We start from the raw sequence: 143033 nt of genomic DNA, 5'->3' as shown, positions 1-143033 counted from the left end.
CAGATCACTTTAGGCGTCGCAAAGAAAATGTCTCTTTAAAATTCATGAGTCTCGATGGTTGAGTTTGGCCCAACTTGAGTAATATTACATTTTCCACTGTAGCAGGTAGCCCTTTGCGGCAACATACCAGAACAGTCTTTATACGTTGTTGGAATTTTCTCTCGAAATACTGCCGGGTCAAGCGGTGTTGTTTAAAATTTTCGTTGTTGCAATATCCGACTTTATTAGTTCTTCCAGACAGTAACGGGCATTCAATCTAACGATTATTAGTTTTTGTGATACTCTAAAATCTCGTTAGTTCCAAAATTCATGGCATATTTCAGAAAAAAAATATCACTTTTTACGGCCACCATTCGTTTGAATTATAGCATACTTGTGTATATATGTTACGGTTTTGGTGTAAAGATTTATATTTTATGAATAGAAAACTTCTATTTGCTTAATTCTTAGTATAAGAAAATATTAGAATAAAAAAATTATAATAATTGATATGATTTTAGGCACTAAATTAATTGCATATTTTAAAGCACAAACAAATTTTGGGGTTCTTATAATTTTTTTTTTGTATATTCTTCTACAAAATGTAAAAGAATAAAAAATATATCAATTTATTTTTAATTCTTAGTGCTTATTTCTTAATATATAGCATGCGAATATAAAGGGTTTCGTTTGTAAATCCTAAATAATTTTTTACAAAAATTATGAATAAAATACTTAAAACAGTATTTAATTATAGTGCCAAATGTGGACGAAGGTTACCTTACGCTTAGTGTAATTTTCATAATTAATTCGTATATTAATTAATTCATTTCTTGTATACCTTGTATGCCATTGAATCAAAGTTTTAAAATTTTAAGCAAGACATCGCCTGCACAGGCTAGATATACGTTTATAAGGACTGTATATATAATTCCTAAGTATAACATAGTGAAAGAATAAGTAACAAAACGATACAGTAAACAACATGGTTTTATTTAAGAATATAAATATTACTATAAAAAAATTAAAGTGTATTTTGCCAGAGTGTGGGATTCGTAATTGTTGGACGTAAATGGATCATGAAGGACTTAAATTTTGGAATAATATAAAAGTAAATCTCGAATGCTTCGTAGGTAAACCAATTAGAAGTTTAGAAAGAGTTATCAATCAACGCTTAGGAAACATAATCGAGCCCACAAGAAAGTCCGTCTTGTTATATGTTATATAATCATCGTTTTAAAAGTGTTGAAATTAAAAGTGATTTAGAACAAATTAACGGTTCTCAAGGTGGATATATAAAATTTAAGCTCTTACCTTTCAAACAAGTTTTTGAAGTAATTTTTAATAAACAAGTAAACTTTTGTCACTAAAACATTTCGGTAATGGGAGGAAATTTTAAAACTTATCAAAGGTATGATTGTCAAAGGCTTTTACCTTGTTTTATAAGAAATTGTAACATTAAACAAAATAGTTTAATAGTAAATCCTGTTTAAGTATTAAATGACAATTTCATTCATTGTTCCTATTAATTTATATTGATTATATATTTATACGTATTTAAGCATTTATAAGTGATACATAAGCAGAAACGAAGCTTCTCAGCATCCATGGATTCACCGCGTTGGTTCCGGATCTATCGCCTTGTAGGGAGAGGAGCTTTAACAGTGGCTATGACTTGCAACCCAGGTTTACCTCCGAAGAGGCCCGAGTTTTCCCTCACCGCATTCAGAGGTGAACCCCTCCCCCAAGACAGCCACGAATGGCCTCCTAGATAGCCATCAGCGACCGCCCGTATTCCGAAGCCGCTCATACGAAGCACGCCCCAACACCGCGCTCCGAGTGAGGATCTCAGGCCATCTACCTCCCTCTCCTACTTCCAACTGACAGCCAAGGAAACCCGGCGATGTTGGATACCTGAGGCAACCCCACGAACTGTCCCCAGTCTTCGTTTTCACCCGCCGACCTGTATCGACGTGGTGATGACCGGGCGTTGCTACGCCGCCAGTGGACGGAGACCATCAGACAACGCACAGTTTCGAGCGTGGCAAGGCGGTGGACGACCGACCTAACCCGGGGTACTGGCGTGGCATTGAGCCCGACCTGCCTACCGTATGTCAGCCCAGGTTGGTCCGCCGAGCCTTGTCCAACCCTCCTCTCAGGGCTGTACTCCCAGCCCGGACCAAGACCCAACAAAGAGATCAAGGTCCTCCCCCCCCGTGACTGATTGTACCGGTTACCCGGTGGGCGATGGGGTCGTCACGTCCCGACGCCAAAACCTAACCAAACCTAACCTGTGTACGCTAATATCGTTTCCCAGATGACGATCACATGTATACAATACTCAATTCGCATATTATTGTCAGGGCACATTAGCTTAGTTGGCAAAGTAACTGGATCGCGATAATCCTGACGTTAAAGGTTCGAATCCTTCTAGTCTCGAGGAATTTATTATTTGATATTTTCGTTTAAAGTTTTAAATAAATTTTTAAAATTTATTTTCATCAATACAAGAATCAAAACCTGGTCCATTTTAACCTCATAGTTATTAAGTTACGCACTTTCTGCCATTAAAAATTTGATTACTAAATAAATGTTTTTGACTGTTGCCATGTTTTTGCGGGTTTTTTTTTCTTAACAAAGCGGTCTTATAGTGAGGTTAACTGACCTTTTTTTAAGCGTATTATAATCTTGACTTCTCTAATTAACTTCCATAAAACAGTGTATTATAAAGTGGAACGAGAAATAAGTATCAGTAAAAGCAATTTTTTGTGTATATTACTCTGATGACTAGATCTTATTTTCTTTTCTCATCTTTATTACACGTTAAATTAGTAGATTTAGTTATCCAATATTATTAACTACGAATTAAACATGCTTATTGAAGTTTGCGTCTTGTTTTTATTCTTTAGTAATTCTATTCGCTCATTCTGTTTTTTACTATATCCTGTAACATACCATTTTCTTACTGAAGTGGTAATGCAATGTTCACCAGCTGACCCAAAATTGCAATGCTCTTTTGATATGTGTATGTAAAAAGACAATATATTTTGAATGGTTCGGGAAAAATTAGAAAAAAAAACAAATATTTTATGATTGGTTAAAAAAGATACAACCACTTTGTTCAGATGAATTATGTCTATTGTACCCAAGCAAGAATCCTGTGAAAATATTGTTTTCAAGAAAAATTTGGATATCATTTAAAAGTGCAAATAAACTGTACATATTTATTATTATAAATATTATTCAAAAACAATTTCAATATTTCTATGTTATTTAATTACCACCTATTATAGATTAATGAGTTTTACCTCAAATTACCTTAATTAAAAGCGTATTTAAAATACTATTATAATTATTATTACCGAACATTACTTTTGTATTTAGCTACAAATATATCTTCCAAGTAAGCTAAACATCGATAGGCGTTTATATCAATAATTAAAAAAAATTACAAACAATATATTAAAAACATTGGATGAATATTTATTTCTGATGTATTATTTAAATTACAGTATTAGCGATATTGCTATAAAAACATTTTAAGGCTGACAATAGTTTGAGAATAGAATGTTATTATATCTTCAAAAATGATTGACGCAGTACAAAATAATGCCAGGCAAGCTAGGAGCGATAAACTTCAAGGAATTCATAAGAATTTCACTCCCGTATAAAGCTCTAGAATACGGAAAAGAAAAAAATCATTAGAAGAACTGAAACTGGTTTATAAAAATTACAATTAACAATAATATGCTTCATTTGTTATATATTTTTGGAAGTGTCTTTGATTTCTGTTTTACAAATAAATTCATTGAAAATATTAAAAAAATTTCAAGACATTTATTCTATTGATATTTATTGATAGCTAACCAAAATTCATGGAAGTGTTGTTTGAGGATTTTTACATTTATTGTTAAACGATTCTTCTAAACCTTTGTACAAACTGTTAAACACGAGTGAAACGCATTCATATATATTTAATTTTAAATACAATTTTCATTTTTTTTTCATTTTGAATTTCATTAAGAAACCAATTCCTCTCAAACTGACAGTGACATAACTTCATAATTTTGTAATTTTTGAGCGCTCTAGGAGGAAGTGGCAAATACAAAGAATACATTTAATTTGGGTATTTTATAGAAAGTGATGTTATTCTAAATGTATATGTCGCGCCGACAGCCTTCTCGTATCGAAAATATTCCTTTTCGTGTATTCGTTCATTATAATTGTTTTCAAATTACCCACTTCACCGATGTTAATAATTTTATTAGTACATCAGGTGATTAGTTTTTTCCAAGTACCCACAATTGTAATACAGAATTTACCATATAAAAGTCAAAGCATAATCGTACTGAATTCATTCTACATTGGTCGCTCTTAGGAGCCACAGTGGTAGAATCTCCGCTATACAATTCTTGACATTCATTGTAAGAATTTGTTAGCAATAAACAAGTATCATTTTGAGTAAAGACTATCTTTGCTTCAAAATAGAAGCCTGTCCATCGTCATCGGCACTTAACGCCCAGACTCGAAAGCCTTTTAAAGGACTAGGGTCTTGGCCAAGGTTCCACGAGGATCCCCTCGCTCTCACATATATTAAATTTCACTCTGCCACTCGGGTCTATCCTCACCTTTGTCTATCCGAAGGAGAGTATAATTTCATTCACACTAAGGACTTGTAAGTACATTTTATAACTGCATGGCTGCTTATTACAAAATGTATTTTTTTTTATTGAAGTAATGAATAATTTTAATATTCAAATTCAAGTAGCCTGACTAGGTATGTTTGTAAAACTTATTTCATTATTTGTTCTTAAAATTGGGAATAGCGCCAGGTCAGGATAAATTAAAACAGCAGCCTCATAATAAATCAGGTTTAACAAGTTCTGTGAGAACTTTTTTAAGTTAAGAAACTGTACCATTATAAATATGAAATTTGTCATAATTATGAAATGTATATAAATGTATGTATATGTAATGGATATGCAAAAAAAAAAAAAAATTTCAACGAAGGACATTTGAAACGTTATCAAAAATATTTTTTATTGCCACACACCATAACCGAAATGTCACCCCCAGATTTGAAGCCACAAGTAGAAATGCATGGTACTGTTAGAAACCGAATTTTTTCTCAACACCGCTCTGGTACGGCATGACCTGCAACCAAGTCGAATTTTACTAAGCTCTACAAGTTGGAGTTGTTCAAGAGGTATGTGAATAGGGTTTTAAACAATTAACATAAAATGATGTAATTGTTGCTATAGTCGAAACCATTTTATATTATAATGAACAAAAAATATTCACATCAAACAGTCTCAACTTCTTAATTTAACTAAATTAAGTAGAAAACACAGCCATTATTTGTTATATCCTTAATTATAAAGTGGTTACCACGGTAAAAATTACCTGTTATATTAAAAAAATCTATATACATTAATTATAAACATATATATTTTTGTCTATAATTGTACTACCTTTTGCCTGCGACTGGTTCTCGTGAACCTGAGAGTTGTTCTCTGCCACAATGGACACTACACTTCATGTTCCACACGTGTGGTTTTGGGATTGGGGTCGGGGTCGGGGTCGGGGTCGAGATCTTGATAAAAGGTAGGCTATATCTTTTTCCAGGGTTCCATCTATCACTATACCAAAATTCATCAAAATCAGTTCAGCGGTTTAGGAGTGAAAACGTCAGTTACACAGAGTTACTTTGGCATTTATTATATAAGTAGAAATACTTGTTGTAAGACATTAACTGAAATTAAGCGATTTGATGATTTCAATTACAATCTTGTTTAAAATGAAATAGAATATTACTTATGTTATGTTGAAAAAACTCTTTGGCAAATTCTAACCGTCTGATACCAGTGATATCTTCTAAAGGAAATGTGCGATTGGGACGAAATAAAAGTATTTTATTTGTACATAAATGTTCTTGATAACATAATCACGTATTAAATGTGTTATTAACGTAGATTCCTTCTTCAGACGATTTAATAATAATTTTGAACACAAAACGGATATTGGATTACAAAGTGGCAATTTCTAATACGGATCTCCAATTTTTTGATAATTAAATATAGCCTATAGCCTTGTATTTGTTTGTTATTAACCAAAGAATTGCGGAAGTATTTGAAACATGTGAGTAATGTACTTTATTAGAGTCCGCCCTCCCAGAGATTGCGTTTCTGTCGAATCGTCAAAAATTTGAGTGTATAAAAAAAGAATATTGCACAACAATAACATTATTATTACATGCATAATCGGAAACATTGTTTATTGCATTCATTACCATATTTATTCAATTTAATAATATATATATATTTTGTTTCTATCTTGTTAAGAATTATATAACAAACCAAATGTAAAAAAAATATATTTTATTTGTTTTTAATATTTAGTTTTTTGACTACAAGCGTCACGTTACTTTGTCACGCCACAACAAAAACAAAAAGTTGATATAATATCCTTCAAACGTCACAGTTTGATTTTTAAAAACTATAGTTTTAATATTTGTGAATTAACTAAGTAATTATTATATTTAATAAATATAAATACCTCTATCGTAATATACCATAACTCTAAAATTTATAATGTAATTATTCATCAATGAGATAAATAAAAGACGTTAATTTATTAAAATCTAAGAATATTACAACGAATAAGGATAAAGAAATCATCGGTTTTTTCTTTTATCATATAGTTCTAACTTTTTATGATTTCAAAACTTTTATAAATTGACTGATTCACTGGTTGTAGGATTTCTATTTGCTCAACAGTTTGAACTATGCTATAAAAACGTTAATTATAATGACGATTATGTAAATTAGTTTTTAATTTAAACATAAATTTAAACTTAATTAGTTTATGACGTTTAATGAATTATAGTTAAGTAAATCTTGTATCCATAAACTAGAAGGCTAACATAAATAACTTAAAACAAGGCACGAAATAATACAACAGGCAACTACTTTCTACCACAAACTATACAGAAACGGAGACAAAACCGCCGAGGAAACCAAAAAAACTACAATGTTGTGTCAACACGGAAATAATTAAAGCGACAGAAGACAAAGATATGTACGCCCAGCTGAAACTATTAAAATCAGATAAAAGTCCTGGTCCCGATGGAATAACCAACGAAGCTTTGAAATTAGGCACACCAGTCTTACTTAGACCTCTCACAGAATTATTTTATAGTATACTAGAAACTGAAATCGTACTAAGTCAATGATCAACTTCGAACATTATACTAATATGTAAAAAAAGAAACTCTCTTGATATCAACAACGATAGAACAATCGGTCTACTGGGAAATTAAAACAAAATTTTCTCTTTATAATACTCAAACGCATAACTCAAGAGATTGAATATGCACAACCAATATAACAAGCCGGCTTTCGTTCTAGGTTTAGTACACTAGATCATATACGGGCACCGGAACAAGTTATAGATAAATACAAAGAGTGTGATAAACTACTCTATCTAGGTTCCATCGACTACAGCAAAGCTTTCGACAGCATAAGCCACAATTCTATATGGAGAGCACTGAAAAATCTAAACATAAACACGACATATATAAATATCCTAAATTACATAACAGCACTAGTCATGTCATACTATAATCTAAAGGAAATGCTATTAACATCGAAAGAGGAGTCAGACAGGGAGACCATTCGTCACCTAAATTGTTTAAAGCAGTTTGAGAAGAGATATTTAAACAACTAGATGGAAAAACTGATGGCATAAAAATAAACAATAACTATCTAAGCCATCTCAGATTCGCGGACGATATAGTTATACTATCTAAAAAAGCAAACGAACTGCAAGATATGCTCCGCTCTCTTGCTCTAGCAAGCTCAGACGCAGGATTAGAGATGAATGCTAAAAAGACCAAAATTATGACTAACAGCATAAAACAGTCACAGTTCACAGTTACATTTACCTAGGCATACAAATATCTTTTTTGAAAACTAGCAACGAAGATGAAATTGAAAGACGAGCAAAAATAGCCTGAAATAAATTTTGGTCTCTTAAAGAAATTCTAAAAGGAGACCCGAGTAACCTTAAAAAAACGGTATTAGATACCTGCTTACTGCCTTGTTTACTGTACGACAAAAGCAAAACAAACGATCACGACAACACATGAGCTATGGAAAAAAGTATGCTAAGCATAAGAAAAACACAAAAAGTCAGAATCAAAATTATCAGACAGAAAACAGAAATTGAAAATCTGAACTCTGAAATTGAAATGGCAATGGGCAGGTCGCGTATCGACATACACAGACAACACGTGAACAATCAATATTACAAAGTGGTAGAGGCCAATTGGCAAAAGAACGGTAGGAAGACCGAAAAGACGATAGGCGGACGACATAACAGAATTAGCAGAGAATAACTGGCTAACTATTGGCAAGGACAGAGATGAGTGGAAAAGCCTGGGGGAAGCCTTCACCCGAAGAGGTGTCCACATCCAAGAAAACTAACTCTTACTAACATTAGACATTAAGCAAAACATAACTAACATCATATTAAAACTAACATTTGAAATGGAATTAATAATTAAGGATATGGAATTAAAGGTTATTTTTATTTTTATATATGTTTGTCACTCTATATTTAGAAGCAAGGAACATTAAGCAAAAAAAATGACATTTAAAAATTGTATAGTTTCATTTTCATTATTATATTATTTAAATTGCTTTTTTACAATACAAATAAAAAACTTAAATGTCTTGAATGTGATCTTGAAAACAACTTTGAGGTAAAAATAACACTATATTCACGTAGTAGTCGAATCTAGCTGGTTATATTTAGAAATTTTTGTCATTCAGTATGACTTGAACGTTCAAAGCGATAGCAATGGATTCATTAACGGTTAGTCCAATCTTACAACACAACGCAGATGCCTTGCAATACATCAGAAGGCAATATAATTTGGATCTACCTGAAAGGATTCAAGAGTCCGTTAATATCTTGTCTGATTGGATAAATAAACAAGACCATCTGGTTAAGAAAAATTATGGTAAGATTTAATGTGAATATAAAACATAAATATAAATGAGGAGAACATTGTTTTTTAATAAATTAATTTTATGGTTTAGGGGTTTGAATCGTGTTTGTAAAAATTTTCAACGATGTATAAGATATATAACAAATTCAGTGGCTATTTATCGTAATAGCTCATCTGGTTTCCAATTTTTTAAGTGTTAAAACGCTGCATTTGCTGCAATATGTTTGTGGAGTTGAGGTCATCCAGACAAAAAAGGTCCTAAAGAAACGATGATCAGTGGTTTTAAAAAATACAAACGTTTTCGTTATTATTCTAGTTTAACATTTAAAATTGTATTTGATAACAATAACATAATTACAAAAAACATTACAAAGATATTTATTAATGCTCAATATTTGAGATTTCATATATTTTTCCTTAAATCAATATTTAAAGTGCAAGCCAAAAAAAATATTGCGAATGAATGTTAATTTAATTACCTTAAAAGCACTGTGCATTTTTCTAAAGGGAGGTCGCTTTAAAAGACTGAAATATGAAATGTTTAGTGAAAATAGCTCTTAAATCAGTATCTCAAAAAAATTTATGAGCTTTACAACGATAATATTTTTAAACGATAATCATCATTTCAATTAACATTAACTTTATTAAGTAAAAATATGTTTCTTATGAAGAGCGTTAGTCTTCGAATACAATTTTCCTTATTTGAGATCATTAAAGTAGTTTTGCGAGATCTGGATATTATTTAATAAGTGCTTAAGTATGTAATTTAACATTTTGTTTTGCTGATGCGTTGTTATTGTGCTTGTTGTATTTATTAAAAATAGAACATTATTTTTTAAATTTTTATGCTATAATTTATTGTACTACTTTTTTGTATTACGAAGAAATAAATAAGAACTGTAATGAGAGATAAACAGAAGTTTAAAGACATTTCAAATAAGAGAGAAACAAAATATATATTATTATATTCCAGGTATCTATGTGTACTTTCCGCTTAGTTGGAATAAAAAGTTTTTATTTTTATAATAACAAATAGTGATATAAATTTTATTTCTGATCCGAATGTCTTTTCTCCTGTTATTTTATTTTTTATGTAGGATTTCATATTGATGTAAGTCTTTTTTTTTTCTAATTTTAGGCAGGGATTACTTAGAAAGGATACTTATAAACTGTAAAGGTTCTGTGGAGAAAGCTAAGATGAAATTGGACAAGTTATGCTCCTTAAGAACGGCATTGCCGATATATTTCGAACCATTCGATAGAAAACATCCTGCTGTAAACAAAATGTAGGTTTAAGGAACAAAATAATATATAATATAATATATATATATATATATATATAATTAATTATTGATAATAGATTTGTTAATGTTAATTTTTTTGCTCATTATATGCATAGTAAAGTATATGAAATTCATTAAGATATGTCATGAGAATACGTGTTATTGTCTTGAATATTTATATTATTATGAGCTTCTCTCTTTATTAATTCCTATATATCTTTATAGAGTTGATGGGTTCTTGCCAAGAATGACGCCCGACCATTGTAGAGTGTTCCTCTTAAGAAACAACATTCAAAAATTTGATTTCGTTCTCTTGGACTTCTACCGAGCCCTGATTGCTGTATGTGTAAATTATATTTTTACCTACATAATAAACGATATAAGTCACACTTTATTCCAAATTTTTTTTTTTTTTTTTTTTCCAGAAAGTCGAGTACTTACAAACACATGACTATAACAATGGGATCATAGTAATTTTTGATTATAGAGGTTTAAACATATTAGACTTCATGAAAATTTTTAATATAACAGAAATAGAAGACAACACAAACATTATAACGGTAGTGTATATTTTTTAACTATATTCTATATTAGACAATGTTATAATTATTGACTGAATTTTTATATTTTTTTAAGTAAAAGAACACTTTTTGTAATACTTCAAATATGGCTAACATGGAAAATATGTTGGTTTATTGAATTGTTAAGACTTAATCGTATTAAATTTAAATGAAATATATGAATAGTTAAAGTTAATATTGTTTTTGAAGCAAGAAATATTTTATTATTTAAATTATTTGTGTATTATTAAAATTGTTTATGTATTCTTAATAAAAACACGGTAACCTTTCGGTATGAATATAAGAAGGCGTAGGTCACCTAAAGGTCACTATAAATTAATGATTGTTTGGTTTTGTATCTGTTATTTCTTCAGCGAGATTTTTGTTATCTAATAAAAATATAAAATTTAAATGCCGTCACTGATTTATTTAATATATTATGTATAAAAAATCAATTAAATAAGTTATCCAACTTCAAAACTATATTTCCTCATAAGTTGGAACACTGTAATTTTTAAAATTGCTAAATATTTTTTATGCCATATAAAGAGAAAATGTACCTCGAAGATGGCCACCCTCGAAGTATAGGATTAATTATTAAAAAAATTTTTATTACAGGAAGGTTATGGAATGAGGATTAAAAGTATTCACATTATAACGAGCTCCAATTTGATCGATATGGTTGTTTCTATTATAAAACAGGGTATGAGCGAAAAATTGGGGAAAAGAATTAATGTTCACAAAAGTCTAGATTCAATATACAACTTCGTACCTAAAGACATCATGCCAGAAGATTATGGAGGATCTGAGAAAACCTTGCAACAACTCCATGGTAAACTAAAGTTTGATGTTTTTTATTATATTGTTTGTGCAGCGAGTGTTGAAATGTAATTAATTTTAAAATTTTCAGAAAACTTATTAAATGAGCTTACTTCATACAAATTCAAAAATCACTTAACAGATATGAGGAATGCCTGTACCAATGAAATTGTACGACGTGGGAATATCCAAAATCAATACCTTGGAATTCCAGGATCATTTAGAAAGTTAGCTGTTGATTAAATACATGTTTTAAGAAAAACGTTAAACGACAACGACCAACGGCAGCTCTAAAAATTTTGCAAGCTGATTGACCAAACTTTCCTATTCATCTCGTTCCACTCAATCAGCTTATTTAAAAATACTCGATATTTTATTGGTGTAGTTAAACTAGATTCCAATTACATTAAAATTTTTTCGGCGTTTCTTAGTTTTTGGCTATTATTTAGTTTACATTAATACAGGATTACAGAAACACTTCTATTTTTTATACGAGTTTACGAATATAATTATTATGTTTATGAAGCAAAAAAAATCTAAATTTGAGGTTGTTTTTCTATTGATTGTTTAGGATGATGCATTTTCCCCGGATCTTCCTTCGACAAGGGTCTTTTCCTACGTGGATTACACCCTTGTCATTGTTCGGAGTAAGAACTTGGCGGAGGTACGCCAGCTCACGGCAGCGGCAGCTACCGCCGTAGCGAACCACAAAGGGGACTCGTGGCTGCAGGTCTCTGTCACTAAGAAGGAGGCCCTTCCGTTTTATGAGTCCCGTGGCGGAGTCTTCCTCATCGAGCGTACATCTCCGTTCAGCGTGTTGAGGTGGCGGTGAAAGCCCAGATGAGATATCTAGGCCTAACCTTGATGGGAGCTGGAGTTTCGCGGGCTATTTCTCACTTTTGGCCCCGAATCTTAAAACTGGCTCGACTTCCTTGGGGAAAATTCTACCCAATATGGGCGGTCCGCGGGCGCCATACCGGCGACTTTACACCGGCATTGTGATGAGTATGGCTCTGTACGGTGCTCCCATATTGTCGGAGGCTCTCACCGCTAGCTCCAAGGCCCTTTTGCACAGAGCTCAGAGGACCATTGCAGAAAGGGGGATTGGAGGGTATCGCACGGTCAGCTTCACTACAGCTACACTCCTGGCTGGTTACCGCTACAGCCGGAAATACTTGCTTTTGCATACCGGCACTGAGCGGAAGCCCCAGCCAGCTCGGATGAGAGCTTTATCTCATTGAGCCCTGATACTACGGTGGGGAGAGAGCTGTATTGTAGCACCGCTGGGTAAATGACAGTGGAAGCAATTCTCCTACGCCTCGATCGGTGAATCACCTGGCGACACAGAACACTGATGTTCCGCCTTGTGCAAATTCTTACTGGGCATAGATGCTGCGATGGGTACCTAAACAAGGTCGCTAGAAGGTATGCGACTGCCTGATGTCATCACTATTACGAGCTGACGATGGACTCGGCTCGTCACATGCTGGAGGAATGCACTTCACGGACCCGTCGCCGTGAAGTGTTGGTTGACGCGATTGGTGAAAACGTCTTATTTCCGCACGTTTTAAGTGCCATGATCGTAGGCTGTAAGGGACTGTCCTTGTTACCCGGGAGGCCCTGTTGGAGAGGTAATTCCGCCGGAGCATCACGATGAATGCGAAAGCTTTTGGGGTGGTAGAGCCTAGCTATGGTCAAGTTACAACTTCGACCGGGGAAGTATCACACAAGTTCGGCGTGAAATAGCCTTTAGTGGCTGCGTTTCGTCGTTGAGTCGTATGAGTGAGAGAGCCGGTTGCTCTTTCCTCGTTCCCGCCCTTTCTTGCCATTTCCTTATACCGGAATGTTGCGGATATCCATAGGCGACGGTGACTACTGCCCATCAAGTGGGCTATCTGCTTGTTTGCCACTTTTAACATAAAAAGAAAAGAAAAGAAAGAGATCCTGTTATGTCCTACTATGGCGAGGAGGGTAGTCGTTGGTTGTTTCAGTGGGTAAATCGGCAGGCTTACGAGGCTAAACATCTTGCCGGGAGCCCCACATAACCAACCCGTATATCAGGCCTGGCCAAAGGGGGGATTATGCAATATATTTTTTCAAACGTTTATAAAAAAGAGATGATTAGCATTCCAGTTCAATTTTTATTACAGTTAGGTGGTATTTAACTGGATTATATTATTTAAATTATAAGAACAAGGATCTTTGGTTATTAAAACTCAAACTTTAACCTGCGGCCTCTCGCTAAACAAGGGACGCAATAGTTACCTACATCTCGTAAAGTTTAATACATTAGTTACAAGACAGTACGATTAGACTCTATCACAGAAATTGTAATCTCCATTAATCCTCTCAATCTCCATCTTGAGTTGAGATTGATAAGAAGTATATTTGGGTATACTATGTACAACTTAGCGTTTCTAAGTTTCGATTACCCTTCGTTGAATTACTTTTCCAAGTAAGGTCGACTTTGATAGTTTGGAACATTTTTTTTTTTTATTATTTTATCTTTTTACTTCCTTAGTTCCTGGATTCTTATCATTATTCTGAAGAAATTCTAAAATTACCTTTAATGCACTTATTATTAGAAAACTGCGACCGACTTTCATTGGGTGACTTTATTTTGAAGAGTTCAAGAGGCTGGAACCGAGATTATGAAACGTTTAAGTAAATTGCCTGTATTAAGAATTAAGAAAAGTCCAATTTAAAATCGTGGATTATACGTGTATATTCTATACTTTTGGAAATTGTTAAGTATCTTATCTGACGTACTTTTAAATCTGCAAATATATTTTATATAAAAGCATGATAAGTTATTTTATAAGTCCACAAAGGGTTTAAGGTTTTACATAATGCCAAGTGTTGAGGCACCTTCATTTTATTTTTTGTTTATTAAATAATTAATAAAAGTTTATCAAGTGTGTATGTGTTTATTTAAAGCCAGTTACCTTGCAATGAAGGTTCTTAGCTATGGTTGGTTAATACCGGTCCAGCACTGTTTCCGCATATATCCAAAATTTAGTACGGTTTTTTTTATGATTACTTCATGCAACCTTATGCGTACTAGTATAGTAATACTGTGTAGGGGTATTTTTATGTGAGAAAACTTTTAATTGTTTAAAGTATGATTGATATATGTATTATTTTTTACACTATCCTTTTATTGGAAAGAAGAATGAAAATGTTATATTATATATACTAGTAATTTTTCTCAATTTCGTATAGAAATGTGTAGTTGCTTTAATTTTTGATAAGGAGATAATAAAAATATAGCTAAGTAATTGAACACAATAATTTAACCAAAAGTCCGTCTATTATTCAGGTGTTCCTCATTTAATTTTCATGTCATATTTTTGAAGTAAAACTTCTTTAGAATCGTTGTGATTTCAAACTCGATGAAATGAAAAAATATATCCATAGAGACACAAACACATAAATGTATAGGATTCAGCCGGCGAGAGAATGAAATAGAACACATTAGACATTCTCGGTCTCCTCTTTGCGCGACTCTTCGTAACATCCGGACTATCGTGTACTAAACGTAGTCCATATTTGTCTCAATTTCTCATAGTAATTAAATTAAATTAAATTAAACTTACTACTAATTAAAAATACTTGTTGAAAAGTATTCGTATATAGTATATATACGATTATTTAGTTATTTACGAAGTATTTAGTATATATACGATTTCATATGTTTTCAGTAATTCTAATTCTTTTTTATGTACCTACATATAAATATAAAGTTTACATGAAGCGACTGTTCATTTTTTAATACTTTACAATAAGTTGTTTAATCAGGGACTTTTTAGAAGTTTCACTTCCACCGTGTGTGACTTGCACACATGCACACACTTTTTATCTCTATTTCATAGTTTATCCTCATCGTAAATGACTGTAAGTGTTGAAATTTAAAAAACTAGAAAAATGTTATATTTTTATTTCAGTGACAAAAAATCCTTCATAATTCCTCGTTTTCTCGTTTTTCCTACAAAATGTCCCTTGAATTGTAAAATATCCCACTCAAATGACCTTTTTTTACATGCTTTTCTTTAGCTTCACGTGTATGTATGTAGCCGACTTCTTCCGACTAGATTTTGACCCATTTTAAACGGACCGATTTCGCTCAAATTTTGTAAGCTTATCAAGAACCGGTGGCAACTTAAAACCTCGTAGAAATGTATCAATTTCATCATTAAGATTTCCAGGATCATCATATCATATCATAGATCCTTTACATGAGAGTAAAAGAGATAGAGCATGCGCGCTCAAGCGTTGTTGTATATTATATTTGTTGGTAGGTTACATAGTTACAATATCAACAGCTAAATACATAGCTAGATACCTAGTGATATCAATAAAACAGGAGGTCTTCCTAACATATTAAAAATATTTGGAGTGGTGAAGTAATGCTAAGATCGAACAGTGACTTGTCAAAAGGCTTAGTAAACGGCAACATGGGTATATAATTACAGAAATTATCTGGCCAAATTTTCGCAGAGGCCAAGTGTATGCGTAAGATATCCCGTCAGTTTGTATCGACTTCGGTTCAGATGGTTTGCACATAATAAAGCCAATTTCGATACAATTTCCTGCCAAATACAGCTATGATACAGTTGAGAGAAAAATGCTGCCATTAATCCTGAGTTGGGCATCGACTGTCCACTAGATGCAAGGTTGTTCAGTTGACCATGCAGTCATTTACTTGGGCCCGCGATTATTTGCTTATGGATAAGCTTATGTAGTACTCAGTAGATGGAGAACTTTAGACGGTATTCAAATTGAAAATTTGACTGCTCAAAGTTAACAGGTAGAACCCTATGTAACATTCGAGTATTAGATGAAGTGGATGGGTTACGAAATAATAATTTATAAAAAGTGACCAATAGGGCTTTTTACTTAAATCCTTACACTACTACATTGATCGCAAGTGTAGCTATTTACGCTAACAACACAAAGAGCCTTAGAACGTACACGAATTCGAGACGCAACTCTGTACACAGCTTTATATGTCAATGGATTAAAAATTAATGTAGCTATTTGATAGCAAAATCAAACATTCGTCGTCTAGAAGATTAACTCGTCCGTGTTGAAGACAAATTGAACTAAAAAGTAAAAAATAAAATATGGTTTTAAAAATCTTGCTTTTCTTTCATACTATTTTTGAAGTAATCGTACTGATCGAATATTTTTGAAAACAGTTTTTGTGGTTCTCCAAGCTCACACTAATATTACGAAAATGTGTTTTATACAATTACGAAGTTTCGGACTTGACGATTTTTAACTAGAATTTATTTTAATTTCAGGAAGTCCATACATTCTATTCTGATTATTTTAATGCAACTGTTATATTATAAATATCAAGCCTTTAATCTACGAATCATATTTGGAGAGCTAGATGGTATGCATTCACAGACCGCGTTAGTCCAATCTCTCTCAGTGTTACGTATATGATGTGGAAGAAATTATTATGGTGGCCACGTTAATAAGGATAACGGGATTTTCTTGGAAAAAGTAATTAAAGTAAAGTTCTAAGTTGTAAGGTATAAACAAACATTCAAATATACAGGTATACGATTAGTTAAAAAAAATAGTATGAAAGATGATACAACACATCCCATGCTTTTCTCATAACAATACTAATCTTTTCCACCCACTGTTATTGTTAATGTTAAAAATTATTTTTTACTTTTTAATTGGGTTAATTAGAAAAGCATGTTTTTAGTTCTTTTAAACTATATTCTTGTTATGTTGGATGCTAGATAATTGTAAGAGATAGGAAAGAACCTTACCTCTCACAATTATAAGACAGATAAAGTCAACTTATCATAAAATATCACATTCCACGTCTGTATAACAATACTGAAAAATCTTAAAATAAAGTTGGTACGTTCTACGTGAATCCAGGACAATGCGCTATGTGATAAAGAAATCACATATACTATCCTGTAAAGTAGTGTATGTAAGATTTTAATGAGCATAAAAATATAAGTTGCATTGATATTTTTATCAAAGATATAGTGTTTAAAGAGCTAATTGCCAGTTAAAATAAAATCAACAAGAATAATTTAGCCTGATAACGATATATGTACATACATTCTATTTTGTTATTAGTATGATATCTTTAAGGTCTCTTACAAATTATGAAACTATCTATGAATGATATTGTGGGATAATATAATTAAAACAACTTAATAAGACTTTGTGTTTTACCTATATTAAATCATATGTTACAACATTGAGACCGTTATTTTTTTTTATTATTAGCGAACTAATGTAGCACCCTTAAAATTATCCGTTATAAATTTATTACTATTACATTTCACATATACAATATTTCCGGCGTTCATAAAATAAAAATAAATATGTTTCTAAACGAAGAAATATTTTTTTTAATTACATTGTTTAAAGAGCTCATCTTGTGTTAGTACTGTAGGGTTGTTTTTTGTCCATTAATACCTCTAACTATATTGATATATGGTTGACCTTTGATCTATTTATCCTTTTGATGTACATTTCCTTAAGTTAAAAGAATTAGCCTTATGGTAAGAATACATATATGTTGTACTTCTTTTTTTTATGGACAAGGAAGATGTTAAAAAAATATACACACAAAATTTAAAAACAAACCCAAACAACTATTGCTAGTAACAAATTGTTTTAAAGTTTCCTTCCTCGCAATATTTTTTTTTTTGAATTTTTTTTTTTTGTAAGTATCTTTATTATGTACCTACTTTGTAACGAATTTTTAAACTAAGGTCATATTTAATTATTTTAATTTGCAAGACAACTTATTAAAAATAATATCATGCACATATATATTTTCAAGGTAGTAAACACCAATGGTAGTAATTAAGATTTAAGAGATAAAATGTGAGCCAATTTAGACATAAATATTTAATACTTAATAAGAGAATTTGAAATTATAATGATGATTTTTTTTATGTTTGTCTGAAGGAAGATATATATTAAAAAGAAACTAACATCAAAGGGCAACACTAAAGAGATGTTTTTTATATATGGGAAGTTTTCCCAATGCACACCATCTGCTGTTTGGTAATCTGCTTATTTTGTTTGGATTGATACAAAGTTAAAGGGATTTCGCAATATATATATATATTTCATTTGTAATATTCAAATTTTTCTTTTTTTATACATATTAATCACAAAAATATATTTACTTGGGTTAGATTTTTTTTTTGATACTTGATTTATTAAAAAATATTACTGTGTTCATCATAAAAGTCAATTAAATTTGTCGATAAAGTTTTTTACATTTAGATTTTTCAAAATTGTTTTGTACCCCTCATTTTCCTCACTCCGCTTTCTATATGTTGACAAATTCTAAAATCCTAAGGATATTTGATGAGAATTTTATTTCTATTATGATTTTAATTATTTTATTTCAAATATATATTTTATATAACTAACACCTAAAATACATTACTCTGATAATTGGTCATATACCATTTTAACAACAATACCATTTAAGATTAACAAAATTTGAAATGTATAAATACCCACACACATATATATAAGTACAAATCACCTTACGCAAAGATCATTTTGAGACATTTTAAAGTTACCAAACAAGGTTGTGGTAAGAATTAATTGTAGCGTTATTCAGTTTTATAACAGTCGCCGGAGTGAGCGTTTATAACTGTATCAAAATGGAGTCAATACCAAGAGGCAGAATCCTGCAAATAAGACCAGACACTTTGGAACAAGTTCGTAAAGAGTATAACCTGGAGAAAAAGGGTAGAATGGAGGAAGCGGTAAAAATGTTAGATGAGTGGATCCAAAAACAGCCGCATTTCAAGAAGAAGGATTTCGGTGAGTATATAGCAAAGCAAATTTGATTATATATTCAATAATTAACAATGACAAATTGTAATTACTCCAAATATATGTTAAGACCGCTCTGTCTATATGCGAAGATTTTTTTTAAAAATAAAGTTGAATTATTATTTAGTAAGGACCACGCCATGGACCGGTTCTGCTTGGTAATTTCATTTCATTTAGCATAAACTTGAAATAACAGTCGAATATTCTGATTGGTACCAAACGACTTACTTAAACGAAATCATTGCCAACATTTAGTCCTATGATAATTCTTCTGAATGTGTTTGGATTATGTAATATAATTTATTAATATTTATACAGTATACACTTTAGTGCTAAAAATTATTGTAATTTTTACATGGTTATTTTGAATTATTTGTCTCTGCTCTATCCCTGGAGTCACAAACATTTGGTTAACCTTCCAGAAACTACATAGTATTTGACATTGTTATGTTGCATAAAACATTAAATATTAATGTTTTAATTATATTTGCTTTATATGATATATAATCTTGAGTAATAAATTTATAAAGGTCATATTACAATGACAATGTTCTAAACAGGTACTTCATAAAGAAAGTAACAAGGCAAGATTATTTCAATACTTTTTGCTTGTCTTTATTTTAGTGTTCGTACCAAACAGAGAGTGTGTCATTTATTAGGGTTCTGATGTTCAAAATCACATTGATTTCGATCTAAATAAAGCGCCGGTGTCTCCTTTTGTGTAATATTTCGACAATTATCATTTCTTTTTGTTAAACAAAATATTTTTGATGATCCCGCTAAAACTGGAATTATTTTTATTGTTTTGTAATTATCATAAAAAAACAGATGCCTATTGTCTTACATTCCCACTTTCCATAAAATACAAGCAATAAAATATTTAAAACATTTTAAATATAAATTTAAACTAAAAACGGGATTTATGCTAAGAATTTCATCAAAAAATAACCTACTCTTTCGGAACTTTACTTGAATGACAAAACATGAAAAAATTATGATTTGGACAATTCGAAAGATGTTTTTGTAAAATGTTTAATGATGCTGACAGACAAATAGCGAATGCCAAATTTGCCACTGTATCCAGTGTATCCAGCGTTATTGGTATTTACTTGAAAAATAGTGTCTCATAAGAAAAACTTTGACCCATGAGACAGATTATTGAACCTAAATATTTTTTTCGTAACATTGAGCGAATGAACAATTTTTTTCAGTTCTTTAATATTTAAGACAAGTTTTCATCTAATATAAATGCATATATAAGGAGATATTTAAAAAAAACAATCTTAAAAATAGAATATAACATTGTGAAATAATATTTTACGTCTAGATTTCGAGAAGACTAGTTTTTAACATATTGTATATCAAGAAAGTGTCCGTATCTCATTAGCATAATTATTATTTCTGCTTAACTGTTGATATTCAAACCAGTATTTATAATCTGGGTGTATTTTTATTGTATTATATTTAAGCCGTTGCTAACTTGCTTTAAATTCATAACTTCTATACTGAACTATTTTAGATTTAGAATTTAAAATAAAGGAACTATTTAAAACAAAGAAATAATTCTTAAATCCTTACTTGTATTTTGTATACCATTATCTGGAAATCGGCATCTAAATTCTCTTGACCCTCATCTCACTATAAAGAAAACTAATGCTTTTCAGAACTACTTGTTATTAACTACTACTTCTAAAAACAAAACTACATCCTTCAACATCAGATTGGCTTAAACGTTTGCTGGTTTGTCGAGAGTTATTTTCTCATTTAAATAAAAAAAAAACTATGAGTAAGGAAACATTATCACAGCTTTTTTAGTTAATACAAATTAACATTTAATTTGCTTGTATAACATACATAATTTTTTATAGCAGGAGTTCCTGTTCGGTTTTTTTGCTTCATTATCTCACAAAAAGAGTGACTTCTTTTTTTTATTCTAACATCACAATGCATAAAAAAATATAATTGTTTAATGGTATTTTAGAATAGTTTACAGAAAATTAAGTTTGGTAACTTGTCTTGAAGCATAAGCAATATTTTTAGAGTAGAGGTTTTCTGAAATCAAATTTACCATAACAGCTGTTCTTTCGACTTTATGACTTATTTGACTTGAAGTCGTTAACACTAAGTCTTGGGAATTAACAAACCCATTAGAAAAATTTTACTTGTTTTATGCTTCCGATTACATCATATGTGTAGTAACTAATTCTATAGTGAGAACTATTTTGAAATCTATCAATACTGACTATGCCAAAACCGTTTAATATCTCAGTGATTTCCAGAGTTTGACTCCTAGTTTCTGGCTGCGTTTCTCAATAATTTGTCTTAAAAATTATATATTGTTTTAATCCTAAAAAAAAAACTATATATATATTTTTTTATTTATTGCCGAGTAATTTACATTAAAAGCGAATATTGTTTTAGAAATCACTTTTTAAAAATGTACTCTATTTCGTTGTCGGCAATGTCTTTTGCTTTAATTCAATGAATAGTATTTTACAATTTTTAGGATAAGAGCATAACAAACAAGATTAAGAAACTTGATGATTTAAATTATTGTTATTGTTTCTTTGAAAGGTTCTGTAAAACAATTGTTGGTATTAAGGAATCTCATGATAAAATTGCTAAAAGATATTATTTAAGCGATTTTTCCATAAAAAAGGAAATGATAAATTGGATTCCTCTCTATATAAACATTGTTAGCTAACATAAAAGAAAAATACTACAGCCGTATAACATATATAAATAACAAATATTAACATATTTCTGTTTTATGCGATAATACGAGTATGTTAATTTATATATGAATATAAAAAAACACATTGCCGGCAAAAAAAAACCATATGGATGTAGATTTTTTTTTAGCACAAAAGTTAACATAAAGCGAGTTTTTAAACGGATATAAAGATCGTTGATAAAAAAATTCAAATTTCAAGTACTATAAATAACGCATTAATATTCAATAATAAATAATTTAAATAAGATCAATGACCTTAATTATAAACTAAAATAATATTAATTATAAAAAAAAAAAAATCTTTTATTTGTTCTATAATTAAAAACACTTCAATATTTCATTCTGAAATTCTTAATAACAACTAATAATATGTTACCACTTTTTCAGATCCATATTTCTTAGAAACTACAATATTAGCAAGCAAAGGATCCCTTGAACGTGCTAAAAGACAAATAGATAAAAATTGCACTCTGAGGACACTTTTACCGGTTTATTTTGGTAATTTTAACGTCAGAAATGATTTTAAAAATATACATGATGTCGTGTAAGTATTTTCTATTATTACCAATTTATCATGTTAAAATAATAACAGATTACGTTTTATATTAAAATATAAATGTGATTACGCACATGAACTCCAGGACGATAGGCTTATGTGGATTTCCTTCAAACTGAAAAAATAATGTACTATTATCGAAATTGTTATATTTCAGCTTAGGTTACGTTCTCCACTGCAATTTTTTCTTACTGTTCTCTAGGATGTTATCTGATCTAGATTCTCCTCGAAACAGAAAATAGCGTACATTTATGCGGTGTGATAAATTTCAATTAAGGAATTATAAATACGTCATATTATACATATATATATTTATTAATTGTATTTAACAGTCTAATTTTGAGAACGATTAAGTTTTTGATTTTTCTTCTCCCTTCCCGCTAGACCTAAAACTAGTCGCTAGAATTCAAGTAAAAAATAACATCAGTCGCAAATACAATTCAAGTAACACTTATCATTAATTTAATGGGTCCTAAATTCCATATTCTGATATCCAATGCCCCAATGGTATAGGGTAGGTTCAGGCCATCCAGAGTTTTCGGGGAAACTAAGAAACTGTTTAGTTAATATTATTTGTAATGAACATAACACGAGTAAGCGCTATGTTGGGTATGAGAGTATGAGACGAAGAAACAAGTTAAAACAATGACAGAACTTAACAGTCAATCACGTATCAGTTAGGGAGAGTTTTTTCTTCTGACTTAAAAGTTGTCCGAATATTATTGTATAAAAACATGTCATCTTACATTGTGAAATTTAATATCATATATTGTGAATTGCTCTGGCAGGGAGCTAATCTCTTTTTTTTTCCTAATAAAGTATACAATACTCTAGTTAATTTACAATCTAGCCTAAGGGTGCTAGTAATTAATAAAATATAAGTTGACTCAAAATATCGATCATTCTACATTATCTTGAAGATGAATTTGCAATGACTAATTCACCTTTAAATGCCATCATCATCGAAAAGAATTTTATTAGTTATATAAAATTAATTATTAGCCGGTAGTCGTTGGCGACTTTTTCAGGATTTTAAAAAAAATTAAGGCTTAATATACTTAATCCTTTTAAATTCTTTAATAGTATGAAGCATCTTTTCTAATATACTTTTAATTTTACAGACAGACAGCAGTCTTACCAAAGTTGACGCCTGATCACTACAGAATAGTCCTTACGAAGTTCAATAATATCCCTTTTGATAGTTCAGATGTGATTAATTTTTACAGATATAACGTTATTGTGAGTGATCGTCTCCAAAATATATATATATATATATAACTATAGACTTTATTGTAATGTAATCGAACATATATTTACAGTTGGGAGATTATTTAAAATCACATGATTATCTGAGGGGCTTCATAGTAATATCGGATTACTCAGACGCAAATATGATGGATTATGTGTCAAAAATTAATCCTATTGATTTAAGAAATGCTTTCAGTATTTATTTAGTAAGTATTCTAAACTTTATTTTTTTTTTGATATTTATAATTTCGAATTTAAATTTATGCGTACTTATTCATTATAGGAAGGGTATGGTATGAGAATAAAAGGCATTCACATCGTATGTTCTTCAAAATTTGTGGACGCGTTTATAACAATACTGAAACAAGTTTTAAGTGAAAAAGTAGCAAATAGAATCTCCGTTCATAAGTCAATAGATGATTTATCTAAAGTCATTCCAAAGGAAATATTGCCTGTGGACTATGGTGGTGATGAAAAGTCGATCAAGACTCTATCTGGTGAGCTATAAAATGTTGTATTTTTTGTTTTTGATATTTATTTTTTTATGAATGAAATGAAATCTATTATAAGGTTTAAATGGTACTAGTATTATTCGGATATACTACGCGGATTTTATTATTTAAAATCTACATAATCCCGAAGTTTCGGTTACTTTGCAGCGACCGTTGTCACGGGCAGACGAGGTGGTGGTGGTATTCATTTAAATGAATAAAACTCGCGAAAATCTTAGATCTGATCTTGTTATAAGGTTCCCAATTATGATTATAATTAATTTTTAATAGTTATATGAATCATTATTACAGATGAATGGATTGACGTCCTCTCAACAAAGGAGCATATGGATTATGTAGCCGACATGAATCAAGCTGGTACAGATGAATCACTCAGACAGCCAGATAAATTCTGTGACACATGTGCCGGAATGCCGGGTAGTTTTAGAATATTGAGTGTAGATTGACCGAAGAACAATAAATTGATAAGATGTTATTATGATTCCAATAAATGATAATTTTACACATATATATATACATTTTCTGTCGCATTTTTTTATATTTGTTAATTACTTACTATTAAATTACTTATTTTGATTTACATTTTGAAATCAAATAGATTAATTGGACCAACGTTCTATGGAATCAGAAAGGTCTTATCTCTTAAGATATACTTGTAAAAAAATTATTCTGTTTTGGTGGTGGTAACCTATCTTTAAATGATTTTAGACAATTACATATACATGAAGCAATTTTTTTTCACCAATGACTTCCTACAATAAAATGTAATAAAAAACAAGTGTAATTATCATTTTTTTTTCATATTATAACGCTTAATTTTGTGTTGCTTGAGATATATATATATATATTGTTTGATTTAATTCTTACTTTGATTATTTAATATTATAAATTTTTCGTCAATTTTTTTTATTATTTATATATATATCATTAGAGGAAGTGCCAGTATTACGTCCTCACTGCACAGAATACAAAGCAAATTTTTGAGAAATCATTCTGTACTACATTCTGTACTCCTTAATTATATTTTTGTATGTCATAGACATGTTAAAGAGCCTTATACATATGCTCTTCTTTGTCTGTCCAATGTATGACAAGCCACAGTCACATAATTTTATTTAAACGAATACACGCGAAAATTTTACATGTGATCTATGAGTATATTTTAATTTGCCCAACACTGAGTCTTGGTGTTTGGTTCATTGAAATGAGTTCAAGTATTTGCCCTTCCGAGATGGTATCGTGACCAATATGTAACATTCACATTACTGTAATTTACTTAGGACACAAAACTCATTATTAGAAAAGAGCAATATATTGTCATTTAATAAATTGAACAAAATGAGTTTAACAAATATTAGGGATTTGAGAGCTATATATGCAACATATATTTTTTATAATAAAATTCAATATGCATAAAAACCATTTAATGTATTTGTCCGTAATGCTATAAATTCATATGCGTTGTACACTAACAAATAATACATTTTTTCATAATTCATTTACTTTATAATTATACGCTTATATTAAGTTTACTTAAAATTATAAAGTCAAGCAACAGTAATTAATGTAACATATAAAAAAAAAATCCCGTTTGTTCTTTAAACTGATATTGTTTGTCAAAACAGAGAAAAAATATATTTTTTTGCCTCAAAGTGCGTTGCTTGATAAAAAATTATGGGTTTTTCAGGTAGTTAAATAATACTTGAGCACATAATCATTATACGATACAATATTTTTTTCTGTAGATGGCAATTTTTTCTCCTAATAGAAAACAATGCCATCGAAACACGCAGCTTTACATTTGAATTCTGAAATACGAATCTTGGGATATGCCAAATATTTTTCCATTTGTTGTATTATCAATGCTAGACCTTAATATACTCTTGTTAAGTCTGTAGAAGCAAAAATGAATGTTGCTATGCGCTTAAAAATGGCTCGACCAATTGAGCTATCCGGTGTTTGGTATATCCCTTCAGGATCACAGAAGGTCTTTAAACTAAAAAAAAATGAAAATAAAAATTGCGAGGACAATCGTAAGAGCAATAATTTTGTTTTCAAAAATAATTTGCTATCAAACGTTGTTGACGTAAATTATCGACGTCAACATAAACAAATAAAGGAACGTTTTTATATTAACACATTCAAATTAATTACATTGTACGAATATAGTTTTGACATATAAAAAGCGTTAGGAATTTCAGTGTTAATGTAACTTAAAAGATTGCAATTTCCCCTGCGGTTTGCTTTCGCAGTGACCGTAAATAAATTACAAGGTGATCTTCAAGTATTTGCGACGTTCATTTGGAAAATCTACACTCCTCTCATGGAGAGTTGTAACTTGTATGTTGCCTGCTCTGGCGTTGGGAAGCCAACAGCGTTATTTGCTTACGCGCCAAATAACCAAACGAAAAATATTGTATACCATAAAGCATTCGAATGAGTATCATCAAGTTTAAAAAGTCTTGTAGTTTACAAAATTTAAAACTTATTTTTGTTAATTGTTGATATGTAAATAAGGTGATTACTAAAAAAACGTTACCTTAATTTTATCTTTACTATTAATTATTTGTACTTACGTAATATTGTCCGGGCAGCTAGTACCTATTTATAATAATATAGAGTATATTGCACATCATACTTATGGTGGTTAAAAGGATATGAAAAAATTTGCTTCTTAACAAATCAAGTTACACAATAAAACAGTTTTATTGCTAAATAGTCACCTCTTCCAGATAACCTTATTTTAATAGTAAAAAAAATATGAAATTAAAATGGTGTTGAGAAAAATATAATAACACATGTCATCATCATCATCAGCCTGTCGAAGCCCACTGCTGAGCAAAGGCCTCTTCTCACATGGAGAAGGTTAGAGCATTAATCGCCACGCTTGCTCAAGACGGGTTGGCGATTTCAATCTTATAATTAGAAATTATGAGACCAGGTTTCCTCACGATGTTTTCCTTCACCCTTGAGCACATGTATATTGTACATATTTAAAATAAAAGTGTTGATTAATAAAAACAAGACACACATAAATAAATATTATATCGTACATACATATTCATAATAATGACAGATATACTAGGAGTTGAGAGCTTTTTGAATCTAATGCGGAAGGACTTCACCAACAACATTTTTTTTTGTTCAAGTCATCGAATACTAAGCTGAGACTATAACTATAGAAATAAAAATTTATCACTTTAATTAAACAGTGCTGCCATCTACAGCACTCATTTAAACCGTTTTAATAAGGTGACCTATACAAATGCGCACGAGCAAGTACGTAATGCGTACAAGTTGTAAATTAGTTTCTAGCTGTTTACATTTGAAGCCGGTAGGTGGCAGTTTTAACAAACCTTCTACTAATTACTTACAATATTGCATATAGTCTATGGAATAAAAATTATATAGTGGTTCAAATAGTAAACTACAGTATAAAATATAAAAATATTCCCTTTACGTCATAACTTATGAAGTATCTCAACAAATATGATTAATTGCTTATAAATCAATTTTTAATATAAAATGCAAGCAGTTTGGACGTAACAATATTTTAATAAACGACGTTTTAGATAATAAATAAACAGGAATTTTTTCTCATAATCGTACACTAAAACTATGCTTTCGACGCGGCTCGATCTCTCTCAGTTCGAAAAATGTAGGACGTTCACCTTTGACATGCTATTTTGTCGTAACTACTTAGTTTTGTATCAAAATACCGCAAGTTATTTAATATTTTTCAAGAAATTTTAATCTCTAAATCTAGATTTACTCATAACATTTTATTAATTGAAATTAAGTTTTCTACATACATCTACACAAAATCTCAACTGCAAGTTACAAAGACGTTTGTTGGCCTTAAGAATTTACACAAACAATTTTTACTTTACCTACTAATGGTTAAAATATTATAATGTTTATTTATAACAAACTTATTTAGGGACTACGAAACCTTGTCGCTATTTCACCTTCAACAAAGGTCGTTATCTTATGGTGCTATTAATTTTATTTCCGTAAAATGTTATGTTAAATATATTATGTAATTGCGACAAAGATTTTAAATAGTTTCAGTTAATTATAACAAATTGATATAAACAGGTGATCGAGCGAATGATTACAATTAAAAACTAATTATTATAGTTGTGTAGGAAACGCGTTAATTAAATGAAGGACATCCGATTAAAGTTAAATAAATAATTACAGAGACATTTTAAGTCCCTTGAATGATATCAGTAAACTTTGTTATAGAAGGTGAATGAGGGAAATATAAAAACAAAAAATTACACCTACGAACAAATTTCAAAAATGTACTTAGAAAACAAGTGATCCTTTGTTGTGGTTTTTAAAGTCATAATACTTGATGTTTTAAATCGAAATAACTATATAAATACTTTCAAGAACAGGTCATAATTTTTTTTTATTAAATATGGTCTCTGAACTAATCTTTATACATCGAACATTACTTGCAAGCAAGTGATCAACCACTGGTCACCACGTCTGCTATCTACTTCCGTCATCAATGTCCTGGTTTAAAATAATTAGCATAAAGTAACTTAGGCCTCAAAAATCTTGTCATATATGAAAAAAAAAAATCTTTAAACATAAGTAACTTTAGGGCACGGAGAAGTCAAAATATTCATTATTATTCCCTTAGTTTTATTACAGCAAAATATATCTTAGGTATAAAAAATCACTAAGATACTATGTATTTTGCTAAAAAAATAGTTGTTCGTGAATTTTATTGGGATTGAAAAATTTTAAAACAGAAAATACCCCCCCAGTTACCCCTCAGATACATAAACTTAATTTTTTTTGTAAGATATTGTTCAATTAATCTTACGACTGGATAATTATTCAAAGTGTGCAAAATACGATTAAGGCTGATTTTGAGTTCGCAGTATCTTATGTAAAACTATTCAAATTTATTCACTTCAAATTGAATCGACCTGGTTAGTTTCCAAACTGAGATTAATGTGAATTTAATTAAATCGCGTTATTGTCGATGTAACAATTTTGATATACATCAATATTCTGGTGCCTTTGTTTTATTCTGTATACATTGTTTATAGAGGTACAGACTAAAAAATAGATTTTTATGTGCCATTTCGGGAATCTTCAGCCAGGGAGTAAACTCCAGTGTGCATAACAATTAAAAAAATCAGGCCATAAAGATATATTATAAATAAAAATCAGGTTATAAAGAAAATTTTATTTTTTTATGTGAAAGGTGGCAAACGAGCAGACGGCCTACTTGATGGGCAGTAGTGACCGTCGCCTATGGACATCCGCAACATCTATGTTGCCAACCTTGACTTTTGAGAAAAAGGGACGGTGGGAATAAGAAAATGGCAGGAAAGGGTGGGAAAGGGGAAAGGGCAACCGGCTCTCACTCATCAGACGAAACGCAGCCACTAAAGGCTAGTTCACGCCGATCATCTGCGAGAGGGTTGTACTTCCCTGATTGAGCCAGACCATGTACGAGCTGTAGAAACTTGACTACAGCTTGGCTCTACCACTTTTATCTAGTAATATTATTTTTGTATGTTATTACTCACTTTACTCTCCAAAATTTTATTCGATAAGTTTAAATTAAATGTTATTGAAAATTTTGTGGGCTCTTCTGTACTGTACTGCCATCAGTAATATTAATGATTCATTTTATTTCAGTTTGTGTTAGATGGAAAACTATATTCAGATCTTCTAGAATCTTGTATAGGTAGTGCTCTGAGGGGAATGTTTTGTTAAAAGTTAATAATTTTTATTTTCGTTAGTTATTATAATAAATTAGCATATAGGAGGTTTTTGTGTTTTATGGTAATGTAAAGTTCTTTATATTTTTACATTGCATATTGTGTGCGGAAATTTTTAATTAGAATCAACAGACTTGAAAATGAATTTTTTTCAATTGACCACTATGCATTAAATAATTTTGCAAATAAATAAAGTATGTTTACGTTACCAAAATATTAAGAAAAAAACATGTTTCATCTATACAGGGTTATCGCCGTGTAAAAGATTTTTGTACATAATAAATCAAATGGTTACGTGGATTTTTACAGATTATGGAACTAATGGAATTCAAATTTTAAAACTGCCTGAACAAAAAGTTTTTGGAAAAGACAAAGTATTTGTTTTCTACGTATTATGTTGTGAAAATTTGGTGTCAGAAAATTTGTTTACGTATGACGTCCACTCTAGACAGTTACTTCTGGAGCCAACTGAAGAGTGCTCATTGCAAAATTGGTCATTTTATTGAAGTAGATGTCAAAAATACTTCACTGGATCTCAAGAATACGCTCTCACTTCTTACATTTCAATTGCACAAAATTTACGTTACTCCGATGGCACTTACCAACTCTTAATAAATTCGATAGTCCATTGATACTTTACCCCTATTATATATATATATGTGTCAGCTCATCAAATTCGAGTGTTTTTGAAAACAAATATTTATTTCACAAATTATAATATCAAATTTTAATAATATACATACATATATCGAGTGTCTTAAACATTATTTCGCTGGCGTATGCGTTTTGTTACTGATTTTATGGTTAACAAATGTACGCATACTTGATAAAAAGAGGTCAATCATTATACTCTTGGACTCTAGTATTTCATAAAAGACAGCAAAATTTTTAAGTTGATGAAATAATGTACTTCAAGTGTCATTCATAAATATCTAAACCAGTTAGTAATTTTGTAGTGATTGAAAAAAATATCTTCTCTTACAAAAATAAATATTATAAAGAAAGTTGTAAGTTTAAGAAAAATACTTTTTAATCACACATGTATAGCGAACTCGTCTAACCAGCTGAAATCTTAATCTAACATAATCCTCAAAGAGACAAAAATGGGCTAGAAGTAAGAAACTTCGTCCTTTGAAGTCGCATAATTTTTTTAGTAAATAACATTTTTCATGTACTCACAATGATTCCATACAATATATGTACCATACAAATGTATACATATACGATGTTTGTGCATAAGTTACAGAATAGACATCGCATCATAAAGTGGTAAAATTCCAATTATGAAAGTTATAAAGTTCTCTATTTAAAATATAAATTATTTTTATTTTTAAATGTACATTTTAATTTTTTTTTTCTTAACAATCTATTTTTATAACAAGCCGGTATTTTGTATTGTTGAAATAAAAAAAGGTTAAAAGGGATTTCGACATCACATAATATAAATTTATTTTAAAAGCCTCTCATTAAATCTACAATTAGTGTGAAACTGCAACTGAGAGTTCGTATTAATTTAAATTTTCTATTTTAATAATTATTTAAATTATTAAACGTGTGTTATTTCCATGATATTGCATAAGAAATATATAAATATAGGTAATAAGTAAATTCTTAAATATATTTTTTAATTTGTATCAAATTATTTTAATTTCTGTAAATTTTCATTGAGCTCGTGCTAATTTAATAGTTGTATTTTAATACCAAATAACATTTAAAAAATTTATGCTATCTATGCTATTATGGATACTTAAGTGAGATAAAATTTAAAACAATATAATTGCAAATAATAATGGAATTTTGCAATATTTATCGCTTTTTTTTAATGAAATATGCTAATTTTATTGAGTATCTTTGAGAAAAAGCGTAACTTTGTAGCGTTCAAAACATTTAAACACTATGTTTAGACGATAGTTTTTACCTCTTTCAGACTGAGCTGGTACTATTTTATGAATATGTTAAAGTGTTTAGTATTTTTATAAGTATATATAAATAAATATAAGTAGGGAGTACGTAGCAAGTTGGACTTATGTATGGAGAGGCTTATGCGAGAAACTTCCTTCGATTCACAATAATCAACGTGGAGTACTTACGTAGTTTGTAAACATTCTGATCTAAGATGTTAGAAATTTTCTAGTAAAGAGTTTCTTATTATTAAGAACCATTTATACTTTATGGCATGTAAAAATGTATACTTAAATAAATTTCCTTTAAAAATTTGTAGTTGTGAAATGCGTTACAAGTTTTTTTATTCCTCGACTGGCCACCAGACTCGCATTTTTTTTATTATTTTTTGGTAGAAAATTCGGAACCTGTTTTATAATATATATTTAAGATAAAATTGCTCTATTGTCTCTACCAAAAAAACTTGTAAAAAAGGCAAGGTAAGCGAAAAATTATCACGATAAATATTTTTGTAAGAGATCCGATTATAGAATTATTCTGACATTTGAAGTAAAGCTTGTTTCTTGTTACCTGTTTTTTATTGTTAAATTATAAATTCTTAACAAGAATAAAAATAAAATTATTATCATGATAATATAACATCTAAATTACTACGTTTTTTGACCTTCCAATGCAATTCCATTAAAGTTATAATGTTTATTTATTAATAACGCTTTTATTATTTTATATTTGCAAATACTGCAGAAGCATATTTGGACTATAATGATGGATACGTATGAAAAACAATACAAAATCCCCGAGGATATTTGTGCGTCGGCCTCCAGACCAGACATATTTATGTATTCGCGAATCTTAAAGCGCGTTGTGATGATAGAGCTTACGGTTCCTTGGGAAACCAACATCCCCAAAGACCATACCATCAAGGTCAACAAATATTACGAGCTCACAAACGAACTCACTCGAAATAGGTTCGTCGTGGATTTATACGCGGTAGAAGTGGGAGCGAGAGGTATAACGGCTAAATCTCTCTACAACCTACTAAAAGACTTAGGCCTGTCCAGAACTCACATCAATTCGTTCTTGGAACGTACTTCGAAGGCAGCCCTAGTAGGTTCTTTTCAAATATGGTTAGGTAGGGAGAGGAGCTTGGACAGTGGAGGTGAGCATTTAACGCGCGTTAGTTAGGGGCCCCTTAAACCTACACCTGGGTCGCAAGTCCCAGGCACTGTTGAAGCTCCACTCCCTGCAACGCAATGGACCCGGCACCCGCACGGTGAATCCATTGAATGCTAAGAGGTTTCGTCTCTTTATACTTTTTAAAGTTTACGAGATTTGTCATAGTTTATATCCGATGCAATGATTCTAAAAGATTACATTTTTTCTGTATAAATTTCCAAATGATAAAATGTTTACATAAATTATTTATTACAAATTGAAAGATCTTTATCACTATGAAATTTTATAAATGTATAAAAGGTTTTTTCTTTATATTAAAGTTCGCAAAGTGCTTTTTCATTTAATAAAACGAAGGAAAGATAAATTCTAGTGAATTATTTCATATAAAATTTCCATTGCCTTTAATCGGGACGATGAGAGGAAAGTGGTAAAATAAAAACTAAGGAACTAAATTAAAAAATCCTAAAATACGTTGTTTCATTTAAATGTATACAAACAAAAATATCACACACGATTTCTTTATAACACCGAAGACGAAGCTATTGGTAGGAGTTGTTGTTAAAAATTTGTGTTTAATTGAAAGTTGGATAACATTGAAAGCCTTGACTTGACATAGCCATTTCGCCATAGCTGTGTAAAGCAAATAATGTCTTTCATAAATAGTCAAATAACTTTTTACGTCCGAATACAATGCAGTATTGCAATGTTGGTGATTATTTCTGTTTTATGAATAGCGTCCAATGAATATAAATTTATATTTTAACGAACATTTAATATCGTTAATAACTATACGTTTTAATATTTTCACAAATTACTCATTTCAGTCATTACTTTTACTATTTACTTTAACGTAATATCATCTATGGATTGTTTAAATACACTCGATAAAATATATTACTCGGTAAGTGGATACTATAAAATAATTAAAGGCATTTTGAATTAAATTACATGCATAGCCATCATTGGTTATTCCTTCTTTTTAATTTTTATTAATTACAATTGAGAAATTTAATACACTCAATCTGGTCTTTTGACAAAGAGCAATTTACACGAACATAATAAAAGATTAAATTAAAATTAAAAATGTGCTATACTGATTACATCGTTTTACTCTTAACCAATTAAATAGTGAAATAATTTTTCGTTACTCCAAGTTAATACGTAAATACCATAAGTATTTGTCAAACAAACATGCAATATGAATTCAGATAACTGTTTAGTTCGCCAATAGTTTCTCAATAATCGTTAGAAATAATATAAAAACATCCATAAAGTAACACATTACAGCATTGTTTATTTCAGTTTAATTATCATCCAAAGTGTTAGTTGTTGTATGTTATAACATTCATCTCGAAGGTCGTACGAAACTTGTTTTTTTTTCGTTATCACAGAAGTTTTATAAGAGCCTCAATCAAAACTCTTCGGAGAGTTGAGAGTGGTACTCGTTAATAATACGCGCTAAATTAAATGTAAAAGGTAAGACATCTTGCGGGTGTTAATTTATTTATTATTTTTTCTTATATTGAATTCACGCAGTGCAATTTTTATTGATATTACTTGCGATTTTACTTAATACTTCTTCGATTGAATGTTGAAATTTATTAATATTATTTTATTTTTTTTGTAGAATAAATCTTATTAAAAATTAATATTCTTTCATTGCATCCCGTGATTTTGTTTACAATTTTCTTTTATTAAGATGCTGGTCGTTTAATTTGTTCATAGATAAGCTATTTTATAATATATTAATAAAAATAAAATGATGGCTGTAATATTTAAAGAAACGCATCATGCATTTATCCACAGATGCATCTTAAAGATCAACATCCCCTTTATCCGTGTTCGGAAAGCGATAAGCAAGAAATAAGAAGAGAACTCGGAATGAAAGAAAGCATTCTGCAAGAAGATATTGATGCCATACTCGATTGGTTCAACAAACAAGCACATTTGGTTCACGCTCCCATTGGTAAGTTAAAATCTTGATTGAAATCGTGTAAAATACATGACAGCTACTTTCTTCTCTCAACTATGTTTTCAAAACATAATATAAAAGTATTATTATTATTAAAAAAAAAATTACATGTATTTTTTTATGGCGTTAAAGGTTTTGGCCTGTTCAATTCATAAAAAAAAATAGGTAATAGATTTTTAGATAAAGTGATTATTGATTTCCTTGAAAGTTTAATCATTTAAAATTCGTCTTTGATGACGGTTTATAAGGAAAGTATATTATTATTGTTTTTGGTCGTGTTATACTTTCACTTTATTGACCCAAGAAAGACGTTTTACCAAAACAGTATCATTAAGAATAAAACGAAAGTACTGTAGAAAGTTGTTTGTCCCATAGGCCATGACAGCTTAAACTCGCATAAAATAAATTGTTAACCAATATTTTTGGTAGGGATTTTTAAACATATATTTTTTTAAGTTATTCATGAGATATTTCTACGGACAATATAAATACTTTTTATAACTAGATCGAGACCATATTGAAAAATTGCTAATTTCGACAAACGGATCTCGCGAAAAGACAAAGCGAAGAATCGATAACTTCTACAAGTACAGGTCGCAGGCGCCTGAACTGGTGTTGTCCAGGAGAGAAGTGCTGACAAATCCATTATACAACGGCTGGTCATTTTAGTAAGTCTATTGATCATTCTTAACATACAATGGTATCCCAGAATAATTACTTGTGTGGATGTGATAAATCAGTAAACTAGTGACTACCTACGTTCGTAATATTTTTGACGATGGCGGAAAAAATAAGTAACACAGGAAGCGTTCATCACTCACGATTCCCATTTCCTTTTAGATATACAAACGAGGTACGTCTTTTGGTTATGTTCATTTCAAGTATTTTGATTCGTTCATTACAACATTCAATGAAAATAATTCTATAGTTCTTTCGAAATATTACCTCTCAAAGCCGAAACCCGAAAACAACAAATATATACAATGTATTTATTTGAACTGAAATAAAATAAGATCGGTGCTACATTGCTTTTCAATATTAATAATTATTATCATGTAATTATTAAGGATAAAATAATCGTGAAGGTAGCGTAGACGTTATTTTTTCCTTATATTTTATGTATTCACCGACTTCCGGTGTTACAAACAAGATAGGTATATCAAAAGTTAATGTTAAAAGGAGTGAAAGTAGTTTTATTTAGAATGGTGGAATCTCTCACCCGTCACTCTTATTCAACTTTCTTGTTTCATTATGTGCTATTTGAATGTGATCAAATCAGCTAAGTATTATTATAGTGACTATGATTTAAAAATGAAATTGTAAGTCGAGAATGTATAAGACGATAGAACGTAATATTCTTCAGAACGTAAGAATGCTTGAATTCTATCAACATCTGTCTTTTATTAAATGTATAAAACAATTTCCTTTCGATATAAACAAGGAAAAGTTTATGTTAGAGAAACTATAATGCTAAGATCTTCTTTTTCTCTAAGAGGCTTTAAATACACAGACAAATCTATGGAACTTATTACTTACTCTCTTTTGTCCGCAACGGCTTCAAATCTTTAAAATGTTTTGAAACAAACATTTATTTTTCTTTTATTACATTTTTTATGCAGATTTTCTTTAAAATTAAAAACAAAAATGAATCCTTTATAAAAGTGACTTTTCAGACAGCGTCTTCAAAATTATTTTGTGTTATTTATTAATGGCAACCATTTGGCTTCAGTCCAAGTTTAAAATCTTAAAGCCTTTTTAGACACTCTCATATTTAAAAATCAAGTATTTATTTATTAAAGTGATCATTTACTTCATCAAATACTCATTCCAATTAAGTTATGCGACCTTCATGGGACGTATAAAATGTCTTCCGTAACGTATGCAGATATGGGTAATCCGAAATGATTTATATACGAACCGTTCTTCATTACCGCACCCTTTAAAACAATTTTGATTTTTTTTTTGTTTTAAATAAACTGTTCGCTTAATCAAAAATTATTTCGTATAAATATAATTTTCATAGATAATGAAGTATGTTATAAAATATAAAAAGAGTAATATTCTGTGTTTTATATATAGTGGAAATTCAATTTATTAATTATCTATTTAAAATGAGTCTCTAACCATTATGAAAATAAAGTTTATATTTAATTTAGAATCCTTCTAAAATTATGTTACGAACACGTATATATAGATTTCTGCAATTTTTTATCCAATATGTACCTACTATGGTTTGGTGTCCCATACACGTTTGAAAAACACATTAATAGGAATTATAATAGATTTCAGTCATTTATGAAATGACTGATGGTGAAACTTTTTATTTTTTTTAATTTAACAAAAGACTCTCATTAAATACAAGGCATTAGACGCGTCTTGGTTGGGAACATGATGAACGCTCACTTCTTAGGGTTGGTAGATTAATTCATTTTTGAAATTAGAATAAAAATTTAGGGTTGACTCTTGAGAACAGTATTGGTGAGATTCAATTACGTTAAAATTACAAAAACCAAATAGAATATTAGCGTATATATTCACGTGTTAAGTATAAACTATGCTGTACGTATTGCATATTTAACTTAAAGTTTGTAAACACTTGCAATTTATGGTACAGTTTAATGTGTTTAAATAAAATGTTAAAGTTTCTTAATTAAATATGAATAAATGAAGATTTAATTATAAATTAACTTTTTAAACGCTTATTTAATTACTTATTTTATTTCACAGCCACCAAGCTGCTATGTTCGAGTTATACGAAAAAAAGAGGTTATCCATATTTAAAATCACAGACCCAGATCCAAGCAAATTCGATGCAGATGTCATCTTCAGGAACACTATTATGGTTAGTATTGCTATTTTTATTTTCTTCATTACGACGGTAGGTTGTTAAATTAAAATCAAGTAATAATAATAAATATAAATAAACAAGAGAAGAACAAAAATGGTTCGAGTTGTAAATGAAAATTAAAAAAAAAGATAATACTTAACTTCACTTACAGCTGGGTGATTTGAGATTAAAATTTGACTATATGCTGGGGGAGATTTGGATTATGGACCTGGAGAATGTGTCCTTTGGACACATATTGAGAGTTAATCCAACAACAATTCAGAAATTTATGAATATTATACAGGTGAAATCTTTTAAATTTGGTTGTTTATTAATAAATAACATTAATTTTGGTGGTTTAATAGTATTTTGCCGAAAAATTTTTTTTTTAATTTCGAGTAAAAAACGCGGAGTAGGATTTTTTTAATGTAATTTAAAACAAAGTCTAAGATATTGATAGTCATTTGAGTCTTTCAACTACATTAATTTTAATCAAAATTAATTAAATCAAAATTAAATTTAACTAAAATAAATGTAATTTTCGGTTGCATCTTCATTACTTGATCTTATTAATGGTACGTTAGCACTTAGCATACAACGCTGCTCCGTATGCTAAGATTAATGAAGTTCAGAATACTCAAGTTCTAACTATAAATAAAATTTCCGTTTCTAAACTATTATTTTGTTTAAGATATTTATTTGGAAACTTTATAGGATTAAGATTAGAGGATTAAGAAATCAAAAAAATATTCGTTTATTTATTTTATGTATTGTGTTCTTTTTTTAAATAATTTATTAGAAATGTATGTATTCATTTATTTTTTTTCAGGACGGCGTAGGTTTTAAAATGTTTGAAATACATTTTATCAACGTATCAAGTTTCGGTCAGCATGTTGTTAACTTCCTTAAGCAATTTGTAAAGCCTAAGATAATGGAACGCTTTGTATGTCATGAAAATAGTGAAAATCTTCATAAGTATATACCGAAAAAATACTTACCGAAAGACTATGGAGGCGAGCAACCGTCGTTAAATGATATGAAAGGTGTAGGCCATTTAAATTTTTTTACATTGCGACCCACATAATACATCGTTGTTAGACACAATTTTCATCCACAGACGTGTTAAAATATAATTAATTCATTATTTTAACTACTATTCCTTATTTAATATCTACGATAACAAATTTTTCTGAACCACGTTTTAGTTAATGGAATTTATGATTTTTATAAAAAAATTATCAACCATCAGAAATGCTTATGCAGTGCATTATTAGATTTTATCATATTTCTTTCTCCTTATGGTCTCAATGCTAATACAATATATAAATTTTTTTACAGCTATTCTCAGAAAGGAATTACTTAAAGACCTGTCAAAGAATTATCTTTTGGAGTGTTGCCAGCAGCTTTCCGACGAAAGCAAAAGAATGGGAACGAAATACCAGGAGGAACATTTAGTCGGATCATTCAAGAAACTAGAATTTGATTGAATTTAAATATTTGGTTTGAAAATTTGCTTGTATTAAAACATTAAAAGCGCTCATCATAAAATTGTAAGGATTATTAAATTATTTTTTATGTAAGAAGAGATATTGTGTTTGAGTAAAACGCTATTAATTATTTTTACGTGAAACAAATAAACATTCTTTCATACATCATATCATACAAGTTGAAATAATAGCGTCGTAAAGTGACTATATATATGAAATAAATATAAGGCTGTGACCAAGATGTAAAGGGATATCGACGGAAGTATTAAATTATTAAAATGTTAACATGGTGTAGGTTTATTATTATTTTATTATATTATTTAAAACATCTGTTATTTAATTTAAATTTATTTTTCAATTGAAATTCATAAAAATATGCATATTTTTTTATTTTTATTTTTAAGGCGTCTCTATATTTCTTTGTCCTGCATCAGAAATTACATCATTTGAGTAAGAATAATAGAAATAAAAATTTTAATTCTTATTGATGTCTGAGTTTAATTTAATTTATGAGAAATTTTTGTATAACAACTACGGAACGCCATCCGTGTAATTTGCATTGCAATGTACAATTGATGTATGTAACCATTGAAACAGCTATCGCTGATGAATGATTAGCTGATATTATGTCAATGATATAATCAATCATTAGTTAATTTGATATATGATAAAACAAGGACTAATTTAACTAGTGTTTCATGTCACACTATATAAAGTACTGTCCTAAGTAATTAATTAGTCGTAATGTCTGCACGCATTCTAAAGATATAATCGGGATTTTAATAGGTTCCGTTGTTTAATATTCAATCATCATTTTCTCAATACTTAATAAAAGTATCTTTTATAAATTCTTATAATTTAAACACATAATAATATAGTGAATAGTTAACGTGTAACTAAATATGTTATTTAATAGAGATCGAATTATTGCAGTTCCAGTGAGTTACATTAGTATTTGTTGTTCTAATATTTACATCATAAATAAATTGTTTTTGCGTTTAAAAAAATAAGGGTTGGTATTTGGAAATTACGATCTTGTTGCGAATACGTAACGAAAACCCCTCAGGAGTACTATAACGAGTGCTAACAGGTAGCGTCTAGTTGCTAATTAGCTCATATATAGTTTTGAAACATGACGCCAGTTTGCATGTCTGTAGCGTAAAATAAATCCTTATTAAAATTAAAATCTCTTTAAAATAATATTAAATATAAGATCTGATGATGATAGTTTAATTTGTAAGGAACAAATAAAAAAATATTAAACGACCAACAGCTTCGTACCAATATACCAATATGTTATTAATGTCCCACTGACCCTACTGACTAGGCGTGGTTGTTTGTGAGTTATTGCCTAAGCAGAACTCCTTTTGTCTCTTAGCCATTGACCGCAGACAAAGTTTATTTTATTGCTTTGTATTGAATTTATCTCTATTGGCTATTATCATCGCGATTTTGCTTTATCGTTCATCTTCATACAGTCAATTCATTAAAATCATCTTCTACCTTATTATACTAATTGGCAGTGTAATTTTTTTTGTTAAAATTTGGTTTTAAACAACAATACTTGTATAAAAGTAAATAGTTGTAACTGTCTGGATGTTTCTTCTCCGGAATGCATTGAGTTGCTTTTTACAGTTGCAACTTACAACTGAAGTAGCTTCTGCCTTTTATTAAGAAAAATATCATAGTAACCTGTAAAACCAATCCAATTTATATATCTAGTGATTTTAATATTTTTACACTGATTTGTATGAATTTTCGAAAAACCGAAATATCAATCGTTTATTTTTCTGAAATATTCTAGAAATCATTGCGATTAGGTGTTTCAGTAAAGTTTATAGCTTCATTAAAATTTTTAATATTAGTAGCAGTATTTAGCTATATTTTTTCAAATCTATTAAATTAAGATTCAAAAGTAATTCTTTCTATATTTTGGATCACATAATTATTTATTTTAATTTTTAATTATTGGTGTAAAATCTACTCCTGTCTGTCTATCTCCTTACATGCCTTTACTTAAAAGGAAAAGCTTGATTGATAGTTGTCTGTAATTAATTACATTAATATTTTCTCAGAGTTTTGCTTTAGACAGTTAAATTTAAATTTGAAGTAATTTAATAAGGTTGTAATTTCAAAATTAATGCATTGTTTTTGTCTAAATATTTGTTTATCCTCTGCTGAATTTCATTTTCCTTAAGAAAATATTTGTGCGTTGCGGGTATCGCTTGCAATGTCGTATTACCTGAGAATAGAGCGTCAGTCCAGTAATATTTCTAGGACTTTATATAGTAATAGAAGCAAAAGTAAATATACTATAGCAATAAACTGATTGCGTTAGCTAACGTATATTATAGATAATGTTATTTTAAGCAGTCTCAAAAATGCTTTAGTTTCATTTTTTCAGTACGTATATGTTCCAAATTAAAATTTCTTTCATTACAATCACATTATTTTTTTTTCATATTAATCGATGTTGACTTTGTTGGCTGTTGTTTACAAATGCCATATCTATCTATGTATGTGAATTATATAAAAATCCTTTTCTGTTAGGATTCACGGTTTTAGTATTTCTATTACCGTTTTTTTTATTATAAACTTTTATTTAAATTTAAATACAATAACAAATATTATGTTGGCAAATATTAAATTGATTACATATTTTTTGACTTCATCTAGAGTTTTGGATGGTCACATAAACTTTGTGCAATTCAATATTTAACTAATAAAAACCGGCTTGTTTGGTTGGCTCGCGATAATGCTAATTTATATTAAGGATGTAGCTTAGCAAGGCACAGGAATTGAATTTTGATATTAACATATAGCGAGCTTGTCGACAATATTATATATACTGGACTGGTCTCAATATTTGAAAAAAATATATATTTAAGGAAAAATCCGGGGTAGATGGCAATAACAAATAATTCCCGAATCGTTGGCTAGATACTAATTAGTTTGCTTCATGCCGTACGTAACAGCAATGATGCCTGGAAATTTTTAGCGAACAAGAATTGAAAAGTAAGAATTTTTTTTAAAATTTGTTTTGCGTGGTAGAATTATTTTTATCAGACTATTGTTTTAGACTGTTGCGATATTAGTTTCGTAAAATAACGATTATTTTTAGTCCTGTTGCAAAAGTCAATATTTTTTCTTACCTCAAAATTACTCGCATCGTGTTGCGATTTGATTATTTTTGGGGTGTGGTCATCTCTTCTGGATAAACAAAAGAGATGGCCAGTGCTAGTTGGAATACGTGAGCCATCTTATTCCGGGTACAGAAACCTTATCGTTATTTTATAAATAAATAATTTTACAATTTGCTTAAGATGCCTAATAAATACAAGCGAACTTCAGTAACTCTATGAGGCAATAGGAGTGAAGATTCAGTGTTGTAAAAAAAAATAAACCTTCTATACGTGCCGCAGCTCTTCAGTATAAAATTCATAAAAAAAAGTTTGAAAGAACATTAAAGAAGAATAGTGACGAAAAGGAACCATTGGTACCATCAAGTTTATTTGGAGAAGAAAAAGGGGAGATATTGTTTAGTCATATCAAAAACCATGCAAACCCTTTGCTTTCTGTTGCCAATAAAGTATGTTAGAAAAAGAATAAAAAAAAAAGTTAAATGACAGAGGTAATTATAGCGGATGTGGAGAAGATTATAATCCGACTCGGCTCTGCAAGGACTAGTTTTAATGCACGGTGTGTAAGTATTGGGTTCACGAAAATTGTACTTAGTTTGAATACATGTTATCTGAATGTGGTAAAGAGAAAAAAACTCTGTCAAAAATAAAGAAATAAGACCCAAACCTATACTACGAAAATAATTAAGCATAATGCCATATTTTGTCTAATGCCATGGCCATCATATCCAGAAGCTTTGGGACAGATGGCTAATCGTCATTTAAAACAAAATATATTTTTAAGTGATCTCATCAGAGATTGTTATTTTAATGTTATTACAAAACAACGCGGGTTGTTTGAACTTTAAAGTTTAATTAAATACACAAAATTCTATGAAAGCAGTAAGTTTTTTTACTACTCCAGACCTACCCTTCAACAATACTGTCTTTGTAAAGACTGCAATGGCATAAAATACATTTTATAACGTTTAGCTGTCAGTCTTTTTTAAAATGTGATTGGAATTCATATATAAGGAGAATTTGAATAAGTATTTTTTACAGGTGTCTCCTGTGGTAGGATAAAATTTTTCATCATATGTTTACGTATTTTTATTAAGTTTTGAGATTTAACAGTCGTAGTGTTGCATATTAATTTTGTTTTTCAGTAACAATCATCACATTCCGGAATAAATAGTAACTGTTGAAACATAATTGAAATCTAAATAATATATTTTTACATACTCTAACAAAGATTATTTAATTTAAATATTTTTTTATCAAATATAGAAAGTAATTTTTTCCACCAATTATTAGCGCTATAGCGCCGTCATATTAATTCCAAACTTAATTACAGTGGATCGTCTAGTCATATTTTGCTTTACCAGGTTAAACATATAAAGACTAAATATGAAATCTCTGAACTAGCCAGCTTTTTATTTTTCTTATATAATTTATTAACACGAAATACTATATTTTACATAGAATCTTTTGTACCGCGTATGTGTCATTGCACCTTACTGAATTTGGGAATGTATATGAAAAAACAATAATATTTATATTTTTAAAAAAGACTTTACGCCTTTAGACTTCCATTAATCGTTTGAGGCGGTTCCACAATTCCGTGAGGAGTGACACTAATTTGTCTGGAGTGCATAGGTTTAAAATATTTTTAACAAATTTTACATATTTTTTCCTTATAAGTACATTTCTTAAATCTGTATGATTTGTTTAAATTAGTTACCTTATTATATTGGTCAAGTTAGGAGTATATGTATCTGCCTTTATATTATATACAATGTGCTTTTCAGCATTTATACATTTTATATTTAAGAAAGAAAGTTGAAAAATATTTTCATATATTTTACTTGCGAAATGGAAGTATTTTAGATTGTATTTGGGAGTTCTGATAATCATACCGCACTTTTATTTAAATATTAACTGTCATCCGATTCACCATTATTATTGACATCAACATCCCTATCGTAGTCTTTTTCAATATCTTCGTCGTCCGGTCACTATCATATCAGAGCAATTGTTGTGACAAAGATTCGCAATTTCTATTTCCGTTTGAAGTAAAAAATGCTGCTTGTATGTGACGTCTGCAACGATTGGGCCATCCCTACTACCGAGAATTGAGTTAGGCTATGAAAAGTTTGGTATGAAGTATTCAACCAAATCAAGGCACTGACACTTGATACGAAACTATGTATCTTTCATTTTCAACTTCATCTGCAATTTATTCGGAAGTGAAGATCTTTGAGGAGCGTAAGCCATAAGATTAAAACAATACATGCAATTTAAAGGGAAAATAATGAATGTTGTATATTGTGCTTTATAATATTCTTTATATAATATATTTTAGAATTTGTCTTTTTGTTACATTTTCTTTGCTGAATTTAAGTTGATACGACAAAGAAAAGACGTTTAAAATTTTATTTACCAAGCGGTCTTTAGTCTGCAGTCTTTAATCAGTCAATGTCATTCTTTCATTACTGAAAACTTAAATAAGCTTACTGTAACATTAATAAAATCTTTATATGTATATCATTAAAGTCGTTGAAAACACTTTTCAACGTTAATTGCTTTTGAAATTTGACAACTAGTTGTCGTCGTTGCCGTTAATAAATTAAAACATCTCATGTTACTCCAATGAAAATACCAGGAGTAAAATTATTTACCCATTATTCAATCTTTCATGAAAAACTGACATGCAATCTAGGGCTGACTGTACAAACAAAAAAGCCGACCTTGTAAAATATTTACATGTCTTTTGCCCTTTCTGTCTCGCTATAATATATTCAAAGCTCGTACGCGTCGAAAATTGTTTGTATAAAAAAATGTTTACAAAATTTTGTGACCTTTTTGTATTTTTTCTTTTATTTCCAGGTATTAACAAGCGGTAAATTTTGTTTATCAGTAATTTTTTTTTGACGAAACGAAAAAAAAAACGTGATCTAATCATTTGTAATACATGATCTCGGTGCAAAACGTAGTTTATCATAGCATTAATGTACACATTTAACCCGACACTAATGGACCAATAGGTATATATTCCACACTGATTATTATAAATTTAGATGGGTATCCCCTACAAGGATTATCGTTTCCATTACATTACTGTTTGAATAATACAATTTACCACATAATCCAGAATTAATATAATTAACATCTATTAACGGTCACCAAGTATACATTTTTAATCTGTCTGCCTGTTATAAATATCCATGTATACCCTTTTAGTTTGATATATTTTGTTATAATATATTCCACTTGGTTAAATAAATAAAGCACTACTTTATGTGTAATTTTAGGGTAATGGAAGATATTAATTAATAAATAAATTAGTTTGAATTTTACTTCGTGAAATATGATCGTAGTGTACATTACTATTTTGGCAACATCGAATGGAATCGAAATGATATAATATTTTAATAAACTGATAAAATGGCACTACAGTATTCGTTTATCATTTATTATGGAGCTTTAATAATGTATAAATTTTTATTAAAAATAATTTCACAACTTTATTAGTTTTTAAAATTTTTCACAACTAATACTTTTAATGTACAGCAATAGAGAACAATCAGACTTCTAGCGAGCGATTGTAGTACAAAATTTTTTAAATTTAAATATGAGAAATAAAATCAAAGCCTAAATTTTTTTTTTTTCATAATATTTTATGAATTGTGCAAAAAAGATTTTGCTATAACGATTCAGTTCTAGGAGTTTAAAATGAATGTTATGAGCTTTAAAAAAATTGTTCAAGCAATTTATTATTATAATTTTAAGGTTCACATTTCTAATATTGATTGTCTGATAAGGTGTCGTCAAATAGATACTTACCAATATATTTTTTTCACAGGAAAGAAGGTTTATATTTTATGAATATCATTTAAATAATGAATTTTTAGTTATTTACTGAACGACACCGAAAATATTCTTAGTAAATTTAAATAAATACAGAAATATCCATCTAGCGGAGACACATTTGCATCCCGAAATTTCGTTCCTATCTTTACGTTACTACAAAATCTATTGGATTTACGATCAAAGCGGTTTAAAAAAATTGAGTTGAATTATAATCTAAAATTTTCATTATTTTTGAATAAAAAATACGTTGTAGATATTGATTTAGCGATCCAAGTTTTTTTTTTGTTTGCTTCAAAAAGAAAATAAAAAATAAAATTTGAATCTAAAATTACTATAATTATTTTCAAACTCAAGTATATTGTACCTGAAAATTAGGAAAAAATTACACTTACCGTAATATATCATGTATTTTACGTTGATATATTTGGATGGGTTCATTAAAACTAATCCAAGAGCTTCGTTTACTTAGGACAAGGATAAAGAAATACGTGACGGCGTAGCAACTCCTGAAGAATTTCCGGTAGTAATACAGACTTTGTGTTGAAATATTTTGATAGGAATTTCACATTATTTATATTGTAATAGTTATATTATTAAAAGGCAAGGCATATACTATTTTAATGCTATGTAACCATTTATTTTCCTTTATTAAAACAACACCAAATTATCATCAAGAATAGTCTAGTTATATATACACATATATATGTATGTATATACTTATAAGGTATTATTAATAGTAGTAGTTCTCTCCAACCCCTAAAAGAAATTTATATAATATTTTTTTTGCTTCAATACATAATTCATGTTTTTTGTATTTTTTTTTATTGAATCTAAACTACCATAAAAATGATATCGAATTCACTATAGAGATGTTGAATAGTTTAATCAACACTTAAATTTCTGAATGTCCCGGATATTCCCATATAGTGCGATTTATTTACTGAATCTTCTGGTCTCAGGCTTTCATTTGTTCCAGCTTGTCTTATTTCCTCTAAATAACTCTTAAACTCCGAAGAACAAATATGTCGCATCTTTTCTAGAATGAATAAAAAAAATTAAAATATTACAAATGAAAAAAAAAATTACTATTCCACATCGGTAAGTCAGCTATCTCTATTCGTTGTCCTTGGCGACTTTAAAATAATTGGAAGCAAAAAAACGATAATGCTTGCTTATGATGCGCAACTAATATTTTGTTTACAACTTTTTAATATGTGAAATCTAACTTACTATGCAGTTCAAATAATGGTTTTTCTTGACCTCCGTACTCTAACGGCATAATGTCTTTGGGAATGTATTCGTAAATTTTGTCTAATGTTTTATGTACTTGGACTCTGCCGGCCACCTTTTGGCTAGCTCCTTGTTTGATAATTGTTACAAGGGCATCGACGGCTTTTGATTCTGTATAGAAGTGTATACCCTTTATCCTCATACCGTATCCCTCCTTTAAACAATTCAGAGAGAGAGAAATATTGAAAAAATATCACCAATCTTTCAATTTTATTCTAAAGATGTATAAAATGTATTGGATTAACACTGATAAATTTTAATGATAATTTGATAAAGCAATTTTTATATAAATATTTGAATTATAATAATATAATAATAACAAAAATTTGAAAAATCATCACATTATATTCTCTAACTTGCTGCTGTTGTATAAGTGAAGAATATTTTTTACAGAAATAAAGAGGTCAGTCTCTAGACCATACATTTTCAGGTAAGTTTGCTTGAATTTATTCTGAAATTACTTTCTAAGGATCGGGCGATGCAGCTGACCCCAAAGAGAGCAATTATCTGAACAAAAAACTCTTTAGACAAAAGTACATTCATTTAAATATAAATATTAAAAGTCATTGTTCAACACCAGAACATGACACCTCATCGTTTGTATGGGCATTCCCTTAAATATTTCCAGTTAACTAGAAAAGACACAAATGTTGGGATAAAATTAAATACCTTCATTATATCCAGGATACGTTTCACGTCACTTATGTTAAACCATTTTACCGACTCCATGATGTTTGCGTCGGAATAGTCAATGAAAATAATAAGGCCATTGCAGTAGTCATGCGCTTGGACATATTCGCATTGCTGAAATTTTTTTAATATATCAATTGCAATAATTTTGTTGAAAGTAACGATCCACTTCGTTTATCTTAATCTTAAAAAAAAATACCATGAGGAAAAATCGGTAGAAATCTAAAAATCCACTTTCACATGTTTTCTTTATTTTGTTTCTGACAGCATATACTCTGTAGTGATCGCTTGTTAGTTTGGGTAGAAAAGATCCATAACTGAAAAATCCAATACTGTTATTAAGATCTTCTGTTACGTATTATCTACAGTAACTGTTTTATGACACATAAAAAAATATGCATTTATAACCAAACGTATACACTATACATATATTTTTGCTTACATTTGACTACACTTATGAGATAAAATTTATACCACCACTCCTGAGCTCAGGAGCGAATTAGTCCTTGTAGAAATCAGTACGCTCCTGCATTACTTAAAAATATTTATAGATAGGTATTACTTTAACAATCTATTCAGAGTTATAAACAGACTTACAATTCATCCAAGAGCTCATTTTCCTGAACATTAAAGACGGTAAAATATTCAGGGAACAGGGTCCGATAGGTGCATATACTGTCCAGCTTCTTTTTTGCCCTCTCAACAGAACCTTTGCTTATTATAATTGTTCTTTCTAAATAATCTTTTGCTGGAATAAAAATATGAGTAAGTAACCGATTTCGTAACATTAAGAACTATGGAGTTAGAAAGTTGAGAAAATGTGTATTTATTTAATAAACTTTCGAAGCGCTATGTAAGTATTAAGCATGTTGAGGAATATGATACTAATATCTCAAGGTTAATTTAACAAATTTTTTTCATTAGTTTGACATAGGTGGAAGTTTATGTCTTTTTTTGTTATTATTTTTTTTTTCATTATCAAGTAAAACTATTCCGTGCAAATAAAAGCGCGTGAAAAGCTAGTTTTATAATAAGTGCAGACTTGTCACGTTGAGCAATGCCACTGTGTGGATTAATTAACATAATAATTATTAAGAAACACTTATAACAATGCTCTCATAAATTATATTCTTAATAATTCCTTGTTATAATTCATTTCAATCTTTAAGGTAAAAAAAGATCAGATTTCTTTTCGTAATCACGTTTATTTTATGTTTTGTTCTAATGTTTTGAAACCACTATTTTGAAGTGTATGACTAAAATCGTGCTTGTAGTTAAGTACTCAGGGAAGTGTTCACTAAAAATGCTGGTCACATAATAAAAGAATCCTCACTCTCTGTACTATGTACAAATATTGCAAGCAATCGATATTTTTTATATGAATAAATACAAATTTTTATTTTATCGTATATTGCTATTGATTTTCTATTCAAAAACGTTACAAAAGTTATGTTATAAACAGCAACTGTAACGATCCTTTTAATGCTCAAATTATTAAAGTGATGTCAAAAATTTGCAGAGGTATTTATTAGAGAAGTGCTACATTACTTTACACCTGTCCTACTGGGCGCGGTTTGCCTTTCTAACTACTTGACATAGTTAAAAAGGGTAAGCAACATTTATGAGGTTGACTGATAGAAATAAAATTTAGACTAAAATTTAATTTATCTAACATGGCACCTAGATTAATATCCTTAGCTCGGTATAATTTGTTTTCTATTTGAACTAGCGGCAAATGCAATTGGTTTGGGAAACATACTTGTAACTATAAATTTTAAATCGCTAATTAGTCGGTAAAAGGCTAGTCAATTATTTACCAAAGTGAACCTTTTGAAATATTCATAACAATAGCAATAAAATTCTCTTTTACGAGTACACATAATTATTGGTTTTATTTTAATGACTGTTAAATCGATGCAAATTATTATAAAACTTATACCTATTTATCTTTTCAAAGATTCCCTTTGTATTTATAATTATTTGGTATTGATGGTACTTATAAAATTATTATAAATTATGTTTTCGCTATTCAGCACAAAGTAAAAAGTATTCTTAAAAATGATCAAATTAAAATTTACAAAATATGAAGTTGCATGGTGGTTGACTTGTATATACAATAAGTTTTAAATGTATTTCAGAGCGTTATATTTATACTTTATATTCGCATTAACGTTAACACTGGCTGGGAAAACCCATTTTATTTATGGCATGGAATATGCGATTCACATACAATGATTCCTCTTAGCTCTGTTGAAAATGTCAAAAGTCATAAATCGGAAATACTTACGAAATTCTTTTCTTAGGAAATGCTTTTGTTTTTTGAGCCATTCTGACAAAATTTCAATTGCTTCTTCAATCCTGCCGGGTGTATCCAGATTGTACTGTTTTCTAAGAAACTGAAGAGTATCTGGATTAAATTCCAATAAAGAGTCCTTTGGTATAGATTCCATTGCTGCTTAGTATGAAGACAAGCGAAGAACTGAGAAGGTTTGCGTTTTGCATGATTAAATAAACACTGCATTTTATTCATACTACTTTGACCTAAAGGTTGTAAATGATCGTAAGATTTCCATAAAAATTATGGATTATAAACATGAGCATTAAAATCTTTACTCAATTTATAAAATAAAGTACAATATAATTCAAATAATTTATCAGTTGTCTACGTGTGTGTGTCAAATGAGAAAGTGTAGACATAAGTATAAAAAAACCTGCAAAAATATTAGGTTTTTTTTAAAATAAATTATTAATTTTGAATTCAATTAAAAAAATATTGACCATGTAAAGTTTCTGCTAAGTTATATTTTATACAATATTTAACATATTGTAACTGTGTTGTAATTAATGCCGTAACTAGGAGGACAAAATAACCAGATCACCTTAACCGCTCATCGGTAATATCGAATACTGATTACTTTTTCTGTATTCCTGTTACTGAGCAGAAATATTTAATAATCCTCAAAAACTTAGTTCAGAACCGTTTAGGAGCTTAGAGAAGATATTTCAAAAACAAAAATTAAGTAAGAAAATTAAGCCCATATATATCCGGAAATTCTCACCTCCATGTTTCGGGAAATTTCGATTTAATAGCCGGTGGCGCGTCGTGGAGGACGTGAAGACGTATTCCGACCACCAGTTTATCCGGTTCAACGTCTCCGCCGAGTCCAAAGATCCGTTGGTCAGGCAGGCCCCAGTGGACCGCGATGGGCCCTGAGGCAGCTAAACCGAGAGCTGTTCCTCGAAGCTGTAATCGTGCAGGCTTGGGTAATTCCACCAGAAAGGCCTGCCGAAGTGAACGAGGAGGCAAGATGGCTTCAGGAAGCCATGTCCAGGATTTGTGACGTGGCGACGCCTCTGGTCCGTCTGGGCCAGCGCAAGCGTCAACTGTATTGGTAGTCCCGAAAGCTGGCTGCGCTGCGCGGTGAGTGCATCGGAGTGCGACGCCGATACACCAGGCGCCGTAGGCTCTGCATTCAGGCTCTGGACGCTGATGCGAGACAGATGGAGTTGTACGAGAACAGGGCTGCGAAGGCTACTATCAGTGTGGAGATACGGCGGGCCAAAGACCAGGCCCGCCAGGAGATGTTGGAGAGTCTGAATAGAGACCCATGGGAACAACCTTATCAAATGGTGCCGAATAAGCTCCGCACGACGGTCGTGCTGCTGGATTAGGTGGGAAATCTCTTCGAAAGAATACTTTCAAACCGCCTCATCGCACACCTGGCAGGTAGAGGTCCGGTGAGAGGCCTCACGACGGGGTATGCAGTGGTTAGAGGGAGGGTTGCCGTGGCGATGTCGCTGGATATCGCAAACGCCTTTAACTCGGTGCCCTGAAGCTGCATTCTGGAGACACTCCGGTATCACTGGGTGGCTGCCTACCTCCGTCGTGTAGTTGAGGCTTACCTGATGGAGGGGTCTGTCATCTACCCCGGTCAGCGAGGCGAGTGAAAGTGCAGAGAAATGTTATGCGGTGTTACACAGGGCTCGGTTCTGGGCCCGCTCCTGTGGAATATCGACTACGGCTGGGTGCTGTGCATCGACCTTCCAAGAGGCGTCAGCGTGGTTTGTTATACTGACGACACCCTGGTGCTAGCGAATGGGAAGTCGCACCAGGCGGTGGCCAACCTGATGGCATGTGTGCTTGAAACGGTCGTTATTAGATGCGGCAATTAGGACTCGCGGCGGCGCTCCATAAGTCTGAGGCCATGAGCTCTTACGGCTGTCGGAATGCGTCACCTCCAGGTGGGTCCCGAATAACGGCAAGAGGGGTTACCATTGGCGTCGAGTCGATGAAGTACCTAGGTCTTATCTACTACCATAATCATTTTGTGTTATTCTGACATTGAAGAAAAATTCATAATATAATACGGGTTACCTTTAAATTTGTAAGCCTATAGTTTATCGGATATAACACGCGATTTATTACCGGGTTCGCGGACGTATAATATAAAAAAATATCTGTATATATTTATTTTCCAAGTAATCTAGATAGTCTTTGATATTATAATAGCATTTAAATATATGTCTGTATTATGTATGTGTGTATGTAAGTATGTGTTTCTTGGATTTAAATATTTCCAACACTTCTGATTGCTAAATTATACAATACCTTTATAACTCACGTAGGTTTCATTGTGATATGATGTAAGTATAGTCAAACTTCAATCAATTCTTTCAAAGTTTTACTCAAATATATTTTTATATTTGCTTCATTTTATTTTTCATCATATTGAGTGGTTTGAAAACACCGTAAACCGTATATCATCATTAAATTCTCTAGTTGGTTGAGGCAGATCAACTAAAATAAATATATGATGAGGTTATTTATCAGGTATGAAGAGTATTGTAAAACCTTTTGTGAAAAAATAAACCTATATATTATATAGTTAAAGTAAATCATCTAAACTAAATAGAATTAATTAAACTTACAGGATATATTTATTTGATTTTGTCGCTTCATTAGAACTCTTGCAAAATTTGGTTTACTTAGGACAATGTAGTAGCAAGTGACGGCACGTGAAGAGTTTTCAAAGCAATTTAAACTCAGGGTTAAATAACCTTTGAGGTTGCTTAGTTTGCTGTCGTCAGTACGTTTATAGGCTATTGCTTAGTAAATAGGTAGTTCAAAACTAAGAACCAAAAAGGGTACGTATGAAATTTTTTTAATTAAAAATAAAATGGACTCTTTGATTTCCATTGCCATTTATTTAACAACCAATTCATTTATGGAACTTAAACTAAAAATAAAGTGGTGTTTTACGTAATCTAATACATTATTTAGTCAACATTCAATTGCCTAAAAGTGCCCGATATTCCCAAATATTGAGATCCATTGACAGAATCCGATGTTCTGAGATTTTCGTTCACTCCTGCCTGTCTCATTTCTTCTAAGTAATCCTTGAATTCGTTAGCAAAAATATTTCTCATTTTTTCTGAAATTATAAAAATGTTTTGAGATGTTTTGTTAAACAGTATTTATGGTAATTTTTTTAATTATATTAGAAAGCGATAAAATTATTAGATTTGTAAGAACTGTGGTTGTTAGAAGGAAAAAAATAATTAACTGTAATAAAAAATTGAAAAACAACTTGCATTATTCAAATACAATTAAGTAGCAGCCCTAATGAGTAGCTGGAGTAATATATTTTAAAAGGTTGACGTACTTGGCCAATAATATAAAATCTGGCTTTGGGGTCAGTGTTCAAGACAGCTTATAATGCCGGTTAAGTAATACCTAACGTGAAGGTGTTGTTTACAAAAATACAAAATATTTAAAGTCCATAATGAAAGTAGATAATGTAATAATTTGATTAATGGAAAAATAATAATAAACGAAATTATTTTACGACTTACTGTGAAGATCAAACAAGGGTTTTTCTTTGCCTCCATATTCAACTGGCAAGATGTCTTTGGGTATATAATCATAGACGCTTTCTAAGGTCTTATGCACTTTGTATCTATTGGCAACCTTAGGACTGGTCCCTTGTTTCATAATAGAAACCAGTGCGTCTATTGCCATAGATTGTGTATAAATGTGAATACCTTTTATCCTCATTCCATATCCTTCCTTCAAAGATATGTTAATTTATAAATAATTGTGGATTAGGAATAATGATTATTAAAATTTGTTACGTAATTTTAAAACAAAAAGTATTATAATTACAAACATATATATATTTATACATATATATATGTTTATAGTTTTAGAAGAGATTAATTAGAAGTTTCAAAATATATATGTATGCTTATCCGTTTGATATTAAACACAGTGACCATATATTTTTAGAAAATATTTTGTACCATTAAGTGACAGCTTTAAAAGTAATTTCAAATATTCTGCGTTAAGAACCTTTTCAATCGTTTTTAATATTCAAGTGTTTCTGAGCTGACTTTATGTAAATATGTCTAGAAGTAATAAGATATATAAAATTAATAGGAGTATTAATGATTTTAATACAAAATTATACATCCTTAACAACTTAATTCAGCTGTCAACAGCTGAATTTCCATTGTTATTTCAAATTAAATCGACTTGGTTGAATGAGAATGAAAATTTTGAAGGAATGAAATAAATATTTTAGTTAGGTTACATATTAAAACAACTAAATAACATTATTAACTAAAAATATGCGGTAGATGTATACAGAAACTAAATATTAATACAAAAACAACTTATGAATTTAATATACCCTCATTATTTCCATCAGACGTGTCATGTCTGTGACAGTTATCCATTTTATCGATTCCATGATGTTTGCATCGGAGTAGTCCACGAAAATCACCAGACCATTACAATAATCGTGAGCTTGAACATATTCACACAACTGAAATTAATATTCATTATAATTTTCTCTTTGAGACATATGTTTGTTTCGCCGAACTAAAATGTAGGTGTAAACTACATTAAATTGATACCGTCATTGCATTTTCAATAGAGTAAAGAGGCGGATAATATTTAGTTGATTTAATTAATATGAGGACCAAAATTTAGTAACACATAGTTTTCCAAGTCCTTAAAATTTGTTCAAAGTTTACAAAATCACACATTACTGTTTTGTAATAAAATTAAAACATTACTTTGAATTTTCAGTAATAATTTTTTTTTCAGAATATTATATTACGTCACAACTTATTAAGTTATTAAAAGAAATAAGACTATTATACATTTGTAATTATAAATGTGAATAAAGTTAAATAATATAATACCATAAAGTAAAAACGATAATAATCTAAGAATCCACTTTCAACTGTATTCTTGATTTGATTTTTAACAGCGTACACTCTGTAGTGATCGTTTGTTAATTTTGGCAGAAAACATCCGTAACTGTAAATCAGAAAATTTATTGCAGAAATATATATAACCTTACAATAAAGAAGTTAAAAATTTCTCATGATATATTAAGATTTTTAAGACTGTCTTTTAATACAATGGAATACTTTGTATGAGTGTGACAATTAATTAAAATCGAAACGTGAACAATTTAGCAAACAGAAAGTAATTAAAATCACTATGTGATACTTTGACGAGTGAGGAGCAAAAGGATTGTAACCCAGAAAAAGGTTCAACCATTATACTAAACTTTTTATTTCCTGCATTATAAGAATCATTTAAAAATAATGGCTATTTAATATTAAAACTTTATAGATTTTGTATTTTATTAGCTATTCGTACGTAATTTTCTGCTAGTTCCATGTAATAAAAATTTTAATTATTTTTCCGTACATAAATATAGTGCTCTTTCAGTTAATTTTTTATATTTAGTTTATATGTATTATTCAGAGTTATAGTAAATGCTTACAAATCATCCAGAAGTTTGTTGTTCTCAACGTTAAAATAATTAAAAAAGTGAGGGTATAATGTACGGTAGGTACATATACTATCTAATTTTTTCTTCGCTCTTTCCACGGAACCCTTACTTATAATTATTGTTCTCTCCAGGTAATCCCTCGCTGTAAAGAACCAAATGTTTTAACTAAGTATATAAACATACAGTAGTTTCTATATTGTAGATGAGTAACGTTATAATTTAAATAACAGGAGTTAATTTTCCTAATATGCAACTGAATAGATGATGCGTTCCTTTTTATTTCAATATGTGTGGTGTTAACATTGCCTTAAAAGTATTTACAGATAAATATTTCATATTAAATAACGCTTTATATTTTTATATTAACAACTAATTTCACTCTGGCTATAATTACTACTTAATATATCCATTACAAATACTCACAAAATTCTTTTCGAATAAAATGTGCTTGTTTCTTCAGCCATTCTTCTAAAAGATTAACAGCCTCTTCAATTCTTCCAGGTGTATCAAGCAAGTATTGTTTCCTTAAGTATTGTAGAGTGTCAGGGTTAAATTCTAATAGAGAATCATTCGGTATGGACTCCATTGAAGGCTAGATTGATACGTGAAGGAAGACAAATGACGATACGTCCTTTCAGATCGAATAACGAACTGAAACTTTGCCCGACACATTTTCGCAAGGACCTTAAATAAACGTTTATTGCGTAATTATTGCATTTTAAGTTTATGAATCTAAATTACAAGTACCGCACAACTCATGTTTGACTGCTTTCTAAATCATATAGTATTAATAAATATATTCTTATTTATATGACATTAACTTTTTAATTACATTTATTATGGAATTGTTTGCAATTTTGTGTACGAAAAAATTGGTAGGAATGGTGGCTATAAATTTGTATTAGGATTTATATAAAATTGTAACTTCCTTTTTTCTAAAAGAATAAAGAGTGTTATTATTTCTTACTCTGCCAATAAATACACAGTGAACTTTTAAATAAATTATACTGGAAGGCTATATTGGTTACTTTGTTCTGCGGCTTGGTAAAAGATGGTAGAGTTTTGTTTGTTTCTAGTTCTACCAACCCTTCTAGCACTTGAGGAGCGTGGTGGTTTAAGCTTTAAAAGACCATTTTCCATATTAAAAATGAAATCTTGGGATCTACAGCCCAACGTCATAGGCTTAATTTTCTTTATAAAGAGTAATTTATCAATCAAAGGAAGCATTACTCGTACAAATTAAACATACTTAAACACAAAATCCACCTGCATTTTTAAGGGTCACTAACATTAAAAGCGCCTTATAAAATATCTTACTCTCGTTTTACCATTTTAGAACGTACGTAGTCAGTGCTAGTTTTGCGTTCAGTACATTGCTCAATACATTAAAATGGAACTATTAGCAGAATTTTTAAATCAACTGATATAAGTCGTTTATAAAATCTTTTATCCAAACATGATAATTAAGAAGATGTCTCTATTAAAAAAACCTCGAGAGAATTAAGTTCTTAATTCTGATATATGCTTAAGAATTTTGGTTTTGTGATGTACAAGTTCTTTTTCGTTTTATCGTCTCCTACGGGACATTGACAGCTTGAGAATCATTCGTTAGTGCAATCGTTTTTAAAAGTATCTTAAAGAGAACTTTTTAATTAATTTTATTATAAAACTATTGTCGTTCTATATCATCACAGAACTCTATATTTTAGCTGCAATTCCATTTTAATATTTCAAGCATTATTAATCTCGGTATTTTAGCTCTTTAAACGGGACCCTCACATTATTTGAAATATCATTTAAACTTTATTCATGTCCTAAGCCAGATACTGAAAAAAGGTTTCATTTTTCTTATTTTGCATATTTATAAAATGAATGTAATTTTTAGAAACACAATTGAACAAAAATACAACCAAAAATCTGTTAAGATTTGGTACAAAATCTGTTTGTGGTAAATATTGTATTTCTCTGATCATACACACCTAGTTATTTATTATATTATTTCTTTTATTATATATGAACTAAATATGATTTTATGTGACACAAAGTTCTGAACTATATACTAACAGAATATGTTAGTTTTGCCAAAGTAATAAATAACTCGTAATGTGTTGATATCTTCTATATGGTTCTAAGGGCCCATAAAAGGGAGCAAAATATGTCGGTGACAGTATCACAGAGATATCCTTGTTAAAATACATGTGATATGAAATTATATTACTCTATTTATATTAATTGTAGGCAAAGATCGAAGACGTTCATACTCTTGAAATAATATTGATTTACATTACAAACGACCACTTTATTTTTATGGAATTTTATTGTAATATGTACGAGTATGGGACATGAGAACATATTTTATTACTTAATACAGATAAGCCACATAATTTTATATATAATTCTTTTATTACAAGCATACATACATACATACATACATACATACATACATACATACATACATACATACATACATACAAACAAACATATGTTATATGATTAATTAAATTTGATTTCCCTATAACTTATTCTTTTTAATTAACTTGCATGAGATTATTTTCAATGCGATCATAGGACTTTTTTTATATTTCCACTTCGTGTTGAATGAAGTTCTAAAGTATTTACGGACGAAACTACTTTAAATATTCTAATTTATCATAATATTTATCTTAGTTTGTCAATAATACAATTGAAATGTTTATAATTTGATTCTCTGATGCAATAAACTCAAGGCTTGTTAGGAATTAAATTATATGTACGAATTCAATATACATACAAATTCAATTCCATTGAGCTTAACAAGGCTTCCACGCCGGCTGTTAGTACATTTATTGCGAATGGGGTTTCAGATGCATCGGTAATGTTTAATGCAAAATAATTCTCTGTGTTCCAATTATGATCCAAAATTAATCAACTATATTAAATAACAAATTTTATTAAATCTAACTTCTTGAGATATTTATAAAATTAGCATACATATTGATACTCTAAATATTTATATACACATGTGACAACCCAAGCATAATGACGTAATTAATCCTTATATATGAGCGACAGGAAATATAACATTTCACCCTTCTTTCTTTAGGATAAAGACATCATACAAGGTAATACAACTTAGAATATATGATAGATGAAAGTATATTGTCTTTTCAGATCTCCGTAAAAATAAAGTTTCCGCATACATTCTTATGAGCTGAATTACAATATTACAGAAGTGAAATAGGGACAAGTAGATACATTGTCATAAGTAATTTTTTAATAACTTAAGCTCAGTTTTATAGAGAAGAAAAATAACTAAGCCACCGATTAATGATACTCTTTGTTAAATTTGCGAAATTTGAATATTCCTTATTACATATAGTTAATAGTTATGGTACCTTTTCTTTTATATTTAAAAAGGAGTTTTAATTATATTAAATCGCAGCTTCTTTTTAGTTTTAATATTTTTTTTTATAATGTTCATGTAATTTGTCTTAATATTGACAAATTTTTGTCATCAAAATGTTGAGTCCTATATATTTAAGACGTTAATACATACATAATTCAAGACGCGTTTTCTACTGCCATTAATTTCAAAATAAAATTTATGGCCACTATAATATTAAAGCATTAGTTTTATTAATCTTATAAAATCACCTTATCAGCATAATACATTAGATAATGTGTAGTAATAGATGTCTTATACTTAGTCATAATTTGAATATTGGGAACTTCAATACCGTGTAAAGATTTTTTTAAATTAACAGTTAAATTATTTTTATATTTGTATTGTGAAAAATTTACTATGATATGGTATCTTTTCGGCACAAACATTTTTCGTCGTAATATTGTTTTCCTTATTTTTATGACAAAAAAAAAATTTATGTTCTTTTATTTAAAATTAATATAATAGAAATAGGTCTTATGATACCCAATATTTCTCCAGATTTGCAGAAATTGTCAGCGTACCCGAATTGGCCGTTGTTAAATTAAAAAACTAGGGAGATATTATAACGGATATGTGAAGGATCTGGAGAGATACTTTTAAAGTTTAAATACTCTTTTTTAAATCTAAATTGTTAATGGAAATTTCACAAATGTTTAATTACTGACATCATTATCCTCTCAGTATCAGCTGTAATAAGTTCATTGGCGGATATAGGCCTTTCATTGCAAGCCACTGAATTCAAATGGTAGCTCTTCTCTTCTGACCTCCTCAACCTTTTTGGGGGCAAAATTATCCCAAAGGAGGTTTCTATTAAACAAGGTTTCCAGTTATAAGTTTGCCTGCTATTGCTGACTAAGGCGGAAGTAATATTTTGAGGAAGATAGTTCGACGGATCTACGATCTACGAGATTCCCCAACCTTACAAACAACAATGGACTCTGGCTAGATATAACATACACAAGCAGACTCAACAAAAATCTTTAACTAGGTAGAAATAACCAATATTATTATGATATTATTTAATTAATTTTATTTCAAAGCAGCGATGCGCTAAAAAATTACAGATAACGTTTAATTGTTTAAAAAAGATATACATGTTATATTGACTCAAGAAGGGCCGCTTGTTTTTAAATTATGACTTTTTAATTTTTAATAAGCGATTGTTATAAAAAGAATAATGAGATGTTGTCGTGTCCACTCTTCTCTTTTTAACTGCACTGCATCACTCTGTCTAATTTATGATTTCAAATACCCTGACATGTGATGTAGTTTTCAGTATGTACAACTACCCATATCTATGCTCACAGTTACCATCAATGCACCTCAACGACCAAAGACATGGTTATCCTTATAAACCTTTATTAAAATTTGGTTGGAGGCCTTTTTTCAAAATTGGCCCAGTACCTTTTATCTAATTGCTGCTTTCTAATTTGGTAAATCTCTTTGACAAACAAAGAATAAATAACTTCAGTATACGATTATGTGCAGTTAGTATTCTTTTATTAATATTAACTCATTGACGACACCTGTGGTAATTACAATGCAAACGCTCAGTTAAGTGAAGTTAGTGCCTTTGTCGTCAAGGAATTCAAAACTATATTCCTTGTTCTGGCCCAAAAATAAATTTATTACCAATTATTACTTTTTTCGTTGTTCATTAGTGTAATTATTACTATTTGAAAACGAGGTGCAAGGGTTGTGAAGTTTGCGCTTTATAGAGCACAAAAGAGCTGTAACCTTACCATAAGTTCACATGGGAAGCAAATTACGAAGCAGTTCCAGTTTTTCATTATTACATTTTCACACATGATAATATCGACGTAGGTTTACAAAATTTTAAACTGTCAACGCTTAGTTTGTAGTCTCACGAGGCGAACTTGTGGTAAGAGTGTTGGTCAACGAAGCATAGAGGACTCGTCGTGATTGTTGTGCCTACCCTAAACTTAGCTTAACGAGCAGACGGATCATGTTGTCGGACGGTTGATGTCTATTTTGAATGGATATGTTCATCGGTAGTAAACTAAAATATCATACTTAGTCTTTCATCCTACAGTATCATTATATCTTTTATTACAAAAAATTTATGGTGATGTAGATTCTCTCATCACTTTAAGTATCAAAACTTTTAATAACCTTGATGTCCAAACTATGGAACTGATGATAAACTTGAAGTGTAACTGTGACAGAGTTTTAACAGCAAATGAAATATGTTTAAGTCAGTCCATTTCCGAGTAAGGTTCTACTTATAAAAACGTTATGCTTAAATTGATTGAAAATATTTTTTTGTTCAGAAAGGTTTTATTTTTTGAAAAGGAGCTAATGATTGTCCAAACTCAAAGAAAAAAAAACTACTACTATCATATTTAAAAAAAAAAACATAAAATCTAACCTTCCGAGATGCATCCGAAATCGTAGAAGAAGTTAAATATTGATCTTTCTGTTGGACAAAGATGCTTAAATTGAAATAAAAATAAATTTTGCAGTAAAAATAAGACACGTTATTCCTGTTTTATGGTTTATACATTTATTTTATATAAAATATTACTAATTTAATTCTAACACCAGAAAAAAACAAAAGAAAAACAGGGTTCATATACTTTGGAACCACAGTAAAACAATATACTAGCATAATAAAATATTAATAAAGATTACGAGTACATTACTAGTGTATCATATAAATGATTTACATTTGGAATACGCATAAAGTACAAAACCATAACTTCAATAAAACCAAAGCAACAAAATATTCTTAATTACAAGTTTAAACGTTCTAGTCTTGTCTATTAATCTACAGTTAATTTTCTAAAAGACCCGGGCATTCCTAAGTATTCTTCGTTGAATTTCATTTCTGATCGTTTCGATTCATCCGAAATCAGTTTGTCAAATTTTTCACTGACATTTCTAACTTCATCTGATTTCAGCATGTCCTTCCATTGGTCTAAAAATAAATAAAATGATTATTTTATAGCTACACAAACATATTATTTTCTTGTTTAGTTTACAAATTTGACACAAATGCAGTTACCAGCAAGCTTTGATAGGCTGGGTCCATCGCCATCAAAATCTTTAGGTAGTATTTCTTTTGGAACTTCTTTATGGAAATCTTCATATGTGGTGTGGACGGTGAGCCTGCTGGCCACTTTTTCCTTAAGACCTTGTTTAAGTATGAAAACTATTTTATCCACAAATGGTGGAGCATTTAAAAGATGAATTCCTTTTATCTTCGTACCGATACATTCCTAAAATAATAACCAGAGGGTAAACAAATATCATGACAATTTTCTATTAAAAAATAACGTTTTAGAATACAAACAATGTAAGTCCAAGAAAAATAGTTACCGTGCATAAAATTTCAGCCTTTTTTAATAAAATAGGATTCAATTTGGTTAGTAAATTCATGTTAAAATTTTTCAGATCTATAACATATCTGTCGGCTGTACTGTAATCATAACCAATGCGATATTCTCCAACCTAAAGTGACATAAAAATGAAATTAGTTGAAATTCAAAACAACAAATTTGTATAAATTTGTAGCTTGTGAAATTTTGTGCAACCATGATTTATAAATGGAAATTAACTCACAAAAAAACAAAATCTCAAATAAGATAGTAGTGAGAAATTTTCCGATTTGTCTGATAAGATATGCGTCACCATCACTCTTGAATTATCTTTTGGATGTAACTTCGGCAATGGCACATAGATCCTAAAACGTAAACGGAAGTAAAGTAATTTTTTTTTTTAATAATGTGTATCAATTTTAAAAATTAGCAATGGACGTAACGGTTTTTAACGTACAAAAAGTCCAGTAGTTTTTCAAATTCCTCGATTCTTTTGTTGAGATTCAGCTCGGGCATCATTCCTCTGGTTGTGAAAAATTTTTCAATTTTTAATTTTGTTCCCTCTACAGAAGCTCGAGAGAGTAAAAAAAGTCTTTCTAAAGATTCGCGATCTGAAATCGAAATGTTAAATTAATGAAGGTGCGACAGTGCTACTGATATATTAGATAATCACTATATTCAAAAACAATTTTAAGATAACATTTTGTATAATTTATACTTTTAATATTAAATGTTAAAAATATATCAAGATATTTTATTTACTTATAAATTTTAATATTACAAATATACTTTTGGTCTACGCTGAATGTAAGAATCTTTGTAACTCAATGCGGAAAGCAAAAACACAAAGATATGTGAAGTAATTAATGATGTTTCTTTTGTAGTGAATCACGCAACATGGTTTTAATATCATTGTACGAACAGGACTAGTTGTGTTGTAATTATATTATTTGCATCTAACTCAGCTGAACTTTTCCTATAAAGCGTTATGTAGTTTCTATTTTAAAAATCATATTATTATGTTTCCCAACATCTATTCCGATCACGATTAAAATTTTCAAATTTTATTTCAAAATAAACATAGTTTTGGTCTATACTTTTACATTTTATTGGGGCGCAAAGCTGGTAGGTATTTTTTCTTTTGATATCTAGCAAATATTGGATATCAAAAACACGTTCGAATGGTTTTTATTATATATTTTTTTTTATATCCATTTACTAACTATTAAAAAATAATATGACTTGAAGATAGCATTTTATGTTGTAAAAATATTAGCTAATCGTTTTTCCCTTTGACTGTCCCACGAGCTTTAAACTAACGTCTTCATAAATGTTCTCAAAAGTATTTCATTTTTATGTTGATGTGTAAAGTTCTCTGAACTGTGTTAAATTTTAAGTGATAAAAAAATTAAAAACTCTAAACCGTCTATAATAAAAGAATATTAAACTAATGTAATTTTACTTCAATGAGTACAAAAAAATGTATGACATAACATGAAGCACTTATTACCCAAATGTCGACCGGCTTCAGACAAATGATCCTGTTTCTTTATCCATTCTTCCACCGAGTCGAGGCTTTCGTTTAAAACTTTAATGTTTTCGATATCGTAGAATTTTCTGGTGGATCTAAATTCTTCATTCGTTACTTCCAGAAGTGGATGATAAGGAACGGCTTCCATATTGATTTCTGAAACGTCAAATTTGATTAGAATTACCATTTACTTGAAATCCACGTCACAAGACATAAGATCGTTTTGAGTCCCTTGAAGTTATAAATGTGAATTTTTCTTGTTAAAGGATAATACATTTTTATAGGAAAGAAGTAGATTAACAAGGTATCAAAAATAAAATTGAAATAGTTAATTTATTGTTATGATTTTAAAGGTCATAGTATTATGTCTATTATGACGATTTTATATCTATTATGACGATAGGTCTATTATGACGATAAAAAATGTCTGTTATCCAAATCCACATTAAAATAGCAATTATCCTGAGTGGTAGACCTTTGCCTTGTTAATTTACTGAGTTATTACGAGATTCCGCTGTTTCTTTTGTTACGACATTGTAAAAGTCATATTTCAATGTTGCAAAAGTAAATATATATAATAGTAAATATTGTAATTAAGACATTTCATTAAAAGGCAATCGATTTTGCAATAATTTTTTACTAAAATAAGTTTATTTAAGACTCTGAACAAAAATTATAAGCAAAATGTAACCTTGAACTAAATAAATCACCACAGGCTACTGAATTTATTCATACATGTTTAAGCTATAATGGAAAATTTAATAGAGTATCTTACAGACAAATTCAAAATACATATTGTTTAGATGTTGGTAAAAATTTCCTTATGGTGTTGACCTTTTTATTAAAAAATTCTGTAAATCACAAAACTTCCTGTAATTAAACATAAAAAACATGATTACCTTGAATTAGATGAAGTCTAAAAAATTTTCCCGATAAGGCCTACTGCGTAATTTTTAAAGTCAATGAATGCTTTTTCAACATATTATCGCATCATTTAAAATATGTTTCATTCGCTAAAAGTTCCGGCAGGCTCTCTGATAGGTTACTTCCTGGTGTGAAGTTGACAAAAAGATTCTATTTGATAATTAAGTCGTGTGTATGCTTAATGATCCGTAAGAAAATAAAAATAATATATTATTAGTGTACACGAGAATATATCACACAGATTTTATATTGAACATTTATACCCACGATATGTGCAGTTAGAAATCATATTGTCAATTATAACAGTGACGAAATATTAGGGATATGTTTACATGATATTATTTAAAATCTTTTTATTAATTACTTTTATAATTTACGTAATAAATAATTATATGAGATTTTCTTACTATCAATTACGATTTTTTGATTATTTATCCTTCAATAATGTTATTAAGTTCCAGGGCTATTGTGATAAACTAACCTAAGTCGTGTGTTAACAATGATAAATGTAACATTACAATTTTATTTGTTCTAGAAACTTGATGTTATAATGATAGTAAATTATATGTTATTACCTATTAATGTTTCTTCTATATATTTTTTATTTGTTATTAATTTGTTTGCAGTGTGTTACAACAATATAATAAGACTTAGAAGTAACATATAAAAAGACTATACAAAATTTTTGAGCACAAATTTAATAATATTTAAAGTTAAATATGATCGCGTGGATTGTTTAGATGTCTATTAAATTAAAAGCCAGTAGGTACTGGCATTTACATACGTCCAGTGTCGTCGTTTTCCTGTGTACGTGAAACACGAAAAAATATTATAGATACTTTTTGTTTTTTTAACTTCAATACAACTGTGACTATTTTATTTAAACATGCCATAACTAAATAATACCAAAATAGATAAAAAATATGAATAAAATACAACAACAACTTTTAGACATATGAATGTATAAAGAAATTTGGAAATACACTTTTCTCTTCGCATCAATGAATGCTCTCATTCATAATACGTAAGTGAAGTAAGAGGAAGTGAGTGAAATAGAAATAATTATAATCGTAAAAGAATGGCATACAAAATTAAATAGGATTTATATCGCATAAAAAATCTACATTTTAAAGATTCTTTTTAAGTATATCCGGTTCTGTGTAGTAGATTTTCCAACTTCGCTCGAAACGAGGTCACAAAAAAATACGACACGATATTATTGATTAAATGAATTATCATACAGATTTAAGTTTAACAAATAGACAGTGATTTTGAATTGATTATCATATATAACAAATATATATTTTATATGTAATTTTACGTAAGCGTGTTGTTGCTCTTAAAACAGGTTTAATATTTTTTTATTAATATCTCTATATATTAATCATACATATTAGATAAGTTTTTTATTGCTTGAACACAAATGGAACAAAAAACTGTTTTTGTTTATGATTTGGTTTAGGATTTCAGGATTGTAGGTATATTAAAATTTACAACAAGTAAACATTTTTAACTTATGATAAGTGAGAGAGAGAGTAGTGTGCACACAAGCCAATATTGGAGTAAATATAAACAAAAATAAGTGCACTTAATGATGATATTTACATAGGAATTATATCGTGCAAAATTTTCGTAAAGCCTAGTAGATTTCGCTGAGCTCAGATTTATTTAGCTTGTACTAATACTTAACTAGAACATGATTTCTCCGTTGTTAGGATAGCAATGTTTTTTTTTGAATTTTGTGTTGTTCTATGGAATTCGCTAGGTTTTCACAGCTACATAAAATCCGTGTAAAATCAACATAACATTATATTAGGATGAGCAGTGGTTTCGTTCATTATTTATTCCTCAAAAGTTCTGGGTTGAACTTTTAAAAGTTACCGTATACAGTTGTATAGTTGACAGTTAGTTGACTGATATCGAATTTAAAAGAATCGTTGGTTGTGGTTATTGATTAACATTTTTTAAACAAAACTTTCCAAATATATTCTACTTACAATATTGCCTGAGTATTTGTAAACTTCTTTGCTTACTATACTTAGAGCTAAAACACTTCGTTATATCTAGAATATGGAATCCGTATTCCCAATATATTTAAAAACTACTAGAGATTTCTAAAATTTAAGAATATTCGATTCGAAAATCTTAGTCATCTTAATTATTCGTATATTAATCATAACTTAATCGCTTGTTCTTCTTGTATACGGTGTGGAAATATAACCGAATAATATTTTTAGTTCATGGTTTAAAAAAAAAACTATTAAAGTTTCGGCTATTAATTTTTATGTTAAAACATTCAGAGTACAATATTAAATAATTGACCACACGAATTTTGTTCAGATTCCGCAATTAATATATTTCTGTGTGTGATACATACAGAAACACAAAAATATATATTTATTAAATAAATCAAATACAAAAAATAAACAATATTTTTTTTATATTTCTTTACTGGGTAAATAAAATAAGTCCTATTATTAAAATAAGCCATACGTTTTGCTGTAATTAATACTTCCAACCTTGTTGACTTAAAGGCAATGATATCTATTTCCAAGAACAGTTTGTTATTGAGAACAAAAAAAAAAAACGCTTAGATTAAATTATGTAAAACAAGAATGTGACAAAATGTTACTATTTCAAAAAATTTTAGTTTCCTTGTATGTTCACAACATGATAATTAATATTGTTAATATGACAGTTAATGTTTTCTCATCATGGCCAGTACAATATAGCAAATATTTCGATTTATTAAAGTTGTCTATTTCACCTCAGCTTGGTTTATAAACAACAAAGCGTAGCAGCAAACATAAAGCAATAAAGGACCTTGTTTTCTATGCACAGTTTTTAAAGGTTTTGAGAGCATATTTAATTCGCATTTTAAAATTTTGTGGAATCAAATACTGATTATAATTGAAGAGCTATTCGAAACATGTAAATAAGTTTTTGCTACTTTTAATATAAAATAAAAAATCATATTTGGGTTAGGAGAAAACAAAAGCGAACATGTATCACAGGACTCAAAGGTATATAACCACCTACAGATATTAAATGGTTACACAATTAATAGAATGAAACTGCAAAGCATCATAGTTAATTGAGTTTTGTTATTTATGTGCGACAAATGGTGTTATTAAATAAAAACAATATTAATTTCCATATTCACCTGTTCTCGACCGCCTGGCAGAGTCGTGCGTTAACAACTAATACGTGAACTACAAATGAGAGGATAATCGAGAGGTCATTTAGACGTTTTACTTTAATAACTCGGTCTCGTAAGATGCTGGGTCGATTGGTTGTCCTTGCAATGTAAACATTTTGTTTTCAATTCTACGTTCTTTTTTATTTGTATAGTATTAAGGCTTAATTTGTTTGATGTAGAAATATATATTGATTTGAAAAATATATATACTGGGACTGGGATGTGTTTACTTGAGATAGAAATTACGTCTAGCATTTAATAGCTTAGCAAATTCCATATAACAGCAAACAGATCGTCCACGAAGTTCTAAATAAAATTACACAAATACAAGTATCAACTGATAATAACATAAAGTCTCAACTCAAGTTTGCTCTGTTTATGTTGTACAGACTAGGAATGGACAAAGGGCACTCACATGCTTCGTCAGTTCGGACTTTAGAAGTCGAACTTACGCAATATAATCTCCTGAACACAGCTTATATTGTGCTGTTCCTATAAGTCTCCTCAAGATTTTTATTTATTTATGTATATATTTAGCTATATTTTATAAAATTTGTATGAGTAAAATATTGGATTAGAATTGGCATGAGTGTAAGACGACTTTATTGCCTTGGAGATAGGTATTGATCGATGCTCATATTTGTTAAGTCTTTTGGGTTGTTCTGTGGATTAAAAAAAAAGGAATTTAATAATTTTCCGTAGGGTAGCAGTGCAATCTGATTTTATTTTTTCATTACTATGGAGATTACAGATGTAGTGTTACAAATAGGAATCACGGGGTTTGTGAATGACGTGATTTAATAAGAATAGAAGACAATACCATCTCGCCTTACTACGGATTTAATCGTTATTGTGAACTGCTGCAATATAATTTATGATTATTGTAGATATACAGACTAAATAAATATTTGCAACAGGTTTGCCTAGATTTGTAAGAGGTTTCAAAGACGTTTCCAAAACGGGTTGCAAGCTTTGCAACTAGTTTTATTAAAAAAAAAAAAGAGAAAAAATAAATACAACGGTACATTATTGAAGAGTTAAGATTTTATTAAATTTGTGATGTTTGTGTTTTTTTTTTGTTATTTCGTGAGTTATTTTGTTATTTGTTATTTCGTGAGTATTGATTATTAATACAAAAAAAGTATTTCCTGCTTAAAACGGAGTGTTGTTTAAAATGTCTCATAAAAATTATACCATGACAAAAATATGAATAAAATAAACTAGGAGAATCACTAATACAAGATAATGCTACAAAACCTTATTTTCATATTTCCTTTACTCATTTGCGATAACCCGATAATAAATATGTTCATAAGAACATAAACTAGGTAAATCTTAAAATACAAAATATATGGCATAGAACAAAATAAGGCTGTAAAAGTAATTTCACTTCGGTAAAATAAATTAATCTGTTTCCAAATTAAAGTGTCCGGAAAATATTATTCCGTCAACCAATCTTTGATGTCAAAAACATTTATAGGTGCTTGAAATTTTTTATTAATTTCAAAATATTAATTTCAGTTCTGTGTTTTCTGTAATTAAGGAATATTGTTTTTAAATTACTAACTAAAATTATAGTGTTAACTGTGGTAAACATGTTTATAAAATATAGTATTAGGTCAAAAAAGAGAAACCTTCTTTAGTGACTAATTTGATTTGAGTTTTTTTAATAAAAAGCTGTAATAATTCTATAATTAAGGTAATGTTGTGTATATATTAAAAAAGGTCAATGCTAGCAGATTTCCTGTCTTCAAAGGCCGCCAAAAATGAACAGAGTCCAAATGTTTTTGGACTCTGATCATTTTTGTCATGTCATCTAATTTGTGTTCTACTGAACGTTCTCCGATGACAAAAGATAATCACTTATACAACCTACTCGACATAAAACTTCTTTGACTTATTAAAGCTTATGGTAGTCTTATTTAAGTATCTTTATAAACAATTATTAAACCAGAGTATTATTATTTTTTTTACATTTCTATTGAACTTTACAAAACTACAAGTAAGTAAAACAACTTTATTTTATGTTGTTTTATTGTTAATTATTATTTGTAGAACATTGCATTTTCTAGTCAAAGAGGAAGTTCCCAATGTTTTAGCGAAGCCTTTGTAGACATAACGAGGAACACATTTTATGCAAAAACTTTAACGTGTATAGAATATACATTTCTAGACGTACTTTTGCCACAGTCAAATTTATGTTTGAACTAGCAGAGAGACACTTAAACAAAGTCTCAACGAATAAATTTAAACGATTTCAGAATATAATAAGCTTGCTTCATAATTAAATTATTAAACATGAATATTAATAAACAGCGTAACTACAATTCACAAAGTACTTTAACCATAGTGTATTGATATTTAAAAAAAAAAATACAATGTGAAGCGCATTCAAGTATCTTTCAATGAACCCTAGCAATTTCGTTGCGGTAATACAATTTATATTCAAAATTGCCACTCCATTACTATGCGGCGTCGGGCGCATTTATTTTCCATTCCCTACAGTGACGAGACCGGTTACTTAACAAGTGTGAAATTAATATTAGACCTAATAGAAAATTTTAAAACTTAAGATATGCTTTACTAGATAAATATGCATAATATGTTGACTGCACATATATTCTTGTTAATATTAAAGTTGACATAAATTGGTATAACATATTATTCCACATTCTGTTAATTATATTTAAAACAAAGCTAAAATTATGACTTTATTTGAAAATAGGATCTCTTAAGAGTTTCATGCATAACGCTATGTCGATTTGCAATTTCAGGCTCACTTTGCTTAGGCTTAAGATGGAAATAAGATTTTTTTTTTTTAAATACTTTAAGTCTGGTACTTCCAGTTTGACAGCTCAAGTAGCTCCAAGTCACGAAATAGTTTTTATGTTGCGCTCATCTTGATTCTAACAAGTTCTTTGTTCAAATTCCTTGAGATAATTGTTGTATTTTGTAGATATGATATTTAATACGTCACTAATTTAACCTTCACTTCATAAAATTGTTTTTCTTAGATATTTAATTTTCTTTTATTATATTTTTTTTTATCTTTATCTTTTTTGTTTCGAAATGCTGGTTATTGTGAACTATTTTATTTATTCGAAAACATGAAATATAGTCGGTAATGCTATAGCCATTACCAAGTAGCTTTTAACAGGTATGGAAAAATATTGATTCTCCCATACTAGTTTCCTCAATACATTTCATATGCATTAAAAATTAAATTTGCAATACGAGGAAACAAGCCGCAAGTAAGGGTTGATATTTTGTGAAAGAAAAGTAACAACCTTATTAGATTATTGATTTTTCTAATAAAATATTAGTAAAGTACTTGTTGTAGGGGAAAATGAGCGAATATAAAAGTTTAAAAATTTGCCTTTTTTAAGTTGACACGAGTGAAGTCTTAGAGATAAAGGTAAGCAGGATTAAAAAGAAGGATAAAACTTTGTTAACAATTTTCATATTCTATACAATTTCGTACTACGAGTATTTTCTCCGTTCTCACAAATGTTTTATTTAATATATTCCCATTTTGACAAAATCAAATCTTTGCTGACATTTCAATAAACGGTACAGCCTATTTTTATTGTTATCAATAATTCACTTTCACAGACATTGTCTATATTGGTTTTCTTTTTTGAAAATTTTCTTCGTTCCTAATTATATTATTTCGGTTGTATTATTGTTAAGTTAAAAATATATAAGTAATGTAAGTATCATGTATAAAATAATAACATTACTAGTCTTCAAATACTCAAGATAGTTTTAAAGTAATAACAACGATTTTTTATTTAGTTCAGTTACAAGGTTTTTTTAAAAAGACCTTTGATCTCTGAGTAATAAACTATCCATCGCTGTTCACAAAAAAAAAAAACACAAATATTTGTGTTTTTTTTTTTTGTAAAATAATTATAATAGTTCGGTAGTCTGATACGAAAATCAGTTTTATAATACCCATGTTTTTCGGTGGCCAGTTCCCTTAACAACAATGGTTCTTTAACAAAAATCCGTTTAGAAAACTCCTTTTACTGACCCATCAAAATATCAGTTACTCACTCTTGGAAAACACTGAAATGCAACTTAAATATTTAAATCTATCGACTGCATATAGATAGAAATAACGCAAAAATTTAATTCCTCTAGGCGTTCGAACAAATTGCTTAAATAAAAATATTATCTTCAAGATCACAATCTTAAAATAGGAAGTAATTATCTTAAGAATATCATTTGGGATACTGAAGTTTAAAATAACTAAATGAGTCTTTAATATAATTCCTTTTGTATGTATTTTTCACAATATGCTAAAAGGAATCGTTTCACAGCAAAAAAGATTTAAATAATAGAAGTTCTTTGGATGCAAGGTTATGGAAAATTGCTCCAAGCTTCACCTAATTAGAACGTAACACTACAAAGAATATTTGCAATATATAACATGTAAGAACCTTTCTATTTGAGTATACGCTACTTCAAAACTGTTGTTGTTGTGCCAAGTTATTGCTGATAAATGATAACAATTCACTCTTACCAATTATCTTTAATTTCCTCTCCATCAAACCTACACACAGAACTGTTATACAATGTTTTATATAAAAGGTTGAAATCAAAGCCATCAATTTTGAATATTTACTCATATTATTAAGTCCTCATATAGTATTTATAGTATTATTTATTTTTAATTATACACAACAAGAACTGGATGAAATCGAAAATATAGCAAAAACAAATTACCTTGTAATCGTTTCTTAAACGACAAATCTGTACACCCACCATTCCAAATTGGAGTATTGCTATGTCTTCAACTCTAGAACTTTCCATAATTATATATGATCCATGAACCTAGTAGGGGGTCATTCTACTGGATACATTTTATTTCATAAACATAACACATGAAACGTGGCCAAAAAACAGTCGATATGTCGATATTTCATTAGCATTATAAGACATAGAAAACCACAAAACCCCATAAAAAGAAGGAACTTTTCATATAAATCGCATTTTATCTCAAAACGGCTGCTTATTGTTTCAACCCACGGCATTTTATGATATCAAAATGAAAATTGAAGCAGTAAAGAAGATATTATAGAATGTTGTGTAAAATAAACATGATGGGAAAATTTATGAGTACGTCGTATTAAATTAATAATAATTATAGTTTCTATCAAATGAGACTAATAAAAAATATTCCGTTTTTTATAACTACTTTGGCGGTAGGTAAGAGTTATTGTCTTATCCTTAGATTATTACTTAGATCTCTTAATGCAACGAAACCTTAAAGCTCACAGGGGCTTTATAATTTGACATCTCATTATGCAATCATAATGTACTATTATACAGGTTTCCTTAATTAATCCACTTGTGGGAAGTTTATACTTATCCCTTGGGAAATTATTCCTACAACTAGACTATCCAAACAGTAATGTTGTAATCGACTATTTTTATTATCAAGAGATTAGGAGTGAGATACACAAAAATATGAGTAACACAAATATCTTTAATTCTTCTGAATATTAATGAAATATATAAGTGAAGTCGTAAGTCGTCAAAGTATAGTTATTATATTTATAATTTATTTTAAACTGCAAAAGTATTGAAATAAAATTTATCCGACCTTTAATATGAGGCGTTTTCTCATTTCAATAATAAATGTTTTAGGTGTTTAAGGATAACTCCTTCGCTTATAAACTGAATTTGATGTTTCTTTTTTTTGGAATAAGAGAGAAATCACCAGGTTTTGTTTTTTGATCCTAGGAGGGAACATTGAGAAAACCCTGATCTTATGATAGTATCCTAGAAAAAATGTGACGATTTTTTTAAAAACCGCAGCTGATTCGGAAATCGTGTAATTATACTAGTTGCTCTCATCGCTTTTTTTATTATTCTGCTCCATCCATGCATGAAGATATATCCGTACCAAATTGCATTTATTTTAATATCATTGTGTTTCAAGTAGCCGTCGTTTCATAAAAAAATATCTTTGTAAAGTATATCCACCACAAAATAACGAAGAATAAAATAATAAAAAAAAAACCTTCAAACAGGAAAATCAAATTAAAGTTTACTTACCAGAAAATATAGGATTAAGTTAATCAGAAATCATGAAGTAGCTATTTTTTAATTTTGAATTCTGTAATCAATTTTATCTGTTGGCGATAAACGGAGAAACTGCTGCACCGATTATCAAGCAATTATCACCACTCGATAGAGTGATCCTCGAGGAAAGTTTCAGTATATACTTTGTTAAGTTTTTGTATTTATTTGTATTTTATGAAAATGAATTTAAAAGACTGCTAATAAAACTAGAATAATGATGGAGATGAGATGCAAAATCACCTCAACGAGAAAATAAAATAGATAGGAAGGGTATTCATAGATAAGTTGTTTAGGAATATTAGCTTCAGTTGTTAGAAATATTAATGATACCTATCTCTAGTTTTATCTTACCCAGACCAACCTCAGCATTCGAAATTAATGATTAAGGAATTTCTGATTAACTAAGTCAAATCTTGCACTTTGTGGTGAGTAAATGTTTTGTATATATTTAAATTTCTTTTTTGAGTCGATTGTTTTAATCAAATTAGATTTTTTATAGATTACTCTTTACACTGATTCAATGCAGTTGTAAATTGGACGTGGTATAAAAATTAATCAAAGTCATATGTAAAATGATATAAAAAAAATTAAAAGTAAAAAAAATCGGAAATTAAACTATTTTTATGTTTCCTCTACAAAATTTAAACTTAAACATTTAAAAAAATCCCAGACTAAATCCCGCTTTATGTAAAGTATGGGTATCATGTACTACATATGTTTTTATATTAATATATTCGTCAAACTTCAATAAAAAAGTGTCCGAAAACATTGAACAGGATTTTTTAAGTTTTAGGGCCATTTTTTTTTCACCGATATTGCTTTATTGTATATAAAGCTTTTGAAGAACTTTCAGGGCCTTTTCCAATTTTCTTTCTTATGATTTAGTTTCATTACTTTTTATATTGTTTAAAAGTATTTAATTCCACCAGGTTAGTGCCGGGTCTGGTATGTCGTATTTAAAAGCTAATCTATTCTTATAACTTTAATACCGAGAATATCTTGTGGATTATGTTGTATGACTTTGCTTTCACAACAAGGGGGAGAGGTAAGGCCATTGCATAAACATCCAAGATTTGATATCACCCTATATTAATTTCACACTCGGTAAGTTGCTTGTCTCAGTTTGGAACAAGTATCTAGCAAGAAAGCAGTAATTGAACATGAAACTTGCAACGACCACCTAGGCAAAGGCAATAAAATTTAATTAATTTTACAAGAAGGCTTAACATGCTGAAACGTAGTATGTATAATATATACGTGTATATATACATATGTATATTATATATATAGTATACTCAAAAGTTAAATGATCTATATGAAATGTTATATTTGGACTGGACGATGATATGAGAACTTGTCAACTCACTTTAGAAAACATTTTCCCAAAGTTTATATCGTAAGAAAGTTTTATCTTCATAGAAAATGAGAATGTTACATTTGTAATGTGTCCACTGCATTATAGTAAAAAAAATTGTGTTGTGTGTATATAAATGTAATTTTTTTTTATACTCTTCCGGTAACATATTATAAAAGAAATAATTTTTATTTTTATCATCTGTCTGAAATGCTTAGTTCGCATTTTAACGAACCCTTTGCTAGCATGTGATTTTAATGTGATTTAAAGACTGTTGCATGCAAGACTGAAAGACGCTGAAAGGGTCGAGGTGTATTAGTCTATAGGAGCGCTGGTTCCTATTGTTTCTTTCAATATTACTCCCTGTTAAAGTTGGTAAAATAATTTGATAGAAAAATGTATGTATAAACCAGCCACGTAAAAGTTTTTGCATAAAATGTGTTCTTTGTTACTTCTACAAAGGCTTTGCTAAAAACTCTTACAACTCTAAGAGCTCTTTGACTTCAAAATGTGCATAATTTGGGTCGAATACGAACATTTATAATGGATAGTATGTAGTTCAAAATTGTTGATTTTACTGGTTTATTATACAATGGTTTATGAATATATTCTTATTGAACATATTTTTTTTAATATTATAAATAACGTAAACAATTAATATATTTCCTTTTTAGAGGTGCTACTAGTTTTTCTTGATTACAATGCTTTTTTTTCCTATACAATAAAGAGCATAGGTATACTCTAAATGCGAGCTTGCACAAAAAAGCTTTTAATTGGGAAGCTATTATATACTGATATAATAATTTTTATTCATAGACTTTTAAAATTTGAGGAAATATAATTGTTCAAATGTAAACATGAACTACATATTATGTTACATTTCAAAATAGTGACCAATACAAAAAATGTTTAACCACAAAATCATTTACATTTGAAAATATATTCATTTGTAAATAAAATAAGAATTCAGATTATATTAGATTGATTGATTAATTATTTGATTCTAACGCTATATAAACAATCGTTTCATGATAAAGATCTAGAGTTTTAATTTATTTATTTTAATTTTATTTTTAAACAGAAAAGGTATTTTGTTACTCAAATTATAGTATTTTTACACACGAAATCTTACAATTTTATTATTTTCTAATTTGTTTGTATGTTAAAACTGTGACATCATTTATAGTGACCTTGTTATTTTGAATGCGGGACATATAAAAATAAAAACATGCAACCAACGTTAAATAAATTGGAAATAAAAAAAAATGTTGAATGGCAATCGATAATTTTGAAGCTGTAATTCACTTAAAAGGTCAAAGTATTGTTATATAACTTAAAATAAATATAGGTTTTGTTGTTCTCTTATTATTTATATTAAATAATAAATAATAGTTTTGATAGAATATAACCTTTGTAAGAGACCGACAGACGATAAGAACATGTAAATGTGAAACGAAACAAATGCGGTTCCTACCTTACCTGTTTGAATGAAGAACACTCCAATTTGGTTTAATTATCCTATTGTAGAAAGAGCACTGTGGCTATAAATTAAACTGTTATTATTATTCTGTATAGTATTTCGGCATATCAACATTTTCCCTTTTGTAAACTGAATATTTTAAATTCAATCATTTAAAAAATATATAATATGGAATAATTAAAAGTAACCTTAAACCACTTTAGCAGGACATAAACCATTTGTGGAAAACTGTCTCTAAAATAATGAAATATGGATCTTAGTCTTAATCTAAGTCTAAAATAAACTGTCTCAGAATTATGTTAATTATTCCATAGATATAGAATTAATAATGAAAATTTATTTCGACTGTGTCGTAACGTATCAAATAGAGGTTATATTAAAACAATAAGTGTATTTTATTTATTTTTAATAAATTTATATCCTTACAACAGTATATTATTTACAGGAAAATCCTTAGTCTACGATTGATATTAATGGTTGACAATTAGTTTCAGACAGAAGATGTTAAACACCTATTAAAAATACATATCAAATATTTTCAAATACATAATTACAAATATTTTTTCTATGAAATTTGAAATAAAAGGTATAAGGATATAATATAATGTCGGATTCAAGAGTACAATACAATACAATAAAATGTACCTAATACACTCACAGCCATTAAACCAATAAAAGTCACAGAAAAAAACAAAAACGTTAAAATAGACATTAAACATTTATAAAATTATGTATTGACAAGTTCGAGCATTTCTGGCAATGCATTATATGCCACCATATTGCCGACAGTCCCTTTAGGTTCCCTTTTTGTAATGATAGCAACGATTTCATCCTCTAGCGGCGGTGGTGGAAATTCTACACTTGCATCAATGGGTAATGTCATATCATCTACACTTAAAACTAATTCTCTATTGTCGACTTCAGCCCTGCTACGCTCTATCGTAGAACTCTCTCCCATTATACTGTACAAATTTTCTGTCTTGGCCTTATGTCAGGAAGTCATGTAATAAGCCTCACTGTTGTTAATCTCATCATTCACAATATTGCTCTTTTGTGACCACTCTTTCTGTTGATGTTTTATTCTATAAATTATTTCATCGTGTATAACACCGAAACACATAGCAGTCAGGGCGAGGCCAGTTAAAGTGTAGACGGAGCAAAACCACAAGACTGTTGAATTTATTGTGTAATACCTAATACCATTAACAGCTGTATATCTAATTCCAGGAATAATATTACCGAATCCAATAGTACTTAATGCCATAAAACAGAAATAAAACCCGTCTATGATTCCCATGTTATCTAAATTAAATAAAACTATCGCTCCCAGTGTTATATAAATAAAAATTGCCGAAAAACATAGTAAAACAGGAGCCAATATACTCAAACCATGCATTGATAATTTTGAGTCAGTATCTGGCCAACTAATTATGTCGTCTTTTGCCGTACTAGTGGTCGGTCTTTGGGATATTGGAGAGTCTTTTTGACTATCTGTTTTTAGAACATAGCATTCCTCCGTAGGTGTTTTGCTTGTATTTTGACTATTAATCATTTCTTCGTGTTGTCTTTTCAATTTCATGCGTCTTTCCTTTTCTGCCATTCTACGTTCGTCGTAACAACAATATCCACAATTAGAACAGAGACAGCAACATAGAGCTCTACTAAAAACACTTCTTGCCATTTTTGATAGTAATGATCCAACACTCGATAAATAAACCAGAGTTAATGGTATTCCCAACAAGCCGTAGATTATGGTAACGCCTTTTCCCAATATTGTCTGCGGAGCGATGTTTCCATATCCTACAAGTAAAAAGATTAAAGATTAGTTAATTCAATAAGTTAATGATACAAGACCCTAAGGAAGAATCAATATTCCTTTCCGTATGGCAACTTTAGTTTAAAATGTTTATTTAAAAATATATAGTTTAAAAATATTTACAACATATTTTCACATACCTATTGTCGTCAGAACGGTCAAGGAGTAAAAAAAGGCTAGTGCTAAGTTCCAGTCATATTCTTCATAATGATTATTAAGCTCGCTTAAAGAATAGTCTCCCAATGCCATCTCCCTATAGGTAACCCCATATTGTGAAGAAATTTCTGTAGTAACCCTTTGCATCAATTCATTTTGAAACTTTAAAATTTCTTGTGCCGCTAAACGAGTCCAATTTTCTCTGTACAGTATATTCAATGACACGGTTATTTCCCAAATATTCTCAACCGCCTTGTTTCTAGCTTCCCAAAAATAGTTTCCGGAAATTGTTAAGTTGCTATGATCTTTATCTTCCTCTGATCCGTTTCTTTTACCAGTGCCATTTTCGTCGTATGATATTTTTTGTTTATCTGGCAATATTTTAGGTCGAGCTGGTACTTCCGCTCCGCCTTCAATTGCTAAAAATATAACTGATCCCAGAAAAGTATATGCCAGCAATACAGAGAATATTATGCTATTTGTCAAGCAGCCGATTACGAATTGTTTTCGTCTATATTTAGTAGTCTTAAAACAAAAGCAGCACATGACTTTTTGGCGTGAAGTTTGTCCTCTTTTTCTACTATTAGAAGCGACAGAGTCAACATCTTGGCATTTTTCCAAAGAAATTCCCCTATTAATAGGAGCCTTTGCCAATGAGTACTGTTCGAAACGATTAATTGCTTCATTATCCATTGCTGCATGATTGATGTCCATTTTGTCAATAAGCCTTTTATTTGGCAGTTAATACATTATCTCCCTTCCAAACGGCTGTATCTGGAACAACATATAATCGTCTTTTAATAAAAATTTATTTTACTTTATACATCATATTTGAGGAGGAGTGAATATCATACATAGAACGAGATCAGATTTAGCTTATTTAAAACATTCAACTAGAAATCAACGCAACGACCACAACTTACTACATCTAGTTGATAAAAAACGAGTCACGTAGATGATTTTTTGAAATTCTACCTTAATGTAAACTTCAACGAATCATAAGAATACCGTAACTATCCTTAACTATTGAGTGATTTTTTATAGGTTTAATAAAATCTAAATTTTGTCAAATATATTTTCTGCACACGTACTACTGATTTGGATTGGCCAGAAGATGAGAATACTGATTACATGGCATGAATAAAAAATGTGTATTATATTTTCACAAGAAACCTCAATTTCACTCCTTACCAGTATCAACATATAAGTTTACAAGAAACGTAGACTTTCATGGTTTACATTTTCTTTACCGGTTTGAGGCCTTTTTAAATATCCGATAATATATAAAGAATATTTTTCTTAAGTTTTCGTAATACATGCACTCATATATTAATTAATTTGAACTATAACCTATAAGTTGAACTTCAAATGAGATCAGAAACCTATCCAAAGTCTTTGTCATCATCACAAAAACAGGTTTGTTCCATACTAGAAACTTGTAAGCTTGGTACGAATATAGACATTTTATTTTATTTTTAAATCTAAGAAATCTTATAAAATGCAATGGATATTGAAAATAAGCTATATTTATTTTAATTTTTTTCAATTTGTTATATTCTCAGGTGTCTAAGAAATCATTTCTTAATTCAAGTAACAAATAAATATAAAGTTTCTATAAAGACGATTAAAAACACGATTTTAATGTTGTTTTGGGATTGTGATGTATATTATGAATTAACGAAACGCTAAGGGGATCTTTTGGCTTACAGTAGCTTATATATTTTTACGCTAAAAACATTTTACGATAAAATAAGTGCTTATTGTGATCGTAGTAATTCCTTTATTCGTTATTTATTTTTAAATATCGAAATTACGAAAAGTGTTTTTTTTTTTTTGTAATAGAGCATTTTATTTTACTTTATTTACCTTAGTTTATTACTCGTTTACGTCTTATACTCAAACTGAACACATAATTAAGAAAAGATCTTAAGAAAAGAAGAGAATTAAGAAAAGAGAAGGAATATTATGTTGAAGGATGCAAGTAAACATAATCTGTCACATCTGCTTAGCTAATTCCACTTAATTAGCTTGCGGTCTAGGGTGCCCTTCAAGTTATTACAGCGACTAGTTAGGCTTTCAAAATAGTGGTTCCAAGCCTACAATGTCAGAAGCATTTAAGATATCCAGCAAGAGGATATTAAGAAATAAATTTAATATTTATAAGTAAATAAACATGTATAATATGTGGTATCAAAATTTTCTATTTCTTTCCATAGTTACAATATCATCCTGTAATATTATTAAACGAAAACATATGAATGTAAATTTTGCATAAGTTATAAAGATGTGTCAAAATAAAAAAATAAAAAAAAACATCCAATAACTCATAGTGTTGTAAATGAGGACCCAAGTCTGCCATTTCTCTAACAAATCACGTGCCAAGTTGGACATATTGGTTAAGAAGGGTTTGGATATACTACATAAAACCTAAGATAAAATTGTGAATAATATTAATATTTTATTCCTGATATTCCTTCCTTTTTTATGGTTCAAATTTAAATATTTCCTGTACTGTATATGTAGAAGACCTAACGAAGTTAAATATAAATTAATAATAAGATGCAAGTAAAATAATGTGACATAAAAATTAAACAGGAAATCTACAAATTACATTTCCTAAGACGCTATTCATTCATTCATCTTAATAAGCATCACTCTTAGTAAATAGAATGTCTTGTAACCAAACACTATTTACGATCTAATGGGTGATATTATTTATGTTTTATAAAATACTAGGTACCAGCCCCGGCTTCGCTCGGTCTCTTTACAAAAAAATATAAAATAGTCTATTTAATTTTGAGAATTATTATTAAACTTATATTATGATAACTTTCATATGGTACGCCCGATTTAAATGATTTAAAAAGTAATTTGCAGATAGTGATTTAGGCTTTAAAATAAAGTAATTTATTTTGATAAGATATATAATACCGTATTTATATAAATAGCATTCTAATAAACGCTTTAGAAAAAATATTTTTTTAAAGTTTTAAAATGGATATAGTATGTTATCCTTAAGGTATGGACATATGTCACCGATGACTTTTCTGTATATCTATATAAAATACACCATTCCACCATATATTATTTTGTTATACCTCAAAGACTTAAGGCAGCGTTTTCGTTAAAAGCTCTCAGACGGTCCATGTTTTCCCGACATCTTCAACAAATATTGTTATTACGCACACATTTAAATACAAACATTTAACAAATTATATACTAAAACCTTCCTCAAGAACCAATGTATCGAGTGGTGATAACTGTTTGATAATTGGTGTAGCAGTTTTTCCGTTTATCGCGAACAGACAGACGCCGCGAGGGACTTTGTTTTATAATATGTATAGATGATTGTTGATATTGATTATACACCGTTAATAAATGTCACTATTACATACAAAAGAAAAATATAAAAATATAAAGCCGGTATATATTAAACAGGAATAAAACATTTCAATCAGACCCGTTTTGTTGAGTTCACAGTGCGATTGGTTACTAATGAGAGGCATACGGCTTACAAACAGAAATTGGCTACCGGTAACTTCAGTTATAGCCACGACGTATATATACTCGTATATTTGTATTTATATACACTCATTTATAGAAATCTCTGATTTAAAAAATAAAATTTCAATTGATCCCATTAACTCCGTTCAAAATTTATCATTATAGTATGTTATTATGTCTAGAAATAATATTTAAGTTTATATTCATTTTTATATTGCTCTTAAGTCTTTATAACGAACGATGCATCTTTATATTAAAACATAAAAAGAAGTGGAAATTTTAACAAAGCTAATATTTTAAGGATTGAATAATATTTACAAATTCAAAGTATTACGTAACAGAGCAAAAGGAATAACATTCTATCAAGATTAGTAAATGAAACTTTTACAGCGTACCTTTTAAACATAAATTTAATGTCGGTACATTAAATATCTATAAAATATTTGTACACAACATATGAGCATTTGTCATTAATCGGTTTTGCGCGCGACTGTTATTTTACTGTACAAAAACAATATACACAATTTCAATATTAGCTTTACATTAGAAATATAAAATTGATAGTAAGTAGAAATTGCTGTTGTATAAGTAATTTAAAATTCTTAATATACTCGTACAGGTTTTATTAAACATTCATTAAAGCCTACCTAAGGGGCGTGAAAATACAATTTCCAATATATTTATATGTATTTTAATTAGATTCGTACATCTTTTGGAACGTTAATCGTTCTCATGTGCTTTCTTTGATTAATTACAATCATTTCACCTGTCTCCCTGCTCCATGTTTCATAAGTGGGTCCTCTCATTTCTCATAGAGATAACAGTCCGGTTATTTGTATGAAATATCGAATATTTAATAATAAAGTAACAAATCGTATAAAATTGTTATTATTATATTATAAAAGTATTGTTTATAATGTTAAATTTTAACACCGCTTCGTGCTGAGTTTATCGGTATATGTAAAAAGTAAATTAAAAATCCCGCTTGCATATTAAGTGACCTGAAGAGATGGAAATGAGATAACGTTAAATTAACACTCAGAGACGCGTGTTAGAGACAGCGATAAAAAATCCTTTCAGTAGCTTATCTACGAGCTTTCGCTATTATCCGTACTCTTATATCCTTTTATAAATATAAGGCTGTATTTTAATAACATACTCATTTATCGAAAGTCATACTAAACACACTATATCATTTAAACAATTAAAGCTTTTTAAATGAAATATTATAATTAAATATATACATTTATATTCAACATTGATTGAAGGTTTTTTTTAAAAGTTTCAATCAATTTTACGCTACATTTCATGAAAGTAGTAACAGTAAAAGTGGACGCAGTAGTAACTTAGCCAGAATTGACTGATACAGAGCGAGGACGTTGAGTTTGTCTCGATACATCGATAGACTTTCTTTTTTGAGCAAAAAAAACAAGATTTATTTAAATAAAATTGATCACGAGACGTATAACAGGCTTCGGATTGTCGTCACATAATCGCCGCGGACAAAAAAGCTTAATCGTAACCAGCTGAGCTAACTCAAAACAATCTGACATTAGTGCCCTGTCGCTGACAGATCCGGGGTGCACCAACATAGCGGCCGATGGCTTTCGCAGTGGTTTTAGTGAGTAGGGACCTGCCCAGGTCGAGTCTCACACATCCTCTCCGGCCCCACCAAGGCCGGTGAGACGGCTCGTAAGAGTTTCCCTGCGTCATCAAAAAAAAAAAACAATCTGACGTACAATGTACGTGTATCAAAATACATAATATGTAGTTTGAAGTTTCTGATCTCGCAATGTTTCAAATAAAAGTTACGATTATATATTATATATTATGTGATTATTATTCCATGTTAAATGTGTTATAGGTTAAAATAAAATTCCTTTGTAACTAACAGCTATGAAACTTAAACGTACTTTATACTTACTTAAACTACAAGTTTAAGAGCTCATAAAATAGCATTGTAGAAACGATATCTACAAACGCTAAAATTTATTCGTTTCTGTTTGCTCGTCGCGAATCCGTTTTATGGTGGTCTTTTAAATAAGTAATTCACCTTATATTGTTGCTATGTATTCATTTATATAACTGTTATACTTAATGTTCTATACACCAATACACTTTCAAACATCATAATAAATAAACACTAACATTCACTTTTAACTAATAGAATTTTATTGTTTTTTTAACGTGGGCTAGTTTAAGTATTGACGTTTAAAATTTAAATTTAGTTACATGTACATTTTAGTTAATTGTATATAAGAAAAATGGTTAAGACTGACAAGATTATGTTTGATACAATAAGTAATATAATATTGTATTGTTACTTACTTTGGTATTGTTTAGTTTTTTAGTAAAAATATTATACATTTACAAAGTTTTTAATACTGCTTAGTTCTTTAGTAAGTACGCTATGATATTCTCAGTAACGGTACAATATCAAGAGCAAGTTAGAAAGCTTTACAATGTTATAATATATTGGCAAATTCATTTTTCACGTTGTGCGCTTATCGCGAACTTGTTTAGTGGTAATAAAATTCGTATGAGCATGCACTGCAAGAGATTTATGGTTTGAATCTTGGTTCCATGTGAATTTCGGTAGTGATAACAGTAGCAAGAGGACGTACCGCTCATGTTTCTCTATGAACGCCTAAAGTAAATTTATTTTGTATAAAAATAAAAAAATAAATAAAAGATATAAAGTGATTACTTAACTCATAAAGCAAAGTTTCATTGTTTTTGATAAGGTTCGTCCGCATACTTTTTATACTGGAAAACATTTAACAATATCTTGTGATGTGGCCTTAGCGGTAATTAAAAACCAATGACCAAATAACCGTCTTGGTAGTATGCTGATTTGTAAATCTATTAATTCCTTACATATATGTATGACTTGAAATAAAAAGTGAACTGTTTAAAATGGAAAGAAGCTCCTTCTTACTTTTGTAATAACTAATGATACTATGAATTAATAACAATGAAGTTATACAATTAGATACCATTGAAACTATTGTGAATCTGCTTGTATAGTTGGAATTATTCCAAAGCCATAACAGCATTTCATAGAAAGCCACGACCTGGAAAGGAAAGGAAAGGACCTGAAAGGCCCAATACGATAATATGAAGAATTATCAAGAATAAAGTGCATATACTACTAATATGCTATTGTTTTTATACGACTAAGTGACATTTAATTGTTTTTAATGTTATAGTAATAATATAAAACCATTATCCAATTGTTAACTTCGGTGAATATTTCAATAAACGTTGTAAAAAAATTTTTGTAGTTTTCTGTTTAAAAGTACTGTATAAACTATTTTTAAACTTACAGTAAAATAATTTTAGTCAATAATTTAAGTTTAATATATGAAGGTGTGAAAATTAAACATATAAATAATTGTAATTACGTGATTAATTTAATCACTTTTCCTTATGGATCGTTAAAATGTTCAAAATCCGGCCAATAGTTTACTTAGTAGTATATTTAGAGGTCGTATACAGCAAACTAGAGTGTACTGTATACAGTGAAAATCTTATCTCATTGTGTTTTTAATTTTATAACGATTTTACTTCTGTTTTATTACAAACTTTATGACACATAGTTTGAAGTTTATAACACCTTCGATATCTGAATAGTAATAAAAAACACACCATCAAGCGATTTCTGGAATAACATCAATGTCAGTAACTGTCTGCTTAACATTGTCGTTTAAATGCTTTTCAATATCGTCGTAGAATATGAAAGATATCGGTATATATTCATTATTTGTATATATAGGTGTTTATAGTAATTTTATCTTCTCGACCGAAGTCTAGAAGTTCCTAAACTGATTTGTTTTGTAATTTGAGGCATAGAATTCGAAGGACGGATTTTGAAAGTATAAAAAAGATTTTTCATAAATCAAAATCTATTATTTAAGTTATCAATTTATAAGCCACTATATATTTTTTATAGTAAAATGTAGGTTCTGTTTAAAAAAGCAATTTTAAAAGTATTTTCTGAGAAAAGTAATACAATGCAGATGCGAAGAAAAGAAGAATGGGCAACATGTTGTGTAGAAATTATTTATGCATACCGTCCATTCGTAATCTTAGATTCTTTTGAAATAACAATTTCAAGGTGTGATATCTATATGAAAAAATCGAATTATTTGTTATTAAAAACATGAATATAAACACAAATAAATATATGTTAAAAGATGCAAGACATTTTATTTCGCGAAAAGAAAAAGGTTTGAATTGTGTTATAGTTGCGAAACACCTTTTGTTGTAACACAATAAGCTCTTTTGTGACTCGAGACAGATACTAATTTCTAACGATATGCTTTGTCAACTTTAACAAAACGGAAGTTATGTGGTAGTAACGTCGGTATTTGCTTTACCGTCAAACTTTTGTTAGTAACCTTCTAATTATACGAATAATCATAACAGAGCTACCAACAAATACTTTCAAAAGGTGTAGAGTACGATATTTTGGCGAAGGATTATATAAGATTAATTGACATATTACAACTATTAAATCGGGGAATTAGGTTTAAAGAAATTGTATCCTAATTCTACATCATCGTGAAGATTTATGCTGGAAAAATTTAGTGTTTTCTTTAATTTTTGAGGTTAATTTTGTGTTTTTTTTTAGGTAATTTTATTTTATTTTTATATTTTCCCTTTTTTTGTCATTCAGCTGTATTACTTTGATTGAAAAAATAAATATAAAGAAAGTTACATGTGCGTAAACAAAAACTTTATTTCTAGTGCAGAAATATTATTTTTTCATTTCAAGCGAAACTGGCGACAGTGGTTCCAAAAGTTAGGAATGTTTGATACCTGGTTTATTATCGTGGGCTTGTTACGTAACTTTGGGACCGCTCTTTAATATTTAGAAGTTTATGCTGAAATGAACGTGTATGTTTCGTTCTAGAATAATATTGGCGTACAAAAAAAACTCATTGATGATATCTGAATGTAAATAATTTAAAGCCACCAGAAAATGTGGTTTAATTTAATGATTTTCTTTAAATTCAGGTTCTATATTATTCATATATATTTTAATAACATAATTATATTTATTTGATGATGTTATAATTCATCAAGAAATAATTGTATATCATGACTTAAAAAATTGCTACATTTTTTTTTTATATATATATATAATGCTGTTGTCAATTGTGAACATATACAAACACGTGAATCCTCTTGTTTTTATAACTGACAACACACCAGACAACATTATCAAAATTGTTTGAATTCATTACGTGGCAGAGAGTCGGGAATGGTGATCAAATGTTGGCATGTCAGAGGGTGGAATAAATCTGTTAGGGAGGTCCACACCCGGTATGTTTATGAAGAGTTCCTACCAACTAAAATACAAGGTAAATACATGATAATAGTAGAGTAAAACTTATTAAAAAAATATGTTTAATGAGATTTTCAAAGAACAATGTTTATTGGGTTAGAACACAAACATAAACAATATCATTAAAATATTTAATGCTCATACATTATTTAGCAGTATGTTGTGTCATTCAGGTTCAATAATTAATCAGGCAATTCTCTAAGCAGTGAAAGACTTTTGCAAGACGTTTTTGTGCGGGATGACTTATAGTTAAATGATATTATAGAACAAGATGATAAATATAAGTAAATTGTATAAATATTGTATAGGTTTATAGATAAGTTTGTAAATAACTTTGTAGTCAATTTGAAAATAATTTATAGATAAATTAAGAGCCAAATATGTTAATTACAGGAAAAAGGGATTATTTAAATCTATATCGGGTAAAGGAAAGCGACCAAGTCACTGAGGGCGCCGCCGCCAAACTTAAAACTAGTGTCGACACCCGCTGCCGGCGCAGCTGCGTGTGCATCTGCGGGCACTCATGCGTCTGCACCTATGGGCACATCTGTGTTCGCACCTGCACCCACACCTGTTTGCGCAGCTATGGGGAAAACTCAAAAGATCGTAACGGCTAACAATAAAAGATTCAAATCCACCTACCCGCCCCCACTCTATATTAGAGCAAACAAAAGCTGGAACAAATTTTCCAGTCTGCTCAACGATAAAAATATCAATTTTATGTCAGCCTGGACCACGGCCGTAAGGATCAAGGTCTCTACGGCCACTCCAGCTGACCACCGTGATCTGTCCGCAATTTTACGGAAAAATAATATCAAATACTACACACACGCCCTCCCGGAGGAGCGTAAGGCACAACAGGTACCCCAGGCCCCTAAGGACACAAAAGCCCTTCAGGCACCCGCGCAAACACCGGCAATAGTTCTAGCAGCTGATTTGCAGCTAGTCTGTGACTTCGCGAGTCACATAGACCCCACGGAGGTGCAGACGTTCGCCACCAAGCTGACGACCTCCGATGGCAATCATCAGGCCCGCATGCTAGCAATGTGCCAGCACGGGGGCATGTTGAGTGAATGGGAGCGTTCCAAGCAAATGGCAATAAGTAGTAAGGATTAGGCATCCCAGACACTTCTCCTAGACCCTGACAATAAACATATGATCAACAGTACACACACAAATGTCCTAAAGACACAACAAAACTACATATACACCGCCTTCGCCGGCGAAGACGAGGTTCCGTTTCATACACGCCGCTTCGGCGTTCGGCCGTGGGGGGGGGCGTCATACAATCCCATCAAGATGCCATCCTCCACTTCAACGACGTCCTAAGCCGAAGTCTGGCCTCTTAAAGGCACCTTTGGAACGGGGTCCCCAAACGTCGGCCCTACGGGCCCGAATTAAATGGTGGTTTACAGCGGGCCACCTACCCCTCCCGGTGATGCTTTAAAAGCCAATAGGGGTAATAGCTACAACCAAGTCGAAAGCAAAAAAAACACAGTCAGCTAGCAGTTCTCCTAGAAGAAACATCTCAAAAAGAAATAAAAAAATCTTTGACAACTAAACCAGCATAGTTTTAATGTTCAATCCGTACATTTTACTACAATCGTAAAAAAATGGCTCGTAATGTCATTTTGTTCTGGAAATGTTTCTATTTGAATTAAATATAATAAATAGATGTGATGGTATGATCTAGTGACCAAAAATTTGTTGTTTTTTGTTATGTGGGTGCCTGATTTTAATAAGACAATAACAATATTGCAAATACAGAAACTGTTACAAATATATAATCAATTATCAAAGTTACATTAAATGTGACTTATAGCAAGATCACTTTGACATAAAAGAACTTTAAAAGAAATTTAATAAAGCACATGCGTCCTACAGGTCAAGGCTAACTAATTCTGAACGAAGCTACAGAGCTTAAAATATAAGTAATTTTACGTAAAATAATACTTCGGAGGAAGTTAACATTTCAAAACATTATTAAAATAAAACCACTACACTCTTTTGTAAAACGATATAAAATGCGGATATATAGCGATTGTTGTATTTGATAGAATAGTTTTTTTCGAGATATTGAGTGGGTTTGCTACAAATACTTATAGTGATAACTTTAGAATAATGAAACATCAACATTGCAGAAATTTTGTCATTTATAATAGTGTCTTGAATTTGTAGGAAGACCTCATCTACAAAAGCTCAATTTAGATTTATATAACTCAGCTTGATTGTTCTAACAACGTTAGTTTCTTAAAAAGATAGTAAATGTTTCTGAAAAAAAGTTAGAATATCTCTATGAAAATTTAACAGACTTCAAGTTTAATGCGAAGAAAATTCACTAAGAAGCTTTAAAATAATCTCTTCCCCAAAGGTTTCATCAAGGCAAATACTTTTTACTACATTGAATCTGAATGGTTATTATTCAGGACATTACATTTTTATGTGTCGACACAAAATGGTGGAAGAAAACGAATTTATTATTGTCATAACATTCAGAGTTTTTATAGAAGATAAACTGTTTAAACGATGAAAATGTTCTGAGTAATGTTTTTATTTTATGAGACACTGTTACTGGGTTACAACCGTCTATAACCGTTTGGTCAGTCATGATTAAACTATCCTTATGTTTATTAACCGCAGCACGAATATACATATGTCCCTATACAAATACAAATACTTCTATTTTTAAATTAAAAATTCCATCCACTAACAGGTGTATTTCAGTTGTTACATTTTAGTTTATTTATAATAATGTTTGTGTCATAATGCTCTTATAAGTGCAAGAATATGTTATTTAATATATTAAAGACTTTTAAAATTCTTTACTAAAGTAACAGGAATAAGATTATCAATGATATGTACTCTGTAATATTGCCGAAAAATTACAAAAAAAAATGAGATAGTGGAAGAAAGCTGTGAACTATAATTAATTTATACTACTTTCTACAGTTTATTCACTGTTTCAGCAGCAGTTGAAACTGTTATAAATAAAGATACAAATAACATATATTTATATAAAATAAACTTGAAGGCATGTAAGGGATCGTCGCCGTTTGAAACAGTAAAATCAATATATAAATACATACTATATGTAAAGAATACAAACACTATTATTTGTTAGAAATGAGTGATGTGTCAGCTTTTAGATTGAGAAGAGAAATTCGATAACAACCATAAACCTATGTATTTATGAAACAATTATTTTGTATGATTTTATTTATTTATAAAAGAATATTAGCAGTTTCTTGATATCTTTGTAGCAAAGATCAATTCACGCTCCCTTGATATAATGTTAATAGTTATCCATACAAACTTAAAAGGACTAGTATACGAGTATGTCTTATAAAGCTGAGTTTTTGGTGAAGCTGAATTACGAACGTTTTAAGATTCAAAACCGTTTTAGCGTCAACATAAGATATTTCATAATGTGTGTTATATAATGTGTAAATTTGCATGAACTCTATTCCCAAAGATATCCCTCATTCTTGAAGACTACGATAGTGAAATGGTTTGAGAGATACAGGTTGACTGATGACACTAAAGTGTCTGAGCACATTTTGTGGGATAGGTTTCTTAAGGAATTTCTTTTAATTTTGTAAATATTAATTTTTATAACAGGAAATTATTTTATATATTTAAATCTATTGTAATGAGAGCATTGCGATCTATATTTTAAGAATTTTATAGTATTTTTAGTTTGATGTCTTAAATAAAGAGCGGTAAATAAATTGCAGAAATAGTGGAAGCAGTTTTTATTTTTACTATTATTCTCGTCGTTGCATCATTATTGTATAAATTTCTCAAAATGCTTTGATATAATGTTGTTTGCTTTTTAACGCTAACTTTATATGAACAAGTACAACTCCGTTATAGAAGTAGTGCCTATATATTGACTTAATTCTATATTAATTTAAGTTTTTAAAATCCACTGAAAGGTATAAAACATTTGTTGCGTAAATATATTATGTCTTGACAAATTAGTGCAACTCTCATATTAATACCTTATAAAATAATCTATATGTATCATAACGCCTTTTCCTTTTTTTTTATTAAATTATGAAGAAAACGATAATTATTTTTTTAATAATTGCATTTAAAATATTGTAGTAGTGATTTATATAATATTTTTTGTTGATTTTTTAACAACGTGAGCGTTCCAATTCATATGAAAAAAACAAGAGAAGTAAAAATTAAATTGATGAATATTTTTCAATCGGCGTTTCCGTGCATCTGTCTCTACGTTGGTTTTCAATACAAAACAATGTCAGAACAGCAAATTTTCGAATTGAAATCAAACAGAAAACTAACTTAAGTTTTAAAGGAATGAAATTCTAGATCCTCCGTTCTAAAATTGATGGTAATGTATTTTAAACAATTGTCACCCATGTCTCGAAGTCGATTTCTAATAGAAGCAAAAAAGTCTCCAAATAAGTCCATAAATTTCGACTGCTACTTGAGAACTAGATGTATAATTTTTAACTTTCTTTTGCCAGTTTGATTTGATTTATATTTAAGCTATATTTTCTCAACTGTCTCTAGATTTGGAGAAATCTATAAAAGTTGTTTACCGTCAGAGAACACAGGTTATAAAAAGTCATTAAATGTTTTTAAGAGTATAATATATGTTTAGAATATATAATATTTACTACATAGCCATTTAACAGACAACAAAAACAAGATTTTAAAGACGTATTCATTAAAGAAATATTTGTTATAATTATTTTAGAACTGTTAAGCTTTCCAGCTTTATTTTAAAGTGAGACTAAAAGCAATTTACATTTGCTATTTTTTGTCTAAAGTGCTTTACTCAACTTTTATTTTTACAATTTGACTTAGTGTTCGTGACTCACGTTTTACAATTATTATAACAATCATTTAATGTCATTAAATCGATGCATATGACATATTAAATTTATGATTATCTTACATCGTAGTGGTTGACTGCATATGAACGCTCATTAACGATTAAGGAAAGCCTTTCAGCTGTGATGGTGATATAACTTTCGGAAAAAATACTTTCTATAATGTCTTTAAAAGCTGTATTGTAAGAATTGCACACAACGGGAAACTTCCTACTAGTAGTTATTTTCTAATGACTGGTAGAGGTTAATTTTATTGTAAATATGTTTTAATCTGATAGAACATCCCAATAAATATTTCGAATATAATAAGGTTATACTTAGTAAAAATTTCTATAGTTCATTTCAAGTTCATTTTCTTCATTTATCGAGTATCGACTTACCAGAAAAAAAGTGTAAGGTACAAATTATTAGCGACACAGTATATAAAAACATAATGACAATAAATCTGATTATTATAAATAATTATATAAATATTGTATTAAATTTACATACTATAAATACACGAAGCAAAACGTTCGAGAACAATTTTAATAACTAGTGTATAGGGAGCTGTTAAAAATATATACGAAAAAGAATAAACGAGGATTATTACGTGATATTTCACAAGAGATTTCAAATATCCTGTCGGAAGCGAGGCTTGTTCTTACTGATATATATTGATAGTTTATTCTGTGTACATTTGCTATGATATCAACCGTTGTGATAGTAACAAGAACTGAATGGATGCAGCATCACTTCTGAACAGCCTTTGTTATAAGTAATGAAAATGGTTAAGAATATGAAAAAATACTCTATTAAGCTTTATTCATAGTTTAAAACATAACAAGTTTATTTTCAATTCTTTATTTGAATCTTAACAAAAACATCAAGAAATTGGTGATTTAAATACTGTACTGGCTTTGTCCTACCAGTTCTTAAATTAGATTGTATTTAAGAACTTACATTGTTATTATTCCAAAAAGGAAGTGTATTTTATCTTCTCTTTCTACAGACGAGGTTCTCGACCAAAATAGCTAAATGTTTGAGAGCGATTTGGTTTTATTGGAGTAAAGCAATTGTCAATATAAATTGATAAAAAAATTCATAAAATATCTTAGTAACAAGCAGAATTTGAGTAACTATCCAACTATCTGTGATATTTCAATCGCAGCCGCTCTACTTTAGTGACTATTCAAGATGGGCGCTTTAACGACGAGCTCCGCTAACTCACTTGTCTTTTAATTTAATTACATTACTTTGCAATATCTTACCCATATACTACTTTAAATTAAGAAGACCATGAAGCACAATTAGGCTTAAATAAATTATCAGTCTTAGTTGCATAAATGCTAGCTTATTTCTTAATTAATCACATCCGACGACAGTACACAACTGGCATAACAAACTGGAAAATTTTTATAAAGATTCAAGAAACATCATTACGTTAAAGTTTTAACCATTGCAATAAGAACATCTATTTATAATTACGATTATTTGAAATCAAAGTGACCAGTTTGACCATAAACAATATGTATTTAAATTAATTTAAGTTCCTGACGCATGTTAAACATGGAAAAATGGATTAAATAACTTTCAAATTATTTATATCAATATCATATCATTATTATATTGAAATTATATCAACTTTAAAAATCCAGTCAAATAAAAAAAAAGAACAAAAATCTCGACTGCGATCTCTATTAAATTTATTGAAGAACTGAAAAGATAGGAACACAAACTTCCCATATATATTATGGGTGTGAAGTGTCATGAGATTTATTAGTATTTCCTATTTCAAACTCTTACAAAAAATTTGTTGTATATTTATCTATATACTATATTGAATAACTCTTAGATTTTATAGAGTAATTTTTTTTTATAAGGTATTTATTAATTGTGATATTTCACAATCTATATAATTTTGATAATATTTTTCTTGAGATCCAAAAATTCCTCATATTTGTTGTTTTTTTTTTAATTCGAATGTACTCAATGTCTCCCATACTAATAAGCCAAATTTATTGTTACCACATACTAAGAAATACGTAAGGACATTTGGGTTCTAAAACTTCCATACATACATAAATACGGACATAGATACGTACACTCAAAGACACAAACCTCCTTTTTGAACACAGTTGGGTAAAAATAAAATTTAATAGACAAAAAAATATTTACACCGAATAATGTCATATATTTTTTTTTAGGTTTTAGAACAAGAACATTTAATAATTAATATGTAGCAGTGACATAATTCTAACACCGGAACGCCTTGAGCTCAAGTAAGCCGATAAAAAATGGTCCATCTTGGTTATTCCCTACGAAAATACCACTTTGTTTTTCTCCAGTTAGTTAAATAAATTTTGCGCGAGCCCTTTTTACTCTGTAAAATAAATAGGCCGTTCATATATAAATAAAAATATCTGTTAAACAAATAAATATTTATTTTTTAGAGATAACCTTTTGATACCTAAAAAGCTTTGCAAGTACACTTATTTCTCTTTTGATTAAAATCATCTAATAACTATCCAAAATAACAATTGATAATATTAAATATTGATAGATAAATCAGAATTTTTTAACTATTTGAATCATACTTGAAGTAGAAGAAAATGATTGTTTCTCCTAGTAATCCTCCATCTTTGTGAGCTGTAAATTACGAAGTCTGTCTATTCTGCGTTCACCGATAAAAAGCGTCAATTCTCTCGGATATTATTAAGGCCTTTCGCAAGAGGTTGTACATTTTGCTACGCTTTATTATTATGCTTTTCTGATTTTAAATAATGGGGTGTTAAATATTTATTCCTAGTCACTAAAAGATTATGTTTGACTAAATAACGGATTTAATAAGTCTTTGGATACAAATTAAAAGTAAAATTATGTAACATGAAAAAACGAAAAAAATATTTTGACCTCTGATGAAGCCATTCAGGATTCAATTAATTTGTGATATTATTAAATATAATAATATATTTTGAAATTATGTCATTATCATCACAAAGGCGCGATTTAATTTATCGTCACTTATTTAAAATATTGTATGTTTTTCGACACGATAAATTTAATTAAACATCGACGTGCATTAAAAACTTAGTGAAATATTAAGACTTACATATTTCGACGTACACATATATAGTCTTAGAAAATATAAAGACATATAAGAAATGATTATTTATAACTATATATATACATATATAATAAATAAAGTTAAATATGTATATTTTTAGATATAAATATAAATAGGATAAAAGTAAAATAATATTTTCAAAAAAATAAAAAACAAAAACTAATCCCTTGGAGATATTTTTAGCGGAATTCTTTCACTGAAAAATAGTCACTGATTTTTTTTTATTTTATTAATTTTTTACCAAATAATGATTTTAAAAAATGTAAACTCTAATCTAACGAACTATAATTAAGATTCTAATAACAAAACCTAAGAAGTGTTTATGCTCTAATGGGACTTTCATGTTCAAATGGAAAACTAACTTAAAGGTCGTCTCAAATAAATCATTATTCAAGAAGCAATACACAGTAAATAAATGGTATCATAAGTTTTCGACACTTAAGAAAACAATTCTTGAGCATATTAATCATACATAATCCATTGCCTTGTAATGACGAATGTGTAAACTTACCCCTCTGTATGGGTAAACATTGTTGCCAGGGTAAATTCCGCGAAGTTACCGTCTAAGAGGTGAATTCAAATTTTACGCTCAATTTTACCTTCTCAACAATAGCCCGAAATTTCCATGTATAAAGCAAGGACTAAATTGGTTTTGGTATTGCTACTTCGCCGTTTACTTACAATATAACTTTTTAAATTTACCCTTTGTAGACTCACCCATTCATAATATTATACGATGTTATTATTGTTGTTCCTCTGACAGGTTTTAAAATAATGCAATTAAAAAATGGTTAAAATGAATCACCAGAGATTTTAGAATATCTCGTTTATAAAGTTGAGAATTCAAAAGGGTTCGAGGGCTGACCGTAAACATAGTTACACATATATGTACATATACTGTGCATATTCAATAAGTTAATATAAACTTTTACGTGTAAATAGCCACTCTTAAAATCTTAAAGTCGATTTTATTATTCTAATAAATTACCATATTTAATCTCAACATAATGTATTATAACAAAGAATTGGCCGTAGTCAATAAATAAATTATAAATAATCGTGTATCAAAATCTAAGTGATGTTGTTAACAGAGAGGTACCAATTAAGAGCGAGCCTTGTTACCGAGCATCGCCTCGTGCCTACGTCCGTAACTGTGTTAGGGAAATTAGCAATAAATGTAATCAGCAACTATATGTTTACTTGTTAAGAGGAAACTGAGGTTGGAGCATATTTGTGTTACTTCTACGTTTATTAAACTTAAATGGGGAGCAGTCACAGAATACATTAGAGATAAAAATCACATCTATTAATAATAATAACGTTTTAAACTTAATATAAAATTACTTTTGTACCTATAACAAAAATTTTAAATAAATACATTTAAAATAGTTTCCTGCAAGCTATGGCATTTTATTTTTATATTGTAAATCAAAGTGAAATTTCCGATGAAAATAGCAAAAGATGAAATGGTGTTCATATCCTGAGTAAATCAAACATAAAAATTTATAGTGCACAATATATAAAAGCGTTGCAATTAAAACACGTGTGTTATGTATTATTGTCATTTATATTGTCTAAGAAGTTTATAACAGAAATGTTACTCTGAAATACGTTGAGAAAATGACCATTAATTTAGGATTCCCCTTTTAATTTTGATTCATCTAAATAGTTTATGAAAACATAAATTGTAATAAAATTTACAACGTTATTTAAGAAGTATCTCAAAATGAGTTATAAGACGGAGTCCAGGATAATCTTTTTTTAACAATGTGACTGACTTCGTCTCTTTCATTTAAAGAAATCCTAATCGCTAGTTTCTTAACTATATTTTGTACCAAAATTAAACACAAACACTAATCTTATCCAAATATTACAGTTTTGTCTTGTTTTGTTTTGATTTGAAATATCACTAATTAACACCTTCTTTTGGGTGTGTAACAAACAAAAGTTTTTTACTATGATCTACCGTATTTCTTTTTTTTTACAATGAACGCGGAAGAAACGTAAGTGATAATAAGCTATAGATTACAAGATTTATAAAAATATATTCTTTTCCTTGTTTTATGTTCTCATTAATTTTGTTAGGTCCAACTTAAATAACTGTACTCCAACTTGTCCATACTAACATACCGTCTGTTTATAAAATTAAGTTTTTAAAAGACTTAAAGACATTAGGGTGCTTCTTAGTTGTCGACTTTTGGAAAGTAACTGCGTCAATCCGCCATTCGCTTCTGTCATCCAAAAACGAGCTCGTTATTTTAATCTTATTTTTAAAACAAATTTTAGGGATCGCTACCGACCGTCAAAGTGTTAATTTAATTTTTAATTTGACAATTTTTATATTATCAGTTTAAAGAGACATATAATAATTTTACTATTATGGAATTAAGATAAAACTTGCTTTTTTAAATGTCGAAGCATGATTCAACAAAGTAAACACACTATTGGCAGTTCCCAAAGTTTGTCATAGAACTGGGGAAGCGTGCGTTTCAGCTGTGTATAACACTATTCAATCCTTGAATTTATGTGACAAAATAAAATGCTTTTGTTTCGAAACTACTGCGGTCAACACCGGCATACGAAATGGTGCGTACGTTTTATTAAAGCAGAAGAGGGAAAGAGATGTTCTGTGGCTAATTTGCTGACATCATATAATGGAAATAATATTTAAAGCAGTCGTAATTCAAATACTAGGTCCATCAAGTGGGCCAGAAATATTTATATTTAAAAGTTTCAAAAAGGCTTAAATTTATCAAGATAACTTCAGTAAAATTTTGTCAGATACTAACGTTTTTCAGTACATTGCAAATGCAGCAAGAAGAGTGATTTTATTCGCTGAGAAGCAACTAAATGATTTTCAGCCTCAAGACGATTTTATAAGGAGTCGTTAAATCTTAAAATCATATTTTTGGGCGGTGTACCACATAAGGGAATATCGTTCAGAGCGCCGGCTGGTCTACGTCGTGCTCGATGGATGGCAAAACCCATCTATTGACTCTATGACTTGTGCTTGCTAAAACATCTCAAGAGTTTTGAAAAAATAAACAAAGCGATATCGAAAAAAGCTATAACGAAGTTTTTAGGGCACTTATATTACATCTCTAAAGAGACTGTTGCATTTTGTTTTTTTGATGACAAAGTTTCATTGGAAAATAAGGAACGCGGGACCTCTTGAACCTACACCTGGGTCACAATTCCCAGGCACTGTTGAAGTTCCTCCCTCTGCAACGCGATGAACCTGGCACCCACACGGTGAATCTATTGAATGCTAAGAGGTTACATCTCATATTGCACTAAATGAAGAAAGTTTGGACTTTAGCAACAAGCGGATTACCTTAGACGTAAGTCATATTGAAGAAAAAAAATTAAAAGACTTTGTTACCAGCAACACCTTAAGATCTTTTAGAATTCTCGGTATTTCATCCGCATTTTTATAAAAATGGTCCTTCTCTCTGGGAGGAAGATGAACAATAAAAAGCTTCTAAAGAAATTATATGCTCTATAAAAGTAGTGAATGATTTGGTAGAGCATTAATGGAAGAGTAAAACGAATTGATTAATAACGATGAGTAACAAAAACAATACCTTCTTTTAGTGGCGAACATTTTAGACAGTAAAAATACATTGTTATCATAGTTAATTTTTCATTATCATAACTCCCTACTAATTATATGATTTAATTCTTTTGACTGAATAAAAATACTATTCAAAAATATATATTTTCTTTACTTTACTAGTCGGTAGCAACCCCTAATTATTACTTTAACAATCTGAAATAAATAATTTAGTACTTTTTTGGATCATAGAAGAGAATGAATGGGTGACGCGAGTAAAATAATTTTTTTTTTCGTTGAAATAGCACCTTAATAGGCATATTAGACGTATTTATTTTTTAATAATAACCTCAGCAAAATTTGTTTGTTGATAAATTTATTCTATTAAATATCAAATTATATATAGGAATGTATATTTTTTAAAATGCTCAGTTCTAATGTACACATCTACGAATATGTTAAGTTTAATATAACTAAAAGCTGCAATTATAATTATAAATGAGGCCATTTCCAGTAGAACAAATTTTACTATATAACAGGCCTAAAACCTAAAACATAGTTATAGAAAACAATCCAAAACTAATAAAAATTTCAGTGACTGTTTGTAATATGGAAGGATCAATGAATCAAATTAAGCAATCGGATAAATAATTTTCTAACACTTTTTCCATACCCAGTTCCATATAACCCGTATTCAACAAACTTTTGAAGATTTGTTACCAAGCGATAAAAATAAGTCTAAGGGAAGGCGTTATTACCGATACGGTATACAAAGTCTAACAAATGGTTAGCGTTAAAAGCGGAAAATATTCAAGGGATTCAATATTGGAATCGTTTTGGCACAATTGAGCGAATAAGCGCCGTGTTAAGGATCGTGTTTTCTCGTTACATACAACTTACATTTCTGGTTGATATTATTTGTTGTTTATACATTTCATAGCATTATGTTTATCTCAAAATCCTTGCACAAGATTGATTCAAGTATGTTGATATTCTGATATCGTAAGATTGGTTGTGATTTTGTATCTATGTACTTACATTATAGGAATATATATCTAAGAATTTATACAATTTTATCAAGGATATCTCGGACACATCGCTCAAATTGATTATCCCTTCACTTCTGCAATGGACCAGACGCCCAAGATCAAAAGATTGTCGATGTCCAATGAAGACCCCATTCATTACGTCACAACTCTATTGAACGTATAATAGCTCCTTAAGGGCATTAATCTTGTCACGGTGGACACTTAAATGAATTTATATTAAATCTCCCACTTCTTACTTCGTGGACTTGTTTTAAAATGATTTGTTCCTATACAATTACTTAAAAGAAATAAAGTACTTATGTCACTAAAATGCAAATTCGTTTTATTCAATATATCAATTACCAACTGTTTTTATCGTTTTCGTAGTTTTTTTTTTGTTTTTATTTTCACTAAATTAAATAAGCCTGACTCTTTCCTTTGCTTTATTGTAACCAGTAGAATTTTCTTCAAAATCCATAACAAAGCTGATAAATTAGGCCTTCAATTGTTGACCCGAATGAACAAATTACTCAACAAAAATTGTCGTAAAAAGAGACCCATTTTGCAGTTAACCGTGAAAGTTTTATTATTCGCGGAAAAATTAATAACAATGACTGGCAGTTTAAGAGAGACTCTGAAAAACTTTTGTTTATTGCGTCCAACCCACGAAAAGTTTTGCAGAAAATAGTGAACGAGATTGCTAAAGAAGAAATCAACCAAGAAGTTTCGTTAAAGAACTTTGACTTGAGAAATGAAATTATGGGGAAAGTTGCTGTCTTTATGTAAAAGAATTTCAAAATGCATGCAAATAAAAATTGTTACAAAAATTTCTCTAAGTTCCCAAGTAATGCAACAGAAAGATCACAATTTTTTTATTGAGAAGATATTAACCATATATAATGTTAACCATGTATTCAAACCCGGTTTTTGAGGATTACAAGGTTGTTGAGGATCACAAACAAAATTTACTTTTTTTAATAAATCTATGACTAATGTCTATTCTTTGCTTTCCTAGAATATACTTGTTGAATATTTTTCCGTCTATATTGCTGTACTGTTTTAATAGTTATCATTGAAAGGAAAATATAAGGGAAGCAGTATAGCAGTATAAACTATAAAATTATATTTTGAAGGGAAGTGAAAGTAATTTTTTTAGGTACACAAAAGCTAAAAGCAGAAGCGAAAAACATAATTCAATTTCATAAAAATTACTATCGGAAAAATGTTGTCAGAAAGAGATCGAATTTTCATTTCCAGAAATTAGTTACAGTATTTTCTTATTCGTTGCCATCTCAAAGATTGAACGCTTTCGGAAATGTACGTTCTTTATATCAATGTTCTGACAACTTGAATTAAATTATGTTGAGCTAATTATTGCAAATTAAAGTTTAAAACGTAAATAATACATTTTTTAATCTAAGATTTCCAGTATCCTTAGGAAACTATACACTTTTTAAGTATACGAATCCTTTTTTCTTTAGAACTTTTTTCTGTTTACAATGTAATATATTATTCTTTGAAACAATTTATTTGCCGGACGTGAATATATTATTCATCCTATGGAAGATCATTTTGTCATGTCATCGGTGTGCCATAAATAACATTGTCATATTCATAAAGTAAAGCGCATTCTGACTGTACGGAATTATAACGAACATAATAAATTATATATTAGATGCTCATAAAATGTTTGAACCATGGAATCCATAACATTTTGTATAACACCAGGTATCTGGGATAGTTTAGGTTATATCAATTCATAGGCAGTAGTGGCAATTTGCGACCCAGTGTCGACCAATGCCTTTTGACAAATAAATTGGAATCTCGGTCAGGGCTCAAAGTACTATTAATTTTATTCAATTCCTATCGCTAAATTTATTTATAAAATCTACAATTCAAACTCAATGGACTGAAATAAATATTTCAGTCAGGAAAGGTCTTACTTGAAACTCGTATAAGTTTATTATAAACTATAATTTACTATGTTTATTATGATAATTTGTGAATAAATTATTATTTTCTGTTTACGTGCAGATTTTAAGTTATTCATTAAATATTATTCTCTTACTAGAAATAAATTCAAAACTTACGAAAGAGATTTAATGAGTGAATCAATGCGCCAAATTAATTAATACCCACCGGGGTGTTATTTGTTACCAAATTAAAGGCTTCGAAATGAGATATAATAAATTCTAAATATTTTACTAGAATACTGTGTATACTCTTGATCGGTACAGCCCAAAAACAAAGAACTTGTCACTACGTACTCAGGCATGTAAGATTAGTAATATGTGTACATAGTTTTATACATAAGCAAAATAATCCCTGAAAGAACACAACGGTAAAGCTGAAAATGAAACCAATAGGTTTCATGAAATCAACGCAATAGCGTTGTAAAAATTTATTCAAGTTCGGTTTCCTGATTTTGCAACATAATATCACAAGCAGAAAATGCTATCAAAAGTATAAAGACACAGAATTTTTAAGAGTACGTGTCAGTATAGTTTATAAACGACAACGAGAGCGAAGTCACCAAATGTACATATTTAGTGTGTTATATTCATATTATAAGAAATATGTTTTACAAATACAACTTTGTTTAATTAAAATTTAAAAAACCTGTTGTTAATTTTGTAATAAATGTAATCCTAATCCAACATCAGTTAACGCACTCGTTACCAACTCAACAATTTTTGTTCCAGATGCAATAAAAACTTTAATGACATTAGGATGTCAAAATATACTTAGGTACATATTTTTTTAATGAAAACAATATAACAGTAAAAAAAATATATTTTTCTATCACTCTCATTATCGCTGGAAGTAAGTTTTAAAAAGTACCTTACGAACATAGCATAGTTCCACAAATACAATAAAATAATTGTTATGCATTTGAACTTAATTTACTTAAAATTCCGTATACTCACCTAATATTCTACCCCGGAACCAATCCTTTGTAAACTAAGTTAATAAGAATTTTTCATTACTTAATATTGAAATTACTAAAGAATGTTATGAGAAATAAATATTAGTCTTTAAACAGCGGTAAAAATGCGAGAACGAAATCTTAGAAATGACAATTAAAAAATTTCACAATCAAGTCGGAACCAGATTTGTCCTAAGGAATCTAAAGAACTTGAATATTTTATTCATAATATTCTCGGAATTAAACCATAGTTGTCATAAGAAGCTACATTTAATTGCAACTGCATTCTTCCTAAGAGTCTCGACTAAGCTTCTACTTTCCCAAGTAATATCGTTTTGATAGGAATTTAAACGGAACTCGAAATTTATCTCCGACTATAGCTGCTTGTTGTATTCAACTTATAATTTGTTGTCTTGAGTAGATGAATCTCTCAATGAAAGTAATGTAATCTATCCATTGATAACCTATCCAGGCATTCTAGTTTCATATTAATTAAGTTGGTGAACATAGAAATTCCAAATTAAGATTGTTTTCGGAAACACTTGATGGTTATAGTAGCGATGTTAACTCGAAGGAAATTAATAGCATATAGTTATGTTACCTAGCAGATTTAAGGAAAGTCTTATATTATATTAAGTATCGAAAACCAATACTCTTTTATACGTGGTAAAACCAATATTTTTGTGCATAAAGCCTTAATTTTTTAATCTTATTTTTCGAGATTATTGTCATTTCAAATACTCGGTAAGTTTTCATTATTTATTCACAGCGTGTATTCTTCCAATCTCTGATGAATCTTTCCGTCTGAAATAGTCCTTTTATTTATCTGAAATAAAATATTCATGACGACAATTCTACAAGTGTTTAGCATTACTTATCTATCCATATTATAGATAAAAGATAATTATTTAGTACAGAATATTGACTATTTTGAATTTTCTTAACTTTATCCTTAAAATTTCCCAACGGGCGTTTGTAATATTTATTACATTTCGTAATAAAAAATCGCTTCGCAACACGAAACTTTCTCAAACCGAAATAACAATTAAATAAAACCCGAAATATAAGTGTATTTAACAATTTGATAAATAAACTGACATCGCAATTCCATTAACGACGGGGACACTAAACAATAGGGAAACAAAGAAAAAAGGTCTCCCTTTTATTCAAATCAGAATCAAACTTTGAAAAGGTACCACGAATGACTTGAACCGTAAGAAGGTGACTTTCGCTCTGGTATTTTCAATTTATCTGTATTTACTCAGGGATATTTACATAATCCATAGTAATATCCATCATGAATAAAAATTACGAACACATCGCTTAGCTCAGATATATATTGAGACTTATTAGTACTAAGTGCAAATATCATCTTAATTATGAATAACAGGCTTTCTTGTTGTGATCGTAGCATTTTTAAAACTGCTTTTCAGTGATTAGTACTAGGAAAATAATAGTTCACTAACTCAAAGTAATATGTATTCAATGAAAGTATCGACTTAACTACATGTAGTAAATTGTGCGAGCATATCTTCTACCGTCCAACGGATATAATTTATATTCTTGATATTCAAATTTAATTGTGATATAAACATTTATAATTATAATACGATAACTATTATTCTCGTGTATGTATCTTGAAAACATAATTCCCTTTTAAATTTTATGAATTATTAGAACTGACCCCAAATTTTTTTCGTCCGTCTATCGCATGTAACAGTGTAACTAGCGGTGCTCTGTTGAGCGTTTTTATTTCGCGGCTGTCATTGCGAATATGACGACGGCTAGTGCTCTGTCATTTAACTGAACTGCATTTATATTGCGACCCGTTTAGCGATTTAAACATCATATATTTCTTTAAGAATGTCATCCATGTTCTGGCACTCATATTAAAATAAAATCTGATAGCTGAATATCTTGTCTTACCATGTTCGATTGTCATTTGTTTAGTCACATTGAATAAGCGAGTTAATATCGTACAACGAATATACTTTCGGAAACTTTGATTATATTATCACGATTTGAAAAAGTTAGGCTTTAAAGTAATGCTCTCAATAAGCATATCATTATATATTAATTTAGTGACTTTTAAAAATTATATTACAATCGATGATATAAAATATTTCTTCATATTGATAATCATCGTTGAGTGATATCAGAATGCAGTAATCGTAAGACACGTTGGAACTGCGTCCGAGTTTATCTGACCCCGTTATATAGATGGGGGTGGAATTAAGGATAGCTCCTATATAAATAGCAATGCTAATACCATAAGCATAACATTATTATTAGTTACATAACGAACCAGAGCGGTTGTTTAAACATACGTATTTAATATCTGTGTGATTATTTGTAGACGAATAGAATATGTTTACTTTGTATAATATAATCATAAAGCTTTGTTAATACAAAATGTAGATTAAAGTTCGAAAACCGATAGTAGCACAATACAAGCTCTAACGTTTGTTGTCATAAATCTCATAGATTATTTCAACATGATTTAATACGATTCGAACCGTTACAAATTACAAATGAAATAGGTTCTTATTATTAGTATCGTTAAATTTGAATTATACTTATTTGTTGGATTATAATTTTTTCATGTTTAGATCTTTTTTTGAAAAATTATGAATAAATTAAATAGTGTCCACTTAAAAAAGGTGTTATATATACGCCTGTGATAAAACAGCTACTTTGTGTATGTAGAATATATTTTCTAAAAATAAATTAAGAAGTCAGAAACGAATTCCGTAGATGAAAAAAAAAATATTTAAACTTTTTGTTTTTCCATTTGGATGTTCCTTTGTTCCGTCAAATCTATTGAACTATTAAACGGAGAACAAACACTGTTCACCGCTGATGGTCGGCGAAAAAATGATAATGACTTAAAAATACTTTCTTATCGAGAACATAAAAAAAAATGTCAATTCTTTAAATTGCTGCTTCAAATTCTAAATATATTTGTTTCAAATGTAAAATGAAATAAAATCACTAATATAGTTAGACCAAATGAAAATAATACCCAATATTCTTCAGTACTTAGTATTCAGATGTCAAATTAATAACATATAATTTTATAAATTATTTATTATACTTTCATTGCATGATTACAAAAGTTCTATAAATAAATTTCTAACAATCAGAAACAATTAAAACTTCATCAAGTAACGACCGCGTTTTAATATCGCCCATTCTTTAAGATGTATTTTACATTAAAGACGTTCGGAACAACAAACTTTGATGAGACTTTGATGATGTTGAATATACATTTTGGCATATAAAGGGTATTTGTATAAAGAAACAGTTAATACTATATATATGAATATAAATTTCGGTAGTGCCCTTTAATAAGATGCTGTCAAAAAATATGAAATCTCATCGCTAAATATTATTTAGTATTCGTAGTTGTCATAACAAAAGACAATTTGTCCGTCTGCATGTTTGTTAATATGTCGTTGATATACATTTTTTTATATTTTCAGCCAATCTACAAAATTACAAAATTAATATTTATTTCAATTTTGTCGGCTTCAAAGAGAAATAGCTTGCAAGCTTCAAAATTTTTAATTATAAATCAAATAATTTGAGCGTCAAAATATCTGCCGATAAAAAAATAAGATGCAATGTGTATTGCAGCTCTCTTTAAATACAATTGATTTTTTATTGTTAGGAGTTTCTTGTTAGGAGTTTAGTTGTAGTAATAACCTTTGTAAAACGCAAAAACTGTCTTTAAAATTGAGTAGAGGTATAACGTGTTTGAAAAGAAAATATGTACATTATTTTGTATTAAAAAGACAATGGTGACATAAACTGGAATGATTACGACAAGAATAAATTAAGTTGATAACAGTTGTATTAAATTTTATATAAGTTACTGAACTTTTACTTTTGAAAAGGGTTAAAAAAAAAGTTAATTAAATAAGGACATAGACATACATCAACATTACATATAAACATTATTCCTTTTAATTTAACAACTATATTTAAATAAATATTATTGTTACAATGTTTAGTTTTCGCATTATCCGTGAGAAAGAGGTAGAAAATTACTGATTGGAAGTCTGTAAATTTGACTGTTGTTTCGGCATAAAGATTTAAAAAAAGAACGCTTTATATATGATAATTTTTAGAAGAAGATTATTATAGTTACAGTTTCAACTCGTTATAGACATACCCCGTGGTATGAATTTCAACTAAGATTATTCAGTGGATAAAAAAACTCCTTCGTCCAGTTTTCAAATATACGAGAAACTATTGAAGAATTTGTGTTCCAACCTCAATATAATATCTCAAAATGTAATCAATTTCAGCTTACAATAATACAAAAAAGAGAAGTATAAAAATATACCACTCTCTTTTGTAACATATGAACGTTCTGAGCGCTGGAATAATTGATATTGGAAGATATCTGCTTCAAGGCGGATTGATCGACTCGGTTCCTCCAGTTTTAAACAAAATCCTGCGTTAACAACTTCCTGATACCGATATAGGGCAATTGTGCTATTTTCCATGGTACACCCCGACAAGCTGACAACTAAACAAGTTCAATTCAACAACTAGGTTTAACTATCACCTTGCTATGTCCTTGTGGTATTGGGTCAAACCAGAATGAAGTGCCATAGTAGAAATCCATAAACTAAAAGAACTTATACCAGAAGTGTCTTTCCAAACCTAAAAACTTTTCTGAAAAGAAACCAATGAATAGTCGTAAAAGCAACATTTGTTATATCGACGATACTTTGCAACGGTTATTTTGAAAGATTGATCGAGCTATCAAAAGAGGGTACAAAATTTGTTCACAAGCGTCGAATAGGTTTTTCTCCAAAACTTGGAGGATCGATGTAATTTTATTATCTTTCTATTTATATGATAAATAAAATTAAGATTTGAGTAGTGTAGATTTAAACTCTCCGAGTCATTATTTATGTGAATCCATTTCCGAATGGAATAAGCAAAAACAAAATCATGTTTTTGTGCCAAAACATACGTAACTTACTCTTTTTGTTTTATCTTCTAAATGTATGTATCCGCTGAAATTTTACATTTTATTTTAGAGTCAAAGTCGATATTTTCAATAAGTCACATAAAACTTATAATGAGGTGTAAGAGACGTCCACAACTTGTTCTTTTTAATAACAACACAGTTTTCATAAAGGATAGTAAAAGATATTGTTACCTCAATCAAATCAACTCTAACCAACTGAAACTTTCCATTATAAAAGGTACGATACCTTTTAGAATCGATACTTCAAATTTATTTAAAAATTATCATGTCCTATATTAGTATATGAAAATGTAACAAATATGTGTTAGGAGAAATAACGGTGCTATGGATGTTAAATCAAGAAAAAATAAGTATCAAAGATTCAGAAAAATCTTCCCACATTATAAAAGGCTAGTTGAAATTTAAAAGAAAAAGTACTTAAAATATCAGCAACTTTTGTTTCTTTCACTTAAGGTCAGACAGTTTATTAAGTGTAAAAAAATCGTTAAAGCGTCTATTTATTAAATTGGCAAAAATTTCATAAAAATATTAACATTGATTACTTGTCAAGGTAAACCACAATACATTTCCACAATATATTTTTTCACTTGAAATAAAAAATAATAACGATATTTTTTTTTATATGCGTAAAAAAACCTTTTATGTACATATTGTCCTTTCACAATCCATGGACAAGAGTCCACTTTAAACTATCAACTCTGAGTTTCAGAGATAAAATAACTTTATTAACTTCTCATAATGATCATTTTTATTTACTTTTCTAACTTGTTAAGTTCATCCATTTTATATATTCATTAACTCGAAGCTAGTAAAAACAGTATAGTTTACATTTCGTATCAGGAGCTTCATTTGATCTTGTAAAGGCAATTATAAAGTTACGGAATAGTCATAACTTTCATTACCTCTTAATTTTAACTACGCGAGTAGTTACAAAGCATGTCATAAGAGGTCTTATTAATTGTTAAGATCGTTAGCTACTCCATAAAATACTTGAAGACTTTATGAACTCTAAAGATATAATTAACCATAACTTTCCGCCTTTTCGTAAAGCTCTAGTTAAAATTGTTACCTAATTTAATATCACAACTCTCTTAGTATTATGTACGTTTTACAGTTAAACTTTAGTCAGGTATAACGTAAGAAGCTTAGCTAACTTCAGAGACGTGCTTCTCATTAGATACCTGTCAATAACAATTCTCAGGACTTGTTCGTCTCAACTCTTAAATATCACTCATTAACTCAAAGACTTAGACTCAAAGACGTATCACATATTGACAACTAACGTTCGCAATAAATTTCATGATAGGATTAAATTTTAATACATTGAATATATTCATAAAATAATCATCTTTCATAAGACAAATGCCATGTAACACTTAATATATTTTATCACAGATGATAAGCAATTTAAGCCCAGATGAGGGTTAACTTCATTAAGATTCGATTCACAAAATGATTGGATCATGGGTACGAGACAGCGCCTTTGTTTATTATCATAGACGTCTCAAAGACAGCTATTGTAAGGTCCCTTACTAAAACTGTACAATGACTAGGTTCTTTTGATATTTCCTCTCTCGTATCTTAAGTTATAAAATTATTAATATAACAACGTTTATACAAAATGATAGTCATAACGAATATCTATTGAAAAGATTTTGTATATAAAGCAATTCACTAAATGTACACATTCTTTAGTTTATTCTAGAAAAAGTTTGTCATATTATCAGAGATACAGTGGAAATATATAAATAACTTTCAAAACATAATTTGTAATTCCATGATTATCAGTTTATACAAAAACAATGACTATAACCAAATTCATCTAAATAGGATTCAGTTTAAAGATTTCTTACATATTAGTAACAATATCGATGTATTAACAAAGTCTTATTTAAAGACAAATTTGTTAAAGAATTAAAATTGTGACAAAATTTAAAGTTAACAGCACAACATAATAAATAAATCTAATTTTTTAAACGCTTTAATAATCAAAGTATTATAAATAGCTTCTGGATTTTAATCTTGCAGTTGTTTAGTTGAATAAATCTTGTTACGAGTCAAGCTCTGAATGTAAATAGTTGAACGATAACCAAGGAGGCTATTAACTCATTTGAACTGCGTTCATAGTTCAGTTTAACCTTTCTTTTAAAAACCTTTCCATCAACCCTCTTTACATTATTTATTACTGAATAAAAAATATTCATATTATCTGAGAGTTTTTAACCATCATTACAGTGTAGATTAGCACTGAATTTATTATGTTAGTTTATTATTTATTAAGTTATTTACATGCAAAATTCTAAGTTTCACTGACACGAAAGCATGTTAATGTGGATATATATAAATATGGTTTGGTTCAAAAGTTTTTTTTTTTTTGAAAACATATAGGCTAAAATTTATATTCGTAAGTATTAGTAATACTTCCTACTTTCCTTAATTTCGAAACCGCAGGCTTATCATAATGTGAAGAAACAAGAACCATTCGAAGTTGCGAGTTGGTTTCAAAATACTAATGCTTCTGTAATGAATTAGAGTTAATGTTTTATTATGTATTACAATTCCCACTTCTCAATTGTTTGTTACGATTTCTCGACATAAGTTAATATACTTAGTATACATAAATTTTTATTCGTCAATTAAATACGATATAAATTAATAAACATATCTTTTTTATACACAATCACTGCTTGATTACTTTAAGATCATATCAAGATGGCCTATAAACATAAACTTAGATTTTACTTGGCGTTAGTATGATGGCCTTATGATATTAAAATTCTTAATTTCGTTATTTGTGAATTACAAAAAAAAAAATAATTTAATATTTCTACAAATTTATAGTATATTTTGCATTACACGACGCGGTGGAATCAAAAAGGTTTACGGTTTTGACACAATTTAAAATCATACACTGGTTTATTTTCAGCGCTGCTTCGTTAATTTGGTTTTAATAATTAAAAGGAAATGAAATATTATGTTGTTAAAAAAAAAGTAATATAGATATATTTCTAAACTTTATATTATTCATTTATTTGGTATTATAATGCAACGAAATGCATATATTTATAGGAAAAATATTTTGAACACATTGGCATAATGTCTTCCATAATATAAGAAAACTGGTTTAAGCAAACGGATATAAAGTCACTCGGTAAAATTAAAATTTCATATGGTTTGCGCCCTTTTGGATCGGCTATGAGCCAACTAGTGGTTAAAGCGGCTTCAGTGTTTTCGAGAATTTCGAATTTAGTAGCAACCATTACAGCATTACTTTTTCGTCATGAAAATTAAATTTGTCTTTATATTAATGAATGAACGAAAAAATATTAAAACCCCGGAACTGAATATATTGAATATTGTTAACTATATTGATATAAAAATAGAATAAATTGTGAAAATAATAGTAGAAAAAATTTATTTAAACAATAGAATACAAATTTACTGCTCTTTTAAATTTTTGATAAAACAAGTATTGGACAATTCTAGCTTTTCTGATTTAATTATTTTTGGAGTACATTAAACGAATTGAAATTGATGTGATAGAAAATTATTTACGAATTCCTCAACAAGGCATCTCATCACTCATAGTATCGAACATGTGGCGCAGTAATTCCGTAAGCATGGAAGATATTTTTATTTTCAAATAACACCATAGCACCATCAATCTTTATTCATCTATTGAACACATTTTTCATAACCTTTAATTATCTAAGTACCTTTTTACTTTACAAGTGTTACTACCCGAAGAAATGAAACTAGATATTTTTTATAAAAGCATCTTAAAAATTAGTTTCATTGTTAAAAACTACTGTATCTAACAAGTTCAAATTAATTAGTTCATAGCGTAATCGTCGATGGGAACTGTACGTGTTGTAGACTGAAATAATAAGCATTATGGTGACAATTGAAAAAAAAACTTTTCTCCCCCCGACTATAATTATAAATCAATTTCATATTAACGCATGTTGCCTTTAACACAGAGTGCGGTCAGGTTAATGAAATACATATGGAAAATGAAGACAAAAATCTATCCGCTTATCTCATAAAGCCTCTAGAAATTACGCAGTTAATTTCACTCTCGCTGATTCATTAGCGAAGTATAAAGCAGGTTTTTCAGAAAATCTATTTAAACCGCTCATTTAACACCTGTTTTCGCGCAATTCTCCTTTATTGCTCTCGCAATTACACTAGAATTTATATTTTCATGGTTAAAAACTACTGGTAGTAATAAGGATGAGAGTCGCATATCAAACCTAAGCCGCGATCCACTTCATATAAGTCAATTTGGCGATCCTCCAAACAACATTAATGTCATGTAAGTTATATTTCTTCAAAATTTTAAAATTGTAGAAATTCGACTGAATTTAATAAGCAACATAAATATTGCGAGTTCACTTTGTAAAGGAAGTTGGAATTTTTCGTTGGAGATATTTTGTACTGCCTCCTATAAAGGGATGCATTTCATATACAATTATATGTATATAGATCGTATTTATTAAAATTACCTGTGATACCTAATTATTATATTAAAATTACATACGGTTGCTATCTGATACATGATGAAATTTGTGTTATGCGAAACAAAACATTAAAATCATTAGCTATTTTGGCTGTTATAACATCATTTAAAATTATATTTAATTTTTACTAAAATTTGATACTTATATATAGGTCATACACATGCAAATCTGGTAACTTCTAAACACCCATTTGTTACCACATACATTAGTGTATTACAGCTAAAATCCAAAGTTGGGCTTAAGAACTTAACTGAGGTAATTATGTAAATTAAGTCTCATCATGCGCACCAACTCGCATATAAGTGGACGATACTATGGACTTAATTTATGTGTTTAAAGTCGTTCCTTTATATATTTTATCCATAAAAGTTTCGCTAAACAAACTTTTTATTTCATCCTGATATTTTAGTTTTAATGTGTAACCTAAAGTACCTTCACGGGATGCGGTTTCATACATAATGATGTCAACTAAATGAGCTATTTCAACTATGTTCACCGTTTGCACTATTTTAATATTCACTATTTTAATATTTTAATTTACTATTTTAATATTTTAATTCACTATTTTAATATTCACATTAACATTACCGTTACGTTATACTCGGCCGCACCTATTTCAATTCTGTAAACTGTAGTGTGTCAGCATATCTTAGGAGAAATCTTTGACTAATCAAAGTCAAAAAGTGTAATGAATCGTAAACATTTAAAATGAAATTATGCTTATCGGATTTCGCCGTTATCACATGACAAACTTTTCTATAACTAGAATGGGCTCTGGTTTTTTTTAAACATTAAAATAATGCTACTAATTTAAAAGTACCAGCAATTACTTAACTCTGGCGAGTTTCTTACAGTTTATTTTTCGTTCTTTAGATGTCACAAAGCGCCCTTTATTTATAAGGGCTACTATTCGTCTCATAAATATTAATTTCGTTTTAAATTTGGGTTTTAGTTGCAATGTTAGAAATAAGCTATCATTTGGGGTAACTGAAGCTGCATAACAGAAGCTATTTCCACCTCATGCCCCACAGAACAAGCCATGAATATAACATGAAGAAAGATTGTTGCAAAATGAGCTATTGTCTTGGGAGCTACAATAGTTGCCCTGGATTTCGAACATCCATTTTACAGGTAAACAGCATTTTCCCTTTTTGCTCACAATACAAAAAAATGCTACAAATATTTCGGTTGTTTTCATTAGTAAAATACATTTTACTTCAAACCGGCAGCGTATTTTCTACTGTTGATATTTTTTATCTCTTTTTTAATTATCACAGCTGATTGTAAAAGTATTGGAATAAACAATTTAAATAAAATTTTACTTCAAGTTAGTTATATTAATTTTTCATTTATGTGAAAAATAAATAAGTGCCCAAAAACCGAAATGAAATCTCACGAAAGTGCCCTCAGAAATCAGTCAAAACTGGTACCAAAGGGCCCGATTAATAAAACGTTCTCTTATCGACCATTCAATCTTTTGTTCGATGTAATGATTACACTCCAGTTAAATTACACGGAAAAGGGTTACCTGGTTTAAGTGAGAATATAATGGCATCCTTTTATGCGATCTAATTAAACGACATATTTATTATTTAAACACATAATTCTATGGCTTTGTGCTTATATAATAAAATAAATTATATATTCCTCAACTACTAAAAATATCACACGGTAAATAACCTTAAAGATATCAAGAAAAACATACAATAAACTTAATTAGTATTACATTCTAACATTCTCCTTGTTCTATGATATTAGTAGAATTATTGATATGGTCAATCGGTTCAGAATAATGGCTTATCCACAAAACGGTACCTATATTTTTCTTGCAGCAGATCTGACATACCTAAAAAGATCAAAATATTCTTTGTTAGAATTGCAAATGAAATCTGACGATTCCCTTTTAAAATATTATAGTATAGCCAGACATAATTGTATGTACGTGAGACTTGTAACAATCTTAGTATTTGAAAGTCCCATTGTTTTTAAAATCATCTGATCTATATAAAAGCTAAACTAATTTCACCAAATACAACTGCGTTGAAATCATTTGTTCAATCACGAACAATTCATTTGCATCATTAATAAATCTATTAAAACAAAAGGTCAAATTACATACACTTAAATAACTTTCAGCCTGAACCATTCATTTCAATAACTGACTATTAATATTTTCAACGATTAATATTAATAAATGTGGCAGTAAAATTTCTACATAAATAAATTAAATACCTATTATAATATATTATTATTACTCAAAATTATAATAAACGCACTTAAGACCATACATATTTATGCTGGACCGAGTCCTCAAAGATCACAGTATGTCACTTTTATTAGAGGTATAGTCCTCCCAAAGGGAATTAATTCTGTTGCTGTCTACCGATTATAAAAACCTAGTGGGAAGTGTTAAAAAGCAAGAAAAAGTGTTTGAAAAAATGAATTTACATATGCTCATCTTCTATCTACATTTGTAGGCATATACACCTTTGTTATGAGGAAAAAAAGACAACCCACGTGTAGGTGATATATCTTAAAAAATGTCTTGACCCAAGTAAAACAAAGAGGTATCACTGGAAATATCTACTACAGCTGTAATTCATTCGATCGGTTATATTACCGGAATTCCTGAATCCCAACTCTTTCTTTTATCTCAATCCCATTGTTCTTTTTGCTTCCCAAATGCCAATAGTTGTAAGGGTGACGACAAATCGAAACCAGTATCTATTACAAAAATCAAAATATCATGTTAAAAACACAAAATGGATGAAAATATTTTTCTTACTTCATTTAAAATGATATCCAACAGATGGAATTCGTCAACTCTGGATACACCTAAAACATATATTTGTCACAGAAATACAACTTCTTGTTTATATTTCAAAGAACATTTGATCTTGTAGCAAAATAATTTATGTTATCTGCGGATTGTATTTGATATTTCTAAGAAGAACATTTAGTGGGCAACCATCGTGAGAATCTATTTACTAACAAATATTTGTAACAGGACGAATAAAAGCAATATGTAATAATATTTTTTGACATTCTTATAGTAATCAAAGCATGCATATATTCATAAATTAGCCGTAAAGACACGGATATTCTATTAATCCGTTTGCTTTGTCATAACATTCACAGAAATAATTTTTTTGAGTTGAGAGCTTGATTTTTTTAAATAACCTACTCTTTGTACTCAACGTCCCCATTCTTCTTTTCATGTAAAAAACAAAACTTTGATTAAAAGCCATTCAGTGCCGTAAATAACAGGGATTATTTGTCGTGCTGCGAGCGTGTTTTCTGTTATTACCCGTACTTAATTACACTCACTAATAGCTATTTTCACTGAATTCCTCATCTGTGACGATGATGATAATCGTATAAAGGCTGAAATATAATAAAGCATCTAAACGAAACATTCAAAATATTTATATTAAGCAGTACGTAGTGAAAGGACAATAGTTTTTTATCGTTTAAAATTTTATCATACAATTATATGAAACAATTGATAATGTCTAAAAGTCTTATCAAATATGATATTATAATACTATTAATATTAATAAAACTATATTAGCAATAGCCTTCTCAAACAGAACTTTAGATAAAGTTAGAGTAATGGGTGATAAATCTGTAATGGCCAAGTTTGATAAACAGATGTTACAAGTAGTCCCTGGAGTATAATATCGTAAAGAATTATAGGTTTTATGTCTTGAATCGGAAAAAGAAAATAATAATAGTTCCACAACACTAATCCTATAATACAATAATGATAATATTATTTTAAACTCCAATTATTTATTTAGAATAATAAAAATTTATTACAGATTATATAAAATGTGAAGCCACCCGTGAACATTTAATTTTCCTATACAATTTATTATCAGTTCCATAGAAACGATATAAAATGTTAAGAAATCACTTATTGAAGATTGAATGTAATTTATTATAATGAAATTACATATATTCTAATAATTCACTCGGAACGAAATATAAAGAATTATTTTTAGATCAGATTTAACAAAACTGGAATATTTTAAAAAACGATAAATAACCGTAAAAGCGACCATAAATAAAAGTTATTAAGGTTATTTGTGAGTCATACCCGTCAATAACGTTAACGATGGCTTTTTCATAGAATGACAAATGTAACTTTCAGGGGTGTCAGCGAAAAAGGAATTTAAATATTAATTTTGTTTCTAGAATAAAATATGAGAAAGTATTGTGTTTATCTTCCAATGCAAAAAGAGGGGTGTTATAAGTTCGACGACGATGTCCACGTGTGTGTGTATCTGTCTGTGGAAACGAAGCTCTGTGACGTATCAACCGATTTCGTTGCGGTTTTTCCGATTTGAAATCATTTTCCTAACCGCGGTTCTTAATGTGTTTGGTTGAACCAGTGTATAAGAACGTCAGCGCATTTCCAAGATGACGTAAGGAATTTATAACGCATGGTTCCACGATTTAGTGTTTCACGATTGCAGTGACTTAACGATTTAATAACAATGAATGTGTAAGGTTTTGTTTAACTTAAGCGTCGAAAATCACTTTTATTGATTTGTAAATAAAGAATCATAGACTCATAATATATTCAGATGAACCCTTCAAACTTGTTTTAACTTGTATGACATTTTCAACGTACAATTTTAAAGTATATTAAAACCTATTTTTAAATATACCAATTAACAATTTGGTTAGAATCGTGATGTTAAATATTGTTTAACCATTTTGTAGCTCATTCTTTTTTAATAATTTTAATTAATCAATTAGTTGACATGCATATTTAAAATGCCTATATAATAAATCATACAGTAGAATTTGAATTGACCGATCGTTGTCATAAGGACGTGGTTTTGTTAATTAATAGAGCTAATGTATCATTCAATTATATCAAAGCGGTATTTATAATAATGTTGTTTTGTGTACATTACGTAATATTTTATCATATTACGTAATGTACACAAAACAACATTATTATAAATACCGATATAAACATTAAGTAAGTTTCTATAGATATTTATTAGTACAATGTACGCTTCGTACATAATATATAATGCGGAATTTATTGTTTCATTACACCCTCAAATTTTATAATATGCTTACATAATACGAAAGACGTGAAATCACTTTCAAAAGCAGGCAACAATGTTGAATACCACTAACTGTCTAGTACGTCTTAAAGACCTTGACAGCACAAGCAACGTTGCTTTCGCTGAATGTTTATTAGAGCGTTTATGTTATATTATATTTAAAAAAAAACATCAAAAATCTAATAATATATCTGATAAATTAGAATCTATATTAAATTAAATGTACCGTTTAATGAACAGGAAATACATTTTTAGATCAAACAAAATCATAATTCTCTAAATAATATCAGGCCATTTAAACATTCAAGAGGTAAATCAACGATGTATAAGATACCAGAATTGTAAAAGGTTTTTCTTTGAATAAATTCACACAAAACGGTAATTATATTGGTACAAGAAATTTCACAATAAACAAAACGTTAAAGCCAGGTATCATCACAGTTGAATGTGAGGGTAGTATTGAATACCCTTCATATAAAAAGTTAATCATAATTTTATCATCGTCGAATAAATAATATGACTACAATGACACATTGTACATGAAGACTTTTAGTATATAATTACTAAATTTTAAGACCTTGATAAATGTTAGCCATATTTATTTATATCTCCGTAACTGAAGTATTATTTGTATTCTTTCAGTTTCTTTCTCGGCTACCTCAAATTAATTATTAATCAACGATTTCATCTGTTCCCCAAAGTCCATTTTTAACCCACACAGCTTTTTTCCCGCACAAACAGGAAATCTTTTTTCGAAGTAACTTATTTAGTATGTCTGGAAGTGAGAGATTAAATAGCTCTCAAAAACTTTCTCCCCTAATAAGTAAATAGTTACTCTAACCTAATATTAATTAGTTTGAAAGTTGTCTAAGCGTGTTTATTCGAAGGATATAACTTCCACAAGTTATTGGCTGATTACTCTCGATCAATTAGCTTAAAAAAATAAATCCACAAGAGTAATTAAATATAATAAACTGTATAACCGTACCTACCCTTTTTCTTACTATCAAGGTTATTGAAAATAATCCATTTAATTGCTAATAGATATCTGATTTCGTTCCGATCTAAACAGCTCTAATTCATTACTTTTAAATGGCAATTTATCTTTTAAACGCGCCTAGTAAATGTTCTTCAAGTTTATTTATGCATGGAATATTGGTTTAAAAGCGTGGATATTAAATTTTATTGCACATTAATCCGCTATATTACACTTTGGATTTGATTCTTTAGAACAATTGTTATAAATTGTTAATTTGGCTTTAGGAAGACAATGAGAAATTTAAATCAGGCCCAATAATCCAAGTTTGTTTTAGAATTCCAGTTTGTCTATTCCCAGAAGATTATATTATTTAGAATATTTCAATGCACTTAATATTTTATATTTCAAGAAGCCTTGTACTTTTCTTGCCAATGATTTATATCAAGGATACAAATTATGGGGTTTTCCAATAGGGACGCTTGAACTTTGACAGCTGATTGCGGCCATGTTGTTTGAGTGACAGCTGTCAAATGCAGTGTGTTATATTCATTCCGTCCTCCCAAACTACCATGGCAGGTTACAGTGTCGAGCAGCACGTGCAAATCATAAAATTGTTTTATGAAAATGGGTCTTCAGTTCGAGCAACGTTCCGCGCACTTCGCCCGTTTTACGGTCGCGATGATCGTCCTGCCGAGTCGACTATCCGTCGATTGGTGGACAAATTCGAGTCAACCGGGTCAGTTAACAATCAGCCGGTTCCCGTGCGTCAACGTAACGCGAGATCTGCCGAGAATATCGCCGCTGTGCGCGACAGTGTCCCCGAAAACCCGCGGCAGTCAATTCCGCGTCGCGCACAGGAACTCGGCCATTCGCAGACGACAACTTGGCGAATTTTGCGTTGTGACTTGAGCCTGCACCCGTACAAGATCCAGCTGACCCAAGAGCTCAAGGTTAATGACCATAGACAGCGCCGTGTGTTCGCTGACTGGGCATTAGAGCAGTTGGAAGTTGAAGCCGATTTTGGCAAAAAAATCATCTTCAGCGACGAGGCGCATTTTTGGATGAATGGCTATGTCAACAAGCAAAATTGCCGTATTTGGGACGAGACCAATCCACACGAGGTTCACCAAGTGGCAATGCACCCGCAGAAAGTGACTGTTTGGTGCGGATTTTGGGCCGGAGGTGTGATTGGTCCGTATTTTTTCGAAAACGATAATGGTGTGGCCGTCATCGTCAATGGTGAGCGATACCGGTCGATGATAACCAACTTCTTTTGGCCTGAAATCGAGAATATGGATCTGGACAACATGTGGTTTCAACAGGACGGCGCTACGTGCCACACAGCACACGCTACGATGGAAGTTCTGCACGAGCAATTTCTGGACATGGTCATCTCGCGCGGAGGCGACGTGAACTGGCCACCGAGATCGTGCGATTTGACCCCGCTGGACTTTTTCTTGTGGGGTTTTCTTAAGTCGCAGGTCTATGCCAACAAGCCGCAAACCACCGATGCCCTCAAAGTCAACATACGCCACGCCATCGATCAAATACAGCCCGATTTGTGCGCCAGAGTCATCGAAAATTGGACCTTTCGTGTGCGCGCCACCAACCGAAGCCGTGGCGGTCATTTGAATGATGTCATATTCCATACATAATGAGGTCGATAGACCTTCCAAATAAAAAAAAAATTTCGCAAATATCTTTCCTACATGTATTTTTTTTTGCATTTCAAAGATTAAGCGCCCTTAATGGAAAACCCTATATTTATGTGCATATTATGTAATGCATTAATCTTATTTTATATATGTGAAAGTTAGTTTGTTAGTATTATTCTAATCATATCAATACTTTTCAACTAAGTAGGATTTCATATTCAATATATTTGTCAGGGTTAGTAAGGACCTACATATATATTATCAGAAAAAATATGAAAATTGAAGCTATTTTTTCTCATTTATCGTCAGCTAAGTTGCAGATAAAACCATATTATCTAATAGTACACTAAAATTCGAAATATAAAGTTATGTTCTATAATTATATTGCAATTGAAATAAAATTTAAAAACACACGGAGTCAAATTTACTACATTTAAATAAATATATGAAGGATATTCTCTTGACCAAATATCAATAACCTAAATAAACTAACAGAAAGTTATTTTATAACAGATGAAAATTCCTTAGTCCCAATTAAAATATCCAAACACTGAAAGGAAAAAATATATGATGATTATTCATCACAATATTGTGATTTTTTTTCTAAAAAATTATAAAAATCTTGACGATCATTAGTACGAGTTGTGTAGTAAATCAGAAAAGCCACTTAAATAATACTATATCACGGAGTTACAGTTTGTATTTTTTTAGTAATTTGCCATAAAACTTATTTTATACGCGAATAAATAAAATGTTAAATAAAGCGGCTTGTAAACAGTTTGTAACAAAAGTTATTAATATTTAAAATTTAAGTTAATCAGTTTTCAAGTCCCTTTATTTTAAACGACTTAAAAGCATTAAAACAAAACAAGATCGTAAATAATTTTTGAAACAACCCTCATTAAGATTATTAGGGTTTTAACAAAGGGCAAAATACCTGTAAAATCTTTGTTAATAATCTTAATATAAGCAACACCATCTGTATCCCACTTCAGACTGTAATTCAACCTACAGTCGACTAGCGAAAATTCACGTAACTGCTACTCTATGAAACTTAATTATGCGATTCTGAATTCTAATGTTTTATTAATGCAAATCTAAAGGGTTGATGCTGCAAAGGACCGTGCATTTAAAATATGTACAAAGTAAACGCCACACGTTGAAACTTTTTGAGAATGCGCAAACAATACTTGAGATACTTTTGTTTTGCTTCTCTTTCTTATTCCAGAAATAAACGATATTGTATATAACAACGCTAAAATCAATCTGATTAATGTAAAATATATCTTGTTCTAAGGATTTTAAGGAAAAAATTTATGTAAAAATTTTTGCTTTTGTATTATTATTAAAAAAAAAAAAAGAATTTGTCTCCTTTTTTAAATTTTAATCCACTGAGGATAATATAGTTTATAGCACGCTTCTACCCATTAGTCACTTTACTGAAAGCTTCATAAAAAAACACATTACGGAAGTACTTTTTGAAGATGATGGATGGCTCAAGATCTTTTTAGGAAAATTAAGAAAAAATATATTTTAGATAATACAGCGCGAAAATTGCCAATAATACCTGAAATGTTAATTTATGGACAGATACTTACCCGTTGGAATAAGTTTAAACCATAGTCTTAAAAGTTTAGGAATTATAGCTGAACTCCAAGAACCCAGAGCCATTAAACTTAACTTACTGTTTCTAGTCCACCTATTATAATAAAGACTGAGATTGATTTGACAATAAAGAATGCGGTTTGTTATTTATTTCGAGAAAATAAAAACGATACTGATAATAAATGTTATGGTATATTTTTATATCAAATTAGTAGCTTTTTATGAAATTCTTTTTAAATACATAAACATTTTAAGAATAAATAATCAAGTTACCTTACAATACTACAACAACATCTGTAACATGCAATATACAATATGCATGTCTCGAATACAAAAATTTCATACATATTTATAAATAACATAGAGACTATGATTTAATTTTTCATTATGCAAAATACAAATTCAGAATCTTAAGCAACGATCTTAATATTGCCGTGTTTTAATCAACTAAAGCTTGGGTGAACGGGCCAGAATATCACTCGTTAACTCTGATCTTACAGGGCTACAGGGAGGCCGGGGCACAATGAGCAGATGTTGTGATAAGAAAATTAATATAAATATACATTATCATTTTTAGGGTACGTGATTTTGGAGCAAATGGTTATCGAAGTACGCAGTTATTAGCAAGGACAAGCCCTTAAACGTGTACAGAGTACTGGTAAAATAAATTTGTAATTATATTGTTAGAATTATCTTTTATGTCCTATGTTACCTCAGATGCTCTTGTAATTATTTTCATGAGGGTGTTAAGAAATGTGCCAAATGATTTTATATCGCTTATATTTGAAAAAAACAACTGAATATATTTATTATTTACATTAACATAACATATAAAAATAAAATTCAAGTGAAAGGGCAATGGATGGAGGCTAAATAAACTCATCCAAAGACGTGGATTTTGTCTAAGTAACTGTTTGGAAATGCTATTACCTTAATAGAGCTTCATTTCAGCTTCAATAGTACCAACATCATTCGGGGGAAAGATTTTGTTAAAAAAGGTTCATGACCAAATGTTTGCTCTAAAATCCGATGAACTTGAGACAATATGTTGTGGTATTTTACAATTAAGATTAGGAGATAATTTTGCGTTTGTTAAATATACATACATACGGTTAAGACGAGTTTTATTGAATTAAAAATTAATTTAAATAAACACTTTGTCTCTCAACTGTACCTAAAAATAGAATTTAACAGTTCGTTTACGAGTATACTCTCTTGGTGCTCTGGAAAAATAATAAACAGCAGAAGTGATTAAATTATTTTGACTTGTATAAAACATTTCTGCATACAAATAAAAGTTGTTTGTTACTTTAATTAAAATATCTCATTAACGATATCATGTATTTTGTTGAAATTATATAACTTAAGTTATTATAACAAGTCTCTAATGAATCTCCTAGAGAAGTAAATACATTTAAGTTAAAACTTTCAAAAACAAACATGGAGTTAGTACAAACTGACTGATTTGTCTCAGTCAACCAAAACCTTAGTCGCTATTTAATTTAGACAGCAATACGTTAACTAAATTAAGGTACCAGGTAACGAACGATAGGGTTAGGTTACCAGTTTAATCAACTTAGTAACCCAGTTCGCGTTCTATAGAACCACTGCCTTATACTAAACGACTTTAAATGTTTCCGTCCGCTATGTTTGCCGAAATTATAAAAGATAAATAAATATAAATGATTTACGATCAATATAACAAAAAACTAATGATAGCAATTTTAACAATACATTTGGTTATAATTCATTTTGTATTAAAGAATCCACATTTCAGATCAACTTAATTCGAGTACTTTGGTACGGAGACAAAATGGCATTAGACTGAGTGATGTAATTAATACTCCTCACGAGCATAATGAAAACTTAACCAAGTTACTTAAATGAAAGCTGAAAGTTAAGTGAACTAAAAAATTATAAAATTTTTAGTAGAGGTTGCTCATTTTTTTTTATTGACGGGACGATTAACTTAACCACATCAGCAACAGGCAAAATCTCGTTGTATTCTCTAATAACTAACCCAGGCGTTAATAATTTAGGAATAGAAAAATGGTCAATCGTTGTGTAAGCAAATAATGACGCTAAATTTTCAATTTCAATGAATACCCAACAATTCTAATGAACAAAATAATATATTGAAATATATCGACGTTTTTTTTTAAATAAACCTTTTACTATTACTCTTTCTAGTACCTTGAATGAAGGAATAAATAATTTAAAACTTAATATCACTTAATAACTTAATATCACACTCAGAAAACCAATATCAACGAAGTTGTCAGAGGAAAAGTTTGTAATAACTAATGAAAAAATTTAACCAAAGTTAAATTAATTTCAGAAACCCTTTTGGACTAAATCACTTTCCTCTAGAATTCAGCACGATTCTCACCACTCTTAAGTCGGAAGAGACTTTAAAGGGATTTGCAATTCCAAATTCAAAATTATGCACGTAAAACGTAATATTTTTTTACCTCTACCTGCTACTATAAGTTTTATGTTTGAAAAATAAATAATCATTTTGAAGTATATCCAATTCCACTTAAACTTCTATGATTTTGTACTTTTACATAAAACGATTAAAAAAATGCAGACAGTCTAGTCTTAAGCCTATTACGAACCACCTTAAGAAGCTTAAGACTAGTAATAGTCTCATTTTATTCGCTGCAGCTTTTGCTGCGTTGCTTTTATTACTAAGGCAAAAAGGTTATAAAATTATAAGCCTATTAAAAGGATTGGAGAGACTACTTGAGTTCTATCGAAAAGGATTACTTATCCGATAATATAACATGTCTACTTACATATATAGCTTGAGGAAATTAATATTGCCACAATGATAGGTAATCAGCTGCCATAAAAAGATTTTTATTTAATACAAATAAAAATGTAATTTTATTTGTAGTCGAAAAGAAAATTGGATATAAAAGTTCCAATACTCCGACAGCATAATATAATGTATTTAAAATATAATTTTGTAACGGCATCCTGTTTTTCTATTCAAATAAGAATTTGGCATTAAAAAGCATATGTTTATTCGTTATTTAGACACTGTTGAGTTGGAATACTGACGAAACTCGAAAACTATGCAAGCGATTTCAAATTGAATTTTACCTGCGCTTAATTTGAGTGTTGCTTGCATTCTATTTTCTTTATTAAATGGTGATACAGCATCAAAGTTTTGGGATGTTCAAAATCACGCATACTTTTACCCGAATTTCATAAATATTTGAGAGTTTTTTAATTAAGCTTTTTTTGTAAATGCCCTTGTTTTTAGTGCTCTATGATGATATTTCCATTTTCCTTATTTTAGTTCGCGCTTTATGGAAAGAACGTATATGAATATATTGCATTAATTAAAAAGGATATAAAGACAATGGTGTTTTCTAACTAATTAAATGGTAAACAAAATTGTCTTAATTCTAATTCATATCTTAATTTTGATTTCGTCTAACAATTTTTTGTTTGCACATTATGTTTACAAGCTGTATACAAATTGTAGTTGTTTTAATATTAATTGAAAAAGGAAATGTTTAGCACGGATAAATGTACTTGAGCTTTGTGCGATGAATGGCGGACAATAAAAACTTTTCTCGTCTAAAACGCATGTCACGACCGACAAAAAGGGCGGAGTTCAATGTCTTTTATAGGATGGGAAATGAATTTGAGTAAAATCGTAAATCTTTTGTTGCTTCCTTTACTAACGTGTGACTTTTCAATGTTATGTGTGACTTACTTATTTTATTATTATATTCGAAAGGACTTTGTCCGCGCCGTCTTATGAGTTTAGTTCTGTGAAGAATAAATGTGCATCTAAGCAAACTATGTCTATCCCACAAGAAAATACGAAATACGAGCTGAAATTCATAAAGGTATATGCCTCATTCCTCTGAGAACTACACGGGAGTTCGGAATAAGTTATGACCTATATGTTGGTTTGAAATATGAGAATTATTGGTATAAAATTTAATTTACATTTTGAGTATTTTTGCAATATAGAGTGATGAACAACAATACACGCATCAATCCTTCCATACTAACTTTAGCATTTGTAATATCGGTATGAAGCCTATTTCATGAGAATATATAACGGTGAGCTTAGTTAGGACTCAGCGTAGCATTACGTATTTTCATTATATTTTTCTGAGGATTTGAGAAGTAACGAAAGATTTTTTTTGGATGACTATTATATACAATAAATAAGAAGGTAAGAACATTATTATGTTTACCTTTTTGGGAATGCTTTTAAATTTCGAAAAATTTCTTAATCACTGAATATATTGTAGATGAGTAACTTAAATACTCAGCTTAACATTTTAAAGTTCCAGCATTATTTTATAATGTATAACTATAACTAATCTTGATATTAGTTTAAAGAAATAGAGATAAATGATCCTTATAAATTTAAATTCATCATACGTTCTGGAAAACGAGAGATTTAAATAAAACAAAATTAAAATTAAAAACAAATGAAAACTAATTAAAATTGGAGGGTAACCTTTGAAATTGTCACTGATAAGTATATTTGAATATTGTCATCATTTTATAATACATACTTTTAGAAGTGGATTGATTTGCTTTTTAGTTCATAATATAGACTTATTATCTTCATCAATTTCACTACCAGATATAGTATTGTGGAAGTCTTGACTGTGTAGTGGATTATTAATTCTTGTCCTGTATCAGCTGTATATAATTGCACATATAAATGGTATAAACATTATTTATTAGAGCTGATCTAAATGTTTATGAGTTTTTTTAGCTGGAGGTTTACTTTTATATTGTTTTAGAATCTAATTTACTGCATATAGCTAATAATATAAAGAAATCTAAATACCTAAAGTTACGTGCAAAACAACAAATTCCAAAGTAGAATTGAAAACACCATCTAAGTAATGCAAGACCTATAAGATAGCTTCAGATACTTTTCTTTGACGACCACACTTTAAGTCAATAGATACATAAATATAAATTAGGATAAATGAAGTGTTGATATTTCCTTATTATTTAAACCTGACTCCTCTTGCATTCTGTCTTGAGAAACGTAAAAGCTAACCTTTATAGGAACCGCTATGCGTTCCAAACCATTGAAGACCACACAAGCGAAAGTTAACCCTTATACCCGACGGCGGAAAGAGGAAATTGTAACCTTAGAATAATAAATGTTAGTTTGAAGTTAACTCTGGTTGTCTTTTATCTTAAACTCGACGTAATTTTAAGTTTTGGTTCCTTTTTAAACAAGAAAGGTAACTTTTCTTTCTTGTTAAAACTATTCGCGTCACAGTGATGTCTAAAATAAAAACACTTATTTTTATGGAGACCTAATAGCCTCTATATTTAACTTTGATTTTAAATACTAGTCAGTTCATAGAATTTAAAAATGTATAAGTAAACAATAATTATTCTCAATCTTCATAATCGTATGTTGACTTTATAGAATTTTGTGTTAAATCCATAAAGGTCGTTGCTTAAGTGCCTTAAAAAACTTTTCTGGTACTGCTGGTATTTAAAAAAACTTTTATTGAACTACATATTAACTAAATGAAATCATTGCCATTAGTTTTTACTGGACAGAATTTTTTTTGTCTTCAGTCTCATTGTAATAAACATTAAATTAATAAAATATTTCAGATATTTAAATAAAAACTAAAGTACAGAAAAACAAAAAGATTGAAACAAAAATACAAAACTTGGCATTCATTGTTACCTCGCTTAAAAACAGAAGGCGGTATTTGTTTGAAAATCAAATGCCAATATCGTCGCGATCAATATAATCGGCTTCTAGATATTTGCATAATAGGATTTTGTTTGGACCGCTGAGTTGCTACCCAAGCAATGTTTGTTTAGAATTATTTTCGGACTTATTAGGTTGTAAATGGTAGCATTGTTTTTTATCGACTACGGCTATAAAAAATATGTGGTCTTATAGTAAGCATAGTAACGAGATCTATATGTAAAAAGAAACTTTCTTATTTCTTTTGCTATAAAGACACATTATAAATGGGATTACAGAAAATGAAGTATATTTTAACAATGTTCATGGACCAGTAACAAATGCAATCTTATGAAAAGGCTTCCGTAGTTAAAATGGCCGTTCATAGCTGTTCATGATTAATGAGTTATAATAATTAATATTCATTATAAATAAGCGGAAGGAGAATCTAAGGTTCGTCTGATGTCGCAATGTTTTCGAACAAAACATGTTTGTAAAAGAGAAGTATCTTATAAAAGATAGGATAGAACATAAAATTTATATTCAATTGGAAGAATCAGGTTCTTGATGATTGTTATATTTAAATCTTAGTATCAAAGTCAAACGTCTCAGTGGAGATTGAATTCCATTAGATAAAAAGGTAAATAATATTTTCACTATCTGTGGCTCCTTTACGTATTATTTTGTTCGGAATGTGGATACATTTCAATGATACGTTGAATAAAATATACTTAAATATGTTAGGGGTTTTTTACTATAAAATCATTATTTCTCATGTCTATCTTTTGTTTGATAAAAGACGTTTAAATAGAAAACCGTATTCTAGTTTGACCTTCTCCATGTAAGAAGAGGCCTTTGCTCAGCAGTGGGCTCCGATAGGCTGATGATGATTCTAGTTCGTGATGTCTGATATGTTTCATTTGTATTTTCACCTAAAAGACCATTTCTATCATTGAAAATTGGAGTTCCAAAAAACAACAACTTAATATGACATTTAATAAACAATAGTTTAAAAAAAAAAACGCTTTTATAGCTAACCGAACTAAAAAATAGAAAATAATTTTCAATTACACAGAAATTATATTACAGTAGTAGAAAATCAAACAATCTTTCATAGTTAATCACCTCAAAATAAAATTATAATATAATTTTAGGTGTAACAGAATAATTTGATTCAGAGAAAAAAAAAGCGTGGGATGCTTGATATTGAATGTTACTATCATTCTTGCGGCAACTATCTGTGAGAGGAAAGATATGAAATGTAGTCAAATGCATTGTCATCGGTCCGTGATACGTATGCAAAGTTTCAGATTATTCAGACTTCTAGAAAACCGGTGAAAATAAAACTGAAAGATTCCGTTACATAGGTACATACATACAGCCATACAAAAAAGAAATGTACGGTAATAGAATATCATCAATACTTATTACTTAATATGTTAAACTTAGTTGCAAATCGATTGGGCGTCCGAAAAATTACCGCAACCAGAACCATGAAACGAATGAAAAATATACTTGTGCGTTCATAACCTAAGCATATAAAAGGTTCTTAATATATGACAATTTGAGAAAAATAACAAGAAAAAAAACTATTAACGAAATGGTTCACATAACTCAAATATCACAAACTATAAATCCGCGTGAAGTCAACCGTATAATCACTCTATATCAGGTTCGTATAAATCATGTTGTGGTCGGTCTGGCTATCGATCATCAGCCTCCTTTCTCCAGAGTACAAACGCAATATTAACGCCCAGTCGAAAAATCAGATGGGAAATATTTCAAACGCCTCGCCTACGGCAATTTATTAGCCGTGGGATTTACTCACAAACAGTAACATTCTGAAAACAGAGGGTTGATTTAAGTAATATTTCTATGAAGTATATTTTATATAAAAATTGTCTTGGAAATTTACTCTATATCTTCTTATGATCGAATGAAAATGGAAAACATTTTTTTTTCTTTCTTATGTTAGAGGGTGGTTCAGAAGTGAGTTTCTTTTAGAACTTATTTTTTTCACAAGTTACGTATGTATGTGGTGCCCAAATCCGAAGTGGAGTATTTTATATGAAGGTGACCGCTAGATTAAAATTATACTTTTTTTGAAGCAAACTAAGGCCATAATAAGAAATAGCGGTTTATAAAACAATTTGAAATGGCTTAAATTTTATTAAAACAACAGTAAGCTTTTCATAATCCCAGTGGAAATATGTAAATTTTATTTATTTTATAAAATGTAATTGATGTAATTATTTTTTCTGCAAAGCAAAGAGTGAAAGTTGTAAAATACTGAGTGTGGAACAATGTTTTGTAAATTTTAGTTATCTGTGGGAGAGGAAATACAATGACCGTCATGTTACATAAGCGTATTTCAGGGAATGTTACATTACCAGAGATTTAAGCAACCACAAACATTATAATATCTACACATTAAATGTTATCTCATGTTAAATACCCACTGTCGTCAAAATACAAAATTTTACTGAACATACTTCTTTAACAATAAGGACGTTTATATATTTTTAACATTCAGATAATGCTTTTTGGATAATTTTGAAGAATAATAAGTCATGAATGTTACATACCTTCTATCATAATAATAAAAAGGTCATAATTATATTTAACGAGCAAATTCATGCGCTATTTTAAATAATCAATTTAGTATCATGGGAATACTTTTTTTGTTAAGCGTTGCTTCCAACTTGGCTAATTAGACATTTCTCTAACAATCTCTATGATTTAATGTGATTTTTTTGACAAAAAAACGACATAATAACTTATTGATTGTGGTTGCTATAACCAATAAAAATTGAGGGAGCCAAATGAGTTTGCACTTCTAAATCTTATGTATTGGTAAAAATGCAAGAAAAGCAAAAATTATTATACAATATTGCTTTTTTTGCCACGTATGTGCCTTCTAATATAGATATGTATTATAAAATAATATTGACTGTAGATAGTGATCATGTATGGGTTTTTAACTAATGGAGGAACTGGTTCCAACTTCCCTATTCATCAGTCATGCGTGATGTTTGTGTCGAATGATGTTGGTAACACAGCTCACTTTAAGATCTTTGCAAAGTTATTTATAATATTCAGAGAGTGTTTTTCTGACTCGTAGAATAAAAAGTTGTAAATTTGTTATGATTAATTAAGTAATTATCGTCACATAAAATTTGAAACGCCAATTGAATAATTTAAGTTAAAACTAAAAAAATATCTTAGAAAAAATTGCAGAGTAGAAGAATTATTGCCTCTTAATTAAGGTTATCTAATTTTTATACACATTGAGGAGTGGCTCAATAGGAGCCACGGCGCCCTCAGCTTCCGGCTGACGCAGGTACTTACCGGACACGGATGTTTCGGGAAGTACCTTTGTCGCATAGGCCGGGAGCAGACGTCCCAGTGCCACCATTGTGGTGACGGCCGCAATGATACGGCGCTGCATACGTTGGCGGAGTGCCCAGCTTGGGCCGAGCAGCGCCGTGACTTGGTCGCGGCTATAGGTGATGCGGGAAATCTCTCGCTTCCGACTGTAGTGTCTGCTATGGTAGGGAGCGAGTCAGGGTGGTGTGCGGTCGCCACCTTTTGCGAGGCTGTGATGCTCGCAAAGGAGGTAGCGGAAAGAGAAAGAGAGGCTGCCTTCTCTCTCCCCTTCCGCAGCAGACGCATTGGACGCCGAAGGGTGGTCGAATTCCGGCCACCGTAGAGCGCGGCCTGTAGACGGCAGATTCGGGGCATCGTGTCGTCCGAACAGTTGCAGGCTTCGAGGCGGCTTCGATAGTTGAGTCCTGTGGCCGGGTGACGGCCGCAGAGTGGCTGACGGGGCCCACCTGATCATCTGGTGGGTCAATACTTGTCGGGGGGGTGGCGACGAATGCTTTGGCGATACCCGCCCCTTTGACATATGGGTACATGAGGAACACAGGTTGGTTTTTAGTCAGTAAGAGTCTGACAGTCCCCTTCACCCTTCCCCGAGGGCGGCGGGGCTCCATAAGGATTTTCCAAACCGACACCAAAAAAAAAAAAAATTTTTATATACATCTTCTAATAAGGTTACAAGAAAGAGCATTTGTTAAAACAACAAAACTTGTTCATAGTTTCTGTTCACTACATCCGTAACAATTATTATAAATGGTACCTAATCGATTTGTTATCTTAATCAACATCGTGTAATCAATTTTAGACACGTTAAACAAGTGAAACAAATTTTACCGCTTAAATAATTTTAAAGTAAAGATTGCTCTTCTAATTCCGTACTTCAGTTTAATTACCTGTTTATATACTAACATATAACAAACTAAACTCGTGAGAATTTCAAAATATATTTACTCATACAGAATAGCGAATTTATTATTTTTCTACTTTTTATATCTTACTATGCATTTGGTTAATGGATATATTTGTTTTTACTATTTTTGTATTTATACAATAAAGAATTCAAACATTCGCAGGGGACTGATTCGCTAATGTTACTCAAAATGGCCGTCATGAAAAACTTATTCGACTCTGGACTGTGAGTTTTTTACACCCAGGTCTTGAAAATTTACGAATGTTAAATTAAATTCAATCTCAATAACTTTAGTTCTAAAGTAGGACATAAAAAATATAAACAATTGTGAATCTACTAAAGAATTGTTTACCCAAAATTTTATGTTTACCACAGCGTGCGTAGTTATTAATATATAATCTGTGAAATTTCTTTTACACTTATATTAGTATTTTTGTTCATGAGGATTTCTATTTACTTTATACAAGTGTAATTAATTATATCAAAAAATTATATCACATTACAAACATTCGCAAATAATTAATATTTCGCAATGGCCTGTTATGGTCAAATTGGCTGTCAATTTTGGTCTCCTGACCACGTTTGATGAATAAATCAACATACGTAAACTTGGGTCTAAAGTTTACGCTAACCGAAAAATAATCAATTATTTAAAATTGACACCCGCAAAGTTTCCTTTCAACACATACAAACATCATTCGTTTAACTTAAACACAATTTATATAAAACGTATTTGTAGTACTTGTTGGATTGATACATCCAATTTGAAATTTAATGAGATACGAATAAAAATTTCACAAAAAATTTGTTACATTTTATCGGTAAAAAAAGCAATGAAAATGTTTATGATAATATATTATGTTATAATTTGCATCTAGGAACTAAGAACAAACAAATTGATTGAAAATTTTCATATTTATCATATTGTTATGATGAAATGGATTATAGGAGAACATTATGTTTATTATATGACTATTATACAAAGTAAGTGTTTAAAAGATAAAGATTATAAAACTTTGTAGCATTAAACAAACTTGGCGAAGAGTTCCAGGTATATTTACTATTTTATATAAATATGTAACAACCGAGCATTCCACCGCCTGATTAACTAACCTGAGCTCAAATGTCTGTAGTGAACAAGAAAAAATGCGTCTGTGTTAACCCGTGTCAAAACAATTGGCGGGCATTTCCGTAATTGATGTTTATACAAACGTTTTTTGGACTCAATATAAGTAAGCGACTGATGTTGTCACTGACTTAGAATGCGACATTGATAAAAAGGAAAGGACTAAAATTTCCATTGGAGTTGTTATATACTGTATAAACTAATGCAAAGTGTTATTGTAAAGAAAATAGTGCTCTTTAATATCGAAACCTGGCAAGTACCAATGTTATTTTTTCCGAGTCATATATACTTTTTAAGAATATATAGACACCACTGACAGGCGGTGAAGGAAAAAATCGTGGGGAAACTTGAACTTATAATTTCAAATTAAAAGTTTGAAATCGCCAATCCGCTTTGAGTAAGCGTGGTGATTAATGCTCTAACTTTCACCATGTGAGAATAGGCCTTTGTTTCCACCAATAGGCTGATGATGATGAATAAGAATTTTCAATATTACATAAAAATCTACTTGAACGCATTTTGTAGGTGTGTTTTTGAATTATAATTTCGACTATACAATCTGGGATTTTACTTATATATATTTTTAAGTTTATATTATAGAAAGAAACTTATATCAGCATAAGGTCGGTTTTATATCTTTCTGTGGAATTAAGATTGCCGTCTAGGGTAGCTTTATAACAGGCCTCCGAAAAGCATCATTAATCTCTGATCCTCTTTATAAAGGCACAACACTATACAAGTTAAAATTAGGGGACCCTTTTGACTTCAGGAATGAAATTAAGTAAATCAGTCATCAAACGATTTGCGAAGTTTCAAGGAAAATCCTATTATTTGAGTAATAGATCCGCAATAATGAAAATCAAAATGAGTAACTTCAATTCAAAAAGATTAAAAACAGGAGAGATATTTGAGAAAAAAAAATTAGATTAAAATGTACATAATATTATGAACGAATCTAAACTGTCTAATATTATATTGCCTGCTAGTTGTTTCCGTAGTTTTAAACAGAGTGAAAATTTCATTTTTATTTATTAATGATCTTAAATGAATCTTGTCTTTAAAATCGAGGAATGATCTTGACGTAAAGTTTTGCTATTATTATTTTTTTTGTTTGAAAATCCACCGAAACAACTTTCATACAATCCTACTATATGTAGGTACATATAAAGGTACTGCATATATTTTGAAGTTACTTCTGTTCCAACATAGCTGTTTCTGGACCGCTCCTTAGTTTTCTGCATTAAAGTCCATCTCAACGTAATTAAGCCCCGCAAAGATTTATGGCAAACATTATTTTTGTTCTAAGAAAAAGTGTTACATATTTTATTACAATGTACTTTGCTCAAGAGCAATGCAGTTTGCACGTTGTATGGGCATATAAGATAATATGTAGTTAAAGAGTATTATAGTAATAAATAAGAAATATGTAACATAAATCCAATGTTATAAAAAACATGTTACGAAAAGAGAATGAAAAACTTATTAATAGGAAAAAAGGAAAAAAAAGTGGAGAGGGTTTTAAAAGATTATATTCTTAATGCATTTTTCCATTTACACCTTTTAAAATGTTTTGCATAAACAACTTGTTTTTAAAATGTAACAGGATTTTAAAGATGATTAAGATGTAAAGTTTAATTAAATATCTAAATAATTTTTTTTAAGGTGGTAGAGCCTTGCTGTGGTCAAGTTACTACAGCTCGAACATGGGCTGGCTTGACCGGGGAAGTATCACCCTCTCACAGAAGATCGGCGTGAAGTAGCCTTTAGTGGCTGAGTTTCGTACGATAAGTAAGAGAGTCGGTTGTCCTTTACCTGTTTCCACCCTTTCGTGCCATTTTCTTATTCCCACCCCTTCCTTATCCTCAACCATCAAGGTTTGCAACGCATCCGCAACATCTATGTTGCGGATGTCTATGGGCGACGGTCACTACTGACCATAAAGTAGGCCGTCTGCTCGTTTGCCACCTTTCTCATAAAAAAATAATAATAATAAGATATTCTCAAGAAAGTTTTATACACAATTATTTTAATTATTATAAATGTTATATTTTATTTTATAATCACTTAATATTTATAATCTTTATTCATTCCCGTATATCAATGGTATTTTCCGCTGACATGGACATATATTTTCAAAATTGAAATAATAACAATTACTGTAATAAATATATAAACAAAAAATACGATTAAGGTTCATTACATATATCCTTTGGAATTGACATTAATTTTTCATTTGAACTCAGTGCTGCACATGATTTCTCATAACCCTACTTGGAGCGAAGTTGTAACAAATAAAGATAAACTCTCCATATTAACAGCCGCAGCTGCCGTTAACAAGGAACTGCATTAAGCTGAAAAGTTTAACGATTAAATTTAAAACGGAACGTTACGACCCGAAGACGCCGTGCTCTCGTTTTGACAACCATTTAGTTTGATTTAGTTAGTTGAACGAGAAGTCTAATGTGAAGTTTGAATTGCACTTTTAGTTTTCCTATAGTACCTTTTTATAAAAATATACTAACTTTGCTCTTCCCCATATTGACCGACCGATTAAGGGATCTTGTAAGAAATTTATAACATTTTTAAAGCCGTATGTTATATGCACATTATTAAAATTCTTAGGAAAATCGTATATTTTTTGATAATTGTTAGTAAATATTAAGTATCTGTAATTTAAGTTTTAATGAACTTGTAAGCAATTACTAATTTGCTATATTTTATCATTCTGTTTATTAAGATTTCATTGTTCGCTCGTTGAAAAAAAAATCGCTCTTGTACAAATGTTTTTTCTTTGACAAAAAAAAAATTGAGAACTATATTTATTTTTGTGGAATGTGAGTTATGTTTTTCCTACTCCTGTACGCTCTATTTACAACCCTCTACCTAAAATTTAAACCATACGTTTCAAGCATTTTACATTCATGAATTATAAGTTTATTTTGTTTTAATGAAGAAAAGACATAAAACAATTTAACAATACGTAATTCACAGCATTTCAAAATAAAAATAAAATGCGGCTTCATCCATGGCTTTTGGCTAGGTGTACAACTATTTGCGCTGTAGACTTTCATATAATCAGGGTATAAAAGGAATGAAACATAATGAGATCTAAGACTTTCGCGATTCATTGAAATAAAACTAACATTTTTTCGAAACTAATTTTTATTATTTTAAAAACTACACAATCCTACTGCAGTGCATCTGACCCATGTTGTCTATTAAGATGACAAGGTAACTGTTGACTTGCCTGGTGGAGTATCCTTCCGCTGTGTTTGATGTCTTTTTTAGGTGATAGTTTGACACATGTAGGTATGATGTCATGATCCCGGCATCTCTTGTGGGGATTATGTAGTTTTTAAAATAATAAAAATTCCCGTAGTCAATTCGAATAAATATTAGTTTTATATGAATGGATTAGTTGGAGTTAGAGAAAAATTTAATGATTAGATATTAGTCCTAATCATGAAGTTCGCCTATAAAAAGGCCCAAAAATATATGAATCCTCAGAGTAGGTCTTAGTCAATGGTGTGTGGAACTAGACTTGAGTGGAAGCCGCAAATGGACAATTAATTACCATCCAATGGCAGATAGCCCAAGTGACGTGTGTGTACTTTCAGTCATCAGGTTTTGAGGTCATCTTTAGGCTAACTTTAGTCCGTCTTTAATCATTGATAAAAAAAAATATTTAAAGGGCGTCTTTGCAAAGCGTCATGACTGTAAAAAGGTAAAACCACTTCAAAGAAGCAATATAATATAGACTTGATAAACACTTAGGTTTGGAAGTCAAAATGTTGTGTAAGAATTTATTTTTTTTGTTTTAGGATGCATGCGGAGAATTTCCTGAGGAGCCAGTTAAAAATAATCTAAAAATAAAACAGTTCTAATCAAGCTTCATCCTCATGATATATTTAAGATTTATATAATGATATTTTCTTATAATATTCTTATACCACGACTGTGAAAAGTAAAAATTAAAAAGTTTAGGATTTCTTATTATAATTATATATCGTGACTTCTAACACACATAATCAAAAAAAACATCAATCGAAAAATAAAAATGTTCACAAGTTGTTTTCTAACGAAGCATAAAAGCTGTTATACAGGGTGTACTGAAAAATGTGAGCATCTATCGCAACGACGTGACAGGTAAGTTATTTCAAAAGTAAAAAAAACATTGTGTTTCAGGTGAAATGGCTGTGCATTGTAGTTTAACACAATAGAATATATTGCCGTCTGTTTTACTGTGATATAAATGATCTCATTTTTTATTTTATTGTTATTAAAACGGTAGCAGTGTATTTAATCAACGATGCCTACTAAAATGGATTGAAATTCAGTGTTAAATCAAAATTTTATTGATGGTATGACAAACGGTAGACTTATGAGTACGTACCGAATACGTCGCAGATGAAATATTGATCACCTTTTAAATGAACCATAGTTTGGTTATCCACAAAGTTTAATTTATTTGATATTGCTCAGCGCTTGGTAATAATCGCACTCGATTAATTTCGAATCGACAATAACTCAAAAATCATATCATATAAAAGTTTTAACAAAGAACAATTAAACTGTCATTGTATGTATTTCACTTGTTTATATTGGATCATTAATATATTTTAAATATTCATTGCAAAAATATGTTTGGTGTGATAATAAATTCTTATAACAAATTGATATCTAAAATATTACTGAGAGTATATTTTGTTTATAATTAATTAATTTGTTAATAAATTATGGATTCTGCTTCTGATTTTCTATTGTTTGATAGGTATAATATTTCTACTGGAGATACCATTCGATGGAAATTCTTGATTTTCTATTTATGTTCTTTGTTTAAATATTATTTTCTATATACAAAAGTGTCGTGTTTCAAAACATCATAAACGCTCTAAAGGTTAATTTTAATAGGTATCATCACGCCAGCTTAATGTAAGTGCCGAACACGTCACCTTGCTTTAGAATTGATTTTATGTTAACACCCATATTGGTGTTTTACGAGGTTTATATATCTAAGTCTTCCGAATTATTATTGTTATTTTTATCGCCAGATTTTACACAGCTAATTGCCTCATTCATTAAAACTTTTTAAAAATCTCCAAGCTTATACTTAGATAACTTTTGTCCCAATAAATTTAAAAAAATAACTCTCATATTGATACTGATAGTAAAATAAATATTCTCAATCATTTGTACGGTTTCCCGTTATAGCTTTAGCGCCGCTAGCTATCATAATCACGACTTACAACAAAGTTATTTTTAAACTACTTGTAATAACTGTGCTTACTGGAATGTTTTTGTACGTAAATACAAAAAAATAGCAATTATAATAGGATAACATTAAGTACTATTATTTAGTAATATTATTTATTCCTGTCTCCTGTCATTATTACTAAATGAAACTAATATTTCCGGATTACTACGCGTTAATTATTTTTTTTTAAACTACATACTCCCGATGTTTCGGTTCCTTTGCAGCAACCGTGTTCACGGGCAGACTAGATGTGATTAGTTTCACAGTAATCCGAAAGTCTTAGATCTCATTATGATTATAACTTGAGTCTGAAGGAATTAATTCAATCTCCTTATAACTAAAGGAATCTATGTTCATGTTCCTGATAAGTGACATTAATATGTTGGAACTAGTTTTTATTATTTTATATTTTTAGTGAGAGTAATAACAAATTATTATTATAATCCCAATAATTCCTTAAATATTTTGAAAGAAACTAAGTGATAACTTAAGTATGATTATTGTTTAGTGTTCCTTTATAACCTCTAGAGCGAACGTAAGCTCGTTTTAGACCAATATAATCCGCGCAATAGCTTGGAACGCTTCGCTATCGACATTCAGACGATATAAGCAGAATGAAAGGCCCATTTCAAATTGTTTGCCAAATATGATGGAAATAATATTTTCTTTTGTCGACATGAACGAGGAAATGTAGTGTTACATGGCTTATAGTTTTGCTATTAACAACGCTTTTAAACATTGATTTCTTAGAGTTTCTCTAAAAGTTTTTTAATTATATAGTAGTTATTATTTCGTATTAGTCAAATTTTTTTTTATGTTTTATTCTTATAGGAGTTGAAACAATATATATATATATTAAAATTTTAAGCGTAAAATAATAATAAAAAAATGGGTAATTGGTGAATCAACGTATAAATACAAAACCAACAAAAGTATACAATATAATTTTGATATGCATATTATTGTTATCCTTTTTATTATATACTATTAAACAATACAAACTGAATTGCATAAGTGATCGTCAGTGAAACCGCTGAACTTACAAATTGCATGTTAATAGAATGCAAATGTGCTATCAGTCAGCGATGAATTTAAAGTTAAATATCTACTATCCACAAATGAATGGAATTCTCATGAAGTTGTCATGACTTTAGTTCTGCGGCTTTCATATAAGCTGCATAATTTGATCGTGCAATTGATATTTGATAGTCACAAAAAGGACATTCATTTTAAGTTTCTTTACATTGAAATTATTTCTTACGAGATAAGAATAATTGTAATAGTATTTAGAAAAAAAAGAAAGCAAAGTCAATGCTGTTCAGCTTTCTATCTGTAAGTATGTGAAAACGCTCTGCTTCGTTGTTATTTAAAAATGTTTGTAATACGTTATAAATGAGAGTTTATACTGTGAGGGGTCTAATATAAAATCTTTTAGGTAATAAAGCTTGTTTATAAGATCATATAACTGTTATAAAATGTTAGAATACAAAGCATTGCGTATTACATCGTAAAGAAGAGATTAAGCGACGTCATTGAAACAATTTTAGACCGGCATAAAAATTCAAACTAGGTCAAAATTTTATGTCGTTGAGAACAATATATTAAATAATTTATTTCAATGTATAAGACATATTTCGTTGTAAAAGTATAAACAGATATCAAAAAGAATCTTTACACATTCTCGCACTTAATTTTCGTATTTTCCTCGTCCGAATTTTAGCGAAAATCTGGGAAGCTAATTACGTCAACCGGATGTAATGTGTTAAGTGTAAATTTTGTTTAGCCATTCAATTTTAGATTTCTTTTTTATGTTTCAATTGAGTTTGTCCTCGTCGAAATATTTTGAAAGTGTAACTAAACTTTTAGAAAATTGTACTATTTAAGACAAGCCCAAAAAAAAATTTTAATATCAAAAGTTCTATATCTTAATTATGGTAGACAGTATTATTTCAGTTATAATTTTATAGAAATTAATTTTCCGTCAATGTTCATCTAACAATTTTAAGTATAACTTTTGAGGGAGTGTGAAAGCAATTGCAAATGAATAAAAAACATTATATTGCCTTACAATAGAGAGTTGGACATAAAATTAAGTCACAAAGCTGTATTGAAAAATTTGAATATGAAAATTTTATTTGTAAAATCAACCAACAACCCTATCTATTCAAAGTAACAATATTGCTGCACCCTCTAAAAATAGCGATACGTGACTCGTCTTCTGTAATGAAGATAAAAGATATGACACACACTGCCTGGTATGCGACGTTGTTTAAAATATAACTGGTAATAGGCCATGAAAGTCCCACTAATAATATTTGTTGCTTTCCTTAAACGTAATTTAACATGCAATACATTGATTACGCACTTAAATAATATTTGAGATTTATTATATTTGCATTTAGTATAGCAAGTTTGTATCAATTAATCTACTATTTCCCCTTTCATTAAAAAGAGGTACTCTTCATTTACTATAGAGGATATCGTATTTATCTCCTATTTATTGAAGTTTACAGTGTTATTAATATCAGTCAATAAATTTGGGATAGTTCAAAGATTTTATACGCAACAACAAAATATACGTACATATTTCAAAATATGTAATAAGTATTGCAAACAAAATAATTAAATTAATATTTGAGTATTCAGTGAAAATAGAAATTTATTTATAAGTATATCATTATTTCATTTAAAGTTTCATGGGAACAAAATTACTCATTAACAAAGCAAAATTTTGCATTCACAGGTTTACTACTGCGGCTTACATGGAACAGGCTTATTACGCACAGGTTAATTAAAATAGAGGGAATAAAATGTTTTCTAGCGGGTAAATGTAGTTTATATTTTGATTTAGATGTCCAACATTCAGGTCAAACCTGCATTTAGTTAAGTTAACAGTTTTAATATATAAAAAATATATTGTTTTCAATATTGATCTAATAAAATAGCGAGGCTTCACAGTCATGTCTTATGTCACAGTCTTACATGTTTATTAGAATTTATAATGACTCTGAATATTAAAAACAAAATATAAAGACTTGTTGAGAAAGTATCATGAGCTTGTTGAAAAGTTACTCTTACTTTAAGCCGAGTAACATTTTATTTGAAAAACATTCGCAATCGCTGATTAACTAACCTTAGTCAACGTGGCCGCGGCGAACAGGAGATAAAATGTCCTAGTTTAACCCATTTTTATTATAATTAAGGTTGTTTTCATAAGTGATGTTTTAATGAATCGTTGGGGGACTCGTTCTTGGCTGTTATATAATATTGTCCGCTTTCATGGATGAAGTTAAAACAACACGGACGGACCTTTTTTCCTGAAATTGAAATATAGATATTATTTTAGTATATATTACGAACAAGAAAAAAACAGTTGAAGAAACTAAATAACAAATAAGAGGAAAAATGAAATGTAAGAAAAGCGTTTCGTTTGTGTCCAAATCGCAACGGGTTGATATAATCGAGCCAACACACTCATGAGGACCAAACTTATTAAGAGATGTTCATTTTCACATCAACATAATAAATGTTAATGAATTATTTATCCTATAAAAAGGGAAATTCTCTTATTTTCACAGAAAATCGCTTGAGTTTTACAACGAACTACAGGCAAGCAGCACGTATATTTTACTATGGAAATAAATTAAATTTCAATTTAAAATCTCCCAAAAATCAATACAGCCAAAAAGCTCGCACGCTGTTGAATTTTCGTGTAAAAACTTATATTCGACT

The 143033-nt window shown here is 29.6% G+C and overlaps 6 protein-coding genes across 7 annotated transcripts; 3 read left to right on the top strand and 3 right to left on the bottom strand.

The window, feature by feature from the left end:
• Window positions 1-8821: 8821 nt before the first annotated feature.
• Window positions 8822-14571, top strand: LOC116778105 (alpha-tocopherol transfer protein-like). Its single transcript, XM_061526444.1, has 6 exons — window positions 8822-9001; window positions 10128-10275; window positions 10498-10612; window positions 10698-10832; window positions 11451-11664; window positions 11743-14571. The coding sequence occupies exons 1-6, from the start codon at window positions 8839-8841 to the stop codon at window positions 11892-11894; spliced, it is 927 nt and encodes a 308-aa protein (XP_061382428.1). The 5' UTR covers window positions 8822-8838; the 3' UTR covers window positions 11895-14571.
• Window positions 14572-18638: 4067 nt separating this feature from the next.
• Window positions 18639-25051, top strand: LOC116777528 (alpha-tocopherol transfer protein-like). 2 transcript variants are annotated; one of them, XM_061526231.1, is made up of 7 exons: window positions 18639-18704; window positions 19276-19481; window positions 22615-22771; window positions 23905-24022; window positions 24103-24237; window positions 24315-24528; window positions 24835-25051. In XM_061526231.1, exons 1-7 carry the CDS (start codon window positions 18655-18657, stop codon window positions 24987-24989), a joined length of 1035 nt encoding a protein of 344 aa, XP_061382215.1. In that variant the 5' UTR covers window positions 18639-18654; the 3' UTR covers window positions 24990-25051. The 2 variants fall into 2 exon arrangements, with proteins under 2 accessions (XP_061382215.1, XP_032527026.1); XM_032671135.2 differs by lacking the exon at window positions 18639-18704 and having other exon boundaries at window positions 19193-19481.
• A 9671-nt stretch (window positions 25052-34722) lies between these two features.
• On the top strand, window positions 34723-40132 carry LOC116777646 (alpha-tocopherol transfer protein-like). The gene is made up of 7 exons (XM_032671309.2): window positions 34723-34847; window positions 35178-35337; window positions 35849-36011; window positions 38071-38185; window positions 38343-38474; window positions 39000-39213; window positions 39509-40132. Exons 2-7 carry the CDS (start codon window positions 35178-35180, stop codon window positions 39655-39657), a joined length of 933 nt encoding a protein of 310 aa, XP_032527200.2. The 5' UTR covers window positions 34723-34847; the 3' UTR covers window positions 39658-40132.
• Window positions 40133-47256: 7124 nt separating this feature from the next.
• On the bottom strand, window positions 47257-57302 carry LOC116777551 (uncharacterized). The gene is made up of 15 exons (XM_061526521.1): window positions 56858-57302; window positions 56426-56576; window positions 55833-55950; window positions 55316-55450; window positions 54480-54693; window positions 53910-54058; window positions 52332-52529; window positions 51686-52113; window positions 51535-51560; window positions 50914-51078; window positions 49224-49374; window positions 48826-48943; window positions 48606-48740; window positions 47877-48090; window positions 47257-47682 (listed from the first exon to the last, which is right to left on the bottom strand). Exons 1-15 carry the CDS (start codon window positions 57018-57020, stop codon window positions 47528-47530), a joined length of 2520 nt encoding a protein of 839 aa, XP_061382505.1. The 5' UTR covers window positions 57021-57302; the 3' UTR covers window positions 47257-47527.
• Window positions 57303-62356: 5054 nt separating this feature from the next.
• LOC116778075 (alpha-tocopherol transfer protein-like) lies at window positions 62357-68970 on the bottom strand. The gene is made up of 7 exons (XM_032671942.2): window positions 68815-68970; window positions 64707-64883; window positions 63654-63807; window positions 63441-63561; window positions 63198-63329; window positions 62884-63097; window positions 62357-62796 (listed from the first exon to the last, which is right to left on the bottom strand). The coding sequence occupies exons 2-7, from the start codon at window positions 64873-64875 to the stop codon at window positions 62642-62644; spliced, it is 945 nt and encodes a 314-aa protein (XP_032527833.1). The 5' UTR covers window positions 64876-64883; window positions 68815-68970; the 3' UTR covers window positions 62357-62641.
• Window positions 68971-78173: 9203 nt separating this feature from the next.
• LOC116777955 (TWiK family of potassium channels protein 12-like) lies at window positions 78174-142540 on the bottom strand. The gene is made up of 3 exons (XM_032671775.2): window positions 142435-142540; window positions 79731-80520; window positions 78174-79574 (listed from the first exon to the last, which is right to left on the bottom strand). The coding sequence occupies exons 2-3, from the start codon at window positions 80458-80460 to the stop codon at window positions 78766-78768; spliced, it is 1539 nt and encodes a 512-aa protein (XP_032527666.2). The 5' UTR covers window positions 80461-80520; window positions 142435-142540; the 3' UTR covers window positions 78174-78765.
• Window positions 142541-143033: the final 493 nt, after the last annotated feature.

The sequence above is a fragment of the Danaus plexippus genome, chromosome Z, assembly GCF_018135715.1.
Source record: "Danaus plexippus chromosome Z, MEX_DaPlex, whole genome shotgun sequence".
In the NCBI taxonomy this organism is placed as follows: domain Eukaryota; kingdom Metazoa; phylum Arthropoda; class Insecta; order Lepidoptera; family Nymphalidae; genus Danaus; species Danaus plexippus.
The sequence above is the reverse complement of the archived record's forward strand: the minus strand, read 5'-3'. Positions and strand labels throughout refer to the sequence as shown.

Bases quoted from the DNA above. Each gene is read 5' to 3' on its own strand.
- LOC116778105 (XM_061526444.1), top strand. From the start codon at position 8,839: ATGGATTCATTAACGGTTAGTCCAATCTTACAACACAACGCAGATGCC. The intron at 9,002-10,127 runs GTAAGATTTAAT...TTCTAATTTTAG, and splicing joins TCTGGTTAAGAAAAATTATG to GCAGGGATTACTTAGAAAGG. The intron at 11,665-11,742 runs GTAAACTAAAGT...TAAAATTTTCAG, and splicing joins AACCTTGCAACAACTCCATG to AAAACTTATTAAATGAGCTT.
- LOC116777528 (XM_061526231.1), top strand. From the start codon at position 18,655: ATGTTTTTTATATATGGGAAGTTTTCCCAATGCACACCATCTGCTGTT. The intron at 19,482-22,614 runs GTGAGTATATAG...CCACTTTTTCAG, and splicing joins TTTCAAGAAGAAGGATTTCG to ATCCATATTTCTTAGAAACT. The intron at 24,529-24,834 runs GTGAGCTATAAA...TCATTATTACAG, and splicing joins GTCGATCAAGACTCTATCTG to ATGAATGGATTGACGTCCTC.
- LOC116777646 (XM_032671309.2), top strand. From the start codon at position 35,178: ATGCATCTTAAAGATCAACATCCCCTTTATCCGTGTTCGGAAAGCGAT. The intron at 36,012-38,070 runs GTAAGTCTATTG...TTTATTTCACAG, and splicing joins TACAACGGCTGGTCATTTTA to CCACCAAGCTGCTATGTTCG. The intron at 39,214-39,508 runs GTGTAGGCCATT...ATTTTTTTACAG, and splicing joins GTCGTTAAATGATATGAAAG to CTATTCTCAGAAAGGAATTA.
- LOC116777551 (XM_061526521.1), bottom strand. From the start codon at position 57,020: ATGGAGTCCATACCGAATGATTCTCTATTAGAATTTAACCCTGACACT. The intron at 54,694-55,315 runs GTATATTAAATT...ATATCTTTGAAG, and splicing joins GTCTGATGGAAATAATGAGG to GAAGGATATGGAATGAGGAT. The intron at 52,114-52,331 runs GTTTGAAAGTAT...GTCTCGCATCAG, and splicing joins GCCAGGTGTGCGATGAGGCG to CGTCCAGAGCCTGAATGCAG.
- LOC116778075 (XM_032671942.2), bottom strand. From the start codon at position 64,875: ATGGAAGCCGTTCCTTATCATCCACTTCTGGAAGTAACGAATGAAGAA. The intron at 63,808-64,706 runs GTAATAAGTGCT...TTTCGATTTCAG, and splicing joins TGAAGCCGGTCGACATTTGG to ATCGCGAATCTTTAGAAAGA. The intron at 63,562-63,653 runs GTACGTTAAAAA...TTTACGTTTTAG, and splicing joins GAAAAACTACTGGACTTTTT to GATCTATGTGCCATTGCCGA.
- LOC116777955 (XM_032671775.2), bottom strand. From the start codon at position 80,460: ATGGACATCAATCATGCAGCAATGGATAATGAAGCAATTAATCGTTTC. The intron at 79,575-79,730 runs GTATGTGAAAAT...TTTTACTTGTAG, and splicing joins GACCGTTCTGACGACAATAG to GATATGGAAACATCGCTCCG.